The sequence below is a fragment of the Anolis sagrei genome, chromosome 3 (assembly GCF_037176765.1).
Source record: "Anolis sagrei isolate rAnoSag1 chromosome 3, rAnoSag1.mat, whole genome shotgun sequence".
NCBI lineage: Eukaryota > Metazoa > Chordata > Lepidosauria > Squamata > Dactyloidae > Anolis > Anolis sagrei.
The window spans coordinates 215,814,509-215,958,687 of record NC_090023.1 but is presented as its reverse complement, the minus strand read 5'-3'; the positions used below and the strand labels follow the sequence as shown (position 1 = coordinate 215,958,687).

General features: G+C 41.6%; 1 protein-coding gene across 1 annotated transcript; it reads right to left on the bottom strand.

Moving 5' to 3' along the window:
• Positions 1-84,544: 84,544 nt before the first annotated feature.
• On the bottom strand, positions 84,545-117,891 carry TLX1 (T cell leukemia homeobox 1). Its single transcript, XM_060766808.2, has 3 exons — positions 117,372-117,891; positions 102,706-102,907; positions 84,545-85,134 (listed from the first exon to the last, which is right to left on the bottom strand). Exons 1-3 carry the CDS (start codon positions 117,889-117,891, stop codon positions 84,912-84,914), a joined length of 945 nt encoding a protein of 314 aa, XP_060622791.2. The 3' UTR covers positions 84,545-84,911.
• Between the last annotated feature and the right edge of the window lie 26,288 nt (positions 117,892-144,179).

Below are 144,179 nucleotides of genomic sequence, written 5' to 3'. Positions count from 1 at the left end.
AAATTATTATTATTATTGTTGTTGTTATTATTATTATTATTATTTATACCCCGCCACCATCTCTCCAAAGGGGACTCCAAGTCAAAGACCATATATATCTTCAGGTAAGGATGACCTCGTTCATTCCCACGGATCTATCTACCTGCATAATGGGCACCTTTCTCTTCCTGGCCTTTTAAGTCACCCATACACAGAGACCTCCCTTCCCAATCACAACGCGCCTGCCTTTTGGACTCACCAGCGTGTGTTTCCCTATTCTTGGGGGAAATTTATGTGAGAAGCACAAATCTGGTGTGCAGATAGTGGTCGCGTTTCGAGGCTTGGAAGTGTGAAGAGGGGGCAGAGAGGGAGATTAAAGGGGAAGGGAAACGGGGGTGCCTTTTTGGGGGGTGGGGTGGGGGGAGGCCAGTTCCTCGGAGGCGAAATCAATCTTCCCTTTTCCCTTCCCTCCTTTCCTTCCCCCGCCTTTTGAAAATGGATGGCGTTGTAATTTTTAGCGTAAAGCATGAAAACTGGGGACAAATGAGGCCTCTTCTGTGAAGTGACAAGCGACAATGGAGCATGGTCGGCCTCCTGCGGCTCGCCATGCTGAAACAAGCGTGCGCCTCCGCCGCGGAAAGGACCAAACCGCTTGGAGACCATATGGTTTTTGAATTTTCCTCACAATTTCCAGACAATTTGATGGATTAGGTTAACCCTCCCTTCCACTGTTTAACTCCGCAATAATAGGAGCGGAGGCCTTTCTCTCCCTCTCGCCCCCCCTTCAGCCAAATCCATCACCCCCCCCCCCTCCTTTTTCTCTTTCCCTTTTTTTGCAGCGAGGCATCTGTGCCTTTCGATGGGGCTCCCATTCTTCTCCTTTCTCTCTTGGCATTTGGAACAAGTCTATGAATTACAATGAAAGGCACTTTCTTTCCTCTTATTGGGAGACCACTTGTCTTGCTTTCTTCCTTCCCCTCCCTCCCTCTTCCCCTCTTCTTCTCTCCCCCTCCTTCTTTTCCTTTTAAGGGGCGGATGGAAAGAGAGAGAAAAAGAAAACAAGGGTTGGGAGGGGGGAGAGAGAATGTGTGTTGTGTTTCTGTTTTGTTTGACTTCTGTCCAGATATCACGCGAAGCCTTCAATCTTGTCCTTAAGTGTTTTTATGCTAAGCAGGCAAATCGTAAAAGGCTGAGAAACTGTGACATTTATGGGAAGATCTAGTTAAAGGGCTTTATTTGTTTTCGTGATCTGTTCCCTCTCTTCCCTCCCCTCGACACCCTCCCCTTTTACCCCACCCCAAAGCCAAGCTTTTCTTCTTTTGTCTTCGAATGAATTTAATGAGGCTACAAAAGGAAAGGAAGAAAGGAACGGGAGCGAAGCTGGAGCGCGAGCAAGAAAGGCGCCTTTTGTTTTGTTTGCGTTTGGAAAAAGAAAGGAAGGAAGAGAGTCAAGAGGCTGGAGAGGGAGAGGCCTGAGCTGGGAGTTCAGGCGGACTTTCCGAAGAAGGTGGGCCGCAGTCTGCAAACACAAGGCATGAAAGGAAGGAAAAGACCCCCAACCCACCCACGCTCACGCTTGCCACGCGTGGGACCTCGGCTTTGTCCTGTTTGTCATGCAGAGAAGAAGGCAAAGGGCTCCCGAGAAGCTCGGAAAGCTTGGCCAACGAGCTCCACGATAGAGACACACTTCCTCCAGGGTTCAGGCTCTCGGAAGGCAAGCCTCCAAGGCTGTTTTATGTTTGTTGTCAAAGGTTTGCATTGAATCACTGGATTGCTATTCGTTTTCAGGGCTGTATGGCCATGTTCCAGAAGCATTTTCGCCGGACGTTTTGCCCACATCTATGGCAGGTATCCTCAGAGGTTGAGGGATCTATGTATTGTCCAAGGCTTTCGTGGCCGGAATCACTGGGCTACTGTGAGTTTTCCGGTCTGTATGGCCATGTTCCAGAAGCATTCTCTCCTGACGTTCCTCCCACTCCTATGGCAGGCATCCTCAGAAGTTGAGGGATCTATGTATTGGCTAAGCCTTTCATGGCCTGAATCACTGGGTTGTTGGGAGTTTTCCAGGCTGTATGGCCATGTTCCAGAAGCATTCTCTCCTGACATTTTATCCACATCTATGGAAGGCCTCCTCAGTGGTTGTGAGGTCTGTTGGAAACTAGGCAAGTGGGGTTTATATATCTGTGGAATACCCAGTGTGGGAGAAAGAGCTCTTGTCTGATTGAGGCAAGTCTGAATGTTGCAATTTATCGCCTTGATTAGCATTGAAAAGTCTTGCAGCTTCCAGACCTGGCTGCTTCCTGTCTGATGGAATCCTTTGTTGGGAGATGTTAGCTGACTCTGATTGTTTCTTGTCTGGACCACTCTAACAACCACCATGTCAGACTACACAGAGAAGCTATTGAAATCTACGAGGATGTGGAAAATTTCAACAGGAGGAAACCATGAAAATGAACAAAATCTGACTACCAGTATTAAAAAAAAACTCTAAAATCAGGACAGTAAATAAAGAACAACATTCAGAAAACAGGGGAATTCCAGACAAGAAATCATCCGGGCCAGCTAACACCTCCCAACAAAGGATTCCCCCAGGCAGGAAGCAGCCAGACCTTGAATCTGCAAAGCTATTCAATGCTAATCAAGGTGGCCAATTGCAACATTCACACTTGCCTCAAACAGACAAGATTTCTCGACCCTGGACTTTCCACAGCTATATAAACTCCACTTTGCATAGTTTCCAACAGGCCTCACAACCTCTGAGAATGCATGTGGATGAAAGGTCAGGAAAGGATGCTTCTGGGACATGGCCATACAGCCCAGAAAACTGACAGCAATCTCGCTCCCTTTTTCACATCCACCCAGTCTTCTGGCACTCCTGAAGTTGTGTCAGTGTGCAAAGAGAAGCCAGATCCAATTCCTCCCACAAACATAGTCGGGAGGAGGGGTGTCCCCTTAAAACAATAACCTGGCCCTAAACTTCTCATTAGTCTGATTTGGGAGGGGGTGTTGTGCTTGAAGCACACTCAAGTCTGGTTTTGAACTGGAGCAACTTCTGGAAAATCTAGTCAATTTTTATGTAAGGATCTTAAACCTGAGAGGTCACGCGGATGTGCCTTGCTTTTCGATTTATAGGGAGCACATGAATATTATAGGGTTTTCTCGAGGTTGGAAGGAATATTCAAAGGATGTTTTGCCAGTGTCTTCCTCTGAAGCACAGCCTGCAGTACCCACTCTTCATTGGCGGCCTCTCATCCAAGAACTAACAGGCCTGACTCTGCTTTACATCCAAGATCAGCCAGGATCTGATGGCTTTAGGGCAGTGGTTCTCAACCTGTGGGTCCCCAGGTGTTTTGGCCTACAACTCCCAGAAATCCCAGCCAGTTTTCCAGCTGTTAGGATTTCTGGGAGTTGAAAGCCAAAATATCTGGGGTCCCACAGGTTGAGAACCACTGCTTTAGGGTGTTGATGCCCATCGGAGCCTGCATAGGCCCCTGAAGTCGACTGCCAAGGTAAAACGGTTGCACAGAAGTCTTCTTATGAAATGTCGCGTGGGTTTGAATAATGAGAAGCTACATGTCTAAAATTAATCCCACAAGTCAGACACTACTGTATTTATTGAGATCTTTCTTCCTTGGCTTTCCCGTCAATTACATTGTGTTCTTTCAAATTGTTTCTGACTAAAGGCGACTTTATCACGGGGTTTTCTTGGCAGGATGTGTTCTGGGTTGGCCATTACCTTCTTCTGAGGCTGAGAGAGTGTGGGCTCAGTGGGCTTCCATGGCCCAGCCCTGATAGGACGCTCACTACACCACACCGGCTCTCTTCAAGAAAGGGGAAATCCCCACAAGTTAAGGGAGTATATATTTTCCCTCTTCTAATAGAACAGGGTAACCAGAATGTGACGCTCTCCTCTGTCATCCTGGTGTCGCCCCCTTCCTTTCCCTCTTCCCATCACATTATTCAACTATAAGGGCTTCTTCCAGGCTTGAGTCTTGGAGGAGGAGGAGGAAGAGGAGGAGGAAAAGCCCTGGACTCTCTGAACCTTGCCTCTCCCTTTCCAGGTCGCCCCACTCCGCACCTCGGCACTTGGAGTCAAGCCATGGGAATCCTTTGCTCTTGTCGGATGCGCAAGATTAGCCCCGGTTTCCGTGTTGGGAGCGCGTGTTTCGCCCACGGAAGCCGCGCCGGGGATTGGGCGGGTTCAGTAGTCAGCGACACACAACGCAGCTTCCGTGGACGAAACACGTTCCTCCTTGGGGCCCATGAGGAGGAGGAGAGAGGGAGGAAGGAGAAGGAGAAAAGAAAGAGAAGGAAGAGAGGAGGAGGAAAAGAGAAAGAGGCGAGAAAGAGGGGGAAGAAGAGGAGGAAAAATAAGAGGAAGAGAGGAAGAGGAAGAAGGAGAAAAGGAGGGAGATAACGAGGAGGAAGAGGAAGGAGAAAAGGAGGAAGAAGAGGAGGAGGGAGAGGAAGAGAGGAGGAGGAAGGGATAGGAGAAAAGGAGGAGGAAGGAGAAAAGGAGGGAGAAGAGGAGGAGGGAGAGATAGGAAAAAGAAAGAGGAAGAGGAAGGAGAAAAGGAGGAAGAAAAGGAGGAGGAAGAGGAAGGAAAAAAGGAGGGAGAAGAGGAGGAGGGAGAGGGGGAGAGGAGGAGGAAGAGATAGGAGAAAAGGAGGAGGAAGAGGAAGAGGAGGAGGAAGAGGAAGGAGAAAAGGAGGAAGAAGAGGAGGAGAAAGAGGAGGAGGGTCAAACAAAGCCTGCATGTGCTTACAGCTCCAGTCCTCTCCCAGTTGATCCGGATCCTCTCAAGTGGAGGATCTGATCGGGATCTCCCTGGGCTTCCCTCTCCTCCGTGGGTCGTGGGACACCCACGCTTGACCAGGTTTGCAGGCCGCCAAAGTTGGACGAAGCTCCCTGGTGTTATTTGTCCTCTCTGACCCTCTCCTGAATCTGATCCTGGAGGAGGCCTTCTGTCCCTTGAAGGGCAAGAAAACGGCTACCTCTAACCCTAATCCAAATCACCCCAACTAACCCCAATCCTTACCCTAACCCAAGGCCTAATGCTTCTCCCCTTTGCACCCCCCCCCCCACCCACTAGCCTAGCCTCTCCCCATCGCCTCGTTTTGGGACCCGAAGGCAGCCCTGAGCGGTGCTCTGCCTCCCCGCTGTCTCCGAGGCCCGCCTTTGTTGCTCGCCTTGCCCCGGGGCTCCCAAAGGTAACAGCAGCAGCGCCCCCTCCTTCCTCTTCCTCCTTCCTCCTCCTCCTCTTCCCCCTTTGGCTTTCCTGGGGGGCTGAGGGAGACGGTTGAGTCAGTGAAATTCAGTTCTTTATTTTATGAGGTGTCAGGGTTGATGTCAGACGTGGCAACGATAACTAATACTACCGTCTGAGAGACCAGAACGTGGTAATTAATCCCAAAGACTTAAGTGTATTTTAGTTCAGGAGGAAAAAAAATCACTAATTCAATCGTCCGGAAAATTGAAGTTTGATGCATGAGTCCCTGTTGAAAGGGAAAGCGCTTCTCTCTCTTCCCCCCTCCCCTCCCCTCCCCTCCCCTCCCCTCCCCTCCCCTCCCCTCCCCTCGCTTCCTTCGGATCCGGGGGTTGAGGGTGAAGTCGCCTCTCTTCCCCTCCCCCTTCTAGTCGCATCTGGGCGTCCACACACGCATTCAATCACGGCGCCCCTCCAGTCATTCACATGAAGCGGGAGGCTCAAACGCCCCCCTCCCCCCCCCCATTGTGGCCCCATGCATATCTACTCAGAAATAAGCCCCACTGTGCATATTAGCGGGGAGGGATTCTGGAGTTTTAAAACTTGAATCTACACTGCCATATGATGCATCCACACTGTAGAATTAATGCAGTTTGACACTGCTTTGATTGACGTGGCTCAATGTTATGGGGATCACAGGAGTTATACTTTTGTAAGGCAGTTAGCCTTCTCTACCACAGTTTGCTGGTATCTTACCCAAACTACACATTCCATGATTCCATAGCATTTAGCCATAGCAGTTCATGTGGTATCAAAGTGCATTAATTATACAGTGAAGATGCACCCTTTGACTCCATCCTCATTCATTGAGTGAATTGCCATTTTTTAAAGACGTCTGGAGTTCTCAATCAGGATGGAATAGCATTTTTGGTTTGGTCAAGTGATGCCTATCCAGCTTTCCTTCTTCTTTTCCTTCCTTTCTTCTTTCCTTCTTCTCTTCCTTCCTTCTTTTCTTCTTCCTTTCTTCCTTGCTTGCTTTCCTTCCTTCTTTCCTTCCTTCCTTCCTTCCTTCCTTCCTTCCTTCTTTCCTTTCTTTCTTCCTTCCTTCTTTCCCTCCCTCCCTCCCTCCTTCCTTCTTTCCTTTCTTCCTTCCTTCTTATCTTCCTCCCTCCCTCCCTCCTTCCTTCTTTACTTCCTTTCTTTTCTTTCTTTCATTCCTTCCTTCCTTCTTTTCTTTCCTCCCTTCCTCTATTCTTTCTTTCTTTCTTTCCCTCCCTCCCTCCCTCCTTCCTTTTTTCTTTCTTTCCTTCCTTCCTTCCTTCCTTCCTCCTTTCCTTTCCTTTCCTTTCCTTTCCTTTCCTTTTCCTTCCTTCCTTCCTTCCTTCCTTCCTTTTTATTTCTTTCTTTCTCAGGCCCCTTTTTCACTGCCATATAATATTCCGTATTATCTGCTTTGAACTGGATTATATGGCAGTGTGGACTCATATCCAGTTCAAAGCAGATAATACAGATTTCATATGGCAGTGTAGATGGAGCCTTACATTTATATCCCACCATTTTCTGGCAGCTGGGACACAAGACAGTGCTTAATAATAATACTATATGAAAGAAGAATTCAGAGACTATCTGAATGAAGGACAACTTTGAAGGCCTCTTATCTGTCTCAACAATATAAGGATAAATCCTGCCCATCTGTCTAGTTCCTCACACCTAGATTCGAAGGTTCACATACAAAAGAGGATAGAACCACTGAACTATGCCATGTTGTTTTGGAGGGTCTCCTCTGAAACTGCTGAATCTCAGCGACTCCTGCAGCTGAGGTCACATTAAGCCTTTCTGGTGGGTTTGGGAAAGCCACGTGGGCCTGAGGGCACTGGGGGAATCTCTCCTGCGGTTCTGCTGGCTAATACATTAACACAAAATAAGTTAAATTGGGGGAAAGTTAGTTATCGCTTCCTTCACAGGATTATCCGATTCCAGCCATCTGCTCGTTTTAAATAAACATGTTTGGGAGGACAGGAACCTTCTTGGCATGGACCTGTCTTCATTCCAGCTGGTTAACTCTTAAGGTGCTTCATTCACAGCTGAGACACTTGATGCAGAAGCTCATCTTTTCTTAGGGTGCACAGACTGTAGAATTAAGGCAGTTTTAGCACTACTTTAACTGCTATGATTCACAGCTATAGAATAATGAGAGTTGCAGTTTTACCAGATCTTTAGCTTTATCTGTGAAAGAGTTCTGGTGCCTCACCAAACTAAGGGGAAAAAAAGGGGGCCTGAGGCTGTTAGGAATGGTGGGAGTTGAAGTCCAAAACACCTGGAAGGCCCAAGTTTGCCCAAACTTGGTATAGATGCACCCTAACTTGGGGAAAGCTACTGTAACACTACTGACTAGTAAGAAATCAGTGAGGTCCAAGTGCTCTTTGCAAAATCATCAGGAAAGGTAAGTTTGGGGTGAAGAGCAGAACATTCCGGTCGGATTGAGTTTCATAATTCTACATTTTAATCTGCTTTGGAAGAACCAGGCCCTTGTTGCAGCTCTGATTCAACCACAGCTCTAGGAGTGTTCCAGGGGAACTGCATCCTGCAATTTATTGTTCCTTCAACTTGGTAAGTTCCACATTTCTTTTACCCATTGAGGCTATAATAAATCACCTTCTTCTGCCTGAGCATCCATAATATGAAGTGTAAATTAAAGCTTTTCATTTATCTATCTTTCACCCTCACTTTCAGATATGGCACAATACTTTCCTTTTCCGCTTCTGTTGAGGATAGAAGAAATACTTGCTAGTGTACTTGTCAGACAGGAAACAATCAAGGCCAGCTAACACCTCCCAACAAAGGATTACACCCAGGCAGGAAGCAGCCAAGCTTTGAAGCTGCAAGGCTATCCAGTGCTAAACAAGCTGGCCAGTTGCAACATTCACATTTGCCTCAAGCAGACAATAGTTTTTTCTCCCACCCTCAATATTCCACAAATATATAAATCTCACTTGCCTAGTTTCCAACAGAACTCATAACCTCTGCCTGCCATAGATTTGGGCGAAATGTCAGGAGAGAATGCTTCTGGAACATGACTATACATCCCAGAAAACTCCCAGCAACCCACTTGTTAGTGTATTTGTCAGTTTTCAAGCAGAATCCTGATTGTTTGCACAATAAAGTGCAAGCGCAATAAAGTGTCTTGACCAAGGCAACCGGCAGAAGATAGCATTAAACAGAGCTTTCCAGGTCTATAATCAACCTATAAGACTTTGATAGGTTTTATGCTAGTTTTCTCTAATGTGCTACCCCCCAGATGGGATGACTGGGGAAGATGGGATTTGTAGTCTGAGACATTTGGAGGGCACCTGCTTGGTGAAGGTTGAGAACTATTGGAGCATTTTCTCAGATATTTTGACAGTCTCCAGACCTCACAACCTCTGAGGATGCAAGCCAAAGATGTTGGCAAAATGTCAGGAAAGAATGCTTCTAGAACATGGCCACACAGCTCCGAAAACTCACAGCAACCAAGAGCCCTTCTACACAGTCGTATAACCCAGAATATCAAGGTAGAAAATCCCACAATATCTGCTTTGAACTGGGTTATCTAAGTCCACACTGCCATATATTCCAGTTCAATGCTGATAATGTGGGATTTTATTCACTGTGTGGAAGGGGTCCCAGTCTCCATCTATTTCTCCCTTCTTTCAAAGTTCAGGAAGAGGCCTGGAGAGGAGGAAGAGATTTTAAAAAGTTCTTTTTAAACTTGGATCACCTCTGATTATTATATATATTCTACCAAAATAACACGAAACATTCATTTTGTGTTTTCTGGTGCAGAATCTGAAAGCAGTGGAGAAATGTTGATGATGGGTCAAGCCTAAAAAGTTTGCCCAAATCTTTTATTAGTCAAGTTTTAGCATTTCCTTCCAGGAAATCTAAATATAGCGTTGTTGTAGGTTTTTAGTGCTATATGGCCATGTTCTAGAGGCATTTTCTCCTGATGTTTTGCCTGTATCTATGGCAAGCATCCTCAGAGGTAGTGAGGTCTGTTGGAACTAGGAAAATGGGTTTATATATCTGTGGAAAGACCAGGGTGGGACAAAGGACTTTTGTCTGCTGGAGCTAGGTGTGAATGTTTCAACTGACCATCTTGATTAGCATTTAATGGCTTGGAAGTGCCTGGGGGAATCTTTCTTTGAGAGGTGATTTGATGTGCCTGATTTTCCTAGTTCCAACAGACCTCACTACCTCTAAGGATGCTTGCCATAGATGCAGGTGAAACATCAGGAGAAAATGCCTCTAGAACATGGCCATATAGCCCAGAAAACCTACAGCAACCCAGTATTTCAGGCCATGAAAGCCTTCGACAATCTAAATATATATTCCCACAAAAATGACTTCAAATTGGGGAATATAAAAAACAAGATTCAAAGAATCAAAATCTTTAACTTTGTTATACATTTGAAGAACCTCCATTCAGATCTATTAATTCTACATTGTAGAATTAATGCAGTTGAATACTACTTTAATAGCAATGACTAAATGCTATGCAATCATGGGAGTTTTAGTTTTACAAGGGTTTTAGCATTTTCTGTCAAAGAGTGACAGTACCAAATTACAAATATCTCAGGATTCCATAGCATAGAGCCATGGCAGTTAAAGTGCTGTCATATTGTATTAATTCAATATTGTAGATGTATACAAAAGAATATTACAGTGCAATTAATCCCACTAACTATCATGGCAATATCCTATGGAATTCTGGGGTTTAGAATATGATTCGGCCCAAAAAAATCCCACAATATCTGCTTTGAAATGGGTTATCTGAGTCCACACACAGATAATGTGGGATTTTCTGCCCTGATATTCTGGAATATAGGGCTATGTGGAAGGGCCCTGGCTGAGAAGCCTAAATGGCCTTCAAGTGGAATAATAGTGCTATAACCACTTAGTGTGATAAGGATCTTCAAAAGACATGCTGAGTATGTGAATGCAAAATTTTCCATAACACAGACTTTGGAGAACAGTCATTGATGAGGAAATTTTTCACAGTTTTTTTTTTTTTTTTTTTTTTTTTTGCAAGGAAAGTGAATGGGAGTCTTTTTCAGTTGCAGAGCTTTTCTGCCTTGAGGAAGCCTACAGGGACATTGCCAGTAAGTCAATGCAGAGTCTGGGGTTATATGGCGAATTCCCCTTTCTCAGGGCCCTTCCACACAGCCATATTATCCACAATATCAAGACAGATAATCCACAATTTGAACAGGATTATCTGAGTCCCCATTTTATTTATCGTGTCAGAAGTGAACCAAGGGTACACTTGTAATGTATTTAAAAACACAAAGCTTAAAAACTTAAAATTCTATTAAATGTCCTTTGACCAGTAGCTGGTCACTTGGAGTGCCTCTGGTGTTGCTATAAGGAGGTCCTCCATTGTGCATGTGGCATGGCTCAGATTGCATTGTAATAGGTTGTCTGTGGTTTGCTCTTCTCCACACTCACATGTCATGGTTAAGTCCACATATAACCCAGTTCAATGTGGATTTTATACAGCTGTGTGGAAGGGGTCTCAGTACGAGCCTGAGACCATATGATCAAACAAAGGAATACAACTGGGTTTAGGGGAACTATTTATTTTTCTGGAAAAATAATAATAATAATAATAATAATAATAATAATAATAATAATAATCCTTTATTTATACCCCACTACCATCTCCCGAAGGTGCGGCTTACAAGAGGCTGAGCCCAAATACATCAGTACACAACAATAACAATACAACAATAAATGAACTAAAAAACAAAACAATAAAAACAAAGCAATACACATTAACAAAACACCACGATGCGTTAAAACCTATGGCAGGGCCAAATGTAATAATTAAACATTTTAAAATATGCTGGGAATGACCAGGTGAAAAGGATAGGTATTTGGAGGGGGATGGGGCATGCAGACATCCTGGATCTCTAGTAAAGTGCATTTGGGGACATATTGCTTGGAGTTTCCTTATTCTGGGAAGGCACACTGGAACAACCAGGTTTTCAAGCTCCTCCTAAAAACTTCCAGCGTTGGGGCATGTCTGATATCCTTAGGGAGAGAGTTCCAGAGTCAAGGGGCCACCACTGAGAAGGCCCTGTCCCTCGTCCCCACCAATCGCGCTTGCGATGCAGGTGGGATTGTGAGCAGGGCCTCTCCAGATGATTGAAGAGATCATGTAGGTGTGTAAACAGAGATGCGGTCACACAGGTAGGCGGGTCCCAAAGCGTTTAGGGCTTTATAGGTAAGCACCTGCACCTTGAATTGGGACCAGAAAATGAACGGCAGCCAGTGGAGCTCCTTAAACAGGAGGGTTGACCTCTCCCTGTAAGGAGCACCAGTTAACAACCTGGCCACCGCCCGTTGGACCAACTGAAATTTCCAGGCCGTTTTCAAGGGCATCCCCATGTAGAGTGCATTACAGTAATCCAATCTGTCCCAGAATTCCCGTTCACAGTATAGTGGCTGAGGGATTCTGGGAGTTGCAGTTCTCAAAAAGATGCCAAGCTCTGTGCATTATTGCTTTTCTATGTAATGTCTGCTTACTTAGTCTTGTAGCTTGATGTGAAGACATTCCATGTGTGCAACTGCTTCTAGTTGTAAAGGAGACATCTCTAAACCTCAGGAAAAGAATGTGGAGGAAGAATGAGGATTGCTTGGGAGAGGACCAATTAGTTGAAACCAGGGTCTTGTATAGTTTGTGATTCTCTAATGTACACTAAGGGTATGTGAAGTCAATAGGTGGATCTCAGATCATTCTCTTGAAGCTCAATTTAAGGAGAATAAGTGTTGCATAGAAATCTTGAGTTCTAGGTTGAAGACTCCATCTAGTTATGAAGCCTATTGTTCCATTTTGACCAATTACTATCACCCAGTTTGAGCTAGCTCACTCTGAAAATGGCCTGAGAATACATAGAGCCATGTGTGCCATCTTGAATTCCTTAGGCAGGATAAAAATAAAATGAGAAATAAATAGACACGTGAGGGCTTTCCAGGGTCTAGCCTTTGAACCCATGGTTCACTGTTAGACTTCATCCTTGGAAAAGGAGAAGGATCAACATAATGGCTCTGAGAACATCCAGAGTACCTTTCTATCAGTATTTAACTAACAAGAAGTACTATTCCAGAGAAATAAGATTAGGAGACAGGACCTCCATGTTGGTTGCCTTTCAGCTCTAGGGTTAATCAAAAGCAATGACTCCTGAGATACATGGGCAGCAGCCTTGGCATCTAAAAGGATGAAATAGGGTCTTTGGAGCCCTAAGTCAATGTCATATAAACATAACACCTGGCATGCCAGATCAGAACAAGAACAATATTCTGCTTCCAATGAAATTAATTTGCTGCTCCTATAAACTCACAAGCAAGATAGCAATGGACACACCGTGCTAGTTGTTCCTAGCACAGGGAACCCTTATCCGCAATGAGATATTTTTTTGGTGTGGGAGTCATGGTTGGCACAAACTGCACCAGTCGTACAAAGGGCCTGGGCATCAGCTTTCTGTATTGTTAAAGTGAAGAGCTATGCTTCCTATTAAAGATGTACACTGCACAGTTTTTTTTCTTTCTCTTTCACTTCTGTTTCACTGGCTGCTCAAGGTGAAACTGTAGCATCTACATAATCCATGCAAATGGCCCCTTTCCCTTCTGTATCAACATCCAAGAGACAGTAATCAGACAATCGATTGTAGGCCAGCTTGCAGCAGAAAGAGATATGATGAAGTGGGTCAAAAAGGGCCTCCATAAGAAGGTCACAAAGAAGAAAGCAGGAGATATATCTCTGTGTTATATTGCCACCACGTGCTACAGAATTCTTACTGCTCTACATTTCTATAAGTCAGACTTCACACATATACAATGAACTTTGTTCTATATCCAATTATTAATCCCAATTAGAGTAGACCCATTGGATCAGTGAATTTATATAAGTGGTGAGTAGCCATGTCCTCATTACTTTGATGGGTCTATTTGGGATTGACAATTGGATTTAGAAGGCATTGCCTTCACATTGGAGCACTGAGTCTGCCCTGTGGCAATGAGGATGATAATCCTTTACACCCCTACCATGCATTGGGATAGCCTTCACATAAAAAATACAAGGCTACCTCTGAGTTACTGCACACAAGAGTGTAGTGTCCTTTTCATATTGCTATTGCTAAACAATTCAGCGTGAGTAATTTTTGCTGATGGACTTCAAATCATCCAGTAATTCACCAGCCAAACTTAATTTATTTTCTGACCACCCTTTATGTAGATACAACTGCATCCTTGGTTATTTTCTAAATCTGGGAGATGCCTGCTCAGATGTGCAGACACTGCAAGATACATTTCCAATTAAAACACACACAGAGAGAGATAACTACATCTCTCTCCCACCAGCTATTGATTGCTTCTTCTACCTCCATAGAGGGAAGGATAGAGGGAAAAGTGAATATGCCTGTAAGATATCAGTCAAAATCCTTTGGGTATTCCAAGTTGGAGTAGACCCACTGAGTCAATGTGGTTTACATAAATGTCGACTCTCTATTTAACAGATGATTAAATCCTTCCTCTTTAGCTGGGATTTATCAACATTTTATTAACCTCTTCATTTTTGTGTTGTCGAGGCTTTCGTGGCCAGGATTGCTATGAGTTTTTCGGGCTGTATGGCCATGTTCCAGAATCATTCTCTCCTGACATTTTGCCCACATCTATGGAAGGCATCCTCAGGTTGTGAGGGTAGTTGGAAACTAGGCAAGTGAGGTTTATATATCTGTGGAATGTCCAAGGTGGGAGAAAGAATTCATGACTGCTTGAGGAAAGTGTGAATGTTGCAATTGCATTGATTAGCATTACATATCCTTACAGCTTCCAAGCTTGGCTGCTTCCTTCCCCGGGGGAATCTTTTGTTGGGAGGTGTTAGTTGGCCCTGATTGTTCTCTATCTGGAATTCCTCTGTTTTTTAGTGTTAAACAAAATCTGGCTACTAGTATTTTTTTAAAAAAAAAAACTCTAGAAACAGGACAGTAAATAAAGAGCAACACTAAAAAAAAAAATAACAGGGGAATTCCAGTCAGGAAACATTCAGGGCCAGCTAACACCACCCAACAAAGGATTTATCCAGATTTATCCTCAGAATTTGAATATATTTTTCTCTATAACCAGTGTCTGTTTATTGTCTTCCCCAGACAATGAGACAGATAGATGGCAGACAGACAGACAGACAGATCTCTGAATTCTCTTTGGGGTGATCCAGTTTCAGGTCACCGTTTTTGATGGTCCTCTTCTTCTTCCTCTTCTGCAGCAATCTTTTACAGCATGAATCTTAGCGGAAAGATCTTTATTTTCCAGCTACTTTTACCTCTCTGCCAGAAGAAGCACATTGGCTTGCTTTGCTGCCAAGTTCCCACTGAAGGCCTAAAAACAAGGCCAGTTTGAAAGGGTCAAATGAAAGTCTTCCATAGAAGTGAGGGATGCTTTTGGGATTGGGAGGAAGGAGAATGCAAAAGCTAGCGTGTTCCAGGAGGGTTCAAATCCTCACTCAGGTCACACCTCACTTTGAGTACTGTGTACAGTTCTGGATGAACAATAATCCTATCGTTGAGTTTCATCCCCGACTGCACAAGTCTCCAGCCCTCAATGAGTAGTTAGCCTAGATAGATTAGAATGAGGGATTCCTTCCCCAAATTCACTTTGCATGCGTATCCCAAGATGCCAGTATCTCCTCCCCTTTTAACTACTTAGCAATGTGATCCTCCCCTTTTGAATACTTAGCAATGTGATATCTTGAGGGATGAGGTAATTTCCTCTTTTAAAGGTATTTTTATTGCCCTGGGCTGGCCCTGTGGCCTGTCTCTATTTTGGCTTTTCTCTATTGCCTTTGTTCTCCTTGAGTGAGGAGGCATTTTGCCATTCTCTAGGCAAAATGTACTGTAATTGCATGGATGCTATTTTGTTATTTTTTTCCTTTTTCCTTTCCTTAGAAGATAGCTCAGTGAAATTCCAAGAATCTTTCCTATCCAGAATGGATTTCTTTAGACTCTAATAAACATATTATTTTTTAGAACCTATGAAGTTGTGGCTCTGCAATCCTGTTCCATCCCATTGAATGGAAACTAATCCTTGCTCTCTTAACATAAGCTTCTGTTGGTTATGAATTGTGCTTCTGGCACTCTGCTATATTGTTGTTGAATCACCCCAACTGAGGGTGCCTCACAGCTCCGATTCTCAACAAAAGGAATTGTGGGAATTGAAGACCAAATCACCTGGAGGGCCCAAGTTTGCTCATGTCTGATGTAGATGCACCCTTAGACTGCAGCTTGATGCTTATTTTCTGCTTGGGACAGCTGGGGTTCATCACAAGTCTTAGGAGCCTCCAGTGGCACAGTGGGTTAAACTAGAGGTCCACAAACTTTTAAAGGGGGGGGGCAGTTCACAGTTCTTCAGACTTTTGGGGGGCAAACTATAGTTTGAAAAAAAATGAACTGATTCCTATACATACTGCACATATCTTATCTGTAATGCAAAAGAAAAAGAAAAAGAAAAAGAAAGAAAGAAAGAAAGAAAGAAAAGAAGAAGAAAAGAAGAAAGAAAAACAATATTTTGATGAAGAAGAGTTTTCACCAGCATAAACTTACTCATCTTTCAATGGGAAGTGGGCCTACTTTTGGATGATGAAATAGTCAAGTCAATTAGGACTGTTGTTGTGTGCCTTCAAGTAATTTCAGACTTAGGGCAAACCTAAGTCTAAAGCAGGGGTCCTCAAACTAAGGCCCGAGGGCAGGATATGGCCCTCCAAGGTCATTTACCCGGCCCTCTCTCAGGGTCAACTTAAGTCTGAAAGACTTGAAAGCACAACAACAACAACAACAACAACAACAATCCTATCTCATCAACCAAAAGCAGGCCCACACTTCCCATTGTTAAAATTGTTCTTCATTTTTATTATTGCATTATTTTAAAGTGTTTTTTGCACTACAAATAAGATATGTGCAGTGTGCATTCATGTTTTTTTTCCTTCAAATTATGCTCTGTCCCTCCAATAATTTGAGGGACTGTGACCTGGCCCCCTGTTTAAAAAGTTTGAGGACCCCTGGTGTAAATGAACCATCCAAGGTGCTGAACCAGGCATGGGCAGACTTTGGTTCTCCAGGTGTTTTGGACTTCAACTCCCACAATTCCTAACAGCCTCAGGCCCAGGCATGGGCAGATTTTGGTTCTCCAGGTGTTTTGGACTTCAACTCCCACAATTCCTAACAGCCTCAGGCCCCTTCCTTTCCCCCCTCAGCCGCTTAAACTGAGGATGTTTAAAAACTCTGAGGGTCCTTGGTCTAAAGTTCAGGTCAGGGGCCAGGTAAATGACCTTGGAGGGCTGCATCCGGCCCACGGGCCTTAGTTTAAACCCTTGTGCGGGCAGGACTAAAGATCGACAGGTCGCAGGTTCGAATCAGGGGAGAGTGCGGATGAGCTCCCTCTGTCAGCTCCAGCTCCCCATGCTGGGACATGAGAGAAGCCTCCCACAAGGATATTAAAACATCAAAACATCCGGGCGTCCCCTGGACAACGTCCTTGCAGACGGCCAATTCTCTTACACCAGAAGCGACTTGCAGTTTCTCAAGTCGCTCCTGACACACACCCAAAAACAACCACAAGTCTTGTCCTGGGCGGTGGATGACGTCATCGATGACCTGTAGTCAATGCAGAGCTTCTCCTTTCCTTCCTCCTTCCTTTCCCCCCTCCCTGTCTGTTTCCAGGGCTGGGGGTGTCTCACACCCAGAGCCCCATGTCTTCAAGGGGAGGTGGGGGGCTCGAGAAGGCTGCCTGCTTTCCTGCCACCCAGGCGATGGGATTTCCGCGACGGGTCAGTGTTTTAAATCACAGCCTCTTTGGCGGAGGTGGAGAAGGGAGATGAGGGAAATAATTGCATATTTAATGAGATGCTTTGCAAAACGAGGGACTTGCTGAAGTGTAGCCTCCCTTGCTTGGCAATAGCGAAGGAGGGGGGAGGAAGGAAGGAAGGAAGGCAGGAAGGAGCCACGGAGGAGCAGGTTGGTGGCAGCGCGCGAGGCACACGCGTGGACGGCCACACCATCCATCCAGCACCTTACACACCCCCTTCCTTCCTTCCTCCTCTCTCACACCTCACGCGAGACACACACACACATTTAGAGAGAGAGCTCACGGTGTGCAGGAGTCGTTATCATTTTTGTTAACTTTTTATCGACTGCTTGCTAGATGGCATGCCACTAAAGTGTATGATTTGAGATGAAAAATTAGACAGATTAACCCGAGGGGAGAGCTTGATTGATTACTAAATAGGATCAATTTGAAAGTTTTAGTCATAACGTTTCGATAGAGCCCCTTAATACTTCAAACTTCAATTTTACGGGCTATTGAACTAAGCATGTTCCTGACAAAATTGATATATGTATTAATTTGCTTTAACTGTTGATTAATTACTCTCCACTGAAAGAATTATATGGAGCTGTTTGCCTCGGATTTGCATATTAATCAAATTCTAGTTGATAATTCAGTCGGCGCGATGGATTTGGGAGGGAGGAAGGGAAGGAAGGGAGAGGAGGGGGAGAAGGCGTTTAAGGATATTGATCTCAGGCAGCAGCCCTTTGGTTGCCTCTCAGCCGGCTTCCTCCCTCTTGGCTCTCTCTCTCTCTCTCTCTCTCTCATTCTCCCTCTCCCTCCCCGGTTTGGGTCCCTCACTGCTTAGCTGCCAGTTTAGTGCATTAAAACCAAAGATGCAGAACGCGTTAGCCTGGCTATTTGGTGAAAACAGAAATTGCCTGTCCAGTTTTTATGATGTTCTCAGCCTGAGCAGTCTGCGCTTTAATGCCTCCTGTCAAAATGTCTGGGATTTAAAGGGAAAACGGCACAATTTAGCGCCGAGTAATTAATGACAAACTACCCAGGTAGTTAGAATTGTAGCAACACCTGCGTTTGCCCCAGAGTGTTACTCTCTCCCTCTCTATTTGGGGAAGAGAAGAAAGAGGAAGGGTTCCTCTTAAATTAGAAAAAATGCATTTTATTTTATTTTATTATCCTGCCGCTCCTCACAGCACTGGGTAAAAAAGCTGCTTATTGTCGGGTGGTTTTTTTTTGGGGGGGGGGGATTTTTTTTTTGGGCTGTTTAATGTATTGTCGAAGGCTTTCATGGCTGGAATCACTAGGTTATTGTAGGTTTTAGGGCTATATGGCCATGTTCTAGAAGCATTCTCTCCTGACGTTTCGTCCACATCAATGGCAGGCATCCTCAGAGACCTCACAACCTCTGAGGATGCTTGCAATAGATGCAGGCGAAATGTCAGGAGATAATGGTCCTAGAACATGGCCATACAGCCCGAAAAACCTGCAACAACCCTTTTGGGCAGTTTGTTTCCTCTCTCTCCCCCCCCCCCCCTCTCTTTTTCCTCCTCGCCCCTCCTCTCTGCCTTCCACACAATATATTTCTTTGCAGTTGCTGTGTGTAAAGGCAGTCTCTACGGCCCCTGCTCCTAAATGGGGAGCCCAGGAACAGTAAAATAAAATTAACTGGAAGAAAGCTGGGCTTGCAATGACCTGAGAAACTATAACCGGGAAGGGAATTCGTCCAAGGCGCCTGGCTCTTTGCTAAAAAGGTGAAGGGAGGAAAAGGGAGCAAGATAGGAGGTGAGAGAGGCCTGCAGAGCTACAAAAGGAAAGAGGGAAAACATCCCCTTGATCTGGGTTTCTGTGAGTTTGCCATGTTTCAGAAGCATTCTCTTCTGACATTTCACCCACATCTTTGGCAGGCAGCCTCAGAGGTTGTGAGGTCCATTGGAAACTAGGAAAGTGAGGTTGTTGCCTGAGGGGAATCCAGAAAGGAGGAAACCATGGACCTTTCCACACAGCCCTATATCCTAGAATATCAAGGCAGAAAATACCACAATATTTGAAGTGGGTTATCTCAATCCACACTCAGATAATGTGGGATTTTCTGCCTTGATATTCTGGGATATAGGACTGTGTGGAAGGGCCCTAAGTTGCTGTGAGTTTTTCGGGCTGTATTGGCATGTTCCAGAAGCATTCTCTCCTGACATTTCACCCACATCTATGGCAGACATCCTCAAAGGTTGTGAAGTCCATTGGAAACTAGGCAAATGAGGTTGTTGCCTGGGGGGATCCAGAAAGAAGGAAACCACGGGACCTTCCACACAGCCCTATATCCCAGAATATCAAGGCAGAAAATACCACAATATTTGAAGTGAGTTATCTGAGTCCACACTCAGATAATGTGGTATTTTCTGCCTTGATATTCTGGGATATACTGCTGTGTGGAAGGGCCCTTTGAAAATGAACAAAATCTGGCTACCCATATTTAAAAACTTTTAAAATCAGAACAATAGATAAAGAGCAACACTCAAAAAGCAGGGGAATCCCAGGCAAGAATAAATCAAGGCCAGCTAACACCTCCCAACAAAGGATCCCCCATGCAGGAAATGGCCAGGCTTTGAAGCTGCAAGGCCATTCAGTGCTCATCAACTTTGTCAATTGCAACATTCATACTTGCCTTAAGCAGACAAAAGTTCTTTCTTCCACCCTGGTCACAGATATAGTAACCTCACTTGCCTAGTTTCCAAGATACCCCACAACCTCTGAGGATGCCTGCCATAGATGTGGGCAAAACTCAGGAGAGAATACCTGCTATAATAATTCCCTTTTCTAACATTAATACATGACTCAGTGCTTGGAAAACCTCACTTTGAGTGTTCTCCAATAGACTTAAGGTAACTCCCGCCCAACATGCACCTTCTGAAGTCGATGACATCATCCAAAAGTGCATCTATACTCTAGTGTTAATGTAGTGTGTCACCACTTTAAGTGCCATGACCCCAATACAATGGAATCACAAGACGTTCTGGCTTTACCTTGCCGCTTCCACACAGCTGAATAAAACCCCACATTTTCTGCTTTGAGCTGGGATATAGGCAGTATGGACACTGGGCCCTTCCACACAGCCTTATATCCCAGAATATCAAGGCAGAAAATCCCACATTATTTGAGTGTAGACTCAGATATCCCTGCACAAAGCAGATATTGTGGGGGTTTCTGCCTTGATATTCTGGATATAGGGCTGTGTGGAAGGGCCCTGGGTTATATTGTTGTATGGAAGGGCCCAAAGAGGCATCCAAGTACATTAACTCTGCAGTGTAGATGCCCCTTTAGCCTGATGTTTGCAGGATCTTGAAGTCTTACCTTCTCACAAGGCCTCTTTTAAAAAAGAAGACCCATTGGATTCTAGGGCTGCCAGGATCTGTTTTGAGAGCTTGCCTCTTCCTTCTCATCTCCTTTCCTCTCCAAGGGTGCGTCTATACTTTAGATTTAATGCAGTTTGACACCACTTTATCTGATTCAGTGCTATGGAAGCGTGGCATTTATAGTTTGGTGATCCACCGCAGTACTTTGGCAGACCTCGTAAAACTAAAATTCCCAGGATCCCATAGCACTGAGCCATGGGACTAAAAGTGGTGTGAAATTGCGTTAGTTCTACAGTGTAGATGCACCCCAAGATTATTTGGCCCACTTTACTTCAAGGAGGGCCTTTTCTCTTTTCCCAAAGAGTGTATGAGGGTCTAAGGCGGTGTAAACTCCCCCCCTCTCTTCCTATCAGTGGATTCAAAGGGTAACAGTGTAATTAAAACCAGATAATTAATGAGACAATATTCCTCCAGCTTACATCTTTAATGAACAAAACCCTTCAGGGCAGTGTGCTCTTCCAGGCTCATTAAAGAGAATAAAGTTGTGAGGCTTATATACTTCCCAGTGTGTTAATAATAACCCAGCGAGTGTATGTTTTAACCAAACCTAATAGCTTGGGCCTCCCATATACTTGGGAAAGATACTTGGGCGAGGGGGGGGGGGGGCGTGTATCTTTTTTAATTATTTTTTTTGCAAGGGCTTAAATATTTTAAATGCAAAGTAGGACACGTGGGGCCTTTCATAGGGCCCTTCCATGCAGCCCTATATCACAGAATATCAAGGCAGAAAATCCCACAATATCTGCTTTGAACAGGGTTATCTGAGTCTAAACTGCCACATATTCCAGTTCAAAGCAGATTATGTGGGTTTTTATTCAGCTGTGTGGAAGGGGCCTGAGTCCACACTCAGATAATGTGGGATTTTCTGCCTTGATAGGCTAGAATATAGGTCTGTGTGGAAGGGCCCATAGAGCCTTGCGCTCTGGATGGTCTCCAATAGGATTTTGGGTAGCTATCTGGACTCCCACTCAACAGGCCCAGACTCAGCATCTTCTGACATCTCCAAGAGTGCATCTATACTGTAAAATTAACACAGTTTCACCACCACTTTAAGAGCTCTTCCAGACAGGCCCTATATCCCAGGACCTGATCCCAGGTTTTCTGTTTATCCCAGATTATCTGGCAGTGGGGACTCATATAATCCAGTTTACAGAAGAAAACCTGGGATCAGATTCAGGGATATAGGCCTGTCTGGATTGGCCCTGAGTCCACACTGCCAAATAACCCGGTACAAAGTAGATGATGTGGGATTCTATTCAGCTGTGTGGAAGGGACCTCAGTGCTAAGGAATCATGGTAGTTGTAGTTTGGTGAGGCAAACCAGCACTCTTTGGCAGAGGGCCCTTCCACACAACCCTATATCCCAGAATATCAAGGCAGAAAATCCCACATTATCTGAGTGTGGATTTAGATAACCCAGTTCAAAGTAGATATTATGGGATTTTCTGCCTTGATATTCTGGGATATAGATAGGGCTGTATGGAAGGGCCCTAAGAAGGCTAAAGGCCTTGTAAAACTACAACTCCCATGACTCCATAGCACTGAGCCATGGCAGTTCAAGGGTAGTATGAATGCAGTTTGACACCACTTCTCTGCCAAAGGATAGTGGGGCCTCACCAAACTACAAATCCCAGGATCCCATAGCATCGAGCCATAGGGCCCTTCCAGACAGCCCTATATCCCAGAATATCAAAGAAGAAAATCCCACAATATCTGCTTTGAACTGGGATATCAAGAGTCCACACTCAGATAATGTGGGATTTTCTGCCTTGATATTCTCGGATATAAGGCTGTGTGGAAAGGTCCATTGTTGCGCCAAAGTGCGTTAAGGACTCAGTGCAGATGCACCCCCCGTTTTCGTTGTTCCTCTCCTCCCCAGACCATCCCCCCACCCCATTCTCTCCTCTGTAGAATCCCTGAGTAATATTTCCTTTTTAGTGCCTTGCCAGCTTCTAACTCAAATGGTTATTGCTTCCCATTTTTAAAGTTTACTTAGCAAAAGGGCCGGTTAACGGGAGCGGCGTTGGCAAGCTCCAGAGTGGGAGTGGGAGGGGGGTGTTTGGCGTGGAAAAGAAAGGGGGGGGGCTTAGTTTTGCCTCCAGCGATGCAGCGCCAAACGAGGAGGGCAGGGAGGGAGGAAGGGGAGAAGAGCGGAGCTTTTAGGGATGAGTTATATCGCAATCAACTTAGTAAATCTGCATGCGGAAAAGGATGCTAATTAGTCTTAATAGTCTACCAAGATGCCCCAAGACTGGAGACAACACAGCCGACGTAAATCTGCTGCCGATAAATATTTTTAATTGTGAAATTTACTGGAAAGGAAGTTTTATTTGCCTTGGCGAGCCCACGTGAGGAGGGAAGGGGAGGGGAAGTGCGTCTACACCAGGCCTGGGCCAACTTGGGCCCTCCAGATATTTTGGACTTCAACTCCGCCTCCCACCATTCCTAACAGCCTCAGGCCCTTTCCTTTAAGCAGCTAAAGGGGAAAGGGAAAGGGCCTGAGGCTGTTAGGAATGGTGGGAGTTGAAGTCCAAAACACCTGGAGGGCCCAAGTTGGTCCATGCATGAGCTGTCTCAACCTACTAATTTGCATATGGTTTCTGATTGGCCAGCTCAACATTCTAACATTTTTAAGCAGCTGAAAGGGAAAAGGAAAGGGCCTGAGGCTGTTAGGAATGGTGAGAGTTGGAGTGCTCTTTGCAAAATCATCAGGAAAGGCAAGTTTGGGGTGAAGAGCAGAACTTTCCAGTTGGATCTGAGTTTCATAATTCTACATTTTAATCTGGTTTGGAAAAACCAGGTCCTTGTTACAGCTCTGATACAACCACAGCTCTAGGAGTGGTCCATGGAATTGCGTCCTGCAATTTAATTTTTCCTTCAAGTTGGTAAGTTCCACAGTTCTTTGACCCATTACTCGACCCATTGGGGCTATAATACATCACCTTCTTCTGCCTGAGCATCCATAATGTGAAAGCTTTTTATCTTTCACCCTCATTTTCAGATATGGCGCAATACTTTCCTTTTCCGCTTCTGTTGGGGATAGAAGAAATACTTGCTAGTGTACTTGTCAGACAGGAAACAATCAAGGCCAGCTAACACCTCCCAACAAAGGATGGCACCCAGGCAGGAAGCAGCCAGGCTTTGAAGCTGCAAGGCTATCCAATACTGGCCAATTGCAACATTCACACTTGCCTCAAGCAAATAAGAGTTCTTTCTTCCACCCTGGACATTCCACAGATATATAAACCTCACTTTCTTAGTTTCCAACATAACTCACAACCTCTGCTTGCCGTAGATGTGGGCGAAATGTCAGGAGAGAATGCTTCTGGAACATGGTCATACACCCCGGAAAACTCACAGCAACCTGCTTGCTATCTCGATGAACTAATTTGCAAATGGCTTCTGATTGGCCAGCCTCAACATTCTAATATTCTTAAGCGGTTGTGCGGATAAAGGAAGGGACCTGAGGCTGTGAGGAATGGTGGGCGTTGGAGTCCAAAACACCTGGAAGGCCCACGTTTGCCCATGCCTGATTAACACTGTAGAATGCATGCAGTTAGACTCCATTTGAACTGTTCTGGCTCAATGCTATGGAATCCTGGGAGTCGTAGTTATAGGCTCTTTAGCCTTCTCTGCTAAAAAGTGCCAGTGTCTCACCATGTTAGTGTCTCACCAGCAGTTCAGGTGGTGCCAAACTACATTTATTCTACCATGTAGATTCGATTCTAGGACGCCAAAAGTGTGGAAAGGGAAAACCCCACCCAGAGCGCCCCTCTTTTCTTGCCCCCCTCCCTTCTTTCCTCGTTTCTAATAGGCGAGGAGACTGCCGCCAGAGCGCATGCCCGTGGCGAGCCGGCGCTTGGCAAAATTAGTGATGTATCACGTTAATTACCAATGTGATTTTCGAATGGTTGCAGGCAGGCCCAAGGAAAATTAATGGAAATCCAAATTCTAATTATGTGGCTGTTGTTAAAGAATTAAACTAAATACTCTGGGAGGGAGGGAAGAAAGGAAGGAGGTAGGGAGGGGGACTTAAAGGAGAGAGGACAAAGTTTCCTTAATGAATATTGTAAGAGCCGTAGAGTCGGGTTGATGGCGGGATGGGAAAGGAGTCCATATGCTCTTCCCATCCCCAGGCGCATCTACACTGGGCCCTTCCTCACAGCCCTACATCCCATAATATCAAGGCAGAAATTTCCAGATATTGCTTTGAACTGAGCTTTCTGAGTCCACACTCAGATAATGTGGGATTTTCTGCCTTGGTATTCTGGGATATATATAGGGCTGTGTGGAAGGGCCCTCTGCCAAAGAGTGGTGGTTTGCCTCACCAAATTACAGCTGCCATGATTCCTTAGCACTGAGGCCCCTTCCACACAGCTGAATAGAATCCCACATCATCTACTTGTACCAGGTTATTTGGCAGTGTGGACTCAAGGCCAATCCAGACAGGTCCTTTATCCCAGAATCGGATCCCAGGTTGGCTCCTTGCTATGGAATCCTGGGAGCCCTGGATTTACAAGGCCTTTAGCTTTCTCTCATCAGACTAAAAATCTCAGGATTCCACAGCATTGAGCCAAAACAGTTCATGGGGTGTCAAACTGTATCCATTCTCCAATAGAGATGTGCCTATTTAAGTGAGGAAAGGGCAACTGTGCCCAACCAACAGAGCCTGCTTTGCAGACAGTGCCACCATTTGAACATGGTTTGTTTGTTTTCATGTTAAGTTAGGAAATCATAGTAGAAAGGATTGAGGTTAGTGGAAGACAGGTAGAGGAAAAGTGTCCCTCTGCTACCAATTCCTTGAGACATACATAGAGGAAAGCCTTTTACTACCTACTCCACACTCCTGAAGATTAGAAACTTATTCAGAACCACCCATAACTACCTGAAAACGAAATTTCCACCAGCTTTGTTAATGGCATTGCTTTGCTTCTGTCTATCATCTCCAGGAAATAAAGCCCGACTGCTCACTGGAGGGAAGGATACTAGAGACAAAGTTGAAGTACTTTGGCGACATCATGAGGAGACAGCAAAGCCTAGAGAAGACAATTATGCTGGGGAAAGTGGAAGGTAAAAGGAAGAGGGGCCGACCAAGGGCAAGATGGATGGATGGCATCTTTGAAGTGACTTGACTGATCTTGAAGGAGCTGGGGGTGGTGACGGCCGACAGGGAACTCTGGCGTGGGCTGGTCCATGACTTCATGAAGAGTCGGAGACAACTGAACGAATGAACAACAACAACAACATCTCTTTTATGAGCCAAAGAATGTGGTCAATCATTTATATAAATACAAATGTAATATTCGTGTGTAGGATTAACATAACTCAAAAACCACTGGATGAATTGACACAACATTTGGACACAATACATCTATTGGGCCAACAAGTGACCATCACTCATAAAAATACTGAAAAATATAGTGGAAGAGATTTTAAAAAGCCAAAAAACCAAAAAAAAAATTGCAATGCATGCACAACACCACATATATACACATATGCACAAATATATACACACACAAAACACATATACACAGACTGGGCCACAGCAATGCATGGCAGGGGACAGCTAGTACTTTTAAATAATTATTTACATTTCTGTTGAGGAATCTGAGCTGTTTGGCTCAAAATAACCCTCAGGTGCTGGGCCCATAACCCTTTGTTGGGGAATCTGAGTTGTTAGGCTCAAAATAACCCCCAGCTAGGGTGATTCTACCACAAATATAGCAAAGTACCAGAAGTAAACTTCATAACTAGCAGAAAGTTACGTGTATGAACTAGGATAGCTTTCTGTATCTTAGGATGGATCAGGATTGCAAAGTCAGAACTTTAGATTCAAAATATTTACTGAAGTCAAATAAATGCATTCTTGATACAAAAGGTCTTAGAGCTAACTAGCTTGCTAAATCTAATTTTCTAAATAGGTAAAAGGGTAAAAGTCCATGCAGCTACATTTTGCCTAGAGAGAGGCAAAATGTACATCCTCATAGGTAGAAAGAAAAAGGTAGAAGAGAACAATAGCAGAGACAACATGGTCAACCCAGAGCAATAAAACTTAAAGAGGAAGTTTCCTCACATAATTCCATTCCTATATCATCAAAGGGGAGGGGGGCAGTGGCTACCAGGAGGAGTAAAAATAAACCCCTTTTGGGAAACATGCATGTAAAGTAGGGAAAGGAATCCTTCAGCTTAGTCCTATCTCTAGTCTAGCTTCTCACTGAGGTTTGGAAACTTGATGACACAAGAGATTTGTGCAGTTCAGGGATAAAACCCAACACAGAGCAAACCACATCCCAGTTCAATCCAAGTTTATTGCTTATTTATTTATTTACAGTATTTACATTCTGCCCTTCTCACAAAAGGGACTCAGAGAAGATCACAGAACACATATATGGCAAACATTCAGTGCCATTATACAATGACAAGACAGACAACTGTACATATATATATATATATATATAGAGAGAGAGAGAGAGAGAGAGAGAGAGGCTTTCCCATCTTCGGCATCTTGGAGGCTGTGCTCAGTTCTGGCCCATGGGGGAGGAGGGTGTCTGCTGTCGCTCCATCTTCCCTGCTGAAGAGCTTTGTTCATAAACTTCCTCCCTGATCGAATCACAGGCATTTTCTGGAATTTCCTTATGGGTGCATTCAATATTAAATACCTCCCCACTTTAAGAAGTACCCGTTCATCTGCTCACATTTGTTTTCAATCTGCTAGATAGGCAGAAGCTGGGATGGAAGGCCAGGAGTTCACCCCAACCCAGGCTTTGAACTGTCAGTCTTTCAGTTGGCAAAATTTACTGCAGCTGGTGGTTAATCTGCTGTGCTAAAGCATGCATGTATGAGTTGCTGAAGGTTTTTCAGGCTGTATGGCCATGTTCTAGAAGCAGTCTCTCCTGACATTTCACCTGCATCTATGGTAGGCATCCTCTGAGATTGTGAGTTTGTGACCTCACAACCTCCGAGAATGCCTGCCATAGATGCCGGTGAAATGTTAGGAGAGAATGCTTCTAAAACATGGCCATACAGCCAGAGAAACCTACAACAACCCAGTGATTCCAGCCATGAAAGCCTTTGACAATACATGTGTGTATGTCTTCAAGTCATTGTGGTGATCCTAAGGCATCCTATCACAGGTTTTCTTGGCAAGATTTGTACAGAAGAAATTTGCCTTTGCCCTTCTCACTCTCTGAGATTCAGAGAGTGTGACTTGCCCAAGGCCACACAGTAGGTTTCCATGGCTGATCAAGAATTCGAACCCAGGTCTCCAGAGCTGGAGCCCAATGTTCCATTCACTACACCATCTCTCTTCAAACAAATACCTGGATTTTTAATTGCCTCCATTTCAGCAGGAATAAACAAACTTCTAACAGCTATTCAGCATTAGCGAGCAATAAAATGTTAATGGAAGGCAGGACTGCTAATAAACAACAGCAACAAAACTTTAGCTGGTGAATCCTGATGTGTCGATGTCTTTTCTGTAACCAGGTGCCACCAAGTAAAAGTCTAATTAAACAGGATTAGGAGGCAATATCATTGTCTTGTTCGAAAGGTCTTCTCTTTTCCTTGGAGCTGGAAATGAAGTTTGGTCATGCACCAGTAAGGCAGCCAACCCTTCTAGGTACTGTGTTTATCGCACAAAGAACTCTATCTACCTGTCTAACTACCTTTCTATCTTTCTCTCAACTCAAACTTTCAGCATCCATTAATTTAAAATAATAAAGGTTACATTCAAAGACAGATTTCAGTACTGGCTTCGAAGTACTTCTCCAATAAGTTGACCTCCAGATATGAGGGTTGAATGAAAAGTAATGCTTCAACCTTCATTACTTGGGTTTGGATGGGAATATTTTAATAAATCAAATGCAGTAATAATCCCTAGAATGTGCTTTTTAACTACTACTATTCTCTTTTCCACATAATCATAGACAATTGGATACATTTCTGCCAATGATAAACAAGTTTTTTGAAGCCGTCATAGAAGAAGTCGACACTCTGTTTCTGCAACCAGTGTCTCACGGTTCCCTCAACGTACCCATTGTGCACAGATCTTCCAATAACCAAGCAAAGCAATAATGTGACCCACACATTCTTGTGAAATGCTGATTATGCTTGAAATTTTTCTCTGAGTGATACAATGATCATCCTGAATCAATCTGTCAACCTTTTGCTTGTGAAACTCGGTGGTCGCTGTCACAGGATGTCCAACTCTTTGTTTTTCATGCAAGTCAGATGTTCCCACCTTAACATCTTTAAACATACTCACCCAACAATGCACAGTACTCACATCAACGCAATCACCATAAACAGCTTGTATTCTCTGATGAATCTCCTTTGGAGTGACACCTTCTGTTGTCAAGAATTCAATGACTGCACGTTGCTTAAGTCGCATTGACCGACTGTCTGCGCAGGATTCCATACTTTGCACTTTAACAACACAACCATACAATGCTAAGGCTTCCCACCAAAATGGAACTGTAGAGGAGGGTCTACTGAACAAGCCATACCAGTACTGCCATGTGTTGAGGAGTTTCAAAGGTAGAGGCATTACTTTTCATTCCACCCTCGTATATCAGATTGTATTCCACCCTCGTATATCATTCCACCCTCGTATATCAGAATTGCCCTCTTCTGTATGGGGTGGATGAATTCTTGCTGCTAGCCAGTCTAAGTCCCTCTACGGAGGTAGAGAAGATCAGGATATAAAAGTTTTAAATAAATAAACAAACAAACAAACAAATAAATAAACGAATTCAAAATACCAGGGGAGCATGAGGTTTGGGATAATAGGGATATTTTACAAATTTGCAGAAAGGGGAAGTGGTTGAATATGTGGATAACAAAAAAACAAAAACAAAACTATGGTGATAAAAAGTCTGAAGAATTTTTGCCATAGTGCTTCCTGAGTGCTATATTATATGTCCTTCCACCTCCCCCCCCCCCCCCCTTTTCTATCAGGAAGACTTGGAAAATGAAACAACCCCTTGAAACAACCAAGGAATATTCTGAGTGTGGAGTGCAAAGTACTATGTCAGGTCTCTGCCCAACCTGTAGCTCAAAATTATGAAGAGCAAGCCTGGAGGAAGGATGGATTTATTTACTAATCCAGAGCTGTAAGAGCATTGACTCTGAGTTCCGAATCTTGTTCACAAAGATCAAGGCAGTTTGAAATTGCCCTCTCCCAATATTCTCAGATGAAAGAAAGGGAAGGAGAGTGAAAAAGTCCCTGTCTTTCCTCTCTATAAGCAGAGATGGAAAATCTGTGGCTGGCAGATGTTGCTAAACTCCCAATTGTCAGTCTCAGACAGCACAGATAATGTTCATGAATAATGGGACCATAAATTCAGCAACACTTGGAGGGCCACTCAATAACAATGTGTTGCGATTTCATGATGTAATCCTATGTAAATGTCTCATTTAAATTAAAAGGGCATTTCTGCAGAATATGCATGGGCAAAACAATACTACAAGTCTCGATCCAAGGTTGCTGTCATTCCAGGGTGATCTAAAGCAAAATGCACATTACTTTGTGGAAACAGAAGAATATCTTGAAGTATGTCATCACTTGGATGAAGTGCCACTAGGCAAAATAACATGGAGGATAGCAGATGCTGGAAGCTTGTAACAAAGTGCTGGAGAAGAGAGCTGTGTGTTATACAGTCTGGCCTAATCCCCTGTACCTTATTGTTGGAAAAACTAACAATCTTGCATGCACATTGAGTCTCTCTGTGTAGCCTAACTCTCTGAATTAGTTTGCCTCAGGTCAAACAGCCGAGCCCTCCCATGCTCTAAGCATTTACACAATGTCAATACTTATTGGCTATAATAATTAAGCCACAATGAAACTAATTTTTGTGGCCTCTCAATGTGTTCCTTCTCCACCATTTTCTGGAAACACTGTATCATAGAAGGGGTGTTCATCAGATGTGTTGGGTCATGTGCCCACCATATCTATTTTATTGGTGGTGTAATGCTATGTGGAGATGATGAGAGGTGTATTATAACACATATAGAAGATACTTATGCTTTCATATCCACAGTAAAGTACAGAAATCTTTACATTTAGTACAGCCTTTTTATCCTTCCTCAGGTGAATTGAGTGGTTTCCTTTGTCTTTGACTTAGAGCACTTCCACACAGTCATATAACCCAGAATATTATGGCAGAAAATCCCACAATATCTGCTTTGAATTGGATTATTTGAGTCCACACTGCCATATATTGCAATTCAAAGCAGATAATGTGAAATTTTATTCAGCTGTGTGGAAGGGGCCAGAATGGTTAAGCTTTGCATGAGCAATATGTATGCATAAAGGAAGAGGGGCTAACCAAGGGCAAGATGGATGGATGGTATCCTTGAAGTGACTGGATTGACCTTGAAGGAGCTGGGCGTGGTGACGGCCGACAGGGAGCTCTAGCGTGGACTGGTCCATGAAGTCACGAAGAGTCAGAAACGACTGAACATCTGTCCCTAGTGTCTGCTGCCATCTCACACAGCTTAACATAACAGCATTGGGAGGGGGGGAGGCAATAAACGGGATTATTATTTCAGACATATATATCCCATCTTTCTCACTCCCGAAGGGGTGGGGGACTCAAGGTTGTTCACAACCGGCACCCATTAGATGCCAACAATAGTAGTAATAAAATCACATCTAAGCATTAGTTAAAATAGCAGAATTAAAACATTAATTTAAAAATAAGACAAATCTGAATTCAAACCCAGAGTCATAATCTGAGGTCTGTCCATTGTCAATCACAGAAGAGAGGGAGCCAACCTAATTTCATTAGGGAGTGAGTTCCACAGATGGGGGGGGGGGGGCACTGAGAAGGCCCTGTATCTCATCCCCACCAATTGCACAGGATGATCCCCATATCCATAGGGATACATTTCCAGGTCTTTGTGTGGATACCAGAAACCCCAATAAGAAGGAACTCTGTTAATAATCATTGGGACAAATGATGTTTATACAAAGAAGAATTCAGAAGTCCCTAAGTAAATAAACAAAACTGTGGATAAGTGAAATCATCTGTTCTGCCAATATCAGGGTCATACTGTACTTCATTCTACCACCTAAAGGGAAAGACTAACTGAACCAAGGTGATGTTCCTTTGAGGTTTTAACTCCCGCTTTACTGTATATAAAATAGATCCCAGTGACAGGTGCAGCAGGCTGTAGCTCCCGCCCTACATTCATCTCAGCCCAAGCCATCATTAATACTAATAAAAACATCACTATGGAAACTGGTACACCCCAACAGTCTCGGAGTAGCGACCCTTGGAAAAAGGCAGGGTCCTCCAGCTCCAGCCAGACATGAATCATTTTTCTTTGCATACTTTAAAGGAATTACCTGTGTTATGCAAGGCTGTCATTGCCAAGCACATCTATGGATCTGCAAGTGATTTCCATAAATCAGGGGCATTGGGTCCAGCAGAGAGAAGGGCCTTAGGAAGATGATGGAACTCTCTTTGAACATGTAATGAAGTGTTCCAGAGGCTGCAGTTATTTTTCTGCTTGTTAAGGATTTTTTTCTCCTTTTCCCACTTTTGAATTTGATTTTAAATTAAAATGTCGCCAAAAGAATGTTTTATTGGTGATCACCGTTATGATAAATTTATGCCTCAATAATTACTTTTCACATGGTATTGATTCCTACTGGCAGAGTATGTGTGTATGTGAATGTGACTGGATGAAGGAATGCACACACACAGAGCAGATTTAATAAGATTTTTCAAAAATAGAGCCACGCCATGAAGAACTCAAAGGGATACCTTAAAATGAAAAAAACTCCAACTGTTTCTGTGGAATGATTAAAAACAAACAACTGTCCCACAAAAACCAACCAGGAGGATGAATTATTTAGCAACAAAATCAAAGCTAGATATCAGTAGAGCTATTGAAAGTATATCCTTAGGAGTTAAAATGAGAAACAATTTTCAAAATCTAGAGGAAAAAGCAACAAGGTGTATCAATTGAGGGATCCAACCATCTGCTTTATATCTCAAAGCAATAATCAAACAAAGGATTCCCTCAAGCAGGAAGCAGCCAGGCTTTGAAGCTGTAAGGCCATACAATGCTAATCAAGGTGGCCAATGGCAACACTCACACTTGCCTCAAGCAGACAAGAGTTCTTTCTCCCACCCTGGACATTCCACAGATATATAAATCTCACTTGCCTAGTTTCTAACAGACCTCACAACTTCTGAGGATGCCTGCCATAGATGGGGTTGAAACGTCAGGAGAGAATGCTTCTGGAACATGGCCATACAGCCTGGAAAACTCCCAGCAACCCAATAATCAAATGACTGCTATTTGCAACCACTGAAATCAATGAGAGTTTAAGTATTTATTTCAGCATGATATAGATTGCACACTGGCTTATTAATCAAATGGTGGAACATTGAATTTTAAAATTTGATTTTAATGATGATAATAGAAGTGGCAGAGGCTTCCGATGAAAGGGCTTTAGCATTTATACCATTGTTGCAAACAATTTGTGCATTTCGGTGTTCTGGAAACACTTTACATGCTGCTCCAGATGACAAATGCCTTCCCCCCATATTACTTGATCAAGATAAATTGCTATGCTAAATTGTTTCTAATTATAACCTGTTATAACATGCTTTAGCATTTAAACTCTCAATTAATTAATTAGTTTAAAGCAATGGTCCTCTAAGTACAAAGTTAAATGCTTCGATAAGGAAGTGTGGACAGATGTCAGAACTGGAATGAAAACTAGGTCTTCTTCTGCTCTCCCTTCATTCCCTCTGGTAGTCTTTCCCAACTTTTGTTCCCTAAATGTCATTGTATTCAATCACCAACCATCCCTGGCCATTTTCATGCTATAACTATTGTAATCTTGTATTTGAGGACCCAAGGTTGGGAAAGGCAGCCAAGGTTGCTCCACGGCTGGGATAAAATATCAGCCCCAATGCATCCTTTCCCATATATACCTCAATATGTGATGCTTTCGGTTGTCATTTTCTTTTGACTACAGTTCCAGGTGACCTTACTTCTCTGTGTCCATGTCCCCATACACTCTTCCCTACTTTCAGTTTCCTTCTCTAAGCATATTGGGGGGGGGGGGGGGGGGGATGGAGACAGAAAGGTGGGGAAAGGGTACAGGATCTTGGGACTTTCAGAAGTTGTTAGGCCACAGATGAGCCCTAACCAGCATAGTTAAAGGTGATGTATATTAGGACTGATAGTTCAGTTCCATTGGGAAGGTTACATATTAATTATTTTCTTGTGCTGACTTTCAATTGTATTTTTGAATACCTTTTCTCAGTTCTGAGAACCCATGGTCTCATCGAAGAATATAAATTCATATTAAGTATACTTTATTTGGAATTCTGAAATCCAAAACATCCAAAATCCAAAACTATCTACATAAGTGGCAGAGACAGCAACACCTTTGCTTTCTGATGGGTACACAAACTTTGTTTCATTACAAAATTATTTAAAATAGTTTATAGAATTATCTTTAGGATATTTGTACCTGTGGTCGCACAGTGGGTTAAACCACTGAACTGCTGAACTTGCTGACCAAAAGATCGGCAGTTCGAATCCGGGGAACAGGGTGAGCTCCCACGGTTAGCCCCAGCTTCTGCCAACCTAGCAGTTCGAAAACATGAAAATCTGAGTAGATCAATAGGTACTACTTCTGTGGGAAGATAACGGCTCTCCATGCAGTCATGCCAGTCACATGACCTTGGAAGGGTCTATGGACAACGCCGGCTCTTCGGCTTAGAAATGGTGATGAGCACCAACCCCCAGAGTCGAACATGACTGGACTTAATGTCAGGAGAAAACCTTTACCTTTACTTACAGGGCTTATATGACACATAAATTACATTTGGGTCCCATCTCCAAGATAAATCATCCAAAACACTGCTGGTCACAAGCGTTTCAGGTAAGGGATATACAACCTTTTTTCTAAGTGCATACATAATCCAAAATGCCTCCTAAATAATTCCAGAATTTCAAAAGATGTCTGACTATCAATTATTATTTTTTTAAATGACTATTAGTGTACATACATAGCAGCAGCCATATGCCTGGCTCTTTACAAATACTCTTGAAGGTCAACCCTGTGATCTACTGCCTAAAGTCTTTTTGATTGTTGGCACCAAACAGTGTGGAAAAGAGCACTGATGGAAAACTCATCCATTACATATCAATCCAGGCTGCAAAAGAGTTTGGTTTCACTTGGGTCCTTTCAGTGCATGTCGTTTCTATATCTCTCTGTCTCTCATGTAAACAAACTCATGATCCAATCACTAGTCCAGCAGATGTTGTTTGGAAAGATCAGAGAACTTATCCAGTTCATCTTTAGATGAGTGGAACCCATTGGATCAGACATCAATGACTTCCTCCTTTTGTCCATTCTGTACATATCTTTTTGCTGATCACTATATGGTCTACTCAGAAGTAAGTTCCATTGCAGTCAATGGTGCTGAACTGCTGATTAAGATGAAATAGGACTGTTTTGTAGCAACCCTGCCTTTTGTTTTAATTTTTCTGTCTAGTAAATGATAGAGGTTGGTTAGATGCTTGCATTCTGGGGTGCAGATATATAATTTAAAAATAAAACCAAAACTAATACCATTTTACAAACATTGTTTTCCTACCATAGGTGGTATAAAAGAAGGTAAGAAAAATAAGCAGAGGGACGTAACATATAAAAACACGAGCGCAATAAAGTCTCTTAAAAGAATGTTGTATCTGCCACAGATATTTTGGCGTAAAAATAACGGCAAATTCACTGGCAATATTACAGGAAGAACAAAGAGAGAATTTATGATCCTGGTCTATTACTAGTGGTGAAACAATTAATTTTAAATTCTTTTCATAAGAACACATATAACTTCTGAGTAGGAAATGACATGTGGTTGAACCTAAAGGCCAGTAAAATCTGATGATTTTACTGGTAGCATTCTGAATGAAGTATTTTGAAATCACATCTAATGTAAAAAACTGTAAATGTAAGACTTATTCACTATTGATTACTCCATGTATTACTATCTACCTTGGATACCTGACATTGGCTGGGTTATTTGAAAAGGTTTTTTTTATTGTACAAAATGCATAAGGTTGTGGGTGAACTACAACTCACATCATGCCAGGTTAACCCCCTGAAACTCCACCAGTAGTTAAAGTTTGTCATGTTGATCAGGTTTACTCCAGATGCATTATTGGTGGGGTTCTGTGTGGCTGCAGGATAGACTACAACTCCCATCATGGTGGGTCAGTCCCTTCAAATCCCTCCAGTAGATTCAGTTGATCATACGGGTTCTGTGTGCCAAGTTTGGTCCAGATTCATCATCAGTGGTAGTCACAGTGTCTCTGGATATAAGTGAACTACAACTTCCAGAAGTGAAGGCCAGTTCCCCCCTAACCCTTCAGTATTTTCAGTTGGTCATGGTGGTTCATGGTGTGCCAAGTTAGGTCCAGAGCCATCATTGGTGGACTCCAGAGTACTGATTAGTTCTGTCTTGTTTGTTGTGCAGACAGAGTTGAAAAGAGTAGGAAAGGATTAAGTGAGTGCTCCTAGTGGCGCAGTGAGTTAAACCGCTGAGCTGCTGAACTTGCTAACCGAAAGATCGAAGGTTCAGATCTGGGGAGTGGGATAAGCTCCTGCTGTTTAACCCCAGCTTCTGCCAAGCTAGCAGTTCAAAAACTTGCAAATGTGAGTAGATCAATAGGTACTGCTCCAGTGGGAAGGTAACGGCACTCCATGCAGTCACAGGAACTTGGGGGTGTCTATGGACAGTGCTGGGTCTTCGGCTCAGAAATGGAGATGAGCACCAACACGACTAGACTTACTGTCAGGGGAAAACCTTTACCTTTAGTGGTCGGGATCATGAAATTCTACACCAATGAAGAGAGTAAGAAAGACTGGGATGTCTGTGGTGGAGGAAACACATAAAATCTAGGATGAAATTGACCCCAAATGAAAGCATTCCTTGAGTGGTGAGCAATATGGTGTTTGGGGAGGACATTGGCAGGGGTTGGGCTATGTGTTCATGGTGCTTGCTATAACCTGCAATGTCATTTTAGGGAGGGCTTTTGGTGGCTCCTCAGCACAGTGGGCTAAAGTTGTTTGTAGAAGTGGGAGCCTGACTGTGGAAGTGGGTACCCCAGCCACATACACATATGCATATTTTCACTTTTTATAGATTAAAATTAGGCCATCTACATTTCTGGCAGATGATGCCCAACGTTTCATTCCCAGAAACTGACAGTCATCCATGGACTCTTGGCAAATCTACTTTTGATCTCTGCTGCTGTCTGGTTCAAAACAGTAGCTATTGTTAAAAGTCATGGCCAAATCGGAGCCCCCGGTGGCGCAGTGGGTTAAATCCCTGTGCCAGCAGGACTGAAGACCGACAGGTCGCAGGTTCGAATCTGGGGAGAGGTGGATGAGCTCCCTCTATCAGCTCCAGCTCCTCATGCGGGGACGTGAGAGAAGCCTCCCACAAGGATGATAAAAACATCAAATCATCCAGGCGTCCCCTGGGCAACGTCCTTGCAGACAGCCAATTCTCTCACACCAGAAGCGACTTGCAGTTTCTCAAGTCGCTCCTGACACGACAAAAAAAAAAAGGCCAAATCAGTCCGTTGACCTGACTCTGTAAAGATTTTTAAAAAATTAAATGAAAAAGGAACCTTTTCCATCCATCTATCCATCTTGTTCATTAGTGACATAAAACCTGCCCTTGTAGTTCATTAATCACAAATCATTTTATGAAGCACTGATGTGTGTAAAATCATATATTTTGTATCAAAATCAAGCATATATCAAATATGCTTTCAACAGAAGAATTTTTATCTCTAAAGATAAACTTTTTCAAGCAGTCATTTTGCCTTGACTCTGAACATGAAATGTTCAGAAGTGATGAATGAAGTGGTAGATTGGTCTGACAGAGACACAAACAGTCATTTCACAGTGCTAGGATCACATCAACAAGCTGGATGGAAGGCAGAAGCCATTATGCAGTTTATTTTGGTCCGTCTCCTCTTTTACATGTTTATGAAAAATATATTAAAAGATATGACTGTCCAACAATGGAGGGAAGCAGGACATCCAAAATGGGATGGGAACCCACCTTTTCACTTAATTTATGTGGCTCTCCTGGGAAGAAATATTAACATGGGTGATTTGGACAAACCATTTTGGAAGCACTGGATGAGTATGGTGTCCAGATACTTGTAGGATTGCTTGCTGTTTCTTCAGCACCAACATAGTAAAGGTAAAGGTTTCCCTTGACATTAAGTCTAGTCATGTTGACTCTGCGCGGTGGTGCTCATCTCCATTTCTAAACCAAAGAGCTGGCGTTGTCTGTAGACGCCTCCAAGGTCATGTGGTCAGCATGACTGCATGGAGCTCCATTACCTTCCCGCCAAAGTGGTACCTATTGATCTACTCACATTTGCATGTTTTCATACTACTAGGTTGGCAGAAGCTGGGCCTAAAAGTGGGAGCTCGCCCCGTTCCCCGGATTCGAACTGCCAACCTTTGATTAGCAAGTTCAGTTTAATCCGCTGCACCACCAGGGGGCCCTGTTGGCATAGCACCAACATAAGTCTTCCCAATTCATTTCTACATATCCCAATCAATATTAGGAAATTGATTTTTGCTCTCAGAACCCACTGAATTTCAGGGAGAGATGGGGCAGGGAGAAAAGTTTTTCTATCATGGCATATTACAACTACTCATCTGCAAATTGGAACCAGTCAGAGTGGAGGTGCCATAAAATATGGGGTGCACTTCTGTCCAGGGTTCCAGCCACTCCAAACTTTATTTTTCATTTTGATAATATATTTGGTTTTGGGAGATTGACACAATTCTACCCAGTCCTGGGTACATCTTTGATTTTTATATTTTCAATTAATTTTTCCCAGGTCATATTTGTCCCTTGGAACATTTTAAAACAACAAGGAATTTATTCAATCACTAAAGTAATTCAGTCTTATTGTCATGTGGTTTCATGTCATTTTTGGCTTATTGATACACTAAGATAGCACAGGGTTTTCTTAGCAAGATCTTTTTTCAAGGGGGGAAAGTGTCCTGACCTTACTTTGAGGCTGAGAGAGTATGAGTTGCCCAAGTTCAAGCCAGGTTTCCATGACTGAACAGGCATTTAAAGCCTGGTCTCCTTGTCTTCTAATCCAAAACTCAAGCTACTACACCATCTTGGCTCTGAGTCTACCCTGTTTAGAGACCCACTCCGTCCTCATTTTCACCATCTTCTCACATTATTTTTATTTTTCACCTGCTACTCAGTGCTATTATTTCTTTCTCTCTAATTTTCTGTTGATTTCACTCTCCATAGGCTATTACATTATTATTGGTTCTTTCTTTCTTTCTTTTTTGCACACCAGTTAATATTAGTGAAATCTCTACCAGTTAATATTGGCCTGAAATTGCCAGGTTACAAAGGCAACCTTACTCTATGTAGGGTTGCCTTTGAAGATTGTTTGAAAGCTTCAAGTGGTCCAACAGGCAGCAGCCAGATTTCTCACCAGAGCAGTGTACATGGAGCATACAACCCCCCTGTTACGTCAGCTCCACTGGCTGCCAGTCTGCTACCAAGCACAATTCAAAGTGCTGGCCTTAGCCTATAAAGCCCTAAACGGTTCTGGCCCAGCTTACCTGTCTGAACATATATCCCTCTATAAATCACCTTGGAGGTTTGGATCTTCTCGGGGGGCCCTGCTCTCAGTCCCACCTCCTTTGCAGTTGCGGCTGGTGGGGACAAGGGAACCTCGGCTATGGAACTTCCTCCCCAGTGAAATCAGATCAGGTCCCTTCTTCCTGGTCTTCAGAAAAAAATTAAAAACATGGATATGGGACCAAACCTTTGGACAGTAATGCAATTCAATATATGATGATGTGCGATCACAGCTGGAAGGGCTCCTGGACTATGATTTCGGATTGTGTGTTTATTTTTAATAATTGTTTTTCATGTTTATATGTTTTTAATTTTATATTTTTAATGTATATGTTTATTTTATTATATATCTGTTTTATGTGACATTGAATTATTGCCTATTGTAAGGCCGCTCTGAGTCCCATTTGGAGTGAGAAGAGCGGGGTATAAATACAGTTCATAAATAAATAATAAACTTTCTGTTGTAGGTGAGTGGTGTTGTTTGTGTTGTATTTGAATGGCCATGGGAAAATGCTAATAAATATTAAAAAGAGTGATGATTTTCAACAATAGTTCGTGTAAACACATAGTAAAGTTTAACTCTTGGCCAACTATCAAGGACAGACTTATCTGAAAAGCTTTAACTGGAAGTCTTGAATGGCTATCTGCAAGTCATCTTTGGTAACACCCTCCTGATGTGTTGGAGTACCGTTACCATATCTCTATTCCAGGTTCAATAAATGAAAAGGTTTAGTGCCAGTCTTTGGCTCTGCTGGTACACCAGGCTGTATTAAAGGAAGTTAATACTTCAAAATTCCTACAAAGAAGGAGGGAAGAAAGATAGAAGCAATAGTTAGGTCCGAGCAACATTCAGATATTGAACAGCCATATCTGATGGGGCAAATCCCACAGTCAAATAGATGGATTTGTCTTCCATATTATTCCTGGTTCTATATTCCTAGGCTTGGAAAGGACCCAAAGATCTGTTCCTGCGATCTTCTGCCCTGAGCCAGGATTCAATATGCATTAACACTCTTCCAGCTTAAACTGTGCCACAAGCAGAGAATGGGCACAAACAAGCAGCTCCATGCCAGAGCTGCCTGCCAAATGCAAGGAATGGCTTAGTAAATAAGGGGAAATGTGTGCTCTTGTGGTGACTTTATTATTATTATTATTGTTTTATATGTCTCGGGGTGCCTCCTCAGGAATGTCTACATCAGCGTTGCGACTTTTACAGGGCGATACTGAGCATGTCTACTCAGAAGTCATCTCCAGTGAATTCAGTGCAATTTATTCCCAGTGAAGTATTTATGAGATTGTGTCTTTCATTTCCTTCCCCCATTATCAGCAGGCAGCTGAACAGCAATATTTATTTATTTAGCTAGCAAAAGGGAGGCCATCACCACACTAGGAATTATTTCTGTTGTCCAGCATGTTTCCATACAAAATCTGATTTGTTATTTTTAATGGACATAGAATAAATCGTGGAAGGATGAAGGGTGGCTCTGGGGATGTTTGTGGCCCCTAAACCTCCAAATACCCAAGACCACCCTTTTTCTGGACTATTTTTTTCTCCTTAAAGTCTTTAGGATAGGGGTTCTCAACCTTATTAATGTCACAACCCCTTAATACAGTTCAGCATGTTGTGGTGACCCCCAACCATAAAATTATTTTCGTTGCTACTTTGTATCTGTAATTTTGCTACTGTTATGAATCATAATGTAAATATTTTGATATGCCAGATGTATTTTCATTCACTGGACCAAAATTGGCACAGATACCTGATATGCCCAAATTTGAATACTAATGGGGTTGGGGAGGGGATTGATTTTGTCATTTAGGAGTTGTGGTTGCTAGAATTTATAGTTAACCTACAATCAAAGGGAATTCTGAACTCCACCAATGATGGAATTAAACCAGACTTGGCACACAGAACTCCCATGACCAACAGAAAATACTGGAAGGGTTTGGTGGGCATTGGCCTTGAGTTATGAAGTTGTAGTTCACCTACATCCAGAGAGTACCGTGGACTCAAACAATGATGGATTGGCACGAATACTCAATATGTCCAAATGTGAACGCTGATGGAGTTTGGGGAAAATAGACTTGACATTTGGGAGTTGTAGTTACTGGGGTTTATAGTTCACTACAATCAAAGAGCATTCTGAACCCCACTAATGAGAGAATTGGGCCAAACCTCCCACACAGAATCCCATGACCAAAAGAGAATACTGTGTTTTCTGATGGTCCTTGGTGAACCCTCTGACACCCCCTTCACAACCCTCCCCCTGGGTCCCAACCCCAAGGTTGAGAAGCACTGCTTTAGGAGCAGAAATGTACCTTTTTAATGTGTTTGAGGGCCTCCACATGATTTACCATAAGAAAAAAATCTTGTTTTTCAATACCACTTTTAATTTCTGCATGAAGGATGTTTTTGAGGTCTATTCATCTCCATAGACAGAAACCTGTCCCACAATTCCTACGATAGTTGCCTCCTCTGAAACAGATGAAAACACAAGGAAAATACCTCCCAAGCAAATACTTAGTGCATTTCTGTAACCATTGTAACCACAACCTATCTACATTCATTTAGGATGAATAAACATGGTTCAGAAGGACATTTGAATTGCCATGGATTTGTGAAGCTAAAGCAAGCTTTTTCGTTTTGTACTTTTTAAAAAATGAAACGACATTAAACCATTTCAGGATATTTAGGTGTGAGTCATAATCCTAAGGAAAATAATAAGGTGTACTTATTAAGGTTTTGATATGTTTTAATGATGGTTTAATGTATATGTTTATTTTATTATGTATGTTTGTTTGGCATCAAATCGCTGCCTGTATATGTAAGCTGCCTTGAGTCCCCTGTGGGATGAGAAAGGCGGGGTATAAATATGGTAAATAAATGGTAAATAATACTTTTACTGGAAGAATGAGTGTTATCCTAGATGTCATTTGAAGAGAAAGAAAGGATAAAAAGAGTTAAAAACTGGCAGGATCAGGAGGAGGAGGTGGATTTGGCTGAGTAACAGGGAAGGGGCCGTAAAAACAACTCCTTCTGCTGGACCTAGTTGTACAGCATCAGCTGTCTCCAGCTTGCACAAAATCTAATTTATAACCCACAAATAACTTCCTTCTTATGGCCGCTGTGATTCATGGGGCGCTGTGTCCGTGAGGATGGATTTGTGAGTGACAGCATCTCTCCACAATTTACCAGGTACACACACTGCAGGCCCATCGAGGTCTGATTTACAGCCAAATGTGAGCAAAGGGCTTTGGCTTTGTGCTTTTGCCTGGATTTGAGCAGACGCCTTCTGAAGAGAGGCTGGGAAGGATTGCAAGCCACCCTGCTAGCTGAGCTACCAGATTAAAAAGCCATCAAGTAGCAATGAAAATTCAGAAACAACTGTTCTCCCAGCCTGCTCTGAATCCAAATAGCAATTTAGAAACAAGAGACAACATTTCTTAGTTATTGCTGATGGGTAAGAGTTTTTTTCCCACCCTCTCCTCTCAGTCTGGGGGAGCAGGCGCCTTTGTAATAATGGGATGTCAAGAAACTAAAGTTTAAAATTCAACTTCTCTGGCATATACAGTAATAAAGCAATATCTGTGTTTTGGAAGATATTACAGAACAATGGCTTCAAACAACAGGGAAGGAGGCTCCACCTGAACATAAGGAAGAACTTCCTAACCTTGAGAGCTGTTCAGCAGTGGAACTCTCTGCCCCTGAGTGTGGTGGAAGCTCCTTCTTTGGAGGCTTTTAAACAGAGGCTGGATGGCCCTCTGTTGGGGGTGCTTTGAATGCAATTTTCCTTCTTCTTGGCAGGAGGTTGGACTGGATGGCCTACAAGGTCTCTTCCAAATCTATGATTCTATGAAAAGCCAGCTCAAAAGATACCATTTCAAAGAATCCTAGAGTAAAAAGGGAAACAACTAACCACCAGGAGCCCATTTACACTACAGAATTATAGCACTATTCTTTCATTTTAATTGTCATAGATCCATCCTAGGAAATCAGGGGATTGGCAGTTGAGGGAGAGATGCTTTGAATTTTCAGCCAAAATAGTCTATCACCTCATGAAACTACAGAACTCAAGAATCCCTAAGGTGGAACCACAGCTGTAAAAGTAGATTAATAATGCTACAATTCTGTAGTGCAGATGGAACCCTCGTCTTTAGTTCTTTGCCTTATGGTTCTATGATTCAATGGGATGGCATCTTTCACAGTGGCTCACTACCTCAAACACAAATATTGCTTTAGTGAATGCCAGAAAAGCCATGTTTCAAATGTATCATATAATTGGCCCCTGTCAGGAATAGTAGGCAATGTGTTTTTGACCACAATTCCAGTTACATCATCCAGCAACTGAATGAAAGTGATGGGAGGTGTAATCCAAATTGTTTTGGTTGGAGAAAGTTAGGCGGAATTTTAATTCTTTGGCTTTATAATATGATATCTTTCTCAGGATCTTTCTGTGGAAGGCTAGTCCAAAGTTTTATAGATACAAATAAAAGCGTGCACACACACCCCCAAATTGCAGCCATTATAACCTTGCAGTCTTCCACATACTTGAGCTGAAATGACTATTCACAAATGTCCAATAGTTATTTTTAAAAGTTCATATTCAGAATGGCAGATCTGATATTTCAGCACTGACATTCAAATCGGAATGTTTCACATTATGTTTTACAACCAGTATATCATCCACCCATAAATCCTAAAGCCTTATCTGAAGTCACAGTGTTCAAATGACTTGTTGGGATATCTTGACTGATCTGATGGTGGCAGGCATCATCACATGAGAAACCTGTCAGATGCTGCCAACTGTCAGATACAAAATACCATTGCATGTCAGCTATCAAGTATGGTATAGTAAATACTAGTGAAGAAAATTCTGTACTTGGACACCCCCATTGGTAGAATGAGGGCTGGAGGAGACCCCTGGAAGAGGCTGAGCCCCAGAAGTCACCATGCCACATTTTAAAATCACATTTCAAAATTAAGGCAGGGTACAGAGGGGATACCGAGGGAGCAAAATAATGGAATTGCCTACCCAACAAGCATTCCCCATGTCATTTTATTTCAGTCCATAAATCTCTAGCAATGCAGTAACTTAAACTTTCAGCTGAAAACTTATAAAGAAAGTTAGACACCCAAAGAAAAGGGGCAGGCAAAATGACAAAGAGATATGATCCTGGACCTGCACAATGAACTGCACAATGCAGGGGAGGGCACAGTTCCAATGGCAGAGAGGCCAGGGTAATGGTATCTGACACAAGATGCCAAGACACAATGCATAGGTGATGGAGTCAGAAGGAATTTAAGGTTTTCTATCTCTTTCACAGCCTTTTCTGTTTGTGCTCTTGGCCCACTCTCCTGCCTCCAATGTAGTGTGAGCTTTGCTGGCCACTCTGGGACTAGATAGGCTTTCCCCCATGTTTTGCCCTGCATCTCACATTGTATCTGGGAGACTTTGACAATAGGCTTTGGGGTATTGTTGTTAAATAGGTCATCACATGGCAGAGAGTAAGGGAAGATAAAGTAAGCATTTCATGCACACCCTGGCATCATTTTGATGAAGGCCAGAACTCTAGATCTGCCCCTTTAGGCCTTGGGATCCAGAGCTCCTCCAGATTTTTTGGACTTCATCTCCCAGAAGTTCTAATTAATGTGACGAATAACCAGAAACTCTAGGAGTTGAAGTCCCAAAGATGAGTAGAATCAAAGGTTGACAACTACTGGTTTAGCCAAGGCTTTGATTTGTTTATCTAGCAGAATTAAATAGTGTTTCAGCCATTTATCGGACAATGTAGCTTAAAATTCATTTCACTTTGTCTCTCAGCCTAACCTCTTCATTTACAAAATGATACATTGTCATTCATATCTCAACAAAAGGGAAATGTTGACATAGCAGTAAATCACTTCAAACCTGTTTTTACAGTCCTTGTTACAATATAAAATAACCACAACTGGACACAGTAGCAGTTATAATAAGTAGAAGAGTTGCAAATGATACAACTACTCAGAGGCTTGAAAATGTAACTCCAATTCCTTATCACATTCCATCTCTAAGAAACTGTACCCGAAACAGAACATTCAGCTTGTAAATGCATCTTCTTTTACATGGGTGAAACATTTAGTTTTGTCCCATTGTGAGAAACAGGCTTTGCTATCAGAGGACAACCCAGAGGAAAGCAGCTTGACTCTACCAGGGCATCTTAAAGTAAGGATGGACTGCCATCTACTGAATTTTGCAGTGTTCTGCATGCAGTTGAAACCTTACAAAGGTAACCCACCTCCAAATTTAGCAAAATTGTTGCCTGTTGGCCAGGGATGACAGGGCTAGCAATCCAATAACATTGTAACAACTCATGGTTTCCACGTCTTAGCTATGCTCTCAGTTGCAGGGAAATGTATATACTAGGAAGTGGAAACCTATCAAGAAAAAAGCTCAAGGTTGATCATTCTATATTTATTGTGGCAAACACTAGCAGGGAATTGATATGTATAGATCTCTTTGGGATTTTATTACCAGCTCAGGGCCTGGAAAGGTTTCTAAAAAAGTCCACCAGCCAGTAAGGTGATTGGTTTGATTTTTTTGTTCGCTTGCCTGTGTGATATTGGGTATATTCTCAGTATCTGCTGGAGTTTGTTTCCAGAACCTCTGTGGATAACGAAATAAATAGATGCTCCAGTCTCATTACACATAATAGAGTATTAAAATTGTGTCCCTCAGATAAAAGGGCAGAATCAAGGTTTACTTTTGGGAGTTTTAAAAAAAAATCAAATCATGAATGGTACAGTCAATGGAAGGTGGAATCCATAGAAGCAAAATTCATGGATATAGAGGGCCGACTATATTAGATAGAGACCAGACATATAGGTACTCAGAATGAAATTCCACATAGAGTAGCTATATCTCTGTAACCAGCTTTAATACTGTACTTTTCATCTGGAACTGAGAACAGAGTCAAACAACATACTTATATCTCTAGGTTCTTTATTCCTTTATGTTTAGCTTCAACCTCATATATAGCTTTGGTTCACTTAAATAAATCTGACTGCAGGACTGCTGACCAAGAGGTCAGCAGTTCAAATCCAGGGAGAGTGAGGATGAGCTCCCTCTGTCAGCTCCAGATCCCCATGCAGGGACATGAGATCAGCCTCCCATAAGGATGGTAAAACATCACACATCTGGGCATCCCCTGGGAACAGGCCTTGCAGATGACAAATTATCTCACACCAGAAGTGACTTGCAGTTTCTCAAGTTGCTTCTACACACACACACACATGCACACACAATCTGATGGCATTCTGTTGTTATCCTTGACACGTGTAAAGAAGCCCTTAGAAGAAAACACTTTCTGTTGTTGCAACCATCAAGATTATAATCTTCTTCTGGATAAGGAATTTATTTTTAGATCAGGGTGGTGAATTTAATTACTGTTGAAAGCTATTGGCTTCAACAACCTTGACAACAGTGTCCGGCTTATTTGTGCACAATGGCATACAATACTTATTTGGAGAATTCGAACAAGATTGATGCACATGCCTGATCCAAATAAAGCAGGAAGTTGAAGCTTCAACTCATTTCCCACTGTGCATACCATACAAGCAGAGGTACAAAAGAGGTACAAAAGTTATGTTACAGTTGCAATGCTTAAAAATAACTTTTAAACTTTTACATTTATCCAAAATGAAGTGAATAGTAATCTTTATTGACTTCTAAAATATCTGAATGCTACAAGCAAATGCAAATATGTTCTCCTCTCATCCACTTTGGTCATTTCAGTACCCACAACACATGGGTACTTGGATGTCTACAGACAAGGCACTGCAGTATCATAAAGCTTAGCACAAGCCAGGACTCAAAATATGTTGTATTCATTCTCTAATATTTAACATGAGCACATCTCTATAACTTTACAAGGAACTAAAAGCATTGCACTTAGACATTTTTTTATCCAAATACAATCAGAATGTAATATGGTTATACAGGTTGAATATCAATTATTCAAAATATTTTGGATGAGATGTGTTCCATATTTTTGATTTTTCTGGATTTTGGAATGCTTGCATATGCATAACAGATATCTTGAAAGTGGGGCCTTGCAGGGCACGATGGTGCAATGGGTTGAACTGTTGAATCTGCTGACCTAAAGGTTGGCAGTTTGAAGCTGTGGGTTGGGGTGAACTCCTGCTTTTAGCCCTAGCCAACCTAGCAGTTTGAAAACATGCACATGTGAGTAGATCGATAGGTACCACTTTGGCAGAAAAGTAATAACGGTGCCCATGCAGCCATGCCGGCAACACAATTGGATGTCTACAGACAACAGGTTCCTCAGCTTGGAAATGAAACAAGAGTACATCTCCATAGCCAGAGTTGAGCTCCACTTCCAGAAAGCCGGAGATGAAAGAGGAAGCCTTTATATTTGTTCTGTGTATTTGTATGTCTTGTTATTCTACTGTATTAAATACATTTAATATTTGCTTATCTGTGTACTGTATGATGTAATCAATGTTAAGTCCCCTTGGGCATATTGAGTGGAATATAAACAAAGTGTTGTTGTTGTTGTTGTTGTTGTTGTTGTTGTTGTTGTTGTTATTCTCTGGAGGTTTTTAACTGAAGGTGGATGTTTATCTGTCTGGGTGTTTTGACTGTATTTGCCTGCATGGCAGGGGGCTGGGCTGGATGACCCTTGTGGTCTCTTTCAACTCTATGATTCTGTAATATATATGGTCTCATAACTTTTGAGATTTGCATTTACGGTTGTTAGTAACCAAACATGAACCCCAAAACCTTTCTCTCAAGCTATGCAGTACCCCAACTAAAGGGTTTCCTAGGCAGTAACGATCAGGGCAATGAGAAATAAGAACTATAACATTCTTCTGATTACAGTCCATGTTAAGACAAGCAGCCACAGCAGGACCTGAAGAAGTCACTGAACCCATTGGCTAGCACACTGCTTGGCCTTAGAGGTAGGTTTTGGGGGATGGCATTAGCAGAGATAGCTAGCTATCACAATAGAGCTATGTACAACAATGCAGGATTTCAGCCATTATTTATAACTACCATAGTTACTGCCAAGTCAATGGGAACAGGCATATCGATAGGACTTTTTGCATACACTGTGTTGCTTGGCAAAGATACTAATCTAGTTTTACATAGATTAAAGGAAACTTCTGGAAAAGTGGCTCTCCTCCTCCCTGAGGATAAACCATAAATCTGGATTGTCCATCTGTTCAGATGTAGTATTATTAATCATATATTGCAGTTGAGAATCTCAAGATCTGGGGCCAAATCTGGGGGTCTTTGCCAACTTTTCCGGACCTATCACTTCCAACCAATGGGTGTAGAATAGTTACTTGTTTTTGCCTCCCTCTGCATGGAGTTTTTGCACCCAACTAGAAAAAATATCACATGAGTTCAAGTTCTTTTTGCAAGACAGAGCACTAAACCAGTTGAGCACTTCATAAATAGCAGGCCATTTGCAAGTTTATAGGTTGAAAGGAAACCACAGATGGGAAAACCTACACTTTTGGATCTCTAAAATTTCCAGTCATCATAGCCACTGCTCATGAGGAGGAGGAAGGACCACAGGAATTATACAAACAAGGCATAATTATCTGACTTTTCTGTAATCTGAGCAATACCAGTTCCAAAGCAGATCCAATCTCAAATCAGCATTCCAGAATCTCCAAGACCTGTGATACCCATGATTTGACTCCTGAAATAATGGACATCTCTTTTTCTGGTCAAAATATATGGCTCAGTTCTGGCACCTGCTCAGGTGTGACACATTCTAGAAACTTGAAATAACCACTAATCACTAATTAATGCAGTTTTGGTGGACTTGTGGCTGTAAGACATGGGTTAAACCACTGAGTGGCAGAACTTGCCGACTGGAAGGTTGGTGGGTCAAATCTGTGAGATGGGGTGAGCTCCCACTGTTAGCCACAGCTTCTACCAACCTAGCAGTTTGAAAACATGCAAATGTGAGTAGATCAATAGGTTTTTCCTCAGTGGGAAAGAAACGGTGCTCCATGTAGTCATGCCAGCCACATGACCTAAGAGGTGTCTATGGACAACACAGGCTCTTTGGCTTATAAATGGAAAAGTGCACCACTCCTCAGAGCTGGAAGGTAAAGCCTTTACCTTTATCTGTGGTATGTGTGTCATGTTGTTTCTAGACATTGAATGTTTGCCTTTGTGTTTGTGTATGCTGGAATCCGCCCTGAGTCCTCTCAGGGAGATAAGTCAGAATACAAACAAATATATTATTATTATTATTATTATTATTATTATTATTATTATTATTATCTGCACCATCTGGGATCCATGAGATTTTGAAACCAACTGTATCTGAAGGGCCTCCCCATTAGTACTCGGGCAGACTTTATCAGTCTTAATTGATTTTTAATCTTCAAGCTGAAGAGAAAAATAAAAGTGCAGTGAAAGGAGATATGGGTAAAGCCATGGTTCAGACTTCTAGAGCTTCACATCCCCTCCCCCTTTTAAGGTGTGATTGTGGATACTTGATGATATTAAAGATCTACAGTGTAATTTGATGTACTTTATTACTCTTTTTTTGTATGAATGCATTTTCTCCCTCTGGTGTTAAAATATTTAAAGTGTAATAAATCTTATTTTAGAGGAATAATTTATTATGTGAAATTCATTACTGGAATATTTTCAATATTTTAATGGGTCAGCATGTATTATCAGTCTTAACGACATCAGAAAAGTTTGAACACATCTCAGCATCTTGACAAATGTCACCCAAATGAACAAATCACATGCATCTGAAGCACTGAAGCAATAGTTCACTTTTGTTGAGCTCACACTTCCAACTTGGTTAGTATTAGACACATCTGTTTTTTCCCCCCCAAATCTTATGCAAGGGGGCCCTCTGCTGGTTACAGCATGACATTTCAAAGAGGAACTTTTTCATTTTTAAAAACACTGATACCACATTGCATTTCTCCTAGCTGGAGGATTCTAACAGCAAAGACTACACATCTCTTATCCAGACTTCTGAAATCCGAAATACTTCAAAATCTATAATTTTCTACATGAGTGGTGTAGATAGCAACATTTTTGCCTTCTGTCGGTTCAATGTACACAAACTTTTTCATGCAAAACAACTGTCAAAATTGTGAGATTTTCGGGCTGTATGGCCATGTTCCAGTAGCATGTGTTTAAATTATTTTCAGGCTATGCATATAAAGTTTTTATGAAACAAAATGAATTAATTAATTTCTTGTTTAGGCTTGGGTCCCATCTCCAAGATAGATATGCATATATAAATGCAAGCATTCCAAAATCAATTCACACAGAGAGATTAAAATCTGAAATATCTCCTGCTATGATCCACCTAGGGCCCTAAGATCATCTGGGGAGACCCTGCTCGTTGCTCCCCCATTGACGCAATCAGGTCCTTTTCTATGGTGGCCCCACAGCTATGGAACTCCCTCCTGAGTGAAATTAGATCCGCTGCATCCCTCTTGACCTTCTGGAAACAAGTAAAATCCTGGTTATGGAATCAGGCCTTTGTAGATTAGGCTGACTTGCTGACGTGTTGACTAATATAAAACTGATGGACTGCCCTTGGATGATGATTTAAACTGATTACCGCTGACTGGCTGATTGATTGTTTGTTTTTATACTGTTTTTATACTGTTTTATATTGTTTTATATTGTTTATACTGTTTTATATTGTTATTATTATATTGCCGTTAAATTGTGTATCTATGTTTTTGATGTGGGCGCCATGGGGTGCCAATTTGTTAGCCATCCAGAGTCCCTCTGTGGAGGTTGAGATAGGATGGGATATAAAAGCCCTAAATAAATAAATAAATAAATAATAAGGAACACATTGTGTCCTAAGCATTAATGATAAGGGAAGATCAATATGTAATATCTCAGTGATTGAAGGATGGTGAAGACCTGGCAGTGGGACCAAGCCTTTGGGGCAGTGCAATGAGGCAATAATAGAATGGTGTCCTGAGATGGTTTTAAACAGTTGATTTTAAAGTGGATATAAGTGATTTTAATGTTTGTGTATATTTATAGTTTATGTCCCGGCATTGAATGTTTGCTGTATATATGTTGAGCTCTGCCCTGAGTTTCCTGAATGAGAAGGATGGAATATAAATGTTTTAAATAAATAAATAAACCCTCTTTCACACACACACACAAATCAAACAAACGAAAAACCTTTTGCCAAGTTCTGTGCAGGAATAGAAAATAATTCCATAACACCAATCAAGACTTCATCTATAATATTCATAAGATTTTATATGTCTATGACTGCTAGGGCTTAGTTCTAGGGCTTAGTTTAAAGAAAAAGTTGCAATTGCTTAGATATGGTTTTCTGAATAACCATTCCTTTTGACTTAGATATCTTAATTATCACTCTAGCCATTCAGATGTGTGGGACCGTTGCAATCATTATATTGGGAAAACAATTTTTGCATATTATTGAATGTGTGCTTTTACACGAGTCCTTGAGAGCTCTGTCTTCGATATTAAGGTGGGCATACTGGGATTTTTGAAACCCTAGGAAAATGTCTTGCTCCAGAACAAGGATTCACTGATTGTCTAGATGTTTTTGTAGTTCAGCTTCCAGAACCAGCCCTGCTTTGTGAGTTTAATGGGAGCTGCACCCCCCACTTACTGTTCTATCCAATTACAGTACTTACTGTGGGTCAAAGCACCTAGCAATGAAATAATATTAAAGGAGCCCTGCTAGATTAGAACAAGAGCCAGTCTAGTCCAGCATCCTGTTTGCTATGGCATCCAGATAGATAAAAAGATGTGTGAGTCTATATGCCTGCCAGTCATTGTCTCTCCTTCTGGAGATAGTATGCAAACATCTTGACAAGCAACAACTGACAGTCTTCTGTTCTGAATTTCTCTGATTCAGTGGTTCCAAACTGTAGTGGAATCTGAGCTGTTAGGCTCAAAAACAACCTTCAATTGAGGTGACTCCACCATAAATATAGCAGAGTACCAGAAGCAAACTTCATAACCAGCAGAAACTTACATGTGATGAGCTGGGATGAGCTTCTATTTCTTAGGATGGAACAGGATTGCAGAGTCAGAACTTTAGGTTCAAACGTGTCACAAGAAAGTTAAAACCTGGCTTTTTGAGCAAGCATTTGCAAATGCAATGTAACAGGCAGAGATAGCCCACAGAACAACTGGACGATGTGTTCAATAATGATTTTAGTAAGAAGACACCAAGGATTTATGTTTTTATGATTTTTATTGACTATATAAGAATTTGTATTTTATATGTTAATGTTTTAAGTGTTTTTATGTTGCTGGGGGCATCAAATTGTGCCGAATGTAACCCACTCTGAGTTGCCCACGGGCTGAGAAGAGTGATATATACAGTAAATAAATAAATAAATAAATAAATAAATAAATAAATAAATATTGAAGTAAAAGAAATATATTCTAGATAGGTATTGGAGCTAACTAGCTTCCTAAGTCTCATTTTCTAAAAAAAAGGTAAAGGGGCAAATAGTTTTAAAAATCAATGTGGCTACATTTTGCCTAAAGAAAGAGGCAAAATGTGCATCCCCACTGGAAGGAAGAAAAGGCAGAAGAGACAAAGGTGGTGAAAAGCCACATGGTCAAAAGAAGAAGAACTTTATTTTTCTACCCCTCCTCCATCTCCCCAAGGGGACTTGGGGTGGCTTACATGGGCTCAAGCCCAGGCAACATACAATTAAAAGCAAAGTTACAAATTAAAAAGACACAAAACAGCATAACAGTAATAAACAAGCATCAAACCAGCCCAGGGCAATACATATACCTTTTAAAAAATGAAGTTCCCTCACAGAGATTCCATTGCTACATCTTCAAAGGGGGAGGAGACAGTGACTGGCAGGAGGAGGAAAGACAAAGCCCTTTTGGTAAACATGCATAGGAATGTGGGAAAGGAATAGCCTAATCCTATCTCTAGTTTATCTACTCATTGAGGTCTGGAAACTTGATGACACAAGAGGCTTGTGCAGTCCAGAGATGAAACCCAACACAAATTTTGCTCTTGCATACATTTTGGACTGGACCTCATCTCTCAGAAGCTCCAAACAGCATGTTGCCTCTTGTATTGGAGGTAATATCCCATCTGATTTTTAGCTATCTATTGAATTAGCTGATGAATGGTAAGTCAATGCATTGTTAACCCCACTGATTTCATGTTATACTCTAATTGGGACTAGCAACTGGTTTTAGGCCATGGCCATTGTGATTGTTATCCTACCGAAAACCCATTGTCCATGAATACATGTTTGATTTGCTTTGAAATGCCTTATACATTTCTGTTCATTATCACTTTCAATTCATGTGAAGTCCTTCATTTAACTATGTGTGCTCTATGAAGAAGTATACGGAATTTTATCTAATCAAGGGCATAAACTATTTAGCTTCATCTAATAGCCCTGGACTTCAATAATATGGGGCAGTAAGGGGGTCTTCTGTGTATTATCTTTCTTCATATCCTTCCTCATAACGTTATGCCTCGGCTTTCTTGGGCCCCTTCCACACAGCTGAATAAAATCCCATATTTTCTGCTTTGAATCAGAATATCTGGCAGTGTGGACTCAGATGACCTAGTTCAAAGCAGATCTTGTGGGATTTTCTGCCTTGATATTCTGGGTTAAATGGTTGTGTGGAAGGGCCCTAAGCTAAAATGCTCTTAAAGTGTGATCTTTAATCATAAAGGGAGTGTTTTAGTTTAGTTGCCTTTTGCTCCACCATCTCCAGCCAGCACCACAATATATCTATTTTTCAGATATTGTAGGGGTGGCTGAACTGTAAATATTAATTTATAAGATAAAGGCCTTGTCGACCTGTCTGTCTGTCTGTCTGTCTGTCTGTCTATCTATCTATATCTATCTACCTATCTATCCCTCCTCTTCACTGAAGCTTTCAGGAGTAGTGGAATACAGAGTACTAGTGGTCTGTGAATAATGCATTTGCTCAAGTGAATACATAGTTAGAAATGATGTTATGGCCCATTTGCTTCTTCAAAGTGCACTTTCCTAGTCAGACGATGGAAGAAAAGTAAGGAGGGAAATTGCTCTGTTTCACCTTCAGCAATTTTTAAATGGACATTTCAATGTTGATTTTTTTAAAAAGTAGAATGATATTTTAACATACCACATTTCTCTTTCCTTCCTTTTTGTCATACCTGTGGTAGTACCACATATTCAAGCAGGATTACCAGATTTAAAAGGAAATCTGGTAATCATTTTCAGAGAAAGGAGACAAATGCCTATTTTTGGGTTCTACCTTGAAAATAATTATGCAAGAGTAAGGGCCCTTCCACACAGCCCTATATCTCAGAATATCAAGGCAGAAAATCCTGCATTTTGTGAGTGTGGACTCAGATATCCCAGTTCAAAGTAGATATTGTGGGATTTTTTGCCTTGATATTCTGAGATATAGTGGAAGGGCCCTAAGGCAACTGTCCGGGAAGTGGGGAGGAGAGATTTTTCCCTCTTTTCTCCTACATCAGTGGTCTGTGGTTGAATCTACACTGCCATGTGATGCAGTTTGGCTAAACACATGTGAGCATATCACAAATGAACCAGAAATTTATCCACACCAACTTCTACTCCCAGGGCCCTTCCACACAGCCATATAACCCAGAATATCAAGGCAGATCATCCACAATATCTGCTTTGAATTGGGTTATCTGAGTCCACAGTGCCATATAATCCAGTTCAATGTGGATCTTATACAGCTGTGTGGAAGGGGCCTCGGATAGAGAGCAATAGATTCAAACTACAGGAAAATAAATTTCACCTAAAAATGAGGAAGAACTTCCTGGCGCTGAGGCCCCTTCTACAGCCTCTTCTACACAGCCATAAAAATCCAAATTATCTGCTTTGAACTAGATTATATGGCAATGTAGACTCATATAATTCAGTTCAAAGCAGATAATGTGAATTATCTGCTTTGATAATCTGGATTATATGGAAGTGTAGATGCAGTCTCATATAATACAGTTCAAAGCAGATAATCTAGGATCCAGCCTGACTTTCATCTGTCATTCATTGCCACCTAGTCCCAAACCTCCATCATACTTGTATGCAGATGTTACAGGCCTCTTCCACATCTGTATAAAATCCCACATTGAACTGGATTATATGGCAGTGTGGACTCAAATAATCCAGTTCAAAGCAGATATTGTTGATTACCTGCCTTGATATTCTGGGTTATATGGCTGTGTGGAAGGGCCCACAGAAAGGCAAAAAGCAACATAATCTGAAATATCTGATTAATCAATAGGTTACTAACCGCAGACAGTGATAGAGAGAAGCCCAACAGAATTGCATAGACTAGTCTGTGTAGATTGAAAAACATCAGGTACAACAGAATGCAACGTTCTGGTTGTCATTGAATCTTTCCTCATTCATTAATGCTATTCAAAACATTACGGCAAACAGTGGGTTATTTGTGTATTCACTGAACGCATGTCTTCAGCTTTAATGTCCTTATTTAACAGGGAAATAGGCTCCAGTATCTAGTTGAAGGAATACCATTTCATGATTAACAAAACCCTTTAAAATTATTATTTTTATTTACTCAATCTTTGGTGGAGAATACAGGGGAGCAAAGTGGAATTGGCACATCGGGCACATGTAAGGCAGATCTATAAAAATGGGAAATATCATCATTGCAGTAAACAGCTGACAGACCCATTTTTCCTTCTATCTTTCAGTGGGTTTTATGTGCCAATAACTTCTTACCTTGATAGCTCTCTCCTTTCCCCATGTCATTGTGCACCTGTTCTTAATTTAATGGTAATTGTTTCTATTCTCTGATTTCCTTATCTCCTCAATTCCATTACAGCAGAAAAAAGCAGAAATCAGTACATCCAATGTTGTGAAACTACTTGCTGTATTTGATGGCTTGCCTTTTATTTAATAGAACAACTTGAAAACAATGTCCAAGTAACATCAAGAGCTACTGGTCAAAGACATATAGTATAATGCCAAGTTTTTTAACTTCATGTTTTTAAATACATTGCAACAATACCCTCGGTTTGCTTTTGACACAATAAATAAATAAACCAAGAGACAATTTCTTGGTTTTTGTTTCAAATGTTCTTTTATTCTCACTTACAAAAGTCATTGTATAATAAGTATTCATAATGATGGTGGTGATAATGATACAGATAGCATAGGTACAAACTGGAAAAAGTACAAAAACAATAGAGTAACATGCTGCAAAAATGTTGCCATTTGCTTGGTTATTCTTTACAGATCTGTATAAGAGCAAGCATGGTATAGTGCAGTGGTTCCCAACCTTTTTTTGACCAGGGACCACTTGACCAGGGACCATTTTGACCAGGAACCACTCTCAAATATTAGTACCGAAAGGGTTACGAATCAGTTTTTGGTCAACTTTAGATTCAGTTTGGTGATTGGGGTGCTGATTCAGAAAAGTACATTGGATAGACCACATCAGCTCTAGTTTATGATACATAACATATGCCATCCAGTAGTCACCATCTGCTCACCCACAGAAAACAGTATTTAATAATCTAGAACTGATGTGGTAGTAGTAAACTTTCATGGGTAGTCAGCCTCTCCCCTCCCGACATCCCTATTACCTCTGCACTTGTAAGAGGATTTTGCGAAATCAGTCACTCTCATTGCCATGTGGTTTCAAGGTAATGGTGTAGTAATGGTGAGGCTGTGGGCTATATTTTCATTCTTGTGGACCACTGGTGGTCCATGGACCACAGGTTTGGAACCACTGGTATAGAGGTTTGAGCATTGGGCTTTGACTCTAGAGACAAAGATTTGATTTCTCTCTCAGCTGTGGAAAATCACTGGGTGATTGTGGGTGAACCACACATTCTCAACTCCAAAAAACTCTGTGATAGTATACCTTTAATGACTTGAAAGCACCCAACGACAACAGGGCATGCATACACGCCATGTTTCTTGTTCAATTTCATCAATAATTATGTTTTTTGTTAGATTGAAATTCCACCCCTTGCCTTTGTCCATAGTGGTTGAGTCTCACATGACAACATCTAAAAGATCAAACATTGCTACTCTTGTTCTAATTCCACAAAATTATATGCTACAGGTTTCTGCATTTAGTACAATGTGTGCTTTTCTGCTCTCTGACTAAGGACGTTATCACATTGGGGGGGGGGGGGCTGTAGGGCAGTGGGGATAACCGTGGGGCAGCATAGCAAATCTGTTGCCCAGCGCCCCGCATCACCTGCACCACCTACTTGCCCATCACATGCCGGAAAATGTAGCTATCCAGTGTGCTCCCACATTGTCCCTATGATTCTCAATCTGAACATGAGATAGCCTCCCATGTTCAGGTTTTCCATTCCTACCAGATGAGAGCCATTTCTGGGCATTACACACACTAAGGAACTTCTCAACCTTTGAGGGCAAATCTTTCCTGAGGCCCTAAAAACCAGTCCTATGAAGGGTTATGTTTGAAGTATGATTAGTGCATAGGTCAGTCAGGACTTGGGAAAAAGAAATAGAAAGTCAGCTAGTTGAGGTGAAGGTTCACCATTTTCTTCGCACTAACAACATTACAGGTATGAAATTAATCTTAGCCCACAGGTATTCATATTCACTCTGTCACATCATTGCAATAATATTGATGATCAAATCAACAAAACATAGTTTGACCTCACATCTGCTTCCAAGTCAAATGTGTGCTGTTATGCACTGGCCACTAGAAATTATCAATGTAAGAAAAGGAGACTAAGGATCTCATCTCATTGACGTTCTCAAGCTGGTGGATGGTGGAGGCATCCATGGGGCAGCAGAGCAAACCTGGCGGACAGTGGGGGAAACCACTGCATCACTTGCATTTCTGTCTTCTCCATCTCATGGGGGAAAGTCTCACTGCTGCCCCCAGCTTACCTAGTGCTCTGCCTTAGGATACTTCCAGGATGGAGCCAGGATGGAGCCCCATTGGAAGTAGCCCTGTGTCATGTGATAAGCTCCATTGGGCTCCTAAGATGGAGCCAAAGCCTCATGTGATGAGGTCCTATGACACAACCCAGAAGACTATGGGATTCAATTTATGAGACACTTTCTCTGTTTTCACATTAGGGTAATTTTCACCAGGAATTTACTAGTACAACTTGGTTAGCTAGTGCAATTTCCCATCTTCTTTCTGAGAGTACTGATAGTCTAATTTTGCTAAAGGCATTATTACGAAATTAATTAAGTCTCTTTCCATTGTTATGTTAAGGGCTTCTCCTTATCACTGTATTATAAAGAGTTTAATTTCCTTCACTTGCTACAGACTGGCATTAACATGCATACCCCTGCTGAGCTGCAGCCACAAATCCCAAACTAAACCTGTGGAAGTTTTACTTAATGCTAAGGGGTTTGTCGGGTTGGTGCATCTATGTTTAGGAAGCAGGGGGTTAACAGGGAGGAAGAAGTGAGATAACATATGAGGGGATTCTGCAGAACTGCAGAACTTTCTTGTCCTCTATATCAGGATTGGGAACATAGAATTCTCCAGTTGTTGTTGAATTGCAGACCCCATCATCCTTGACCATTGTCTGCGCTGGTTGGGGCTGTTCTAAATTATGCAATGAAATGTGAAAACCTAATGAAACAATTGTCTTGTCTCGTAAGAGTTTGGAAATAATTTTTTTGGATGAAGGTTTTTGGAAGGTATAGTCCAAAAGTATATTTTTTTTCTTCAAGTTTGGGCTTAGATGGCTAATGTTGTTTGTTGCCTTCCCCTCGCCCCAAAGTAAAAAAAAAAAGATGACATCAGTTAAGATTGGATTGTGGGGTTCATAAGCAGACCTGAAAGAAGTGCTTTGAGTCTGCTTTGGGGAGATAAAGCAGGGTATAATAATAATAATAATAATAATAATAATAATAATAATAATTCTGTCCTGGTGTAACAGGACAGAATTTCAGTATTGAGAGACTAGGTGTGTATCTACATTGCAGAATTAATGTAGTTTGGTGCTACCTTAGCTGCCATGGCTTAATGCTATGGAATCATGGGGATTATAGTTTTACAAGGTCTTTAGCCTTCTTTGCCATGCCCAGATTCCCTAGCACTGACCCATGGCGGTCAAGCTAGTGTTAAACTGCAGTGTAGTTCAAACTGTATCTACACTGCAGTTTAACACTAGCTTGACCTCCATGGGCCAGTGCTAGGGAATCTGGGCATGGCAAAGAAGGCTAAAGACCTTGTAAAACTATAATCCCCATGATTCCATAGCATTAAGCCATGGCAGCTAAGGTAGCATACACCTTTGAATAGTGGTGGGGAAGTGGATTGGAAACATGTGGTATCAACAGGGTAAGAAGGCATGTGTTTTTCATTGATGAATATTATCAGTAACAATAGGTGTGAAATGACCAATGCTTTCACCTTAAAATGAAAAATGTCTTCATATCAAATCCATACATGTCCATTCCTTATTTTAACAAGGGAAAAAAACTAGCAGGCAATGGTAGCATTCAGGAAAAGTTCCTTTTCTAACCACAGCCCCAGGAATTCCCCATCCACTAGTGACACTGGCTATGACTTTGACAGTTGTAGTCCAAAAAGTTACTTTTCAAAGCTCTAGCAATGGGCTAACATAAATCAGATTGGAGTCAGTGACCTGTCTTCACATAAAGCACACTCAAACCACCACAACAGATTAGAATATTAAAAGGTTTAAAATGTGTCAAGACCAAACAGATCCCATGTTTTTCTAATTCAGTGTGTGTTTGGACAGCAGTTTCAGCAAGTTTTATTTTATTTATTTGCTTAATTTTTATTTCAGCTTTTCCCCAAGGTGACTAACAATACAAATGTTAGATTTTAGTCTCTGATGGAAGAAATGGGGCAAAGAAAAAAAGAAAGAAAAGATTAATTAAGGATAATGCATAGGATATATGTGAACACTGGCTCTAGCTGCTCTGTATTATCTGCTGAAATGAAGACTTCCCTTGTATTTTTCTGAGAATGAAATCCTTTCACAGTTCATTTCTGACACAACAGGAGGTGGAGAGCATTTAGCAATAGCTATCACTTGCCAGTAAAAATATGCTGCATAATTAGGTCAACAACAAATGTTTCTTAAGGTATCACCATAACGAGCAATGTGATATTGCCATCTAGTGGGTTTAGAGAAGAACAACGGCCAGGAAAACCTTTCACTCCTGGTCACTTTCATCCAACACTATCCTCAGGATTGTGCTCTGATGAAGCACTACACTCTCTGGTAGAAAATTGTAAATATTTCATTGAACTACAAACCCCAGGAGTCCATAGAATGGAGCTATAACAGTTAAAAGTGGCATCAAAGTTTTGTGGTACAAAAGAGATGTGTGTTATCATTTCCATAAAAAATATTATTGAGATGGAGGGTTTTTTAAAAAAAGCTAAGATGTACTATCCAATAATGGTTGTGCATAGAATGAAAACTCATAGCTACTATCAAATGCCATCTGAATTGTGTACGTAGGTTCTAAAGCAAACCTGAATTTCACACATAAATGTATCTGTGTAAAAGACAATCATTCTTGTGTAGTGACTTTGGAGTGTGGAGCCTACAACCCAACCATTCCTGGTGTTAATCAGTTCTTTGGGTTGACATACACATGGGGCCGCAGTGACGCAGTGGGTTAAACCGCTAAGCTGCAGAACTTGCTGACTAGAAGGTCAGTGGTTTGAATCCATGGGATGAGGTGAGCTCGTGCTAGCTCCTGCTGTTAGCTCTAGCTTCTGTCAACCTAGCGATTTGAAAACATGCAAATGTGAGTAGATCAATAGGTACTGCTTTCGTGGGAAGGAAATGGTTCTCCATGCAATCATGTGGGCCACATGACCATAGGCATCTATGGACAATGCCAGCTCTTTGGCTTAGAAATAGAGATGAGCACCATTCTCCAGAGTCAGACTCAACTAGACTTAATGCCAAGGGGAAACCTTTACCTTTACTATATGCACACACATTTTTGCTGATGAATGTTTCATAGATAGTTTTGTTTTAAAAATGAGATGTTTCAGCTATCTGAACCAAATCTTCACAGAAACATTACAGTTGTGAACAGAACGAATTGAAACAAGCTATGTTCTTCGCTAACAGAGTTTAAAGCATATGTGTTCTATGTTAAGCACTTTCTCCTCTTCTTTATATAATTCTGATTCATCTCATTCTTGTGACTGAAGTTGGCATACATTAGTTGGCATCTTTTTGGAAGCATTGTGTGCTTTCAAGTGGTTTCGACAGATGGCAACCTAAGAAGGGATTTGCCATTCCTATGTGGCTGATAAGTACGATTTGTCCAAGGTCACCCAGTGGGTTTTATATTGTGTGCTTTTAATAATGAACTTCTGTTTCATTATTAAAAGCCACAAGAGTAAATACAAAGATCCACCCAAAGGAAGTGTTCTTACCATACATCAAAGGAACCACTGACCGCTAGTGAAGCTGATGAGGAAACACAACCTACAAACAATCCACAGACCCACTAAGAAAATCCAACAAATGCTATGTTCAGCAAAGGACAAGAGGGATCCTCTCATCTCTGCAGGAGTCTACCATATACTATGCAGCTGTGGACAAGTCTACATAGGGACCACCAAATGCAGCATTGCCCAAACACGAATCAAGGAACATGAAAGGCACTGCAGACTACTTCAACCAGAAAAGTCATCCATAGCAGAGCACCTGATGAACCAACCTGGACATAGCATATTATTTGAGAACACAGAAATGCTGGACCACTGTAAGAACTACCATGTCAGACTACACAGAGAAGCAATTGAAATCTACAAACATGTGGACAATTTCAACAGAAAGGAAGAAACCATGAAAATGAACAAAATCTATCCACCAGTATTTAAACACTCTAAAATCATAACAGTAAATAAAGAACAACATTAAAAAACAAGGGAACTCCAGACAAGAAACAATCAGGGACGCTAATCACCTCTCAACAAAGGATTCCCCTAGGCAGTAAGAAACCAGACCTTGAAAACGGCTAGGCCATTAAATGCTAATCAAGGTGGCCAGTTGAAACATTCACACCTACCTCCAACAGACAAGACTTCTTTCTCCCACCATGGACATTCCACAGATATATAAACCACATTTTCCTAGTTTCCAACAGGCCTCACAACTTCTGAGGATGCCTGCCATAGACGTAGCCAAAATGTCAGGAGAGAGTGCTTCTGGAACATGGCCATACAACCCGAAAAACTTACAACAACCCAGTGATCCTGAACATGAAAGCCTTCGACAATACATTGAACTTCTTGTCTTTAAATATCGTGTTGATCATCTTCCTTGGTTTTGACTTGACATTCCAGAGCAATTGACAAGATTCTACAGAAGTCTGTTGTACAAAAGTAAATTTGGATTCTAGAATCCCAAGAATGTGTGTGTGTGTGTATGTATGTGTATGCATGTGTATGTATGTGTGTGTGTGTATATATATATATGTGATCATGGGTAATCTATTCTGAACAATATAGAAAAAAGGTATAACTGAATTTGTCTGAACCCATTCGATCCAGTTATTTCAGGTGGTGGAATTTGTGGAATGAATAATCTCGTGTTTTCTAGCATGGGCAAGCATCAAGTCTGGTCTGAATGCACTTCAATAGCCTTGAATCACAGGCCAGAAGTAATGAAAAAGGAGCTTGCTGCTAACATTTGAACTACTCCAGCACCATGTCCAGGTGCTGATGGCATAACTGTGTAATTTATTGTCAGAGGAGCTGCCAAGCAGCTCCTGCCAAAAGATTGCTTGCAATAGCTCTAGAGTTTATACCTAGCCCTCTGCTTCAGGAAGGATTTGCAGCCATGATTTGTACCCGGCCCAACTCTATAAATACAGATTCCCAGTTGTTATATACAGTGACAGCTCTACACCTCCCCTGATGATCTATCTCCTACCTATGCATTTGCTTGCAAATAATTTTTCTTTGAGCTGTATTGTGCTGTTGAGTACAAGAGATAAAACCGGAGAGTAGCCTGAGAGCAAGATAGTGGCATAGCTTGGATTGAGAGAAGCAAGTTGTCAGCTCATCCCCACTGGGATACATTGCAGGTTTCCTGATAGTCCACTAGTTATATAAATGTTGCTAGTTAACAGCTGTTTCACCAGTGGATTAGCTCAAGATATTTTGTGGCTTGAGACAAAGGACAATATGGGTTCCACTTCCCCATTCCATGTTTAGAAGTTGTTTAGACTTCCAGGTAAATCTTACTTAAATGCTGACAATATTCCAACCTATTTAACTAATTTCTGTGCTAATGCTTTTATTTCAAGTTCCCTTTGGGGAGATAAAGCGGGGTATAAATAATAATAATAATAATAATAATAATAATAATAATAATAATAATAAACCTACCTCAAAGCAGCAAGCTACATTAGGCAGTCAGAATCAATGATGAGATACATGGAGCAGGACAATGAGTACAGACTCAGGAGGAGCACCCACAATAGGGGTGACGCATTGTATGGGTTCTTTTGCCTTGGGACCCTCCAGGAGATAAACAACCTGTCATTTATATAAAAATGAAGTGGAAGTCTCCAGTGGGTTTTGAAAAAAACAGCTTTTAAAAAATGTTAAGACAGTGTGGAAGGGGCACTGCAATTTGCTTAGAAGGTGAATTGTTATGCCCAAGGACTTCAAAAATATGCCCAAGAAATTTTATTGCCAAGAATGTTTTGGAAGCTGTGAATGACATCCAAGGGGGATGAGGCAGAGTGACAGGCAGCTACTTGAGGCAGCAGATGCTGGGGGTGAAGCATCAAATGGTAATGATGCTGACCCCTGGCCAGCCCTCCAAAGTCCCTTGTTCAGTCTCTTCTCTTGGAGACAGTGGCATTTGGAGGGTTCTTGTGAGTGGTGAATCGGATGCCATTTTGAATAGGATTGCTGGATCAGAACCATAGTTAGAAGAGACCACAAAGGCCATCTAATCCAACCCCCTCCCATATAGGAACACACAACCAGGGGCGGCCTAACCCATTACGCAAAGTAAGCATTTGCAGTATAGTTGATTTTGTCCAGGGGCGCTCTTGAGGCACTCTTGGGGGAAAATAGACCTTGACATATGCGAGTTGTAGTTACTGGGATGCATATAAGTTCACCTAAAATCAAAGAGCATTCTGAACTCCACCAATGATGGAATTGAACCAAATATGGCACACAGAACTCCCATGACGAACAGAAAATATATATCAATGATTGGTTGGGGGGGGGGGGGCAAAATACTGTTTGCTTACCATTGAAAATTACCTAGGGCTGCCTCTGCACACAATCGAGGCACTCCTGGCAGATGGTCATCCAGCCTTACTTGAAAAACCCCACCACACTCACAGGAAGGATATTCCACTGATGAACAGCTCTTCCCATCAAGAAGTTCTTCCTAATGTTTAGATGGGTTCTCTTTTCCTGAAATTTGAAGCCATTGCTCCATGCCCTAGTTTCCAGAGCAGCAGAAAACAAGTTTTCCCCCTTCACCATCATCATCATCATCATATTTATTTTTAACTCACCCTCTCTCCCCAAGAGGACTCAGGGTGGCTTCCAAAATAATATGGCAAACATTCAGTACCGGTAATGTGATATTCAGTTCAATGTGACATCCTTTCAAATATTCAAGCTTCTCAAGGGGTCTAATCTATTTGGAGGGGAAAGTTCAGAATCTTAGATGGCTCCTTTTGAGTGTCAATTAAATCTTGGGATAGACAGCACTTTACTGATACTGGATCCTCCAGGCACCACTGGTTGGAGGGTAGATCTCTGGATGCCACACAGGCATGTCTTACACCTGATAAATGAGCCACTTTATTGCGAGTACAATGGATACATGGTCTCATAAGCAGTGCTATGGTGAAATTCATCAGACCATATAGCTCCCTTCGGTATACTATAGGGCATGGCTGAGGGAAGCAGGGAGAGGTTCAGACAAGAAACCATCATGGGCTAATCCTGGTGGGTCTATTTTAATTGAAGGGAAATGGCATTTCCAAATACAGGCTGGTGCGCCTCTTCTAATACTGGCTGTAGCATCTCTCCCAAAACAAGCCATCTTTATTCCACCCTAAATTGACAACTAGAACAATTTTGCATTTGACACAATTTGCAGGACATGAATATGGAAACAACAGGGGTCATCTTTCATTAACAAAGTTGTCTCTTCATTTATTACATGGCTATCCTGCCTTTCTTCCAAATGCCTCAAGGTAGCCTACATCCCTGACCCATATTTATTCCAGTGATAACAGTGAATGGCACTAGGTTGTCCAAAGACAGTGAATGCTCAAGGTCACCCAGTTAACTTCATGGCTGAATGAGGAACTCAAACCAAATATCACTACTCCAGTCTTCTAACCTTCATGTAGAGGTATATTGCCAGAAGATGCAGCTCTCTAGAGAACAGGAAGAGAACCGTATCTTCTGGCAAAACTCCAGTACAGACTTTGTTCTGGTGTCAGTTCAAGTGTTTCTCAAACAAGAGCAGCATCAGCAGTCATCCTCCCTGAATGTATGCTTATTGTTTTTGTTCCTGGAATCATTCGTTTATTCATCTTTTATTGGAGAGACTAGTTTTGACACCTGTCTGCAGTCAGTGCTTGATTTGCTGCTTGCAGCTTAGCTGTTTTCCTATAAGGAATAAAAGAGCAGAGAAAGATTTGGGATCAGTATAGTTAATGCATAACAACACTCCTCTCAATATTGGATCTCCACATGTTAATCTCAAACATCCCTGTCCTTTGTAGTCATGATGAGAGTTGTAGCCCAACAAGATCCAAAAACCAAAGTATATGTGCCCTGGTTCACACTTCTCCACACTTTGTGGTGAGGGTTTCCTCGGGGTCAAGCAACTGTGGAAGGCTGGAGGGGTACATTAACCCCGCAGGAGACCTTAGAAGGATACACCACTCTACCACAATTGCCCAATGAATGTCCTGTAGGGCTTAAATTGACCTGGGAATGTGTGCAAAAGGTGGTGGGAAAGCCCTCTCCATGCCAAAGAGGTCCTTTGGGTACATTGTGAAGCAATCAAATTTGTGCAAGCCACAAAAACATAATTAGAAAGTTGCCCTTGTTCTGCAGGCCACACTTTGACTACCCTTGGATTAGCTGGGTCTTAGAGATTTAAACCTAGATGTGCATCTAGCTGTGCTGCCCTAAAAGGTTGTCCTCTTCAGGAGCTAAACTGAGTAGAAAGGTCCAAGCAGGCAAAGATATTGGCAGCTCGCTCTCTGGAGTTTGGTGGTTGCTGAAGGTTTCCAGGAACAAGGGGTTGCATGTGGATTTGGAATTGAGTTTAAGAAGATCTTTTTTGAATACAGCCTCCAGTTCCCCACAACAGGATTCCGCTCAGACCACAGTGCCAGCATGCAAAGATCAACTCAACATTGCAGAAAAATGGCAACTAGGCCTTCCAGATGAATTTTATCTTGGAAGTAGTGAATTCCCAGTAATTAATTGTGTATAGTTAATGCTTTCTTCAAATATTCAAGGTATAATTAAGTTTGAATACAATGTCAGGCCCCTTCCAGACAGTTATATGGCAGTGTGGACTCAGATAATCCAGTTCAAAGCAGATATTGTGGATCATCTGCCTTGATATTCTGGGTTATATGGCTGTGTGGAAGGGTCCTCAAACCTCATGAAGGATAACTTTAATCATTTTGAGGTCTAGCCTCATCTCTTTAGCTACTCTTACAGGTAGAGAGATCTGGCCTCATTAAATGATGGAGAAAAATATTCAGTTCATGTGTATGCTCACACTTTTACATGCTTTGTTGTGGATGTTGAGATAATAATAAGGTAGATGGTGTGGGATACATTCTATATCCTGTAGGTCAACTTCTTGTAGCAGTGTGTGTGTGTGTGAAAGTAGAAAGTATCTGAATGCTAACTTTTGAAGTCATTTTTGAGAAATAGAGAAGCCAAAATCACTTTGCAATTTACATTTTTAAAGGATCCATAATTGTAATTAACTACCTTTGGATGCATTTGAACTGTAACTAATTGCTTTTGTAAAAGCCAAGATTTTCAAAGCTCAGTAAAATGCCCTGCAGCATCCACAGCAGGCTCTCATTTGTTTTATTTTTCCACCAGTTCTTCCACCCTTGTCTTGTAGCAGGAAAAAAGGAGTCTCTTTAGGAAGGGAAAATGTAATAGCTCCAAAGCACTTCATCATATTGAAGCTCAGAAGTGTTTAGTAGAGAAGAGCTCAGTCTGACTCAGTTTTGAAACATTTCAGTACAGTTCTCATCATACTGCAGAAGGTTGGCCCAGTCCACCATCCCTCCTCCTTGTCTTCATTGTGGGGGGGAAAAACCTCCTCTCTTTGAAATATTTTACCCTCAATTCTGGAAGCAAGGAAGGAGGGAGGGGGAAGTGGCAATGCTCTCTCTCCTTCCTTTCCTTTCTCTTTCTCTCCCCTGCCCCACAGAGAAGGGTATGAACCTTGGGAAACAATAACTCCCAGGACCACACAGCATAGAGACATGGCATAATAATAATAATAATAATTATTATTATTATTATTATTATAATTATTATTATTATTATTATTATTATTATTATTATTATTATTATATATCTCCCTCCTCTTGGCAGCCTCACCTGGGAGGGAGGGAGGAAAGGAAAGCCCCATCAGCAGACATATTATGGAAGGAAGAGGAGGAAAGGGAATTGAATGAAAGAACCCAGAAATGCTTTTAAAAAAGAAAGAAATTGTTCTAGCAAAGTAAAAACTCTGTGAGCAAAAGGTAATTGCGTAGATTGCCCTAACAAGGATATTTTGGCTCCTCCCACTATTTCTCCTCCCACAAATTTAGCAGCCCTAAACCTGAGAGAATCAAATGCCATCACATTACACGTTTGGCTAAACAATCCCGATTAGTGAGAAAAATCCATTTCCACACCTTCTCTTGATAAGTTTGAAAAGAATGCTGTCCCTATGTTTAAAAATCTCAAAGAATGCTGTACTCTACACTTTTACCAAAACTAATGTGATGAACACAGTGGGTTTCCAGATTTTAAGTACAGGACTTAGTGGAATTTACTTAATGTGATGAAGTGGTTTAAAGTGTGTTTTGATTAGTTTGCCTGGAAACACCCTATAAACCACAGAACTGGTCTTTGCTCTCTCCTGAGAAGAAGTACCTTATAATGTTTTGAAAGAGGCTGGAGATAAAGGATAAGAATAGGATGACAGCTGAGCAACTAACCGTGAGTGAGATTTCTGTATCATTGTAAAATCTTGACCATGAAGAAAGCTGAAGACAAACCCATTTGAAATGTGGTGCTGGTACAGAATTCTACAAATAGGATGAACAGATGAAAAAGTCTAGCAAATAAGTCCAAGAACAAAACAAACCTGAAATCCTACTAGACTTGCTAAAATTACTAAGCTGAGGCTTTTGTACTTTGATGACATTATCAGATGACTTGATTAATTATAATTAATGCTTGTAAAGCAAGAGGCATTAACACAGAGGAAAACTACTTTACAAATTGATCAATTGAATAATGGAATTAATGGCCCCAGAGTTTGAAAGCCTCTCATTCACAAGTTGTAGCCAACTTTATGGAAAATAGCAACAACAAAGGAGAAGGTGAGTAAGAGGGAGAGTCCAGTAGACTTCAGGAAAATGGTAGGAAGGATACAACTGTGGCAAAGTCAAATTGAGTATAGGGAACCAACCTCATATTGCTTTTGTTGAAAAAGAAGAACCTTGAGGATGATGATGATGATGATGATGATGATGATGATGATAATAATACACTGTATTTATTTATATTCCACCCTTCTCCCCTAGGGCACACAGAGTGGATTACAGCATTTTAAATATATAGGCAAACATTGAATGCCTTTACAGTCATTTACAATGAGGACATGCAAACACAAAGGTAGAGGTTTCTTCTTTCATTTCCAGTTTCTGGAGGCAGTGCTCATCTCTGGCTCTGGGGAGGTGCTTTTCTCCATTTTAAAGTAGAGGAGCCTTTGCTTGGAGGGTCTCTTTGCCTTTTCCCACTGAAGCGATACCTATTTATCTACTACTCACATCTGCATGTTTTCGAACTGCTAGATTGGCAGGAGCTGGAGCTGACAGACAGGAGCTCACCCCATCTCATGGATTTGAACTTCCAACCTTTAGGTCAGCAGTTCAGCAGCACAAGGGTTTAACCCATTGCATCACTACAGCTCTTAGTTCTGATGTTTATCACCCCTGCATGATACTGTTACATCAGGGAATTTATTGTGTCCCAGTCAAGCTCTATGAGGGACTTGAAATAAGCTTATATATATATTAGAAGCACTTTATTTCCATTAATAATAGGTTCTGGAGAAGGGATAAATTAGCTGGCAGGAAAAATTAGGGCAAGGATGGATAACGTTGCATACTCATATTCAGAAGCATGATGACTCCAAAGCTGGAGGTTCAGTCATCCTGGTGGCTAGTAGCCAAGGATAGCCATGAATTTTCCTCATCATCTTTTCAGGCTATCTCACCCCTAGCCAAAGTGACTACAAATTCCATACAGTCCAAACATACCTTCCATAAATAACCAGCTTGCTTGGTTACTTAATTCTTACTTATTCCACATCCCCTAAATTATTGGCTGTCAACCCTTTGCACACCATGATGCTTAACCAATGGTTATGTTGGTTGGGGCTTCTGGGCGTTTGGAGTCCAAAATATCTAGGGAAGCAAAGTTTAAGAACAAAAGCATAGCAAAACCCCAAAAGGAACATAAAGTGTTTATTCCATCAGCATTATATCATCATTCCATTGTTTTTCAAACAACACAAGGAGAATTACTACAAGAACATTTAAAAATAACACTGAATCAATTGTTTGTGAGAATGTATTTAACAGAATAACCTGTCAAGGGTGTGTCATGTTGTCTTGTTATGTTATGATTATTATTCTTACATGTTATTCCCATTGCCAAATAGGTACACTCATATGAACAAGTCTGAGAGTATATATTTTCCAGTGTGCATTTGATGATGGTAAGGCCCTTGTTCATGTACACTCAGACCTAATTGCCCAATTGATTGTATTTAGCACTTTACCCCCAGACCTGGCCCTATACTCTGCTTTTTGCACAAGTCCATGCTCAGGCCTCTCGAATTCTGATCATACCCGTCATATTCCTGGTTTTTGGTTGTTGCGACTGCTTTTGATACATTTTAATGATATTTTAATACCTTACTGTTTTTAATTGTTTAATTAGATTGTTATGTGTTATTTTGTTTCAACTGTGTTTTAGTTCTGAAACTTCGTAGTTTGCTCTGGGCTTGGTCCTGCATGTAAGCCGCTCCAAGTCCCTTCGGGAAGATGGTGGCGGGGTATAAAAATAAAGTCATTGTTGTTGTTGTTGTTGTTGTTGTTGTTGTTGTCATTTATCAATTTTAAACCAAAACCAAATTATTGCTTTGAAACAGAGAATGGTTTGATACGCAAACAGCCAAATGCTGCTCTAAGCTTTTTCTTTCTTTCTTTTTTTTGTCGTGTCAGAAGCGACTTGAGAAACTGCAAGTCACTTCTGGTGTGAGAGAATTGGCCGTCTGCAAGGACGTTGCCCAGGGGACGCCCGGATAATTTTTTTGATGTTTTTATCTTCCTTTTGGGAGGCTTCTCTCATGTCCCCGTATTAGGAGCTGGAGCGGATAGAGGGAGCTCATCTGCCTCTCCCCGGATTCGAACCTGCGACCTGTGGGTCTTCAGTCCTGCTGGCACATGGGTTTAACCCACTGCGCCACCAGGGGCTCCTTGCTCTAAGCTGTTGTTGAGCGATTCTCAATCATTTATAATACTGGGATGAAAAGCCTGGATGTCTTGCTGCATAAGTCTGAAACCCTTCTTTACATTGCTTGTTCATTAGTTGACACATGGGGGACATGAGAGAAGCCTCCTCGCAGGATTGCAAGACATCCGGACATCCCCTGGGCAATGCCTTTGTGTGTGTGTATAGTGAAATGGTATCCCTAATATAAGATGGCAAAAAAAAGTATTTTTTTTTTGTATTTTAAAAATATTTTCAAGCCATGGATGATTGAATTCATGGATGCATACTTTATTATAATTATGTTATCGAAGGCTTTCATGGCCAGAATCACTGGGTTGCTGTGAGTTTTCCAGGCTGTATGTTCATGTTCCAGAAGCATTCTCTCCTGACGTTTCACCCACATCTATGACAGGCATCCTCAGAAGTTGTGAGGGTTGTTGGAAACTAGGCAAGTGAGGTTTATATATCTGTGGAATGTCCAGGGTGAGAGAACTCTTGTCTGTTGGAGCCACTGTGAATACTGCAATTAGCTACCTTGATTAGCATTGAATAGCCTTGCAGCTTCAAAGCCTGACTACTTCCTGCCTAGGGGAATCCTTTGTTAGGATGTGTTAGCTGTTCCTGATTATTTCCTGTCTGGATTTCCCCTGTTTCTTGAGTGTTGCTCTGTATTTACAGTTCTGATTTTAGAGGGGTTTTTTAAATACTGATAGCCAGATTTTGTTCATTTTCATGGTTTCTATTGAAATTGTTCACATGCTTATAGATTTTGATGGCTTTTCTCTGTAGTCTGATATGATGGTTGTTAGAGTGGTCCAGCATTTCTGTGTTCTCAAATAATATGCTGTGTCCAGGTTGGTTCATCAAGTACTCTGCTATGGCTGATTTCTTTGGTTGAATTCTCCCACCCTGGACATTCCACAAATATATAAACCTCACCTACCTAGTTTCCAACAGACCTCACAATCTCTGAGGATGCCTGCCATAGATGTGGGTGAAACGTCAGGAGACAATGCTTTTGGAACATGACCACAAGTAGTGGTTCTCAACCTGGGGTCCCCAGATGTTTTTGGCCTACAACTCCCAGAAATCCCAGCCAGTTTACCAGCTGTTAAGACTTCTGGGAATTGAAAGCCAAGCAACCCTGTACTGTAATTGTTTTTACTAATGATCTGGCTGTGACTTCACCAATGACCACTAGAGGGAGTCATGACCCAATTTATTGAAATTACTGAAAGTACCATTTTAACTGAAGAACTGGAAGGAAATCAGAGACCTCATGTATGTTTGGCAATTGCCTGGAGGAAGCTGCTGGTTACAGTAAAAGATATAAAATGAATGGTCTCCTTTCAAACTTGTGTAAACAAACCAGAGATGAAGAATGGAGGTTGTTAAAAAGAGAGCTGTCCTTGCTATGTATATTTTTGAAACACCAATATCCTCGCACAACTACATACATCCCTAATGACTTAAAACATGTGTTGTTGAATGTTGCCCTAGCTTGTCTCTCAGTGAAGAAAAGAATGATTTGTGTTTCCCCAAGGGCAATGGAAAATGGATCAAGATGATTTGGCTAGTGAAGTTTGTACTTGTTCAGATCAGGGAGGTAGACTAAGATATGCCATCATTAATGCAGGTTTTAAATACTGCTGGTGGATTATTGCAGTTCCAAAGGTTTCTAAGAGACTAGTGGGAAATCTCAGAAAATTCTGACTTTGACTTGATAAGTTTCAAGGCTACCAAAGGGATTCTTGTAAATGACAAGTTTTTGTCCATTGCCAGTAAAAGATGTCCATTGCCAGTACATCTGCACTGTAGAATTAATGGAGTTTGGCCTCATGGTTCAATGTTATGGCATCACGGGAGTCATAGTTTTACTGGGTATGTATGCCTCACTGCCAAATAGTACTGGTGCCTCCCAAACTACAACTCCCATGATTCCCTAGCATTGAACTATGACTATATTCTACAATTCAGATTCAGCCAATTTTTGCTGTAAACTGGGTGTTATGGTGAAAAACATTATTATGTGTCTGAGCATATTTAACTTCCATTGGTCAATTTAAGAGCCAAGGGAACTTTATTTCCTTTAGGCACCAAAGAATGTCAAGAATTGTGCATTGCTTTTCAGATACATGCCTTGTTTGTCCTTTCTGGGGTGTACAAACACCTTTTATTATTCCAACAAGCAATGGCATTAGGTGACACTGAAACAATGATAGAAGAAATTGGTCAAAATAAACAATAAAAGCACATTCAAATACTTATGCACAGGGGCATCTAGTGGCTGGCATCTCAGCGAAGCTGTGGTTCTGCTTTGGATTTTAGAGCCAGTTTTAAAGGAGGCACTGAATCAGTTTTGAAACCAGAGTTCAGCACAGGTATGGGCAAACTTCGGCCCTCCAGGTATTTTGGACTTCAACTCCCACAATTAAGCAGCTGTGGGGGCCTGAGACTGTTAGGAATTGTGGGAGTTGAGGTCCAAAACACCTGGAGGGCTGAAGTCTACCCATGTTTGGTTCAGCACCTTGGATGGTTTGTTTACACTTTTGGTCTACAGCCCAGGGTGGAGACACACAGAGGATGCATCTACACAGTAGAATTAATGCAGTTTGACACCACTTTAACTAAGTTACATTAAAACTATAATTAAACAAGGGGGTGCCCTTTTTGGGATGTAATTATCTCAGTGGCCTTTCTAGACAATGGGAAGAGTGTCATATTGCTCTTATCTTGTCTCTTGCTTTGCTTCAAGTGTTCAGATATGAGTTTTGAGTACTTTTTGCATCATAGGACAGCAGTTTGAAACATTCAAGTATTTCAAAGTAACTACTAAGAACTATGATAGTTATTTTTGGAAAATTGTGAAATAAATAGTTACTTTAAAAACATACCTGTAATACCTAATGACTACTTCTGGGGTCTTAGGGCAATAATGATCAATAATCACATTTATTACATCTCTAAGCTCTATAATAGTGTGATGCCTTTCCATTTTAAAAAGCACACTATGGCATTTCCACCAACATTCTGGAAAACAGAATGTTGGTGGACAGGAAAAGAGATTTAAAGATGGGCGTAAAGCTAACCTTTAAGACAGTCGCATAGACTCCAGGAACTGGAAGGCCCTGGCTCTTGAGTTCTCTAGCTGGAGGTCAGCTGTGACCAGCAGTGCTGCAGAATTTGAAGAGGCATGGATGGAGGGCAAAAGGGAGAAATGTGCCATGAGGAAGGTGCATCAAGCCAACCCTGACTGGGACCGCCTTCCACATGAAACCAATATCCTCGCTATGGAAGAACATATGGGTCAAGAATAGGGCTCTACAGTCACCTACATACCCACCGCCAAGACACTAAGCTTGGAAGTCCATCATACTTGGACAACGAGGGATCGCCTAATGAAATGAAAATGAATGAATGGTATTTTATTTGCAAATTCATTTCATGGGAGGCTGAGCTCCATAAAATTTTGGATTGGCATGCTTACAGGAGAGCTTGCAGAGTTGGATGTACTGAAAATGGCAGTCTTTGGGGCTTGCTTCAGGAGGTTAGGTTCCTTTTTAACATTAATATACATTTCACAATCGACTGGAGGCAGATTTTGCATCTCAAATCTTAAGCAGTCTTCTTGGTGGAAAAGCTGGAAGTTTATTAAATGCTGTGATTCAGGTTGGTTGTTGCACGCCATGACGATTGTGGTTTTTGTCTCATTCATTTTCCTGAAGTAAATAAAAAGAAGTGAATTGAAATAAACTGAATGCAGGAAGGTCAAAAATATGATGACTATAAACCTCTGGAATCCAAGAGAAAGCACTGAATTCATGGCTTTCTTTGTGGTAGGTCAGATAAGCAGGACTAAATCCCTAATAAGAATTAGACCCCCTAAATCATTAGTTGGACAGTGAATCATCACTGGTAAATCTTGATTCAGTGAGTCAGCTCTAGCTAGGACTAAAATTCAGGCTAAACATTTAAAGTCAGCCTTTACCAATCCAATGTCCTGCATATGTTTGGGTCTATATCCCTTATCATGATATGGCTTCTGGTTGATGGTTAATAGGGTGCACATGTAGCAGAATGTTTTTTCCCCTCCATAGGTGAAAAAGTGGGGCTGCTAGAGCCTTAAAGCACTTTGCCTTTATATGTTGTTGTGTACTATTTTCACTTATTTTGATGTTTGGTAAGCCAGAGACTGTGTTTGGACACCTCATTTTCATTCTCCTGCTTGAATACATGGACTTTGGCCTACAATTTCTTCCCTGATACCATCACTATGAGAGAAAAGTAATGGAAAGCACTTCACCTGTGACATTCTGCACTTTAGACTGTGGAGAAAGGTGCTGGTACAGGATCTGTACCAGGAAATCTACTATACAATATGGCAAGCAGTTCCATACTCATTCCACTCTAAGGGCAAATGGGGTTAACAGAAGTTTATGTGTGCTTAAGCATTATGTATGTGCATCTCCTGAACATGGTGCTTTGATTATTGGGACTTTTTTGGTGTCAGAAGTGACTTGAGAACCTGTAAGTCATTTCTGGTGTGAGAGAATTGGCCGTCTGCAGGGACGTTGCCCAGGAGATGCTTGTTATTGGTACATAGATTTCTTGGACAATTAAACATTGTTATTACATGACAAAGGCCCCTTTCACACTAAACTCTTATAAAACTATGATTCCACTTTAACTGCCATGGCTACATCTTACACCATCATGGGATTTGCAGTTTAGGCAGGATCATTTAGAATTCACAGTCAGAGGAACATTGTATCTTTCCGAATGTTATAACTCAATCCACATTGTTGGATAGCAACTCCCATCCTAATGACTAGCTGTGGTGATTACGGCTAATAGAACTTATGGTTCTACAACATCTTGAGGATTTCACAATTTTCTTGCCCCTGTTTTAGAAAGCAGCATCTCAGACTGTTCTTTACTTTATACTACCTTTTAAAAACCCATTAAAGAATTATTGTATATACTCTAGTATAAGGCAACCCGAATATAAGCCAAGGCACCTAATTTTACCACAAAAAACTGGGGAAATTTATTGACTTGTGTATAAGCCGAGGTTGGGAAATGCAGCAGCTACTAGTAAATTTCAAAATAAAACTAGATACCAATAAAATTATATTAATTGAGGCATCAGAAGGTTCAATGTTTTTGAATATTTACATAAAATTGTAATTTAAGATAAGACTGTCAAACTCTGACTACAACTTTATTCGAACCTTCTTCAATGCAAATGTGCTTACATATCCTTCCAATAATCACCATAGTTTGTTTTAATTATACATTTTGGGGGAAATTCTATGTGTATATGAATAAGGAGGAGAGGAAGGTGCACATTGCGCCAAGAGAGGAGGAGAGGAAGGTGCGTGCTGCGCAAGCGAGGAGGAGGGGAAGGAGAGCTGGGTTGCTGTGTGGAGAAGTGAGGGCCCTGGCAGGAAGGTATGGGACTGAAGGAAGCCCTTTCTGTCAGGACTCTCTCCCAAGCATAAGCCGAGGGGGGCATTTTCAGCCTTAAAAGGGGGCTGAAAACTAGGCTTATACTCGAGTATATGCAGTAATAAGACAATGGCATAAAATCTGAAAAATTCCTTTCAAATTCTTCCATGCATTTTAAAAATATGAGTTTTTAAAAATAGTACCTCATAGTTTCATTCTGATTTTCTCACTTATTTTTGAAATGTAATCTATTACATTCTCATTATACAAAAAAGCAAATTGTTCTATTTGCTACAACAGATTATCTATTGGCTTTCTGTTACCTGTAACTTAGTAGTTCAGAGATCTCGTCTTCATTACTCTCTTCACCTCTCTCTTTTCTTCTTACAACTGGAGAAGGTTTAGATCAGGGGTCCTCAAACTTTTTAAACAGAGGGCCAGGTCACAGTCCCTCAAACTGTTGGAGGGCCAGATTATAATTTGAAAAAAAAAACATGAATGAATTCCTATGCCCACTGTACATATCTTACTTAAAACAATACAATAATTAAAATGAAGAACAATTTTAACAAATATAAACTTATTAGCATTTCAATGGGAAGTGTGGGCCTGCTTTTGGCTGATGAGATAGGAATGTTGTTGTTCTTGTTGTGTGCTTTCAAGTAGTTTCAGACTTAGGTTGATCCTGAGGGCCGGGTAAATGACCTTGGAGGGCCATATCTGGCCCCCAGGTCTTAGTTTGAGGACCCTTGGTTTAGATGCTTTTGGACTTCCATTCACTTTACAAAATTATACCAAGCTATGGGATAGTTAGTTAGTCGCCAGCTGCATTAAATTACTACTGACCCAGAGGTCATGAGTTCAAAACCAGCCCAGGGCAGAGTGAGCTCCCAACCGTTAATAGTCTAGCTCGCTGTTGATCGATGCAGCCCAAAAGACAGTTACATCTGTCAAGTAGGAAATTTAGGTGCCGCTTTATGTGGGAAGGCTAATTTAACTAATTTACGGCACCATAAAAAAAACCTTCCAGCAGTGTGCATAAGAATGAGGAAGTACTCCATCAAGGACTCGGTGTCACAAGTGGATAGTGAAGTGGCGGCTCTCCCTTTGGCCGGAACTGAGTATACCCTTATGAAGCCGGAAAGCTGGAAAGTTAAATTGTCTCTGCGTCTGTCTATATATGTTGTATGTCTAATGGCATTGAATGTTTGCCATGTATATGTGCATTGTAATCCACCCTGAGTCCCCTGTGGGGTGAGAAGGGCAGAATGTAAATACTGTAAATAAATAAATAAATAAATAAAATATCATGCTATGAACCCGCTTTAACTGCATGGCTTCATCTTATGGAATCCTGGGCTTTACAGTTTGTTTGGACATTAGAGAATTCTGGGTGAAAATTCAAGGCATCCTTCCTTGCATTGAAAATACCAGGATTACATAGGATGTTGCCATGCTATAATTGTGTAGTGTTGAAAGAACCCCAGAACTTGCAGCAGACTTTTACAATAATGCCCACATGCTGAGTCCCTGCTTCTTCTTCAATATATAAAAAGAATAGAAAACATGAATATTAAACCCAGAAGGCAAGTATGTTATTTACAAAAGAAATCTCTCTCTCTCTCTCTCTTTTGAAAGCACTCAAGAATGTTTTTTTTTCCCTCCTGGGGATGTGGTACAGTACTTTTTTTTCCATATTTTGATAAATGCCTGTTTCTGGCACTCTCATATCAACCAAATATACATATGCACACACACAGTGGTACCCCCAACCCTTTCTGATCCATTTGAATCTTTAAATATTTGGGTTCTTTTTTTTGTTTTGTTTGTTTGTTTTCGTCTAGGACAACCTCTTGTGAGACAGATAGAGATAACAGCAAGAGTGCTCTAGTGACAAGGGATTGACACATTCTTGAGAAGGCCAGTTGGAGCAAGTTGGCTCCAGTCCGTAGCTGTCACCAATGCAAACCTGAGGCAATGGGAAGGCCCCAAGACTGGCTCTATTGTTGCTGTCTGTTTCTCAAAATAAGGTGTGAAATGGCTTACATTCAGACAGATTCTCCAAAGAGGAGAAGATAACTGTAACAAAAATTAAGTGGCCCAAAACTGAGAAAATAAATAAAAAGAGTAGCATCTAATACAGGCAATTTAGGAGGAGCAATGCCCTTTCATCTCAGGGTTCTTGGGACTGCTTTACAACCAAGTCTCGGGTATCAATAGTGCTTGGTACTACATTTAGATTAGTTTTCTGTGTTATTCCTTATATATCTATATATATAAATTTGTTAGGGGCATCCAACGAGGAAACAAAACTCAAAAACCCCCCAACGAAACTTAACCAAAATTCCCATGCCCATAACACAACCCACAAGGTACAAACATATCTACTCAAAATGAAAAACAACACAACAACACACTCACAAAACGGCAAAACAACAAAACTCAAAAATCCCCCAACGAAACTTAACCAAAATCCCTGTGCCCATAACACAACCCACAAGGTACAAACATATCTACTCAAAATGAAAAACAACACAACAACACACTCACAAAACGGCAAAACAACAAAACTCAAAAATCCCCCAACGAAACTTAACCAAAATTCCCATGCCCATAACACAACCCACAAGGTACAAACATATCTACTCAAAATGAAGAACAACACAACAACACACTCACAAAACGGCAAAAGAATAAAACTAAAAAAAACCCCAACGAAACTTAACCAAAATTCCCATGCTCATAACACAACCCACAAGGTACAAACATATCTACTCAAAATGAAAAACAACACAACAACACACTCAAAACGGCAAAAAAACAAAACTCTAAACTCCCCCAACGAAACTTAACCAAAATTCCCATGCCCATAACACAACCCACAAGGTACAAACATATCTACTCAAAATGAAGAACAACACAACAACACACTCACAAAACGGCAAAACAACAAAACTCAAAAATCCCCCAACGAAACTTAACCAAAATTCCCATGCCCATAACACAACCCACAAGGTACAAACATATCTACTCAAAATGAAAAACAACACAACAACACACTCACAAAACGGCAAAAGAATAAAACTCAAAAAAAACCCAATGAAACTTAACCAAAATTCCCATGCTCATAACACAACCCACATCTCTTGGTTACACTGTGCTGCAGCAATGTGCTGTTCATACTGTCTACATTTTGCCTCATTAATTATTGGAAATTCCATAACCTATTGGAAACAAGCGCACCATAACCTTATTGAAAAGGTAAAAATGATGTCCCATCCGTTTGGCAAATGTGAATCTCCATGAACATGTGGAGACCACCTCTTAAAAACCACTAGTATATATATATTCAAGAGAGAATCACAATGTTTGAGCCAGACATGACAAAACTACAGGTAAACTACAGGTAAAGCCCAGTCTTCTTGACTGGGCCAGGTCAAGACATTTTCCTCTTTGGGCTGAAACATACTGACGTAACTGGAATCTGGGTCTTACCTTAATACTAGTAAAGTAAATACCTCATCTAAGGGTACCAGGCTAGCTTATGGTATAGGAGGTAAGCTACCTGGGACACAAAACTCTATCTCCCATTGAATTGCACTGGCCACCACTCTACTGAGCATCTGCTGCCTGTAGTGACTTGCGAATTCTGTCTAATGCTTAGGCTGACTCTGGTAGTTGGAAGTCATATTTTTCTATTTTCTTTTTTCTCTCTCCTTCTTTCTATTTCATTTTCATTTTCACTTTTTCTATATACCTTTTAATGTAATGTTAACATCTTTAATAAAAATTAGTTAAAATATTAAGTGCATCTAGTTTAGTATTGTTTAAAACAGGCCAGCGGATTTGTGGACCTCCAATGGTCATTGGAGTCTAAGGGCCCTTCCTCACAGCCATATAACCCAGAATATCAAGTCAGATAATCCACAATATCTTCTTTGAACTGAATTATCTGAATCCACACTACCATATAATTCAGTTCAATGTGGATTTTATAGAACTGGGAGGGGCCTTATCAGTATCAGCCCCAGATGGCTTCGTGAAGAATGATGATATTGGTATTCCAACATGATGTGGAGACCCACAGGTTCACTAGCTGTCATTTACACTCACTAGCAGTCACAAGTTTATAGGGGTTTACATACAAGCCAAACCTAGAGATCCCATTGATTTGACTTGACATCTTGTACATGCAAAGTACATGTTGTCTCACTAATCTACAGGATTACACTGGCAACTCTACCATTGATATTTATTACACAAAAGATCATATCAAGAAACCCTATGCAGTATATGAAAATAATTCTGAATTAAGTCTGCAAAAAGAAAAAAAGGATCAAGAAGTTGTCTGTAAACAAGAATTGAGACTTTAAAAAATAGTACCATGTAACCTGAATTCCCACCCTTAATTTCCCCATGTATGCCAGATTCTGTTCTTCCCACACACCCTGGCTGAAGCATCTGAAAGATTAAAAACAAAAGAAGTTGTTTTCCTAGCTGTATCTTTCAGTTCCCAACCTGACCATATTGACAACTGAGGCAGACCTGTGCCCAGGTTCCCAAGTAGAACTCTTTTTGAAAACTTACTGCACACGACTGTAAGGAACCAAAAAAAGGAGCAGACCCTATGGGGACATTTGCAGTAGAGCAAGTATGCACGACTGCATTCTTAGACATTGGGGTTATCTCATGAGCTCTCATGAGTTCTGGTGTTTATGGACTATGAAATTATGCATACACTAAGATTAATATACAAGTTCTACAAAACTATAACTTATAAATTTATTTCCTGTCAAAAGAAAGTGAGGCTTTCTTCAACATTGCAGCATTGCAGAAATTGGCAAGCATTTTCCAAAGATTTTATTTTGTTGGCTAGAACTGATGGAAGGTGAGTTAGAACATCTGGTAGTAGTTGCATCTTCAAGCTTACTCCAACTTATGGCAATGCCATCATAAGGGTTTCTTGACAAGATTTGCTCAGAGTATTAATTTGCTGTTGCTTTCCTCTGCGGCGGAAAGGGTATGACTTGCCCAAGACCACCCAAAGGGATTCAAGTCACAGATTCCTAATCCACTCAACCATTACAACACGCAGGCTTATTTAGAGGACTATGCAAGCCCCAACCATTTCAAAAATCCATCACTGCTTGTATGCTGTTTAAATCCCAGCTTTGAAGGAGCTAACCATGAGCCCTTCCACACAGCCATATTTCCCAGAATATCAATGCAGAAAATCCCACAATATCTGCTTTGAACTGGTTATCTGAGTCCACACTGCCATTCAGCTGTGTGGAAGGGACCTGAGATGATAGGTTCAGCACCTTGGATAAGTCCTTCAAAGTTTGAACCAGAACCCACCTTACTGACATAAAAAGACATCACTAATTGTATCCTGTTTAAATACATAGTGATAAATCAATACATTCATTTGAACAAATTGTTTATATGAAGAAAGTGGATTTAAAGACATATAGATGTCACTAGACTAACTCACACACAGTAAATCCCATGGTCACAGGCTGGAGGATCAGTACTTGAGCAAATTCTGAAGAGCTTTATATTTCTATTATCTAGTTTTTCACGCTCAAAATTTATCACACGTTGAAAATGTGAACAAGTTACCTTTTGAATTACAACTCCCTGAATTCCTACAGGAAGCATAGTCATGGTGGCTGGAGGATTCTAGAAACTGTGGTCACCAAAAGCTGTTGGAAAATAGGCAATAACCGCATGCCAGAGGATCTGACAAAAATGGTGTTAGGTTTTCTTAAAGAAATGTTTGTTGCCTATTTCCTTCCTATTTGTATGTTCACAAAATACATCCCCAAGTCTTGTTGTAAAGGGAACATCCTCCTTTATTTATTTTAACCTCTCCTTATTTTTCAAAACCATGTGGATTTAATTTCTGCCTTTTAGTCTACGTAAGAAAGTTTGAATCTGTGTGATTTTTTGCTCAGATTTGTAATTTAAAATGCTTTGATACCTTTTACTATTTGGTCTATTTTTCATCTCTGACTATCTTAGTGCAGGGGTCCTCAAACTTTTTAAGCCAGTGGTTCCCAACCGGTGGTCCATCAGTGGTCCACAAGAACAAAAATATGGTCCGCGGCCTCACCACTACTGCACAATTGCCTCGAAACCACACAGCAACAAGAGTGACTGGTCTTGCAAAACCCACTTATAGTGCCGAGGCAACAGGGATGTCGGGAGGGGAGAGGTTGGCTATCTACAAAAGAGTACTACTACCACATCAGCTCTCGATTATTAAATATTGTTTTCTGTAGGTGATCAGATGGCACTTACTGGATGGCATATGTTCTGTATCAGAAATTAGAGCTGATGTGGTCTATCCAATGCAGTTTTGTGAATCAGCACCTTAAATAATCAAACCAAATGTAAAGTTGACCAAAAACTGATTCGTAACCCTTGTAGTAGTAATGTTGGAGAGTGGTCACTGGTCAAAGTAGTCCCTGTTCAAGTGGTCCCTAGTCAAGTGGCACCTGGTCAAGTGGCCCCTGGTCTAAAAAAAGGTTGGGAACCACTGCTTTAAGCGGGCAGTGAGTTTACGGTCCTTCAGACAGTTGCGGGGATAAACTGTAGTTCGGGGGGGGGGGGGAAATAAACAAATCCATATATATCTTATTTGTAGTGCTAAAAATGAAACAACAATACGATATTAGAAATGAAGAACAATTTTAACTAATATAAACTTACCCATATTTCAATGGGAAGTGTGGGCCTGCTTTTGGCTGATGAGATAGTCAAGTTAATTAGGATTGTTGTTGTTATGTGCCTTCAAGTCGTTCCAGATTTAGGGCATCTCTAAGTCTAAAGTTCAGGGCAGGGGGCAGGTAAATGACTTTGAAGGGCAGCATTTGGCCTGTTGAGCTTAGTTTGGGGACTCCTGTCTTAGTGCATGAACAGTAGAAAGAGGAGTATGAGGACAGAATCCTTTTTCTCTACCTGCTTTTATCCACCCACTCTGCTGTGTATTTCTGCCAGGAGGCTCCCACCTTATTTTCTTAACAGATTTGATTCACTGGTCAAACGGCTAGTTATATCCTAATAAAAGTAACTTGTCCAGACTCTGTTTTGCCTATGCACATGGCAGCCAATGCACATAACTGACTGAAATCAGAGTTCAAAATGGATGCATATTCCTACAGATTGGTGAACCTGCATTCCATTTATATCTCAATAAGAACCTTGTAAGTAGTTGCGAAATAGTCTCAGAGCTCATGCCCCTCCCCGCCAAAAAAAAACCCACCCCAAAAGGGAAAATTTTAAAAACCTTCCAGTACTATGGACTGATTTTTCCTTTTTATTCATTTTTTCCACATAAATTACACAAACACTTTAGAAAATGAATATACACAAAAATGAAACCATCTTATAAGTGCATAACTTAAAAAGAAACCAAAGGTTGCAGTTCAAAAACTCGGTAAAAATATTACTTTTTTGATATATAGTCTAATTGGCTGTGTGTGTGTGTACCACCTGATTTTAAATGGCAGTGATGCTTAGGTTAAACATAACTGAAAATTATATACTGTAGATATCTTTATATAGTCTCAGACTTTGCTGTAAGAAGTGCTTAAATTAATATCAAGCTTTTCCTTAACACAATGAAAAGAAATGTGTGGAATTGCTGGTCAGGATATGGGAAGACAGGGATGTCAGTCCCCACATTGCAACACTTCCCCCATTGCAAAGCTGACTTCTCAAGCAAAATAAAATAAAATATTGAACAATATCATAAACAATACCAAAATAATCCATCAAGTGAAACTGCATTACCCCTGCAAAAATGCCAGAGATGCCTCAGAGTTATTAAAATATAAGTTGATCAATGCAGAGTCTCTGGCAGCCTGGGAAACTGATCACAGCTTTCACACAGTGGTTTGCTATGTGATGTTTACATTCAGCAATCATCCCAGTTTCATTCCTTCAGCAGGGAGAAAATAAGTAAGAGAAAAGTGGCCCAGGTTTCATCTTTGAAGATTAAAAACAATGGGAGTGCGATTTCTTGTTTGTAGAATCTAAACATTTTTTGAGGAAAAGGACTTCAGTCTTTTAGAAGTTCTTTAAAGAATTTTTCCAATTCTCGACTCAAATTTGAATAAGTTCTTTTACCAAAAAAAGGATTAATCTAAAATGTGTAAATTGGCAAGCAAATCCTATACCTCCTGCAAGCTGAGTAACACAAATCTTGGGTAAGTTGGAAAAACACAAGAGCTTGTTTTCTCCCTACAAGTGTCTTTTGAAGACCTGGTATGGTTGTTCATAATCTGGTCTTAGGAATTGAAAGACAAGGATGATGATGATGAAGAAGAAATAATAAAGTGAAGGCCTTAATACTCCAACAGGTGATCATATGGGCACGTTCGTCACAAAGACAACACTGGCTTGCCCAGGGCATTGTCTGGTTGCTGGTCCATTCCTTGTCTAGGCAATGTTATCTTCTCCCAGTGCTGTCAAAGAAGGCCAGCTGTCTTGTAACACAATAGGTCCATGCATAGGCAAAATCCAGGCTTCACTCACAGGCCGATGCTACAGACGTAACGCTGGTGATCTTAGAAGAGTCATCTGACCATGGCTGGAGGTTCTGGAGGGCAAAGAGGGAGGAGTTGTGAACACAGATGGGGTCTGCTTGGATGGGCTGGTTGATGGTTTTCTGAAAGGCCTCTTGCTGAAGCTGCATGAGGATGCGATTGGCTTGCTGCCTCTCGGCTTCCCTCTCCTCTGCAGTCTGTCGCCTGGGAGAAACATGCACACATATCATATCTGGATACCAAAACAAATGGAAAAAGTAGAATTTCTAGCTACCTGCTGCTCTTTAAGACTTAAGGTGTTCTTCATTTCAATACATCAAAGGCTCATTTTATACAGTAACATTCCATGTATTTATAGAATGCCCTTCAGCCCAAGACAACCTTAGTTCCTTTGTGACTAGCCAAGTTAGCCTGATCTCCAGCCCCACCTCAAGCCTCTAGGAATAAATGGGTTTGTTTCTCAATGCCTTCATCTCTCTTTTGATATGGTCTGCTATAACCTTCCCCAATCTGACACTTCCCCATACAAACTCAAGCTATCACCTGCAGCCACTAGCCACATTGGCCGATGGCAATGGAATCTATTATCCAGTATCTCTAGAGTTCACAAGGTGGGATGGGGTGAGTTTTTGAATGAATGCTCCAGGAAGGTTTCTGCCATTTTGAAATTGAAGTATTTCAGTGAAGTATTTCAGTTAGTGAATACAATTTATCTTTCTTGTAATATGGCTTCATATTTCTCCATTTTCTTATTCTGATTGATTGATGGATTGATTAGAAGAAGTCTGTTCTTTGCATTTGAGCTCCTTAAATTGTGTCATTTAGCTAGAAGATACAGTCTTGCTCATTGTTTGGTTAGTTGTTCTACAGAGTTCCAAGCTATGCCATGGTCAACAGGAATAGCCAGACAAAGTCTGGCCGGTGGAGATTGAAGAGCTCGAAGGGCACAGTTTCCCTACTTGAATGAAGACATATAATAGCCAAGAGCTGCTACCTTGGAAAATCCAAGAGATGGTAGCAAAGATAGAGTGTAAAATGAGTGCACCTACACCAAAATTGCTTCCCTGTTTGTCATATAACTTAGGAAAATTAGTAACTTTTACTGCAACTCCCAGAATCCCTCATTCATCATACCACTCTCACATGACATGCTCTGGTGTGTCATTGTAAACAAGTACGTCTACCAGTCTCCTTCTGACCCATTTCACCAATGATGTCTGCAGAGGTAAAAATCAAAAAGGCAAGAAGAATGGAATAGAACCATTCTCTAGGTTCAGAAATAAGGAAAATGTGCAGAGTTTAAGACAGGGTCACATCAACAACTAGGAGACCACTCACATCTCCCCACATTTGTCCTGTATTTGCTAACAATTATATTGGGTGGCCCTGAATTCCAGGATTTTAAGAGAAGGCATCAACAAGGAACCTTTACAATCAAAGCACCCCCAACCGAAGGCCACTCAGTCTTTGTAATAATAATAATAATAATAATAATAATAATAATAATAGCAGATACCCCAGGGACCACCCAATTCAACCCCCTTCTGCCATACAGGAAAAGCATAATCAAAGCACCCCCTGAGTGGTGGGAGGGAAATAGGGTTTTGGAAGCAAGGAAGGCAAAGGAGAAAGGATCTGGGCAGGGAGGAAGGCGGGAGGAAATAGCTTTTGCCACAAGGAGGTTGGGGGGGGGGGAGGCTTTTGATGGTGAGGAAGGGGGAAGAGTAGGAAAGAGGAGGGAAAGCTTGGAGGAGGGAAGAGGAGGAAAGCACAGAGCCCAAAGAACTGCTGCTCTAGAAATCTGAATCACTCCCTCAGCCCCAGAAGGGTTCAGTGTGGAGTTTCTGCTTACTGGCATAGAGAAGAGGAAGGAGGAAGCTATTTGGACATTAAAGTTGTTTTTTTGGACTCTATCTCCAACAATCTCAATGATAGCAACAGATGTAATATGCTACAAGTACATTATTCGCACTCAATTTTCCTCTGCTACGCACTAACTGAAGGAGCAATGATGTTTTTTAGATTACGGCTGGGCAAATGTAAAATTGAATTGTTAAAGACAATGAGCTCTTTCTAAATAGTGGCTTTGAGATAAATTGTCTCTTAGTTATAAATTATTTTGTTTATCAGGCATCTAAAATGCCCCAGTTGTGCTGTGATGACAGAAGGAACTTTGTGGTATCTCCTTTTGAGCTTAAGAATTCTTCTCCCCTCGAGCAATTTCTACAAAGGGAGGCATGTTAGTCTATTACAACAAAAACAAGTAGTCTTGGAGCACTTTAAAGATTAATAGGTATAGTATGGAATAATATTTCATTGGCTGTAACTCATTTAAGTCAGATGTTTGTGATGTCTTCTCTTGCCAAATAGGCAGATTCATCCTCACTCTTGTGTGAGAGTATGTGTGTATACATACAAGTGTGTGTGTGAAGAGGGAGAGAGGGAGAGATTCAAAGATAGCTTTCATCCTTCTGGTGGAATCCAGTCTTTGACATTCATGCTGCAATACATCAGTTAATCATTCAAGAAGCCATGAGACTCTATATTGTCTACTTTTCCAAAAGATCTTGACCCAATGAATGTGTTTACTAAAATATGCTTTCCTTTAGAATCAGCACAGTGCAGTGTGTATCAGACATCTTCACTTAGACAACCAGGTTTGGAAAAGGGAGAAAGTAAGAGATTGGGAAGTAGCCTATCTGTCTGCAAGCAGTGAGCTGCCTTAGGTTGCCAACTTAATCCAATTTTTAAAAGAGACTGGTTAGATTGACGGAGAATGAGGCAATCAATGGCTGTTAGTCAGGATGGCCATCTGGCATTTCCATTATCAAAGGCAGTATGCCTCTATGTATCGATCCCCAGTGAACATGAGATGGAAATTCTGCTGGCAGGCTTCATATAAAGACCTGATTGGCCATTGTGCAAACATAATATAGGTACAGAGATGCTCTTAAATGCCCTAGAGAACCAAAAGTTCCCAACCTTTGGTCCTCCAAGTGTTTGAGACTTCAACTCCTAGAAGTCCCAGTCATCTTTGCCAACTGTCAAGAATCCTAGGATCTGAAGTCCAAAACACCCAGAGGATCTAAGGTTGGAAGCCACTGCCTTAGTCTGATCCAACATGGCTCTTCTCATGGTCTTGTGATACATCTAATCCCATCTAATTTCGAAAGCTATGCAATGTCTGGAAACTCCAAACAGGGCTAGTAAAAATGTGCCTGAAACTCTGGAGAGCCACTGCTAGTTAGTTGACAGTATTGGCTTATGCAAATCCATGCATGACCCAGAGTAAGTTGGTTTTCTGTGTTCCTGTGGTTCTTTCCTCCATCTCCTTGCTGCTACTTCCCATAATCTAAGTCATGATAAACATACATTTTCACTATGCCTAATTGGGGAATCTGAGCTGTTAGGCTCAAAAATAACCCTTAGTTGAGGTGATTCCATCATAAATATAGCAGAGTACCAGAAGTAAACTTCATAACCAACAGAAGCATACATATGACAAACTGGGATAGCCTTCTATGTCTTAGAAGCACAGGATTGCAGACTCAGAACTTTAGGTTAAAAATATTTATTGAAGTAAAAAATACATTCTTGATAGAAAATGTCTTGGAGCTAACTTGCATACTAAATCTCATTATCTAAAGAGGTAAAAGGGTAAAAAGTCCATGCAGCGACATTTTGCCTAGAGAGAGGCAAAATGTGCAGCCTCATAGGTAGAAAAAAATGCAAAAGAGAATGGAAATTGGTGGCAAGGCCCCATGGTCAACCCAGGACAATAAAACTTAAAGAGGAAATTCCCTCACAGAATTCCATTACTGCATCATCAAAGGGGAGGAGATAGTGGCTAGGAGGAGGAGGAAGGACAAAGCCCTTTGGTAAACATGCATAGAAATGTGGGGAAGGAATTTCTCAGCCTAATTCTATCTCTAGTCAAGCTACTCATTGAGTTCTGGAAACTTGATGACACAAGAGACTTGTGCAGTCCAAGGATGAAACCCAACAGATAGGGACAGCTGTGAAGCCAAACTTTACAACTGTAAGCAACATTTGTTCAAATCTGAAATTAATAGAACAGCAAATAGGAAGGTTACAGGACACCTATACCTATTAGACATTAATTCTCATTCAAAAATCCCCAGCCCCAAGACCTTTGATTTTCTCTCTCAACTTCTTATCAAGTCTTCTGATAGGGATTACAAAGCGGTCTATCCTCTATCAATTCCCTCCTATTCTGTCCCACTTGGTAATAAATTGTTCTGAAACTCAGTTTGTAATGAAACAATAGACAACACCATTTTATTATCTTCATTGCTATTGATCCCTTCACAATGCTTCAGCTCATAAACCATTAGAGGTCTGGTAATACTATAAAACAATTACTGTCTGCCATGTTCTTTTAACTGGAGTGAGAACACATCAAATTGAGAATGTACACAGTCAATACAATCCAAAAACATGGATACTAAATTAGCGGTGGCTCATTTACAGCATATATTTTAGCTTCTCTCAAGCACAATTGTGTTTTGAACAGATCGATTCTGTTCTGAAACCTTAGATAATTTTATTCAAGATATTTGGGGAAAAGAGAAATGCAGTACATCCAGCACTAATTCTTGGAGGTTTTTTTTAATGAGATGAGATACAACCCATTCAAAGTTAAGTAGCTGTCATGATTTATGATCACAGTTTGGATTGAAAAAACATTACCTATAAAATGTAAGTCCCCCTGAATTCAAAGGTATTTATTGTACATACTATGGATGAGCATTATCCATAGTGTGTACAGTTCAACCATTTTAAAGAACACATTCAGGTACTGTTGGGTATCCAATGCATATCTTGTAATCCTTATCTGAGGTTTCCGTGACCAGCACAGAATGTAGTCAGAGCACGTTTGTTGATTAAGAGGATGTTCTCAAGGTGTGGCACTATATGTAGCCATGGCATCTGGTGGTTGGTCCTGGGCACGTAATATTGTAGTAACAGGATTGCTTTGCATAGCACAAATGACAAAGCTCAGCAAATAATACAGGTCATGGGAGGACTTCAGCTATTGTCAAAATGGAGTTGACCAGACTCACTAAAACAGATCAGCATACAGCTGAATCTTTAATTCTGATTTTAATAGATGTACATGAAAGAACCCCTTTCCGTGTGTCATTAAAGGCTTACATCAAGAAGCCCAGTTCCCACTATGCAAAGAAGAGCTTGTCAAAAATACAATCATGCTGGTCCTATATTCACTTATTACCTTTTAACTGTATTTTTATTATAGTTCTTGCCTCTGGATCTCTTATCATTCCAGTTAAGTGAATAAGATAACACAGAAGATAAACTCTGAATTCATTCAAAGATCTCAGGGGATTGTTTCTGAAAAACAACCTGAGGGCCCATCCAAACAGTACCTTTATTTCGGTATCTATCTACCGCAATAAAGGAGGAGCTGTCCAGACAGGAAAACCATGGTTTTTAGCAAATTAATTAGACACGGGATAAACCCACTATTTCCGGTTCTGGGCTACAGAATACTTCAGTCCAGACAGTATTCCCACAGTTTACCAGGCTCCCCACTCCCCGCAAGCCCCCAGACCCCTTAGGAAACGAATGAAAACTTACTTGGCCTCCATTACAGGCCAAGAAATGACACGCCAGGAGAGCGGGGAGGGGGGGGGATTAGGGAGAAAAATTGTTCTCTCCACCCACCCCTCTCCTGGTGCATCATTTAACTGGCTAAATTCTGTAATGGAGGCCACGTAGAGGGAGTAGGGCTTCCAGATGTTCTCTTGGACTAGTCCCAAGAAAACATCTGGACACCCACCCCAGAAAACGTGCCCACCCCAGAAAACCCACCCCAGAAAACACCCCATACAGCCCTATAAACCAGAAAACGTGCACTTTCTGAGGTGGGTATGGACAGGCCCCCAGGAAAATCCATGTTTTTAAAACGAGGATTCTCCTGGGATAAAGGCTTGTCTGGATCCTCCCTGAGTCCCAGGACCTTTCCACACAGCCCTATATCCTAGAATATCAAGGCAGAAAATCCCACAGTATCTGCTTTGAACTGGGTTATCTGAGTCAACACTAAGATAATGTGGGATTTTCTGCCTTGATATTTTGGGATATAGGGCTGTGTGGAAGGGCCCTATGTGGGTCTCCATCTCTGAAAAGAAATGAATCAGATTCTGCTATCATGACTGAGATAAGCAACAGGCAATGGTGATCAGGTGGTTTTGGCCTATGGTTCTTATCACCTCTAAACAGCCAATGAGAGATCCTGGGAGATGAAGTTCAGATAGGCTTGAAAGAACTTGAAAGGTTGCCGTTCCCCATCAGTGCTGTTTACATTAGACAGGATAATTTTATCCTCTGGTTCTTGCTAAATTACAAAAGTCAGCCTAAGTCAACATGAAGGATGATGGAAACTATGGTCAATAATGTGTACAGGGCCACATGTTTCCTACTGAGGGCCCTTCCATACAGCCCTATAAACCAGAATATCAAGGCAGAAAATCCCACAATATCTGCTTTTAACTGGGGGCCCTTCCACACAGCTGAATAAAATCCCACATTTTCTGCTTTGAACTGGAATATATGGCAGTGTGGACTCAGATAAGCCAGTTCAAAGCCGATATTCTGGGATTTTCTGCCTTGATATTCTGGGATATAAAGCTGTGTGGAAGGACCCCAGGTTCCACAAGACGTACTCAAGTGTAAAAGTTTGGAGGATTTCAGCCTATAAAGAGAGCTAGCTAAGCCTGCTCTGCACACACTGTTCCTATAAGCCTTAAATGGGATGTTCTGGGGAGGCAACACTAAAACAGTCTTCCAGTCATTCTCTGACCAAAAGAAAGAATGCCATGAATAATGTGTTTTTTCCCTTCCTGGTGCATATTTAATAATGTTTTGACTCAGGAAAGAAATGCAATCCAGCATCTTTTTAAAAAAACAACAACTAATAATTAGTGAAAACAGATTATTAAGTTTGGTATAGGGTATTTTTCTCAGTTAGCAGTCCCACTCAGTGGAAGGAGTTATTTATCAAAGAAAGAGAGAAACACAACCCATATTTCACAGAAAGAACAAAGAAGAAAAAAAACAGGTGTCACGTGTCTCAGCCCAATTTATTTCAGGAATTAAGCAGAAAACAAACAGGCTTAGTTACAGCTATCTCGCAGAACTTCCTTCACCTTAATTGCAAATATGCAAATTCAAGCAGACTTTCCTAGAACCAATATTAAAGGTCTCATGGGAGAAATCCTATCTCAACTGTACAGGGAACTGTGAAAATATGTTCATATTCCCATCACTATTTCTCTCTCACAGACCAGACAAAAAAACTAACTTCTCAGTGCCAATCTCTCCTATCCTACCCAGATGTGTCTGTTATTATGGTCAGTGGGATTTAACTCCCCACTAAGTGATGGGATTTTAAGTAAGCCATAATTTGAAATACCCATGCAATTGCATCTTAATAAAAAAGGCTGTAGTCTTCCTCAATGGTGAGTCTGTCAGAGTGGCTGATTTCCAAGCACAGACTGTTTCACAATTTCATTTATCATATCAGAAGCGAACCAAGGGTACAGTTGTAATGTATTGTTTTAAAAAACATAAAGTTTAAAAAACTTGGCATTACACTAAATGTCCTTTGACCAGAAGCTGGCCACTTGGAGTGCTTCTGGTGTTGCTATAAGGAGGTCCTCCACTGTGCATGTGGCAGGACTCAGACTGCATTGTAATAGGTTGTTGTAGGTTTTTTGGGCTATATGGCCATATTCTAGAAGCATTATCTCCTGACGTTTTGCCTGCATCTGTGGCAGGCATCCTCAGAGGTTGTGAGGTTTGTTGGAAACTAGGAAAATTGGGTTTATATATCTGTTGAAGGTCCAGGATGGAAGAAAGAACTCTTGTCTGTTGGAAGTAGGTGTGAATATTTCAATTGGCCACCTTGATTAACATTTGATGGCCAGACAGTTTTAGGTGTGGCTTGTTACTGCCTGGGAAATTCCTTTGTTGAGAAGTGATTAGGTGTTCCTGATTGTTTCTTGTCTGGAGTTCCCCTGTGTTTGAGTTTTGTTTTTTATTTACTGTTATAATTTTAGAGTTTTTTTTTAGTACTTGTTCTTTTTCATAGTTTCTTCCTTTCTGTTGAAATTGTCCACATGTTTGTGGATTTCAATGGATTCTCTGTGTAGTTTGACATGGTAGTTGTTAGAGTGGTCCAGCATTTCTGTGTTCTCAAATAATATGCTATGTCCAGGTTGATGCATCAGGTGCTCTGCTATGGTTGACTTCTCTGGTTGAAGTAATCAGCAATGCCTTTCATTGTAATAGGTGGTCTGTGGTTTGCTCTTCTCCACATTTGCATGTTGTGGACTCCACTTTGTGGCCCCATTTCTTAAGGTTGGCTCTGCATCTCATGGCGGCAGAGCCCAGTCTATTCAGCAGCTTCCAAACCCAGTCTTCTGTGTGCCCAGGAGGAAGTCTCTCATCTGATATCAGCCATGGTTGAGGTTCCGGGTTTTAGCCTACCACTTTTGGACTCTTGCTTGCTGAAGTGTTCCTGCAAGTATCTCTTTAGATCTTAGAAAACTATTTCTTGATTTAAGGCATTGACATGCTGGCTGATATCCAAACAGGGGATGGGTTAGGGATGTCACTGCCTTGGTCCTTTCATTATTGGTTGCTACTTCCTGACAGATGTCAGGTGGTGCAATACTGGCTAAACAGTATAATTTCTCCAGTGATGTGGGGCATAGACATCCTGTGATAATGCAGCATGTCTCATTAAGAGCCACATCCACTGTTTTAGTGTGATGAGATGTGTTCCACACTGGGCATGCAAACTCAGCAGCAGAGTAGCAAAGCGCAAGGGCAGATGTCTTCACTGTGGTCGTGATCCCCAGGTTGTGCCAGTCAGCTTTTGTATGATATTGTTTCTAGCACCCACTTTTTGCTTGATATTCAAGCAAATGTTTCACAATGCATTATCATTCTCCTTTAACCACTATGGCTACAATGTATGCATTCCTGGGATTTGTAGTTTGCAGGGGTATTAGAGATCTTGGTCAGAAAATTCTAGGCATGTCTTCCTAATCAATTCTACCGGGATTTTATATGATGAAACCAGGGCAGTTACAGTGGAATTGTAGTTTGTGCAGATGGGCCCCTAGATCTCTGCAGCAAGAAGTCCCAAATTCTAGGTGCCCTTTCTCTGCCCAGCATCAACCCAGCAATACCAGTCCACAGTCAACTGTTCAATACATGAGATAGCAAGCTTTCCATTTTCATTGGACTACAATTCCAATATCCACATGGCCATTCATTGTATGCCTGGTAGGAACCAAAGACCACTGAGGTCTGGAAAGCCTACAGGTTCCCTGCCACTGTTCCAACAGATCACTTCATTTGCCACCTGCAGTACAATATGGCTTTTCCTATTGACACAGGAGACATTTTTTTCATAAGGACTGCAGGTTATACTTAAAATGATGGCTGTTAAAATGCTTTCCCTCGACTCCCATACCACACTAAATACCATACTTACTGCTCCAGGGAAAGAACCCTAAATGCTTTACTCTGTTTGAAATCTGGAGATGAAGGACACAACGTATCCTGCCCATTTCCAGCAACTGAAATCCTCCATAAGCCTAGTAAAAATCCATTCCATAACACTTTCATTCCTTTTCTCACCATTCTGCATAAAATGTATTGTTTTAGGAGCACATTCTGCTTTAAATTATACTGCTATCCCTGCTATTATATACAAACTATTCAAAGGATCTTTTTGATTTAACAGTTCGTATTTGTGTGCATCCCCCACAATAAACATAAACACATCCGAAGGGAGTTAAATGGATTTCTCCAAATCTCCATCTGCCCATCATTCAGCAACTGAGAGATCTCTGAGGGCCCTTCCACACAGCCCTATATCCCGGAATATCAAGGCAGAAATCCCCCAATATCTGCTTTGAACTGGGTTATCTGAGTCCACACTGCCAGATGTTCCAATTCAAAGCAGAAAATATGGGATTTTATTCAGATGTGTGGAAGGGGGTCAGAGTTGCAAGAAACAAATAAAAAAACCTGTTTTTCCTCTGATAACGTTAGAAAACTGGAAAGCACATTATCTGTGCACAGATAGAGAGCTATGATTCACAGTGACATAGCTGCTTCCCATGAAATCCTGGGATTCATAATTTAGGGAAGCTTTTGAACTGGATTATATGGTAGTGTAGATTCATATAATTCAGTTCAAAACAGATAACGTAGATTGTCTTCTTTGATAATATGGATGATACAGCATTGTAAAAGAGGCCCAAGTATGTATGACTCCAGCCTTATTGTCCCTTAACAGCTTCCATGCTGGACTACATTCCCATTTTTCCTGAAACTAGTAATCTGGAAATCTCTGAATTGGTAAAACTGATTTATAGGATCCTGTTGTTTTTAATATTGACTATGGCCCCTTCTACACTTCTATATAAAATCCAGATTATCTGTTTTGAACTGGAGTATATGGCAGTGTAGACTCATATAATCCAGTTCAAAGTAGATAATGTGGATTATCTGATTTGATAATCTGTGTTATATGGCAGTATGGAAGGGGCTGTTATAATGCTAACCAAGCATCTTTCCTTGTTCAACCTTCTCACTGCTTCTTTATTCGGCTCAGGTTTGATAGAAGCCCTTTGAAATGCCCCCTCAGAGCCCATCTACATTGCCATATAATCCAGTTTCCAAATTCAGATTATCTGAATTCAGATTATCTGTTTTTATCTGATTTTATAAGGGCCCCTGTACCCTGCCATATGAAATCCAGATTATCTGCTTTTGTATACAATAGCAGGAATAACTGAATTATATGACTGTGCAGACTCAGATAAACTAGGTCAAAGCAGCTAATGTGCATTATCTATTTCAATAATCTGGATTACATGGCAGTGCAGATTCATATAATCCAGTTCAAAGCAGATAATCTGGATTCAGAAATTGGATTATATAGCAATGTAGATATAGGGCCCTTCCACACAGCCATAAAACCCAGAATATGAGGGCAGAATAACCCACATTATCTGCTTTGAACTAGAATATCTGAGTCCACACTGGCATATATCCCAGTTGAAAACAGATAATGTGGGATTTTAATTAACTGTGTGGAAGGGGCCTCAGCCTCTAAGAGTCTTACAAGTTCCTTTGGGTGCTAATTTAAAAACTGGGTCTTTCAGACCCCTTCCACACAGCTGAATAAAATCCCACATTACTGCTCTGAACTGGAATATATGACAGTGTGGACTCAGATACCCTCCCCACACACACACACACACAACTTCTCAGGAAAATATAGAGCAAGGAAAGCTACATTCCAGAACATACATACAATAAGTGAGCAACAGGATTATAAACAAACAAATTACTAGAGGAGGCTCGAAGAAGGTTGTAATTTCCAACAGTGAGTTACATTAGGTCACTAAGGGCCCTTCTACACAGCCCTATAACCCAGAATATCAAGACAGAAAACCCCACAATTTATGCTTTGAACTGCATCAGACACTCAGATAATGTGGGATTTTCTGCCTTGATATTCTGTATATAGGGCTGTGTGGAAGGGCCCCCAGCTGGTCTTTCTGTTTGCAATAGCACCTACTGTATCCACCTTCAGATGAAGATGTAGTTCAGAAGCAAATATTTTAATATGAACCTGATCTCTAGTATTCAGACACAGAGGATACATCCCTCAAAAATTTTCAAAGAAAAATGAAATACAAGCCCCTTGTTCTGCCATATATTGCTAGTTATAATTTCTCACAAGGTCTGGCATCCATGCCTACTCAGAAAGACATTGCATTCACCTTTGGAGGCTTTCTCCCAGGTAAGCATTTGGAGATCTGAAATTTTTAATTTGATTTCTGGGGCACTTTGCAATTACAAGGCATTTTACAGTTGTTAGAACAGCCAAAGAACCAAAATTAAAAAAAGCACATTTAGATTCAATTAATTGCTGTTGAATGATAATCACACTGCAAATAACTTTTTTGTTGTTCTGACACTTCGAATACTAGTGAAGAAAGATGGCCCTTCCTCTCTATCTTTCATTCTTCTCTCTTTTTCTACCTCCCTCAATTAAATTCCAACGTTCACTTTTATAATGCCAAACCAAAAAAGGCAAAATGCATAGAAGCATTCTACTTCAGGTTTGACTCAGGGCCCTTCCACACAGCCATATAACCCAGAATATCAAGGCAGAAAATCCCACAATATCTGCTTTGAACTGGGTTATCTGAGTTCACACTACCATATAATCCTGTTCAACGCAGAAAATGCAGGATTTTATTCAGCTGTGTAGAAGGGGCCTAAGAGAAACTGATATTAATCTGGGGGAAATCAGTATGAATTTTTCCAGTCACTGTGGATTTCTTTGTTTTGGATTATACACAGTGCAAAACTCTTGGACTATTAGTAAGTCTCCCTCCAAAACACATGATATAGCCTACCGAGGGGCCTTCCACACAGGCCTACATCCCACAATATCAAGGCAGAAAATCCCACAATATCTGCTTTGAACTGGGTTATCTGAGTCCATACTGCCAAACATTCCAGTTCAAAGCAGACAATATGGTATTTTATTCAGCTATGGAAAGGATATTTTGGGTTATAAGGCTGTGTGACCTAATGTAAGTCACTGTTGGAAATTACAACCTTCTTCAAGCCTCCTCTAGTAATTTGCTTATTTATAATCCTGTTGCTCACTTGTTGTATGTATGTTCTGGTATGCAGCTTTCCTTGCTCTATGTTTTCCTGAGAAGTTGTGTGCGGGGAGGAGGGAACTGCAGACCACGTGGGACAAGCACAGTGCAGATATTTCTTTAGACTTTGGGACTGTTCTGATCGCAGACTTGCAAACACTTGCCTGCTGTTTTATTATAAGAGAGATGTTCTGACCAGAAACAGTCTCAGAAACTATCTCAAACATATCTGTAACTAATGGGTAAGTTGTGTACCTGTGTATGCTGAACACACGAAGGTCGTGAGTAAACCAAAAATGTCATTTTTACCAGTCTGTTTTGTCTCTTAAGTGCATAATATAAAACAAGTTGTTTTATTGGAGAGTAGATATGTTTTAGGCACTGAAAAACACTTTTGAAGAACTGCTTTTTTTGTATTGGCATATTCTCTGTTCCTAACAGATCAGAGAGAACAGATTGTTCAGTCTAACAACTGAAGCCATTTGCCTTGCATAGTTACATTTGGTTGTACACCACTTGAGAAGATTCTACTCAAGCAGAATTTTGGCTCTTCTCTAAAAGGTTATGATCTCTAAAAGGTCATGTTTTTCTAAAAGTCACACTCTCTCAGATTCAGAGGAAGGCCATAATAAACATCTGCTGAACAAGTTTTGCCAAGAAAACTCCAGGAGAGGGTTCATATATGCCAGAAACAACTGGAAGAACCACCACAACAACAGGCTTGTAAAGAAGCCAAGCCCCTGAATATGTAAGAACTGAGCAGGGTTGTTCATAGGGTTGCCATAAGTGAAGCCAACTTGATGGCAATTAACAACAAGTCTTTTCAAATTAGAAGCTGGGAGGAAGTAATACAAAATAAAAGGGGACAGAATCCCACTACTCCTGTTAAAGACTGGATTTGACCTTATCACAGCAACTAGGCAGCAAGTTGACTAGCCAGGAATGTTCACTAAGGTTAAATCAGAAAAGGATGGATAATAAGTGGCATTCCTGAGATCCCATCAGTACCCACCCCTACCCCCATGTCTATACTGGCCAGGGCTTGTAGGAATTTCAGATCAATAGCATGAGGCCAGTGGATATGTTCCCCTATCCCAAAACAAAGTCTTATTTTAAAAACATCAAAACATAATGTAGGGATGCCTGGTGAAGAACAATGCTAGTATGTACTAGAACAGTGGTTCTCAGCCTGTGGGTCCCCAGATGTTTTGGCCTTCAACTCCCAGAAATCCTAACAGCTGGTAAACTGGCTGGGATTTCTGGGAGTTGAAGACCAAAACACATGGGGATCCACAGGTTGAGAACCACTGTGCTAGAACAAGGTGGGCAAGCACAACCCTCCAGGTGCTTTTGAACTATAATTCCCAGAAGCCCCAGTCAGCATAGCAAATGGAGAGGGGATCATATTTTGCCTACCCCTGTACTTTAAAAATAGTATACAGGGAAAGTCCCTGTTCTAAACTGGCATGGCATTGCTCTCCACCTGAAATAGTTTCAATTTTAATAACAGAACAATTTCCAAAAAAGGGGTGCAACTAGGCTATTTTCTGTCTTTCAACTTTGGTAAGTCATGAAAATGGTTTCTATTTAAGTGGTGACATGAGCTTTAATTAAATTCTCCTTTAATTTCCTCTTTTGTAGTGCATATGTATTTGGAACTGAATCCCTGTGGATTCAGATGGGCTCTCTCCCAGATAAGAGTGCACAGGACTGAAATCCTCACAATTAGTATAAGTGTAATAGCTTGCTTTCCTTTCACAATTAGTAAAAGTGTAATAGCTTTGTTTCCTTTCTTTCCTGGAATACGTGCCCCTTCTCTTTCATTAATATTATCCTTGGTTTTTGGGGGGTTTTTTAATATGAACCTCCGGACATTTTTGCCCTTCTGGGTTTCCAAGTGATATCTTCCAATCTGTACATTTTAGGACCCAAACTCCCTGAAATAAAATGGGTAGGAACCCGGAAATAATCTGTACTAGGAAAATCATCTTTCTTATATATACAGCTGTATTGAAAATAATCTGTTCTTGGGAAATCATTCATACACACACACACACACACGTACGTTTCTGTATCTATGAGGTGACAGAGGTAGAGGATATTACACATGTACTGTTTAGTTGTGTTTTATTTTATTTATTGACCATATTTGTATACCACCCTTCTCAGCCCGAAGGCGACTCAGGGAAGTTAACAGTTGGCAACATTTGATGCCTCAACAAATAAAACAATCATAAAATACTGTTAAAACATATGTATAAAATATAAAAATATAAAAACCGTACAAGGCCATAAAAATTATCATGAGCGTCTCCTAGTTAAAATCATTATTCAATTGCATCGTCAGGTCATTCCATGATTTTGAATAATTATGCTGGATTAGCAAAAGCCTGCTCAAAAAGCCAGGTTTAACCTTTCTTCAAAAAGTCAGGAGGGAAGGGACTGCTCTCATATCCCTGGGAAAGGCAATCCATGGTCAAGGGGCCACCACTGAGAAGGCCCTGTCTCTCATCTCTGCCAAATGCATCTGTGAGGATGGCGGGACTGAGAGCAGGGCCTCCCCAGAAGATCTTAGTGTCCTAGATGGTTCATAAGGAGAGATACATTCGGATAAGTAAGCTTGTCCAGAAAAGTTTATTTTGCACAAGAAAGAGAGAAATCAATACCTCAGACTATTCATTACACAGAAAACTCACTGGAATCTCCATATTAAAACTACATTTTTAATGGCTGGCCAGAATGCTAAGATAACACACCAAACATCCTTTTTTCTACATAAAGCAACACAGCTGAGAACTGCATATTTGAAGGTGATTGGGGTAAACTGTAGGGGTGACACAGATATCTAAACTGGATTGGGTTTGTGTAATAGCTGGTCTATTTTAACCTTGTTTTAACATTCGTCCTTAACTTCTGTGGTATGAAGTTTTACCTTGGCACTTTAATGATGATATTTTAATTATCATTAACTTTTAACTTAATCAAGTTTTAACTGTGTTTTAATGTATGTTCACTATTACAGGAGTTTTAGGACAGTGATTAGTGTCTATTTGTGTATTTTCTTGTTTTTGTGTTTTACTGTTGATGCAGTTTGAACTGTATGTCAATATTTGGGTCAATATTTTGTGGTCAGTGAAGACCCAACCATGCAATCTGTTGAGAATCTGAGCTGTTAGGCTCAAAAATAACCCTCACTTGGGGTGATTCCACCAAAATATAGCAGAGTGCTAGAAGCAAACTTCATAACCAGCAGAAACTTAAGTGTGTTGGATTAGCTTCCATTCAACAGGATGGTACAGGATTACAGAAACAGAACTTTAGGTTCAAAATATTTATTGAAGTAAAAAAGAAATCCATTCTAGATAGGAATGGTCTTCTAAGCTCATTTTCTAAGGAAGGTAAAAGGATAAAATATCAAAAGTATACATGCAGCTACATTTTGCCTGGAGAAAGGCAAAATGTGTCCTCACTCCAAGAGAGACAAAGCCAGAGAGCGAGAGCAATGGAGAACCACCTCAGGGCCAAGCCAGGGCAATAAAAATACCTTTACAGAGGAAGTTACCTCATCCCTCACAGAAATTCCATTGCTACATCTTCAATTGGGGGGGGGGGGGAGATACTGGCAAGCAAGACAAAGCCCCATTTATGAGAAGCATGCATAGGAATATGGGTAAAAGAATCCCTCTCTCTAACCCTATATCTAAGTCTAGGTACTTATTGAGGACTGGAAACTTGTGCAGTCCAGGGATGAAACCCAACACAATCACATACAGTTCAAACTGCATCATTTGGCATTGAAGATGCAAGCAAAGATGGCAGAGAGTTTTTTAAACTTTCCCCAGGCAGCAACCAGCCAGGCTTTGAAGCTGCAAGGTCATTTGATGCTAATCAAGGTGGTCAACTGCAACATTCACACCTGCCTCAAGCAGACAAGAGTTCTCCCACTCTGAACATTCCACGGATATATCAACCTCACTTGCCTAGTTTCCAACAGATCTCAAACCTCTGAGGATGCCTACCATAGATGTGGGCGAAACATCAGGAGAGAATGCCTCTGGAACATGGCAATGCAGCCCGGAAAACTCACAGCAACCCAGCAATTGAAATGGATTCATTCTGCATAGCTGCACTCGGAAGTTTTCCCTTTCATCACTGGAAACTTTGTTGTCCTAACACTTTTGTATTTAAAGCAGGCACCTTTGAGGCCAAATTATAGAGAGTGCACTTTTTTGGCATTTTGTATGACATTCAGCAGCAAATACTTTTGTGGTTTAAGGGTCTTGAAAATTGAGGTGCGCATTAGAGTTGAGAGTGTATTAGCAATTTCGAATCCGGTGCATCATAGAATCATAGAGTTGGAAGAGACTTCATGGGCCATCCAGTCCAACCCCCTGCCAAGAAGCAGGAAAATTCATTCAAAGCACCCCTGACAGATGGCCATCCAGCCTCTGTTTAAAAGCTGCCTCCAAAGAGTTCCACTGCTGAACAGCTCTCACAGTCAGGAAGTTCTTCCTCATGTTCAGATGGAATCTCCTTTCTTGTAGTTTGAAGCCATTGTTTGCATCCTAGTCTCCAGGGCAGCAGAAAACAAGCTTGCTCCCTCCTCATTAGACTTCCTCTCACGTATTTATACATGGCTATCATGTCTCCTCTCAGCCTTCTCTTCTGCAGGCTAAACATGCCCAGCTCTTTAAGCCGCTCCTCATAGGGCTTGTTCTCCAGACCCTTGATCATTTTAGTCTCCCTCCTCTGCACACATTCCAGCTTGTCAATATCAATCTTCAATTGTGGTACCCAGAATAGGACACAATATTCCAGGTGTGGTCTAACCAAGGCAGATAGAGCATGGGTAGCATGACTTCCCCGGATCTAGATACTGGACTTCTATTGATGCAGGCCAAAATCCCATTGGCTTTTTTGCGGCAGCATGACATTGTTGATTCATGTTTAACTTGTACATCTTCCCCCCTCAGACACACATTAAGGCACATTTTTTCTCCCTCCCCTCCCCTCCCCCTCCCCCTCTCACCTCCACTTGGTCCTCCTGTTCTGGAACCAGGTCTTGACCTGGGCGTCGGTCATCTTCAGGGCCTTGGCCAAGGCGGCCCTCTCGGCGGAGGCCAGGTACTTCTGCCGATGGAAGCGCTTCTCCAGCTCGCAGATCTGGAGGCGGGTGAAGGAGGTGCGGGGCTTCTTCTTCTTGGGCGGCGTCCGGTTCTGGTAGGGGTGACCTATACGGCGTGTTACAGTGAACGGTGAGAGGGCCACTGGAGAGGCAGGGCAGGATTTGAGGGGTGGGGTGGGGTTGGGGGGAGAGGCAAGGGAGCAAAAGAAAAAGGATGGCAGGAGAGAAGAGAGGAGAGAAGAGAGGAAGGAAGCAAGCGGCGACATGGTCAGGAAGGAGCTCCAGAGGAAAGGCGAGGAAGACACGCGAGACAGTGGGAGAGCTGTGGCGTGGGGAGAATGGAAAACATGGGGTGCTCAAGTCACAGTTCTAGCCACCAACATACATAAACACGTACAGGTTCAAAGCAAACATGGGGTGTTGTTTGGTTTCCGGACTGCATGGCTGTGTTCTAGCAGCATTTTCTCCTGACGTTTCGCCCGAACTGGAGAAAATGTATTGTGAAAGGTTTCATAGCCGGAATCACTGGGGGCCCTTCCACGCAGCCCTATATCCCAGAATTTCAAGTCAGAAAATCCCACATCTGAGTCCACACTCAGTTCAAATCAGATATTATGGGATTTTCTGCCTTGATATTCTGGGATATAGGGCTGTGTGGAAGGGCCCTTCGTTGCTGTGAGTTTTCCGGGATGTATGGCCATGTTCCAAAAGCATTCTCTTCTGGCGTTTCACCTACATCTATGGCAGGCATCCTCAGAGGTTGTGGGTGAAACGTCAGGAGAGAATGCTTCTGGAACATGGCCACACAGCCCTCTATCCCAGAATATCAAGGCAGAAAATCCCACATTATCTGAGTGTGTAGTAAGTCTATCCCATTCTTCGAGAGCCTGACTGGTGTCCTGGGGTAAATACACACTGTAGAATTGATGCAGTTTGATACCATTTTAACTGGCTTAATGCTATGGAATGCTGGGAGTTGTAGTCTGCACTCTTTGAAGGTTGAAGACATTGTCAAACTGCAACTGTCATGATCCGTAGTATTCAGTCGTGATAGTTAAAGTGTCAAACTCTGTTAATTTTACACTCTAGGCCCCATCTACGGTGCCATATAAAATCTAGAATATCCCAGTTGAACTGGATTATATGGCTGCGTAGACTCATACAATCCAGTTCAATGCAGATAACGTGGATTATAATAAATAACAATAAAACTTTATTTATAACCTCCACCATCTCCCCTAAGGGTCCCTGGGCTGAACCGGATTATATGGCAGTGTAGGCTCGTATAATCCAGTTCAATACAGATAATGTGGATTATAACAAACAATAATAAAACTTTATTTATACCCTTCACCATCTCCCCTAAGGAATCTGGACTGAACTGGATTATATAGCCGTGTAGACTCATCTAATCCAGTTCAATACAGATAATGTGGATTATAATAAATAATAATAAAACTCAGTTCTTGTGGGTTTTTTCGGGCTATATGGCCATGTTCTAGAGGCATTTCTCCTGACGTTTCGCCTGCATCTATGGCAAGCATCCTCAGAGGTGAGGTCAGAAAATCCCACAATATTTTATTTGGGTTATCTGAGTCCACACTCAGATAATGTGGGATTTTCTGCCTTGATATTCTGGGATAGAGGGCTGTGTGGCCATGTTCCAGAAGCATTCTCTCCTGACGTTTCACCCACAACCTCTGAGGATGCCTGCCATAGATGTAGGTGAAACGCCAGAAGAGAATGCTTTTGGAACATGGCCATACATCCCGGAAAACTCACAGCAACGAAGGGCCCTTCCACACAGCCCTATATCCCAGAATATCAAGGCAGAAAATCCCACATTATCTGAGTGTGGACTCAGATAACCCAAATAAAATATTGTGGGATTTTCTGGCATGATATTCTGATATATAGGGCTGCGTCGGTGGGTCCTAAGGGCCCTTCCACACAGCCCTATATCTAGACTATCAAGGCAGGAAATCCCACATTATCTGAGGGTGGACTAAGCAGATACTGTGGGATTTTCTGCCATGGTATTCTGGGATACAGGGCTGTGTGGAAGGGCCCTCAGAAGAAAATGCTGCTAAAACACGGCCATACACCCCTCGTGATTAATAATAATAATAATAATAATAATAATGCTTTATATTCTACCCTATCTCCCCGAAGGGACTCGGGGAGTATTCCAATCAAAAAAGGCAAACATTCAATGCCTGAAGACAACAACCAACACACACATAATAGCAAAAAATGACAACCCTACATATAAATAATTCCGGCAGTGAAATACACATGTTCGTGGAATAAACCTTAACTTGGGAGGGGTGTTTGTGGAAACATTTCCCCAGTTGCAAAGTTAGGAGAAAGCGATTCCAAATTCCAGAATCGCTAAACTTTATGGAGTCAGGAATAATAATAATAATAATAATAATAATAATAATAATAATCCAATAAAACAACCAGCACAGTGATCTTGTTTGCTGTGTACTCATCTTGTTGTATTTCGAATAACAACAATAATAATGAATTTATTACCCGCCTCTCCCTGCGGCTTGAGGCGGGATACAACATCATTTTAAATAAGAGATAAAACACTATGAAAAGACACACAACAGGATATACAGACTTAAAATACAAGTTAAACCAGGCATGGGCAAACTTGCCCCCCCCCCCCCGGGTGTTTTGGACTTCAACTCCCACAATTCCTAACAACCTCGGGCCCCTTCCTGTGCGGCTGACGGGGTAAAAGAAAGGGCCTGAGGCTGTTGGGAATTGTGGGAGTTGAAATCCAAAACACCCGGAGGGCCCAAGTTTACCCATGCGTGAGTTAAACTATACTAATGAAAGGCATATTCAAATTCACAACTTCAAATTGACGGGCAAGAGACGGGTCTTCAATCCCAACTGATCTAGCTGTGGAAGCTCTTCCCGGAAGGGGAACATGGAAATGTTTTCTCTGTGCAGAACTGGGAAGGAAACAACAGCTAATTCTGGGATTTGTAGTCCCTCCAAGTCGCTTCTCCCCTCACTCTGCCGAAATCTTCCCGCCTAAAGACTGGAATTGTGATTCTTTCCTTTCTTGTGTGCTTTGTTTGGTGTTTAGTCCTCTCTCACACACAACCCAATCTCTATAGTTTCAGATTGTTTACTAATAGAATGCATTCTTAATCCTGTGACTATACTGTCTGAAAGTTGCCTAGGCCCCATCAGCATTGGCCACTTAGAAATGGGTCGGCCGGCATTATATAGATCAGTGTAGATTCGCCCTTGGAAAAAATAAGAAGCAAAACTCATCCGATTGTAAGACTCACGCATAAAGCCAAAGCGATACAAAATTAACTGTCTCACCACACCCCGATTTCTCTCGCAAGTTTTGCCTCTATGCCTCTTGGATTCCCTGGCAATATATTTTTGAAGGGGAAAGGAAAAGGGGATGTTTGTAGTTGTGATGTTTCCAGTCGTTTCCCACTTTATTTCGACCTTTTTCCCAAATCGGAAGCTGAGACAGTGTGACTTGCCCAATGGCTGAACGGGGTTCCCAACTGAGTCCTAATCCAACATTTAGATCCGGAAAATAAAAATGACTGCCATGTGCTCTAGCTCCAAAGTATGGTTATGTATGATATGGTTTCAAAGGCAATCCCCGAAAAGTCAGTCCTACCGGAATAAATGGGCCTTCCAATCGACTTTGACTCCTTCTACACGATCATATAATCCACATTATCAAAACAGATAATTTTGTGAGCTGCCCCGAGACCCTCCGGGGAGATGGTGGCGGGGTATAAATAAATATTATTATTATTATTATTATTATTATTATTATTATTATTCCACATTATCTGCATTCAACTTGATTATATGACTCTACAGTTCAGCCCAGAGTCCCTTAGGGGAGATGGTGGAGGGTATAAATAAAGTTTTATTATTGTATTGTCGAAGGCTTTCATGGCTGGAATCACTCAGTCCTTGTGGGTTTTTTCGGGCTATATGGCCATGTTCTAGAGGCATTTCTCCTGACGTTTCGCCTGCATCTATGGCAAGCATCCTCAGAGGTGACCTCACCTCTGAGGATGCTTGCCATAGATGCAGGCGAAACGTCAGGAGAAATGCCTCTAGAACATGGCCATATAGCCCGAAAAAACCCACAAGAACTGAGTTTTATTATTATTTATTATAATCCACATTATCTGTATTGAACTGGATTAGATGAGTCTACACGGCTATATAATCCAGTTCAGTCCAGATTCCTTAGGGGAGATGGTGAAGGGTATAAATAAAGTTTTATTATTGTTTGTTATAATCCACATTATCTGTATTGAACTGGATTATACGAGTCTACACTGCCATATAATCCGGTTCAGCCCAGGGACCCTTAGGGGAGATGGTGGAGGGTATAAATAAAGTTTTATTGTTATTTATTATAATCCACGTTATCTGCATTGAACTGGATTGTATGAGTCTACGCAGCCATATAATCCAGTTCAACTGGGATATTCTAGATTTTATATGGCACCGTAGATGGGGCCTAGAGTGTAAAATTAACAGAGTTTGACACTTTAACTATCACGACTGAATACTACGGATCATGACAGTTGCAGTTTGACAATGTCTTCAACCTTCAAAGAGTGCAGACTACAACTCCCAGCATTCCATCGCATTAAGCCAGTTAAAATGGTATCAAACTGCATCAATTCTACAGTGTGTATTTACCCCAGGACACCAGTCAGGCTCTCGAAGAATGGGATAGACTTACTAGGTGGGAAGGCGATCCTTTTCAGGGCATTGTGGCCTCCATAAGCAATGCATTGAAATAGCCCTCCCACTTCTTAAGTCTGTCTCGTGCTACCTGTGCGGTGTTTCCTAATATCAATGGACACGAATCAAAGCTGTCGATTCAGTGTTTGTGGAAAATGGGGGGGGGGGGGGGAGATAACTTTTTAACTAAATGGATTTTAAGGGGGCATTTGATCCCCCCATCGCTAATATGAATGGGTATGTATATGTATGTGTGTACACACACACATATCGCCAACACTGCAAATAGACTTTAGGTAGTACAAACTATGGACACCTCCTTTTGAAGGAAAGGCGTCGGATCCGAACGGGTCTGCATCGATTTATTTGCCCTTCTTCTGAATTCCCCCTTTACTTATGGGTTTAATTTCAAAGCGACGCCATCCAAGCCGGACTAAGCTGCCATTATTACCCTTTTGTATGATTCTGCATATACCGAGGTTATAATTTTGTGATGTCGTTGGTGGGGGAGAATCTCCATAACAACAAAACAATAATTTATTTTTTCCAAGTTTTTTTTTAAAGGGTTTCGAGAAATACCGGTTAGGGTAATGGGGTAATATCACGCCAGTCATCGAATAGTGCACATTTTTAGTTCTCCTAATTTGGACACCAGTTGTTGTGATTTTTATTTAGTCTCAGGAAGGCATCCTAGAACCATAGAATCCTCGTTCTATCTGAGGTTTGTTCTCCCTCCTTCCCAGTCCCTTAAGAACAATAGGGATAGTTCCAGGTTGACATACCAAATTCTTTTCCAAACTATTTATACTCAGATCTCTGCAAATGAAGCAGTTCTTTCAGCAACAATCCCACGTGGATTTTATATATATATATATATATATATATATATATATATATCTTAAATTGTGCATCCGATTCTAGATTTGATTGGACAGAATATACGTCAATGGGCCCATATAATATTGTCTACCCTTTTAATTTTATTTTCCAACTACCATTTTATTTACAATATGGCACTTAAGGGTAGCCAGAAACATCCTTTCGCACAGGGGGACAATTCTGGAAAGAGAGGGAAAGAATTAAAAAAAATGGCCAAATTCAATTTGTATATATTAGGTGTAGGTGTGTATGTGTGTGTGTAGTGTCAGAAGTGAATTGAGAATACAATTATAATGCATAGAAAATGCACAATATATATTATGCGTGTCTCTCTCTGTGTGTATATATATATATAGTGTCAGAAGTGAATTGAAAATAGTTATAATATACAGAAAAACACATATTATATATAATATTATATATACACACTATATATACACACACATTCGTCAAATCCAATTTGTATATATTAGGTGTAGGTTTGTATGTGTGTGTATGTGTGTGTACTGTCAGAAGTGAATTGAGAATACAATTATAAAGCATAGAAAATGCACACATGTATATATATATATATATATTGTGTGTGTGTGCATCTATCTATCTATATATGTATTGTCAGAAGAAAATTGAGAATACAATTAAAATGTATAGAAAATACACATGTGTGTGTCAGAATTGAACTGAGAATACTTATAATATATAGAAAAGTACGCACACATATAATATATATAATATATATATAATATAAAATTATATAATACACACACACACACACACACACACCTATCAGACCAATATATCTTATATAAATAAAAATGTAATGTTCGTTTGTGGGATTAACAGAACTCAAAAACCACTGGACGAATTGACACCAAACTTGGACACAATACACCTATCAGGCCAATGAGTGTCCATCACCCCTAAAAACACACAAAAAACCCAGCAGAACGGACTTAAAATCCCCCAAAATAAACTATATATACATATACACATACACTCATATACATATACACATACATTCATACAGACACACACACACATATATGTACACAAGCACACACAAATATATACATATACACACATATAGACATGCACACATACATGCACACATGCACATATATTTATATATACACATGCATACATACACATACATATAGACATACATACACATATATACGCAAGCACACACATATACACAATATACATATACACATATAAACATAGAAATGCACAAATATATACACACACGTATACACACATATATACAGACATATGCACACACACATATACACCCATTTATCTATCTATATATTTGTGTATATATGTGTGTTTGCATATATATAGATAGACAGATAGATAGATATAGATATAGATATATACACATATACACACACAAAACATATATACAGACTGGGCCACAGCAACGCGTGGCAGGGGACATTATGTGTGTGTCTGTGTGTGTGTATGAGAGTAAGACAGAGAATAAAAATATCCAAATCAAATGTAGCCAATATTTCCATGCTTTCCTTATTCTCCATTATTAATGAATGCTCAGTAATAAATACTTCAAAATAACAGACTGAACTGAAAATATAGAACATCTTTAAACTATTTTGATTTGTGATACCTTTAGAAAACATTTTATTAGGCTTCAGTCCTATCCACTTTTAACCTGGAGTCAATCACACTGAACTGAACACAGTAAGTCTTACACCTCGGCATATATGCACAGTCCTGCATTGTTTACATACAGAGTTTTAAATCTTCTGTCTAAGGGGAAGGCATTCTATTGATTTTGTTTGATAAATGTCAAGGTTTTCTGTCTATTAGGCCTTTTTAACACAAGGTTTTCTGTACATCCGGGGTTTTAATCTTCATCTGGACTTGTACGCCAATAATATAGCAGTTCGGTTTAACTCAGGTGGGTAAATAATAAATAATGGGTAAATAATAATAGTAATCGCGCATTATCCTCATACCAGAGACATTCAGACTGAAAGAGGCCTCTCTTACAATAGGGAATGATATCTAAACGCCAATCCAAACTGCGCCCAGTTCTCCCATTTAGAAAACAACACAAAATAACCGGAGGGCGGTGGGGTTGTTTTGAGTCTTAATTCCAAACCGCACTGCCTTTGATCTTCCAGCCGCATTTCCAGGGAAGCAAAAACACTCCAGAGAGAATGCTTCTGGTACATGGCCCTACAGTCAGGAAAACTCACAGCAACCCAGTGACTCCGGCCATGAACACCTTCGACAACACCCTCCAGAGTCATTCCCGGCTGCAACCGTGTTGGAAAACAGAGATTGTAGGGTAAATACTACCGTAGAGAGCATCTACCGCTCTCTCAAAGGGGATACGGTTAGTTGGGGCATCAGGAAGAAATAGCAATCTTTTCGAGTGTTTTTATTTGCCCCGCTTCTCTCCGCCCCTCCACCGAAATGGCCCGTTTCGATCCGGTTTATTGTTGAGCAACAAGAGCAAGGTCTGGGAGAGAACACGAGGCGGGGAATTCCTCTCCTTCGAGGCCCCCAAGGCGTTGGGTTTGGGCAACGAGGCCTCCCTTCGCCTGTCTCCTCGGAAGGAAGGAAGACAGAAGTCTTTGGGATTGAAGCCGAATCGTTCCTACCCCAGTCCCTCTCCTGACACCGATCCGGATTGGCATTTCGGCCGGGGTTTCCCTTCCCAACCTCTTTGCTTGGCTCTCTCCCTTTGGACTTCGTAGTTCCCCAGAAGGCAGGTGAGAGGCCTTTTCTAGAAGTCGGAGAACAACGGGGACTTGATTCGGGTTTGGATTTACATGGGAAATCGGATTGCCGCCCTGAAAGAGGCGAGGGGGTCCTGAAAAGGCGGGGTACTTTTTTTCTCCTATTGGATCCCTCATTCATCTTGTCATTCCCACAGATGTACCTGTTTTTATTTAGTGCGTGTGTGAGAAGGCACATCCCCGTCACACCTCAGAGACAGGGGCGTTTTGTACCCAGGACTAAGCCCTGAGTCCCTTCGAGTTGAAAATATAGTATTATTATGGGGTGTTGCGAGTTTTCCGGGCTGTATGGCCATGTTCCAGAAGTATTCTTGGCCATGTAAGTCTTCGACAATGCAAAGTATTATTATTATTATTATTATTATTATTATTATTATTATTTTACTGACACAAAAACACAGTATGTCACAGCAAATGAGATCTATATGCTGGATTTTGTATCACAAAAACACAAGTCGAACACTTCCCAAGCGTCTAGGACTGTGTGATTTATTATTATTATTGTTGTTATTATTATTATTATTATTATTATTATTATTTTACTGACACAAAAACACAGTATGTCACAGCAAACGAGATATATATACTGGATTTCGTATCACTAAATCACAAGTCGAACAATTATTATTATTATCGAATTATTATTATTATTATTTGATACACAACAAGATGAGTACACAGCAAACAAGATCACTATGCTGGTTGTTGCATTGGATCTCACCTTGGACACTTCCCAAGTGCCTAGGACTGTGTGATGTATCCTCGAATAATATCGACAGATGCGATTAGGGTGGCCTATTATTGTTATTATTATTATTATTATTATTATTATTATTGTCGACTTTTTCCCTCTTTCCTGCTTGCTCTAGTTCCCGCCTTTTCACGATTTATAATATATTGTTTGGATCTGCACTTCCATATTGAACTGCATGATATAAGTCCACACTGACCCATATCAAAGCAGTCCCCAAGTTACTGACAAACTACTCATAGTTAAGAACTGGGTGAGACAACAGGAAGCGAGAGAAATCTACTCATAGGAACGGAAATCACTCCTGGAAGAGTTACCATAAGGAAAGGTGCCTCAACTGAAGCTTTATCACCAATCCTTGTTTCCACAACAAGCAGAAAGTGAGGGGAAATCTTCTGAACAGAGACACAGACAACAAAACAAACACCACAGGGGCTACTGTTAACCCTTCCTTATGCTATATCCAAAGCGCACTCTCTCTCTCTCACACACACACACTATCTATCTATCATCTATCTATCTATCTATCTATCTATCTATCTATCTATCTATCTATCTATCTCTTTTCCTCTCATATTATTTAATGCAGAACTATGACTATAATCCTACACGGACATATAAGACATTACAGGCAGTCCCCAAGTTACGAACAAGATAGGTTCTGTAGGTTTGTTCTCAGGCATGTGGGGGGGGGGGGGCTGAGGGGCTTCAGCCCCCCCTCCCCCCGAAATTCTCATGGTGGTTCGCAAGAAGGCCTTACTAGTGCATTATTTAAACTGTTATGTTTATTCATATCATGATCTGATCACCATGTTCAATATATCCCATATGCATGGGGGTATTGGGGTAATGATACAAAAGGTTTGCTAGGCTAGACCCTCTTTCACTCAGACTCATCCCCCCCCCCCGAAACTCAGCCCCCCCTGAAAAAATCTCAGCCCCCCCCCCCAATCGAAATCCTGGCTACGGGCCTGTTTGTTCTTAAGTTGAATTTGTTTGTAAGTCGGAACACGTACATTTAAAAATGTAATTCCATGTGTGTGTATCTACATCTATATCTATCCTGATAGATAGATAGATAGATAGATAGGTAAAGGTAGTCCCCTGACATTAAGTCCAGTCATGTCTGACTCTGGGGTGTGGTGCTCATCTCCATTTCTAAACCGAAGAGCCAGCGTTGTCCGTAGACAGCTCCAAGGTTATGTGGCCGGCATGATTGCATGGAGCGCCGTTACCTTCCCGCTGGAGCTGTACCTATTGATCTACTCACATTTGCTTGTTTTCGAACTGCTAGGTTGGCAGAAGCTGGGGCTGACAGCAGAAGCTCACGCTGCTCCCCGGAATCGAACCTGCGACCTTTCGATCAACAAGCTCAGCAGCTCAGTGCTTTAACCCACTGCGCCACCGGGGGCTCCCAGATAGATAGATAGATGGAATTACATTTTAAAATGTACCTGTTCCGATTTACAAACAAATTCAACTTATATATGTGTGTGTGTGTTGAATTTGTTTGTAAGTCGACACACACATTATATATATATAAGTTGAATGTGTTTGTAAGTCGGAACATGTACATTTAAAATGTAATTCCATATATATGTGTGCTTGTGTGTGTATCTATATCTATATATCTATCTTGATAGATAGATAGATAGATAGATAGATAGATAGATGGAATTACATTTTTAAATGTACATGTTCCAACTTACAAACACATTCAACATATATATAATGTGTGTGTATATATAAAGTCGGAGCATGTACAGTTTTAAATGTAATTCCATATATCTATCGATATACTATAGATACACACACACACATATGGAATTACATTTTAAAATGTACCTGTTCCGACTTACAAACAAATTCAATTTAAGAACACATCTACAGAATCTATCTTGTTCGTAACTTGGGGACTGCCTGTAATGCCTTATACGTCCGTGTAGTCCGTGTAACTCCAGTCATAGTTCAGCATCATATAATATGAGAGGAAAAGAAAGGCAGGGAGCGACTTGTCTAAGAGAAACACAGGAAGGTAAACAAAAACATACATTTGAATCCTTCTAAATGGGCAGTACACATATGAATCTCTTTTTCTCTCTCACAGAGACATAAGGGCATTTAGGAAATCCTGGTCTGGAGCAGTGTGTTCTCCACAATTTCAAAATATTATCCTGATCTTAGGTGGGAGGATTTTCTCAGAACATGTCAATCCTTTCTATAATATGAATATGACCACATATATTTTTCAGGAACCGATGAACAATTCTTATAATGTTGTGGCGATGGCTGAAGTGGTGTTTATCATTCTTTTTATTCACTGGTAAATTCGCTTCTGACGCGATAAATAAATAAATTCACTGGTATGGTCTTTCCAAGAAGCAATGGCAAGTCTATTTTCCCCTTTACTTTCTCGAGATAGGCAATGCTTCTTAATGAAATACATCAAGAATGTTGGTTCAAGGACTGGTTTTTGTGGGCCCCAGACTGGAGCACCCGGTCCACCTTCCAAAACATAAGGCACTTCTTTTAAATCAAAATCTATGGAACCCGAACCTGCCTTTCTTGGCAGAGAAGCTGGATAAACTAGTTGCATCGCAATTCAGCTTTGAAGAGCAGTTTTGAAAAGCTCCAGGGAATGACATCTCCAACCTTTTCGTGGCAGTTTCAAGGAATGTATAAGCCTGGCATTAACAGCCCAGTCTGAAGCCTGGATGGTCAGGATACAAACCACATAGTTCTGAAGTTCATTAAGAGTTGTGGTGTGCACGGTTTTGGGTTTTTTGTTTTTGTTTTGTGGGAACTTGTTAATGTTTGTTTGAAGCTAGCTTCGAATTGCATTAAAAAGTTAGCATATATGCTTTTAATCTAATGTTTTACCATTTTTATTGTTAATTCTGTTTGCTGTTTGTATTGTATCTTGTTGGTTATGTTATTAACTGTTTATCCTACTCTATGTAGTTTATTATATTGTATTTTATTGTATTATTTATATAGTGAGCCGCTCCAAGTCCCTTTGAGATGGGGCAGGATATAAATAAGGTGTATTATTATTATTATTATTATTATTATTATTATTATTATTATTATATTAATTAGATGGGGCCTGAGGCTGGGACTGGATCTGCACAGTGGTGTGTAATACAGCTTGAATTGCATTTTAAGGACTATGTAGACCCATATAACTCAGTTCAATCCACTTCAAACCGTATTATAAGGCAGTGTAGATCCAGCTAAAACAATGCAGTTTAGTGGGAGCCCTTCCACGCACCCCTATATCCCAGAATATCAAGGTTTAAAAAGTCCCACATTATCTGATCGAGGACTCCGATAACCCAGTTCAAAGCAGATATTGTGGGATTTCCTGCCTTGATATTCTGGGATATAGGGTTGTGTGGAAGGGCTCTGGGTTGCTGTGAGTTTTCCAGGCTGTATGGCTCTGTTCCAGAAGCATTCTCTCCTGACATTTCCCCCACATCTATGGCAGGCATCCTCAGAGGTTGTGAGGTCTGTTAGAAACTAAATAAGTGAGGTTTATATATCTGTAGAATATTCAAGGTGGGAGAAAGAACTCTTGTCTGCTTGAGGAAAGTGTGAATGTTGTAATTGGCCACCTCGAGTAGCATTTAATGGCCTTGCAATTTAAAGGCCTGGCTGGTTGCTGCCTGGGGGAATCATTTGTTGGGAGGTGCTTGCTGGCCCTGATGGATTCTTGTCTGGAATTCCCCTGTTTTCAGAGTGTTACTCTTTATTTACTGTCCTGATTTTAGAGTTTGTTTGTTTTTTAAAAATATACTGGTAGCCAGATTTGGTTCATTTTCATGATTTCCTCCTTTCTGTTGAAATTGCCCACATGATTGTAGATTTCAATGGCTTCTTTGTGTAGTAGGACATGGTGACTGTCCTACTACACAAAGTAGTGTTGGAGAGTGGTCCAACATTTCTGTGCCTTCGACAACACAATGCAGTTCAGTTCACAATGCATTATTTTGGCAGTAAGTAAGTAAGTAATTTTGGCAGCCTAAATCCAGCTGAGTTAACACAGGCCAACGCTGCTTAACATAGTCTTGAAGGGTATGAACCAAAGTGGTTACTCCAAATTTGGTTACTCCAAATTCTGCCTCAGAATCCTAAGCAAAGCGAGCCTATTTTCCCCTTTTCTTCTCGGGGTAGGCAATGCCTCTGAGGGCCCTTCCAACACAGCCACATAACTCAGAATATCAAGGCAGAAAACCCCACAATATCTGCTTTGAACTATCTGAATCCACACTGCCATATATTCCAGTTCAAAGCAGATAATGTGGGATTTTATTCAGCGGTGTGAAAGGGGCCTGATTTTTTTTAAAAAATAAAATAAAATATGATTATTAAAGTACTGCTTTTTGTGGGAACCACCGATCAATCTTCCAAAACATAAGACACTTGTCTTCTTAAATCAAACTCTATGGGCCCAGGTAAACAAATGGGACGGTCTCAAAACGGATGTCTGACACTATGTAACAAGCTGCCACCAACTATGTTGACTTGGTTGTGACTCGGATGAGATATTCATTGAACAACTATAGCAAAATAGGTAAAGGTAAAGGTTTTCCCTGACATTCGGATTCTGGGACTTGGTGCTTATCTTCATTTCTAAGCCGAAGAGCCGGCGTTGTCCGTAGACACCTCCAAGGCCATGAGGCCAGCATTACTGCATGGAAGGCAGTTACCTTCCGGAACGGAACCTATTGATCTATTCAAATTTGCATGTTTTCGAACTGCTAGGTTGGCAGAAGCTGGGGCTAACAGCGGGAGCTCACTCCGCTCCTCGGATTCCAACCTGCGACTTTTCGGTCAACAAGTTCAACAGCTCAGTGCTTTAACCCACTGCTTTGCCGTTTAATACCCGTTTCCCCGTGTTTTTATGATAGAACCGATTCGGAAGTGACATTTAAAACCAGGAACAAGAACCGTGACCCAATGGAAGTATTAGACCCGGCCCCAAATCCTACCTGAGGCTTGGCGAGAGGGGCCTGCTAACCCTGGCCATAGAAAGCAGCTTCAGGATGCAGCTTAACCGCATTGGAGTGGGTTATATGGCAGTATAAATGAGCAAAGACCTCATTTATAAAAGAGAAAAGGAGCCAGATAAGCAAAGGGTGGGGGCTCCCTGGGTCACTCACATGTGAGACACCCCCCCCCCATCCCCGCAGTGGGTTAAATCCTTGTGCGGGCAAACCTAAAGACTGACAGGTTCGAATCCGAGAGCGCGGATGAGCTCCCTCTGTCAGCTCCAGCTCCCCATGTGGGGACACGAGAGAAGCCTCCCGCAAAGGATGATACATCCTGGCATACCCTGGGCAACGTCCTTGCAGACGGCCAATTCTCTCACACCAGAATCGACTTGCAGTTTCTCTCTCACACACAAAACTCACCTGTGAAGCGGTCCTTGGTGTAGCGCCGGTTGCTCTCCATCCAGGGGAAGGTCAGCCCGGTGAGGTTGTTGACGGAGGGCACGGTGGGCATGGCGGTGGCCAGGGCCTGGGGGTGGACGCCGCCCGCGAGGGGCCGGTGGGCCGGGACCCGGATGACGCCCCCGCCCGCTCCCGCCCCCGCCCCGTTCATGGCCCCGACCCCCAGGTTCATGTTGTAGGAGCCCGGCAGAGAGGCCGCCATGCTGCAAGGCCCGCCGGGCTGGGGGTACGCCGAGGAGGAGGAAGAGGAGGAGGGCGAGGAACCGGTGTTGCCTGCCCCGTTGCCCGAGCCGTAGTGGGCAGCCATGGGGTTGTAAGGGCCGCCACATCCCGCCAAGCCGTACTCCGCCGCCGCCTCTTGCAGCCGCGCGTTGGAGATCATGCAGCTCCCTTGGTCCGGGTTGTTGAGGATCTGGTCGATCCCGAAGCTGATGGGCTCGGCGTGGCTCTGGTGCAGGTGGTGAGCCCCCAAGTGATCCATGCCGGGGCCCAGCAGGGCGAGCTCCCCTCCACCCCTCCTCCTCCTGCTGCTCTTCTTCCTCTTCCTTCGCTGTAAACTCCAAGCTGGAGAGGTTTGAGAAACACGCTCTGCTTCTCTCGCCTGGCTCCCAATGAGAAGGGGGAAAATGGGGGAGGGGGATGGAAAGCGGTGCAAGGAAGGAATAAAGGGGGGAGGGAGGGGAAACCGGTTGCGGGGACCAAGGCGCCCCTCGCTTGGCTCTCCGGCTCCGTTTCCTCCTGCTCGCCTGGCTACAAGGGCATCGACCAGGGTCGCCCCAAACCCGGCGCCTCCATTGGCCGCGGCCAGAAGAAGGCGGATGAGTGACAGCCTTAAAGGGGAGGAGGGAGGGAGGGAGAGGAGGAAAAGGGAAGGTGGGGGGGCGAAGGAGTTTTTCTCCGTGCCCTGAGCCAAGCGAAAGATCCCCCGCGGATGCCAACCAGGCTCCTTATAAAGACAAGTGCTCCAAGCCACGGAAGAAGGGCCCAGAAGGGAAGGAAGGAAGGAAAGAAGGAAAGAAGGAAAGGAGGGAGGGAGGAGGGAGAGAAGGAAGGAAGGAAGGAAGGAAAGAAGGAAGGAGGGAGAGAAAGAAGGAACGAAGGAAGGATGGAAAGAAGGGAAAAGGAATGAAAGGAGGAAGGAAGGTGAGAAGGAAGGAGAGAAGGAAGGAAGGAAGGAGGGAGGAAGAGAAGGAAGGAGAGAAGGAAGGAGGCAGAGAAAGAAAGAAGGAAGGAAGGAAGGAAGGAAGGAAGGAAGGAAGGAAAGAAGGAAGGAAAGAAGGAATGAAGGGGTTATGGGCTCTCTTTCCTCTGCTGCCGTGGAAGCGTCCCACTCTGTTGCCAATCCGTGGACTGTGTATGTCGATAGAGAAGAGGCGCTTTCTCTCCTCCAAACACTCACCAGGTTATTGTTGAAGCATTCTCTCCTGACGTTTCTCCTGCATCTATGGCAGGCATCCTCAGGGGTTGTGAGGTCTGTTGGGAACCAGCATGTGGACAATTTCAACAGAAAGGAAGAAACGATGAAAATGAACAAAAAAAAAACCTTATAAAATCATAACAGTAAATAAAAAACAACACTAAAAAAAAAGGGGGGGGAGATTCCAGACAAGAAACAATCAGTGCCAGCTAATCACTTCCCACCACCTCCCAACAAAGGATTCCCCCAGGCAGTAAGAAGCCTGGGGACAATTTCAACAGAAAGGAAGAAACCACTTAAATGAACAAAATCTGGCTACCAGTATTTTTTTAAAAAAAAAACAACAACTCTAAAATCATAACAGTAAATAAAGAACAACATTCAAAACAGGGGAATTCCAGACAAGAAGCAATCAGGGTCAGCTAAACACCTCCCAACAAAGGATTCCCCCAGGCAGTAAGAAGCCAGATCTTGAAACTGCTAGGCCATTAAGTGCTAATCAAGGTGGCCAATTGAAGCATTCACATCTAGCTCCAACAGACAAGAGTTCTTTCTCTAACCCTGGACATTACACAGATATATAAATCCAATTTTCTTGGTTCCCAACAGACCTCATGATCTCTGAGGATGCCTGCCATAGATGCAGGCGAAACGTCAGAAGAGAATGCTTCGGGAACATGGCCATACAGCCCAGAAAACTCAGCAACCCTCTCACCAGGTTGTTTGTGCTTGGTGTGCTTTCAGGTTACTTCCCATTGACCGGAAGGCCAACCCAACCCATCACTGAGGTTTCTTTCTTAGCCTCTTGGGAAAGGAGTTGATCTTCACCTCCCTCAGAGGCTGAGAGAGTGTAACTTGGGGGTTATAGTTTTACAAGGCCTTTCACCTTCCCTGCCAAAGAGTGCGGGAGCCTGACCAAACTACAACTCCCAGGATCCCATTGCATTGAGCCATTGCAGTGCAAGGAGCACCAAACTGTATTCATTCAGCAGTGTAGAGCCACATAGAGTCCAATAGGCAAACCACTGTGCTGTTTCACTCTTTATCCCACTCTACACTACGTGTATTTACCATACATTTTCTCAACCCGGAAGAGGACTTAAGGTAGCCTTACAAAGGCAACAATTCAATGCCATATATATACATATATCAATGAATAACCAACCAATTAAAATATAACATTAAAACAATAATTAAAATCACATAAACCAGGTCATATTACAGGGCCAGTCCAGGTTGTCATTAAATTCATTTATAATCTCTTATTGCCTTGCTCCCATACAGTTATTATAGGCAGGGGCTTCTAAAATGCTACCTCCCTTTCATAAATGAGGGGAAAGCCCAGGATGGAAAGTCCCAAAGAATTCTCCTGATGCAATTGAAGCTGGCCCCTTTGGCCCCTTCTACACTGCCATATAATCCAGTTCAGAGCAGATAATCTGGATTTTACATGGCAGTGTAGAAGGGGCCTTTATTCCCACTTCTTTATTTGGAAGACACTTCTTTGCAGGAGCTCCCTCTTTGTAGATGACAGGGGAAGCATCATTACTGTAGAATTAATGAAATTTAACATTACTTTAACTGACAGGGCTCCCTGCTAGGGAATCCTGGGAGTTGTAGTTTTACAAGAGCAAAGTCGTCCTGGAGCCTCAGCAAACTACAACTCCCCTGATTTAATAGCATACAGCCCTGGCAGTTAAGTTATTTCACATTCTTTTACATTCAGAGTTAAATTCTGCATTTGACATATGGCATATTACCACTCTTTACTCTGCTTTGCCCATAGAAAACCAGGATAACCACCATATCTAAGTAACTAGAGCTAATGCAGTCCATCCAATGCAATTTCCTGAATCAGATCTCCAAATGACCCCAGTAAGAGACACCAGAGACATGTTTATTGTGTGTAGATGAAAAGGATATGGAGAGGGCAAAAGGAAGGCAGACATACTCAGGTACCTATACCTGAAGTTACATAATCTCAGGCCCCTACCAAACAGTAGAATAAAATCCTACATTTTCTGCTTTGAACTGGTATATATGACAATGTGGACTCAGGCAACCCAGTTCAAAGTAGATATTGTGGGGTTTTCTGGTTTGTATGGCTGTGTGGAAGGACCCTCAGTGACATCACCTGATTTGGATGATGGACCTTTCCTGCCTAGAACTCCACACAGAGAGAGAATGTATTTTTAAGTTGTAAACAAATAAACAGTGTGTAGAAGAGTTTCCCATCTCCAGGGCAGTTGCTGTCTCAGTTCCCCCTTGGGTTGCTTGCATTCTCCTTTGAATCCCCAGGGCAGATTATTATTATTATTTATTATTATTTATTAACTTTATTTGTACCCCGCTAGCATCTCCCGAAGGACTCCATGCGGGCCGAAGCCACAAAACACAATACAATAGAAAACATAACACAGCAGTAAACAAAGCAAATCAAACAATTAAGCAAAATAACCACAATGACAATACATCAAGACACTATTAAAACTGGTTCGGCCAGCGCAATGGGGTACAGGGTTAAAAGTGCTGAGATGGCAGGAGGAACGTAGGATTAAGTGCGGTGTGCAGCAACATTAGTTGTGCTAAAGTGCATCTAGGACTTGGGATGGGGATTCCTAATCTGCGAAGGCACATCGGAACAGCCAAGTTTTTAGGTTCCTTCTGAAAACTGCCAGAGTAGGGGCCTGACGAAGCTCTTTTGGAAGGGCATTCCAAAGTCGGGGGGGCCGCCACAGAGAAGGCCCTGTCTCGTGTCCCCACCAAGCGCGCTTGCGATGTAGGTGGGATCACGAGCAGGGCCTCCCCAGATGACCGGAGCGAGCGTGTGGGTTCGTAGATGGAAATGCGGTCACAGATGCAAACTGTGGACTTTTATATACCTCCCACATCCAACCTTGTTCTGCAAATCGTGGCCATTCTCTTGGATTTTCTCTCAGGTCCAAAAGGGGAATTATCAGCCAGATCTATTAATATCATAATGATTGTGTAGGGAGAGCCTGGTGCATGAGTCCAACTCTCTTGAAATCCAGCCAAGGCCTAGTGATCCAAAGAGATCACTTCCCAGACCATAGACTGAGAGAGCATCATAGAAGCAGAGAGCTGAAAGAGACCCTAAGGGCCATCTAGTCCAACCCCTATCTTGCAGGAACACATAACACAGTGTAGCACTATTTTTTTCCCTGGGTTATAAATGTCATTTCCTAATTGGTTATCATAAAAACATAAAACATTGCCTTCAGATTGCCTGTTGATTTGTAATTCATGCGTTTCCTAGGGTTTTCTTATTAGGCAAGGACTATTCAGAGCTGGTTTGTCATGGCTTCCTTCTAAATTTTATAGTCTACAGTAGCTGGTGTCCCAATTTAAGTACTAACCAAGGCAAACCCTGCTTAGCTTCCAAGATCAGTCCAATGGTTTAAGGGATCTGGTCCTAACTTCCTCAGGGCCCTTCTACACAGCCCTATAACCCAGAATATCAAGGCAGAAAATCCCACATTTTCTGCTTTGAACTGAGATATATGGCAGTGTGGATTCAGATAACCCAGTTCAAAGCAGATATTGTAGGATTTTCTGCCTTGATATCGTGGGATATAGGGCTATGTGGAAGGGTCCCCAGACAGGCCCTATATCCAAGGATGAGATCCTAGGTTTTCTGATTTAAACAGGATCACATGAGCAGGGGCGGCTCAACCCATTACGCAAAGTAAGCATTTGCAGTGTAGTTGATTTTGCCCAGGGGCACTCTTGAGACGCTCTTGGGGAAAAATAGACCTTGACATATGCGAGTTGTAGTTACTGGGATGTATAGTTCACCTACAATCAAAGAGCATTCTGAACTCCACCAATGATGGAACTGAACCAAATATGGCACACAGAACTCCCACGACAAACAGAAAATATATATCAGTGATTGGTTGGGGTGGGGACGCCAAAATACTGTTTGCTTACCCTTGAAAATTACCCAGGACCGCCTCTGCACATGAGTCCACACTGCCAGATAATCTGGGATAAACAGAAAACCTGGATCCAATCCTGGTATATAGGGCCTATCTGGAAGGGCCCTGAGTCTCTTCACTTGGGGCCCTTCAGCACAGTCCTATATCCCAGAATATCAAGGCAGAAAATCCCACAGTATCTGAGTGTAGACTCAGATAACACGGTTCAAGGCAGAAAATGTGGGATTTTCTGCCATGATATGCTGGGATATAGGGCTGTGTGGAAGGGCCCTAAGACAAGATGTAGAAGAGAACAAAGGCCATTCCCCAAACTCAAGTCTACTATACAATATAATGAACCAAGGAAAGTCTAGAATCACACTCCTGTAAGTGCCCAAGATTGAAACAGAATTTCCACCGGAAGTTCTTCCTAAAACTTCTTCCTACCCACATTGGGTAGGGGGACTGTAATAACAATAGATACTTTTAAAAACCTCATTGGAGGACTATCTGAAAGACAGACTTTCTCTAGTATTCGTGAATCCCACAGTGGAAGAAAGTTGATTTATAAAATACATAACATAACATAACATAGTCGGTAACCACTACTATGTCCTGCCACCAACAACAACCACCGAGGAGAATGACACATATCATTTTAATACATCCTTTCATGAATGTAACAGTGTTTAAGATTATATAGAAAAGAGTAGAGAGGTAGTCAAGCATTATCTAGAGCAGACCAATTGATTGACTCAATGAAATTTACAGAACTCTTGATTTCAGCAATGTAGTGTTTCTACTCTGTTAGGAGTTGCAGTGAGGCTACTGAGTTGGCCTACTTCTGCTATCTGGGATGTAAATGGGGAGGGGGGGGGGTTCCAGTTCCAAAAAGTGTATATTTAATCGTTTAGAGGGGTGTGGGGGTTATGAAATTTCGTTTTGAAACTGATGGAGTAGGGAATGTTCTGGGGATGGTCGGTATTACAGAACTAGGTAGTAATATTGGAAAGGGCGGAACTATACAGACTGGAATTCTGGATTTCAGATCACAGAAGAAAGCAAGTATTTAGACATGAGAGGAAATATTTTTGCCCTTTTGGGAAGTATCTGTACTAGACAGTTAATTTAGTTTGGTAGCACTGATATGGCTCAATACTAACTTGGGAGTTGTAGTCTGGCGAGGCACCAAGACTATTTGGCAACTAAAGCTGAAAATCTTGCCAAACTACAACTCCCATGATCGTAGACCATTGAGCCATGGCAGTTGAAATGGTGTCGAACTGCATTAATTCTATAATGTGGCTACACACAAAGGTCGGAAAGCTCTTTTGGGGAGAGATCGAATTATTATTATTATTATTATTATTATTATTATTAATAATAATAGTAATAATAAACAACTTTATTTGTATACCGTCCCCGAAGGAACTCAGGGCGGTTTCCAACATATAAGGCAAACATTCAATTGCCAGAAACCCAACTATGCAGACAAATTACATCAAGACAAACAATAGACTGTATGAAAAAAACCCAACTTAGTTTAACTTAATAAATCTCAATGAGAGTATACTCCTAACCTAAACCAATTTCGGCCTCCCTAAATTATTCGGGATAATAACAAGAGCAATAACAAGAGCAAGAGCAGGAAGCAACCAGGCTTTGAAGCTGCAAAGCCATTCAATGCTAATCAGGGTGGCCAATTGCAATATTTACGCTCGCCTCAAACAGACAAAAGTTTTTTCTCTCACCCTGGACTTTACACAGATATATATAAACCTCACTTGCCTAGTTTCCAACAAACTTCACTTTCTCTGAGGATGCTTTCATATTTTGCATGATAGGAACAGTGTTGGAATTGGTTTTAATGTATATGTTTGTGACAATAATATTATGCCAGTGTTTTGATTGTGATATTTTGCATACGCGGAAACCTCCCTGAGTCCCCCAGGGCAGATAGAGCGGTATATAATAAAGCTTATTATTTCATTTATTATTATGTAGGCGAAACGTCAGGAGAAAATGCTACCCGAACATGACCATACAGCTCGGAAAACTCACAGCAACCAAGATAATTTTTGTGGGATTTGTTAAAACACCTTAATACATGAGATATAACGTTCCCATAGATATATCTTTAGCTCTACAGTTAATTCAGAGTCCAGTATCGTTTATAGCCCCCTCTTTCCTTTAAAAGCTCTCCAGTGAGACCACAGATTTGATCTGAACTCTGGAGATTCCATTACGAACCAATTTGATTCAGTGAGGATTGAACCGAAATTAATGTGTGATCCAAAGACATGTCTACAGTCAGGTTTCCTCTGAGAATGCAGATCACCCGAATGCAGATTAAGAATGCAGATTAAGTTCATTTTGCGGGGTTTCAAACGAATTGAGGACTCTAATGGTACACATTGGGATGAGGTTGCAAACCTTTTCCCAGCACCTGTTTTGCAAGCCTGACGTAATACATCCAGTTATGATTAAGTTAAGTACAATTAAGTTTGATTGAAGCAGCCTAGGAACGCTTTCCCTTTTCAAAAAGGCAGAGCCCGAAGCTATTTCACCTGGTATGCAATACAGACAAGGCGAGCTCCTTGACTTCAAAATGCAGAGCACTAAAATGAATAAAGGCTAGATTCCCACTGCTATATAATACCGTTGGAACTGTCGGAGTAGATCTATACCAGGCATGGGCCAACTTGGTCTCTCCAACTGGCCACTTTTATTATCATTTAATGGCCTTGCAGCTTCATAGCCTGCCTGCTTCCTGCTCTTGCTATCGCTCTTGTTATTATCCTGCTTTAGCCGATGAGGGGGGAAAGGAAAGGGCCTGAGGCTGTTAGGAATAGTGGGAGTTGAAGTCCAAAACACCTGGAGGGACCAAGTTGGCCCAGGCCTGATCTGTACAGTGTAGTTCACTATATTATATGGGTGTACATTGACCATATAAGGCAGCATTTCTCAACCTGGGGGTCGGGACCTCTGGGGGGGGGGGAGTCATGAAAGGATATCAGAGGGGTCTCCAAAGACCATCAGAAAACACAGTATTTTCTGTTGGTCATGGAGGTTATGTGTGAGAAGTTTGGCCCAATTCTATCCTTGGTGGAGTTCAAGGGACTCTTTGATTGTAGGTGAACTATAAATCCCAGCAACTACAACTCCCAAATGTCAAGGTCTATTTTTCCCAAATGTCACCAGTGTTCACATTAGGGCATATTGAGTATTCGTGCCAAGTTTGGTCCAGACCCATCATTGTTTGAGTCCACAGTGCTGTCTAGATGTAGGTGAACTACAACTCCAAAACTCAAGGTCAATACCCACCAAACCCTTCCAGTATTTTCTGTTGGTTATGGGCAGGGGCCCTCAAACTTTTTAATCAGAGGTCCAGGTCACAGTCCCTCAAACTGCTGGAGGGCCAGATTATAATTTGAAAAAAAAAAAGAATTAATTCCTATGCACACTGCACATATCTTATTTGTAGTGCAAAAACACTAAAAAAATAGAATAATGAAAATGAAGAACAATTTTAACAAATATAAACTTATTAGTATTTCAATGGGAATTGTGGGCCTGCTTTTGGCTGATGAGATAGGACTGTTGTTGTTGTTGTTGTTGTTGTTGTTGTTGTTGTTGTGGGCTTTCAAGTCATTTCTGACTTAGGTTGACCCTGAGCCTTGGAGGGCCTTATCCGGCCCTTGGACCTTAGCTTGAGGACCCCTGGTTATGGGGGTTCTGTATGGGCAGTTTGGCCCAATTCTTTCATTGGTGGAGTTCAGAATGCTCTCTCATTGTAGGTTAACTATAAATCCCAGCAACTACAACTTTCAAATGACAAAATCAACCCCCCCCCCAACCCCACCAGGATTCAGATTTGGGCGTATTGTGCATTTGTGCCAAATTTGGTGCAGAGAATTATTGGATATTAATATTACGATTCATAACAATGGCAAAATTACAGTTATGAAGTAGCAATGAAAATAATTTTATGGCTGGGGGTCACCACCACATGAGGAAATGGATTAAGGGGTCGCAGCATTAGGAAGCTTGCGAAACACTGATATTAAGTAACTGCATTTATATAGCAATGGAGATCCAGCCCAAGTCAACAAGATTTGCTTAGTTCATACGATTTAGGGCCCTTCCACACAGCCCTATATCCCAGGATATCAAGGCAGAAAATCCCACATTATCTGAGTATGGACTAGGGCCCCTTCCACACAGCCCTATATCCCAGCATATCAAGGGGGGGAAATCACATTATTTGAGTGTGGGTTCAGATAATCCAATTCAAAGCAGATATTGTGGGATTTTCTGCCTTGATATTCTGGGATATAGGGCTGTGTGGAAGGGCCCAGGGAGGAGAAGGGCCCAGGGAGGAGGATAATGAGGAATGATGTTCATGTTCCCAGCACATGAACATCATTCTCCTCTTCTCCTTTTCAATTTCCTCCTCCTCCTCCTCCTCTTCTTTCTGGAGAATGTTTGGCTCTTTGAAACTGACCAGACCCGGTGGCAGCTTCAAGGAGCGAAAGGGTTTCAAATAGACAGGACTGGATGAAAAGGCCCATTTCTCTTCTAAATTAGCATGTCAACGAGTCCAAGCACTGAGAAGATAGGGCAGCTTTAGAGGGAAACAATCCCTTCTGAAGGCCAACGAACTAAGGGCTGTTCCACACAGCCCTATATCCCAGAATATCAAAGCAGAAAATCCCACAATATCTGCTTTGAACTGAGTTATCTGAGTCCACACTGCCATATAGTCCAGTTCAAAGCAGAAAATGTGGGATTGTATTCAGCTTTGTGGAAGGGGCCCAAGAGAAGCACAATGAACCCTGTTTTAGAGAGAATTGGACTAGGCTGCTTAAAAACGGCATACTTGTAAAGTTCAGTGATGCAGAACAGTTCCATGTTCTTTGCTTCATTGAAAGCAACAAATATTTAGTTTTAGCCTTGGCGACCTGTGTGATTGTGACACCACTTTAACTGCAGTGGCTCCATGCTTTGGAATCATTTATTTATTATTTATTTACTGCGCTTTTATACCGCTCTTCTCCCTAAGGAACTCAAATTCTTGAGAGTGGTAGTCCATGGAAGTTGTAGTTTGATAAAGTTAGGATTTTGTATTCTCTGCCAAAAATAAAAGGTTTTTATTTTCCATAACATTGAGCTATAGCAGTTAAAGTGGTGTACAAATGGAGTCATTCCATAGCAGAGGAAGGCAATGGTAAACCACCTCTGAACCCTAATAGGTTCTTCACTGGGTTCCCATAGGTAGGAAAATCTGATCCTGAGATGAACAGATGAAGGATAAACCTTATTCTATGAATTTCAACCTCTGATACTTTCTTTTCCTTAATCTGTTCATTTAATGGCCTAGCAGTTTCAAAGTCTGGCGTCTTACACCTTGGGCATTCCACATATATATAAAGCGCATTTTCCTAGTTTCTAACAGACCTCACAACCTCTGAGAATGCCTGCCATAGATGCAGGCGAAGCGTCAGGAGATAATGCTTCTAGATCAGTGTTTCTCAACCTGGGGGTCGGACCCCGGATGGGGTCATGGGGAGGCGTCAGAGGGGTCACCAAAGACCATCAGAAAACACAGTACTTTAAAAAAGTACACAGTAATATTAAAAAAAACTCTAAAATTACAACAGCAAAACAACAGAGAGTAAACAATCAGGCACATGTAATCACCTCTCAACAAAAGATTCCCCCAGGCACTGCCAAGCCATCAAATGCTAATTAAGGTGGTCAGTTGAAACATTCACACCTCGCTCCAGCAGACAAGAGTCCTTTGTCCCACCCTGGTCATTCCACAGATATATAAACCCATTTTCCTACTTCCAACAGACCTCACTACCTCTGAGGATGCTTGCCATAAATGCAGGCGAAACGTCAGGAGAAAATGCCTCTAGAACATGGTCCGGAAAAACCTACAACAACACAGTACTTTCTGTTGGTCACTGGTCACATTTGGGCATATGGAGTATCCATGCCAAGTTTGGTCCAGATCCACCATTGTTGGAGTCCACAGTGTTCTCTAGATGTAGGTGAACTACAACTCCCAAGCTCAAGGTCAATGCCCACCTAACCCTTCCAGTATTTTCTGTTGGTCATGGGAGTTCTGTGTGCTAAGTTTGGTTCAATTCTATCGTTGGTGGAGTTCAGAATGTTCTTTGATTGTAGGTGAACTATAAATCCCAGCAACTACAACTCCCAAATGACAAAATCAATCCCCCGTCCTCAACCTCACCAGGATTCAGATTTTGGTGAATCGGGCTTTTGTGCCAAATTTTGGTCCAGTGAATGAGAATACATCCTGCATATCAGATATTTACATTCTGATTCATAACAGTAGCAAAATTACAGTTATGAAGTAGCAACAAAAATAATGTTATGGTTGGGGGTCACCACAACATGAGGAACTGTTTTAGGAAGGTTGAGAAACACTGTTCTAGATCGTGGCCATACAGCCCGGAAAACTCACAACAACCCAAACAAATACGTAAACATTCTGGTTTGCTGTGCGTTAAAAGTTACAGAGCGCTGTGAGGCTTGATCGAGTATCCAGTCTCCTTGAAGCCATTTCCTACAGAGACAAGATCCAAGTGTTGATCTATTTCAGGTGTTGATCAGAACCTAAGGCGTTTTGGGCCAAGAGAGTGATAGTCCATCCAAGTGGCTCATCTGAGTTGTAGTGTCAAGGGAGAGACCTTGTACTGAGTGTGCCTTCTCAATCTTCCCCTCCCTCTGAGCGCCTGTCTCTGTTCCTTCCATCCACCTCTTGCTTGGCTTTGGGTGTTGTTGGCTTTCACACGAACCGGGGCCTGCTCTCCCTTCTCCTCTTCCTCCCTTCTTCTCGCCAGCACTAATTGGGTGAGCAATTGACCCGAGTTAATAACCGCGTAAGACAAATGTCTCCGAGCCGGGAGCCAAAGGAGGAGTGCATTATGGCGAATTGATTTGGGGCGCTCGGGGGCCTGGCTTATTTAACAGCCAGCATTAAAGTATTAATATTTTAGAGGGGATCCGACTCTGTATATATATATGTGTGTGTATGTATTTTTTTCCAATTGAGGGACATGAAACTTTAATGAAACGATCTGCTGGCCAGCTTTGGAAGATCCTCCCGTCCCCGCCTGGAGCAGCACACGACCATTAGCTGGGAAGTTGGGAGAAGGGGGAAGGGGAAGGAGCACTTTCCCCCACAGGTAAATAATTCACGAGAAGGAAAGGAAAGGAAAGGCTCGCCTCCCAGGTCACAGAGAGGAGGCAGCGCCCCAGGCTATGATCCCACAGACATAGAAAGACAGCCCTTGAGACAGTGGGGCGGAGGGAGAGAGAAGCAGGCACCCACCCCGCGCGTGGGAGCGGACCGCGGAGAAAACTCGAGGGAAAGGAAGGGAAAGAGTGCTCATCCCTTTCTAGCTCCTAGCTTTGAAGTAGGTGATGGGAACTTTCCCAACCATCAGCCCCAATGTGTGATATGTATTTGAAAGAATTAAAAAAATATTTTAAATTTATTATAAAATAATGTTAATATTTATTTCCAATTATTTTTATTTGAAAGAATATTCTTTTTACATTTTAGTTTATTATAAAATAATGTTAATATTTATTTCTATTATTTTTAATTGAAAGAATATTCTTTTTATTTTAATTTATTATAAAATAATATTAATATTTATTTCCAATTATTTTTATTTGAAAGAATTTTCTTTTACATTTTAATTTATTATAAGATAATATTAATATTTATTTCCAATTATTTTTAAACTCAAAATATTCTTAATTTAATTTTAAAATAATGTCAGTATTTATTTCACAGTATGTTGTCGAATGCTTTCATGGCCAGAATCCCTGCATTGCTGTGAGTTTTCCTGGCTGTATGGCCATGTTCCAGAAGCATTCTCTCCTGACGTTTCGCCCACATCTATGGCAAGCATCTTCAGAGGTTGTGAGGTCTGTTGAAAACTAGACAAGAGGAGTTTATATATCTGTGGAAAGTCTCGGGTGGGAGAAAGAACTCTTGTCTGTTTGAGGTAGGTGCGAATGTAGCAATTGGCCACTGAATGGCCTTGCAGATTTATTTAACACACATTGGATTGCTGTGAGTTTTCCAGGCTGTATGGCCATGTTCCAGAAGCATTCTCCCCTGACGTTTCGCCTGCATCTATGGCAGGTATCCTCAGAGGTTGCGAGGTCACAACCTCCCATAAATGCAGGCGAAACTTCAGGAGAGAATGCTTCTGGAACATGGCCATACAGCCTGGGAAACTCACAGCAACTCCGTGATTCCGGCCATGAAAGCCTGCGACAATACATTATTTAACGGTGTTTTGATTTTTTAAAATTTAAAATTATTGTATTTGTCCCTTTAAAGATTTCCATTTTTATTTTAAAGCAGTTTTAATATTTTTATCAAGATTAATTATTTTATTTTGATATCCACATTATTTTAATATTTATTTTAGCATTATTTTATTCTATTTTATTGAAAATGATATAGATTTTTTTAAAAAAACAACTTAGCATGATGTCTTTGTTTTGAAATAAGAGGGGAAACATTTATTTGGAGGCAGAACCTGAGGTCGATGGAAAGATGAAGGAAAAGAAGAGATTTAAAGAAAACAACAATTGCGGAGTTTGGAAATGACGGAACAAAGTTTATTCTCTGTAAAATAAAGGCATGAATCATTTTTGGTCTTGGTGTTATTTCTTTATTTTGCAATATGGGTATGAAAAATTATTTTAAGGAAGCTCCTGAGCTGGAGAGATGAAGTAAAATAAGATATTGGGGGAGGGAAGGGAAATTGGATGTTGGGGGTTTGCTTTACCATTCCAGTTGTGAATGGATTATGAGATATGACAAAAAGCATTTTAATAGTCACAGCAGCATTATTAAGAGAATATAATAATTTTGTATGTTTGTGTCAGGAGCGACTTGAGAAACTGCAAGTCGCTTCTGGTGTGAGAGAATTGTCCGTCTGCAAGGACGTTGCCCAGGGGACGCCCTGATGTTTTTGATGTTTTACCATCCTTGTGGGAGGCTTCTCTCATGTCCCCACAATGGGGAGCTGGAGCTGACAGAGGGAGCTTATTTGATGTGTTATCATTCTTGTGGGAGGCTTCTCTCCTGTCCCCGTAATGGGGAGCTGGAGCTGACACAGGGAGCTCATCCGCTCTCCGGATTCGAACCTGTCCGTCTTCAGTCCTTCAGTTTAACCCATTGCGCCACCAGGCACTCCTAAGATTATTATTATTATTATTAATAATAATAATAATAATAATAACAACCACCCACTGGAACTTGTGCCACAAATACCATCTACCTGGGACAAAAAAAATTGGTAGGATCACAAGACTGAAAAAGTTACACAAAATGAACACGTCAAACTACTCTGGGACTTCCGAATTCAGATTGACTGACAGTATTTTGGAGCACAATACTCCTGGCCTCACTATTGTGGAAAAAATTGCAATCCCAGGTGACAGCAAAATTGACAATATGAGGATTTAAAGACCGAACTGAATGACTTTGTATTGAATGACTTTGGCACAAGCCAGTAAAAGTAGTCCCAGTGGTGATCGGCACACTGGGTGCAGTACCTAAAGACCTTGGCCTGCATTTAAAAACAATCACAACCCAGAAAAGCTTACACAATATGAGGATTTAAAGATCGAACTGCAAAGACTCTGGCACAAGCCAGTAAAGGTGGTTCCAGTGGTGATTGGTACACTGGGTGCAGTGCCTAAAGGCCAGCACTTAAAAACAATCAGCACTGACAAAATTACCATCTGTCAGCTGCAAAAGGCCACCTTCCTAGATACATCACACAATCCTAGACACTTGGGAAGTGTCCTAGGTGTGATCAAATACAAAAGCCAGCATAGTGATCTCCTTTGCTGTGTACTAATCTTGTTATGCATATTATTATTATTATTATTATTATTATTATTATTATTATTATTATTATTAATCGTGTCAGGAGCAGCCAGACAGCTCCAGAAGCGACCAGAATAATAATAATAATAATAATAATAATAATAATAATAATAATAATAATAATAATAACTGACACAATATGAGGATTTAAAGATCGAACTGCAAAGATTCTGGCACAAGCTAGTCAAGGTGGTCCCAGTGATGATCGGCACACTGGGTGCAGTGCCTAAAGACCTTGGCCTGTACTTAAAAACAATCAGCACGCATTATTTGCCGATACATCACACAGTCCTAGACACTTGGGAAGTGTCCGACGTGTGATCCAATAGAACAACCAGCAGAGTGTCTGCTGTGGACTCATCTTGTTGTGTTTCAAATAATAATAATAATAATAATAATAATAATAATAATAATAATAATATACTCGGTTCACTCATTGAACCTGCTGGGTGTTGGCTACAATTTCTATGTGAATTTTGTCCCTTTTTAAATTTTGCTGAGATATTCAGCTGTCTTGGGAGAATCCATCTGAATATCTCTTCAGGTTTGTGCAGCAGACTCCCATAGACGTCTGTTCCGAAGCAATCCCACTCATTTCAGTAACAGCACACACACACACCCCAAGCGAGGTTACAACAGTAATGAAGTTTCTTTTTCATAAGGAGTGTCACTTGTGGTTTCCCGTGCTATGATCTCTGTTAAAATATTCCCCAGGCACTGGCTAGAAACAAATAAATTAATCGATTTCCAGAAAGAGACTTAATGGGCGAATAAATAATTTGAAATTGCTTGAGACCTCTCTGACTGGTGATAGTGAAAAGAGAGAATGATTGGGATTGATGGCGAGAAGGATCTTTATCTAGACTGAAACCACCAGGCAAGAGGATGTGGTATTAAGATTTATCAGAAGGAAGTATTCAGGCCTTGTCAACAAGAGAGGGAAGGCATATATTATTTGGAACCACGTGAGGAAATTACCTTATACTGGAAATTACCTTATTTAGTCTATTTTAAACTCTGTTTGGCCCCTACAAATAGCTGCTATTATTAGTGATTATCTTATTTTCTAATGGTCTCTGTACCTCCACACTGTGGCTCTCCCAAAGGCTATAGAGCAGGCACGGGCAAACTTCGGCCCTCCGGGTGTTTTGGACTTCAACTCCCACAATTCCTAACGGCTGGTAGGAGGGGGGGTCGTGAAAGAGTGTCAGAGGGGTCGCCAAAGACCATCAGAAAACACAGTATTTTCTGTTGGTCATGAGGGTTCTGTGTGGGAAATTTGGCCCAATTCTATCCTTGGTGGGGTTCAAGGGACTCTTTGATTGTAGGTGAACTATAAATCCCAGCAACTACAACTCCCAAATGTCAAGGTCTATTTTTCCCAAACTCCACCAGTGTTCACATTTGGAAATATTGAATATTCGTGTCACGTTTGGTCCAGATCCATCATTGTTTGAGTCCACAGTGTTCTCTGGATGTAGGTGAACTGCAACTCCAAAACCAAAGGATACTGCCCACCAAACCCTTCCAGTATTTTCTGTGGGTCATGGGAGTTCTGTGTGCCTCTTTGGTTCAATTCCATCATTGGTAGAGTTCAAAATGCTCTTTGATTGTAGGTTAACTATAAATCCCAGCAACTCCCAAATGACAAAATCAAGCTCCCCCCACCAACCCCACCAGCATTCAAATGTGGATGTATTGGGTATTTGTGCCAAATTTGGTCCAGTGAATGGAAATACATCCTGCATATCAGATATTTACATTATGATTCATAACCGTAGCAAAATTGCAATTATTAAGTAGTAACGAAAATAATTTTATGATTGGAGGGTCCACCACATGAGGAACTGTATTAAGGGGTGGTAGCATCAGGAAAGTTGAGAACTACACAAAACAACCATTCAATATAGTCACCCCAAGGCCATTTTGGAAAAATTCTGAGTTTTGCTTTGTGTCTCATGATATGAAAGCTGTTTGAACATCATTCAAGTCATTGAATCTGAAATCACCCTAGGTTGTCTTTCAGACATCCAAACTGAGAAAAAGTCCTGTCCAGCATCCCAATAAAGTTTCGTCAAGCGGTGATGGATTTCCTTAGGTCCACAACCTTCTTTTGCCAGAAATAATTCAATGGCGACCCTTTTAGCTTCAGATTCGTGGTTCAAATCAGTCCATGTAAAAAAGAAAAGACTTTATCAGTAGAGAAAGGTTAACTCTATTATATCATGCCTAGATAGGAGCCCTTGTGGCTCAATGGGTTAAACCCTTATGCCGGTAGGACTGCTGACCAAAAGGTCTGTGGTTGGAATACGGGGAGCAGGGTGAGCTCCCGTCTGTCAGCTCCAGCTTCTCATGTGGGGACATGAGAGAAGCCTCCCTTAGGATGGTAAAACATCCGGGCACCCACTGGGCAAAGTCCTTTCAGACAGCCAATTCTCTCACTAGAAGCAGTTCCTCAAGTCGCTCCTGACACCAAAATAGTACTATTAGTAATAATAATAATAATAATAATAACAATAATACATCACACAGTCCCAGACGCTTGGGAAGTGTTCGACTTGTGATTTTGTGATACGAAATCCAGCGTATATATAGATAGCCCAGTAGCTGTGAGAGAAATAGAAATTAGAGAGATGAAGGCATTACTTTTCGACCCACCCGGGTATCTTAAATCGGTTATGACTGAATTAATTCCCAATTAATTGTGCTCCCTCCACATTTTGCGTTAGGAAAAACAGAAGGGAGATACATTATTTTGAGTAGTTCCTTTTATGAGAAGCTGGCAATGCCTTCCTAAGTTTATACCAGTGGGTTTTTCAAGCCATTCCCTTCCACTTATGGAAAGATCTTCTGTTGGCTACGATGCTTCTATTCCCAATGGGTCACGGTACCCCCAAATTTTGCCTCCAATCCCCCCAGGCGATAGAATAACAGGCCCTCACCAGATGGCCGGAGCCCTGTCGATGCTAAGTGTTTGGGAGAGAGGGGATGCTTTTTGGGGGGGGGGGGGGAGAGCATCTGTTCCGCCCTCCCGCCCCACTTGGGAAGCCCTGTCTCTTCTCCCTCGGCTCCCAGGCGCTTTGGGGCACCGTCTCAAATATCCTGACACCCCCTTCATTCCAAAGTGCCAAATAAATATTTGCTGGGAGGGTTTTTGTTTCATGTCAGTTCCAATTTATAAGAAACGGCACCCTCTTCCAGGCGCCTTCTTCCCGCAGTCCTTTCTCAGACACCCAACAGATAGCTCTTTTTCTTCCAGAATATTTTTTAGAGAGAGAGAGAGAGAGAGAGAGAGAGAGAGAGAGAGAGAGAGGAGATCTAAGAATCTCTCCGTTTTCTTTGCTCCATATTTGCTTTGTCAGTTTTAAAAGGTTTCTGTCCCTCCTTTTCTGGCAGCTGAGTTTGTGAAAGCGACAAAAGGAGAGGAAATCCCAGGATGGGAGAGGGAAAGGGGCTGTTGACAGACCCTGAAAAGGAAGCGCCTTCACGCTTTTCCTGGGGGGTCCTCCATGCTTTGTCTACCCAGGAGCCATGCACTGTATTATTATTATTATTATTATTATTATTATTATTATTTCATTTTTACTCCATTTTTCTCCCATGGGTGGGATCCAAAGCGGCGTACAGTAGTGAAAAAAGACAATAACATAAGATACACATTAATAATATTATTAATATGTATCCGGGGAGATATTAATGTGAATGGGGGGGGGGGAAGCGTGGATGAGCTCCCTCTGTCAGTTCCAGCTCCCCATGTGGGGACATGGAGCCCCCGGTGGTGCAGTGGGTTAAAACCCTGTGCTGGCAGGATTGATGACCGACAGGTCGCAGGTTCCAATCCGGGGAGAGGCGGATGAGCTCCCTCTATCAGCTCCAGCTCCTCATGCGGGGACATGAGAGAAGCCTCCCACAAGGATGATAAAAACATCAAATCATCCGGGCGTCCCCTGAGCAACGTCCTTGCAGACAGCCAATTCTCTCACAACAGGAGGAACTCCTGACACGACAAAAAATGTGGGGACATGAGAGAAGCCTCCCACAAGGATGGTAAAACATCAAAATTCTCTCACACCAGAAGCAACTTGGCAGTTTTTCAAGCCGCTCCTGAGACACACACACAAAACAATATTATCAGCAATAGTAATTTTATTAACTAAGTATTATTATTATTTATATAACAATAATAAAATTATAATAATTAAATCATTAATGGTTTATAATTGCTATTTATAATTATTATTAATATTATCAATAATATTATCAATATTATTATTATCCCCCGGTGGCACAGTGGGCTAAACCACTGAGCTGCTGAACGCGCTTACCGAAAGGTCGCAGCTTCGAATCTGGGGAGCGGCGTGAGCTCCCGCTGTTAGCTCCAGCTTCTGTCAACCTAGCACTTCGAAAACATGCAAATGTGAGTAGATCAATATGTACCGCTCCGGAGGGAAGGTAATGGCGGTCCATGCAGTCATGCCGGCCACATGGCCTTGGAGGTGTCTACGGACAATGCCGGCTTTTCGGCTTAGACATGGAGATGACCAGAGTCGGACTGGCTTTAACGTCAGGGGAAAACTTTTACCTTTATCCGTTATTATTATTGTTATTAACATCATATTTCTTACTCTCCTTCAGATGTCGCCAAAAACATATAATAATCTAAAATACATTTTAAAACACACAGAACAGAGAAGAAACTTAAGACGCAAGTTTACATTCGGGCAGCTCATTTAGTTGGTCAGATCTCTTCTGTCATCTTTAGTCAACTGTTGTTAAATAACCCAGGATAACTATATTGGTATGTGAATGGTGTGTGTGAGTATGTACGGAGTTCCACAGAGCTCACTGCCAAGGCCAAGTTTCTGTGGCAATGGGCAGCTTTATACGTTGCGTCCAACTCCATCTAAGGCTGCATCTACACTGTGGATCAAGCATGGGCAAACTTGGGTCCTCCAGGTGTTTTGGACTCCAACTCCCCAATTCCTAATAGCCTCAGGCCCCTCAGGCTTAAGCTTCAAATGGTCCAAAGGCATCAGCTCCACAGGCTGCCAGTTTGCTACACAGCACAATTCCAAGGGCTGGCTTTAGCCTATAAAGCCCCCCTGCTCTCCGGTCCGCCATGGTCTAGTGGGGACGAGAGACAGGGCCTTCTCAGTGGTGGCTCCTGGGCTTTGGAACTCTCTCCCCAGGTAGATTAGATCAGCCCCTTCGCTCCTGACCTTCAGAAAGAAAACCAAGACATGCTTATGGAACCAAGTGTTTGGCCCGTAAATATATGCAGTGCAAAGGACTATCGGAAGGGTTACTGTGTACGATTTTTGGATCATGTTTTAATGCTTTGTTTTGGTGTGCCCCCAGTGGCGCGGCAGATTAAACCACTGAGCTGCCGAACTTGCTGACCGAAAGGTCAGCGGTTCGAATCTGGGGAACGGGGTGAGCTCCCCCTGTTAGATCCAGCTTCCGCCAACCTAGCAATTCAAAAACATGCAAATGTGAATAGATCAATAGGTGCCGGTTTGGATGGGAAGGTAAGGCACGCCATGCAGTCATGCTGGCCACATGACCTTGGAGGCGTCTATGGACAACGCTGGCTCTTCAGCTTAGAAATGGAGATGAGCACCAACCCCCAGAGTCGGATACCACTAGACTTAGTGTCAAGGGGAAACCTTTACCTTAATGCTTTGTTTTAATGTTTAAATGTTGTTTATGTCCCACGTTTAATGGTTTAATGATTTTAATTTATAGTTTTATGTTAGTGTTTAGTTAATATGTTTTTCCCCTTTTAGATATATGTTGGCATTGAATTTTTGTTATTGGTATGTTGTAAACCGCCTTGAGTCCCCCCAGGGGTGAGGAAGGCGGTATATTATAGAATCATAGAGTTGGAAGGGACCTCCAGTCCAACCCTCTTCCAAGAAGCAGGAAAATTGCATTCAAAGCTCCCCCAACAGATGGCCATCCAGCCTCTGTTTAAAAGCCTCCAAAGAAGGAGCCTCTACTCTACCACAATCCGGGGCAGAGAGTTCCACTGCTGAACAGCTCTCACAGTCAGGAAGTTCTTCCTAATGTTCAGGTGGAATCTCCTTTCCTGTAATGTGAAGTGTCCTAGTCCTCAGGGCAGCAGAAAACAAGCTTGCTCCCTCCTCCCTATGACTTCTACTCACATATTATTTATACATGGCTATCATGTCTCCTCTCAGCCTTCTCTTCTTCAGGCTAACCATGCCCAGCTCTTTAAGCAACTCCTAATTTAAATATAGTAAATAAATAAATAAATAAATAAATGTATCCTCTGCTAAAGGGTCTGGTCGCTCACCAAACTACAACTCCCAGGATTCCATAGCATGGAGTGGTGCCAAACTGCACTCCTCTTCAATGCTAGCACGTATTGAAAGCAGAGCATCCAAGTCGCCTTGCAGGGCAGTTCCCTCCAGCTTTGGCTGCGGGTGTATCCTGTTGTTGATGCCCGGCTCCTCCCCAGAGAAAGGGCCCTGGTTCCTTCTCTGGCGGCCAGGACCCTCCCCGTCCCTTCCCTTCCTTCCTTCCTTCCTCGCCATCCTCCGCGGGTGATCGGGTTTCCCCCCGTGTTTCCCCCCTCGCCCTACCTGCCTCACCTTCTTGACTTCTGAACTCATGGGGGAACCTGCCGGCGCCAGCTCCGTCGTCCAAAGTCTTTGTGGTTTTGGGGGATCAGAAGCTCTCTGGGGCAGAGGAAGGGGCTGATGAGAGCTTCAAGAGGAGCCTACCCACCCTCCCCATCCCTCCAAGGGTTGAATGGCACTCCCAGTGCCTGCCTTTGGCGGATTAGGCTGTCTGTGTGGCGAGGAAATGGGATGCTCAGAGAAATGCGTAAATACACACACACACACACCTTGAAAAGGGAGGTCAGAGCCAGCTCCAAGTGAAAAGATGGTGTCCAACAGGGTCAAAACCCAATCCTAAGCAGAGTGAGCTGGCTGCCCAGGACCAGGAGTGCAGTTCCAGGGGTGGGGCACAAAATAAAGTGATTTAAAAGAAAGCATCTGCCCTCCAAAGAAGAATTCTGCTCCCCAAATGGAACTTCCCATCAGTCTCCAAAGTTCTAGCACTGCAGAAAGTGAGGCAGGGAGTATTGTTCACCCCAGAACTTTTTCTGTATTTGCATTCCTTTGGTAACTTTGCCTGAGCCTTTTATTTGGGTGCTGCCTAAATTGTATTTCAAAATGCTCAACTGATTAAATGTTAATTTACTGCAATGATGCCAATTTAGGGACTGAAAGAAAATTCATCCCACAGACCGTCTGGATATTTTGACTTCAACTCCCACAATTTTATTTACTATCTCATTCATTTCATATAGGACTGAGCCACAGCGAAGCATGGTCGGGTTTAGCTAGTGTTATATATTATGGTGCAGCTTTCATTTCTCATACTGCTGAGGTGAAATGACAGCTGCTGAGTGACTGGTTGGCTTTTCTAATATTAGATTCTTGTGGGTTTTTTCGGGCTATAGAGCCATGTTCTAGAGGCATTTCTCCTGACGTTTCGCCTGCATCTATGGCAAGCATCCTCAGAGGTAGTGACTACCTCTGAGGATGCTTGCCATAGATGCAGGTGAAACGTCAGGAGAAATGCCTCTAGAACATGGCTCTATAGCCCGAAAAAACCCACAAGAACCTAGTGATTCCAGCCATGAAAGCCTTCGACAATACATTTTCTTATATTACTGAGGTAAAAGGAAAGCTGCACTGTGATTGGTTGTTATTTCTTCTTCTGTTGAGATAAAATGAAAGCTGCTCTGTGGTAGGTTGTTATTTCATTTACTACTGAATGAAAAGGAAAGCTGTGCAGTGATTGGTTGCTTGAGCTCAGTTTTCATTTCTTCTGCTGAGGTAAAATGAAAGCTTGGGTGTGTGTGGTAGCTTTGAGCATCACAGATTCCACTTTGTCTACTCCTGGACTGCTAGTTTTACTGTAAATACACATGTGTTTACGAATGCAACATTGTGTCAAAATGTACCAACTATTTTTCTAGTTTTGCGAGCACAAACATATGCAAGCTGAGATTTTATATACAAAGATTTTTACTGTTGCTGTTGTTATTATACTTTCTTTTATGTCCCGCACCTGCACAGTATCCCAATAGGAGTGGGAGAAATCACAAAATCTAGTTTACTAATCTACATCTTGTTATGGATTTCAGCTTCCTGACTTAACTTGGCTCTGATCTTCCACATATTAATTTGGAAAGACCTGAAATGTATCAAATATGATAAACATGTTTAAACTGGGCAGTCACTTTTTCCCCAAACAGAGATCCTCTGTTTTTCTCTTTCTTTGTACAGTTACTTTAATCTCATTTTCTAGGTGGGGATACACAAGTGGAAGTTGCGTTTTTTGATTGCCCAACAGACGAAACCCTTTGAATTTGTCTTTGGAATAAGAGTTTAGGACAAGTTGTTTCTATGGCGGAAGGAAAAAGAACATGACTGTTGACAACTTTATGCCAATGTGATTGACCTATCATAATGGCAGCATTGTCTCCTTTGAGTGCAGAGTTCTTTAAATTGGCTAAAAATCAAACAGCATACTGATTGGTTTATAATGGCTGTGCTTCCAACAGAGCATTTCCTTATTATTTATACTGTAGCTTTATATTAGGATTTGGAATACAGGAAGGGTTCAGAAATAATCTTGTTCACAAACTTTCTTGGAGAGAGAATATGCATTGCATGCTGTAACCTCATAGTATTTCTCTAGCACAGGCATGGGCGAACTTCGAGCATCTTCACTTTTAGTAATGAAAGCAACTTCCAAAGGCTAGAAATGTGAATGGAAGTTTTGGAAAATGGCATTTGTAAACTTTTGGAAAAACACTTTTTGGAGATCATAACTTTCAGAAAAACATGACCTTTCAGAGAAGAGCCAAAAACCCTTTAGAGTAGAATCTTCTCTTGTGCTATACAACCAGGTATAATTATGCTAGGCAATGGTTTTCAGTTGTTAGACTGAATAACCTGTTACCTCTAATCTATTAGGAAAACAGAGTTTTTGTCAGTGCATAAAAAACAGCAGTGCTTCAGAAGTGTTTTTCAGTGTCCAAAATATATAATCTCCCATAAAACAACTTGTTTTATACCATGCACTCAAGTGACAAAAATGAAGTAGACTTTGACAAAAATAACATATTTGGTTTACTCACAACCTTCATGTGTTCAGCATACACAGGTACAAAACTTATCAGTCCAGTTTTAGATATGTTTGAGATCATTCTCTGTGCCATTCGGTTAGGATATTTCTTACAGCAAAACAGCAAGCAAGTGTTATGATCTGAGGTCTTAAGTAGTCTGAAGTCTGTCTGAAATAGTCTGTCTGAGGTCTGTCTGTCTGTCATGTGGTCTGCAGCACCTTTTATAACTGCTCGGGAACCACAGAGTAAAAGAAGCTGCATACTAAAACATACATACAGGAAACAGAAAGCAACAGGATCATAGACAAACATTACTAGAAAAGGCTTGAAGAAGGTTGTCATTTCCAACAGGAAGAGCAATGATGGGAAAAAGGCACATTTGGCCGGTTCTGTAGCACCAGCATCCAGTTACAGACTGCTGTTACATTACAATCATCCCTCCACATTTGTCATTTTTTTTTATTTTATTAAAGTGTTGTCTCTAGGCCTCTCTCAGTTCTCCACTGTGATTCTATTATCAGCTGAAAGAACTAGTAATTCCAAGAGAGGCTTTCTCTCTAGTTTTTAAAGAAACTGTTATTTATAGTTTTTTTTTTACTTTCACAGGGCTTCTGTACTCCTAACTCCATTGAATGTGGAGGGCTGGCTGTATTATATAGAGGAACCTGTAAAGCAAACAATCAGGACACAGTGGTCAGGACCAGGGACCACTTGACCAGGGACCACTCTCCAACATTAGTACCAAAAGGGTTGGGAATCAATTTTTGGTCAACTTTAGATTCGGATTGGTTATTTGGGGTTCTGATTCAGAAAACTGCATTGGATAGACCACATCAGCTCTAATATCTAATGTCTAGTATGTCATCCAACAGTCGCCATCTGCTCACCCACAGAAAACTGTATTTAATAATCTAAAGCTGATGTGGACTATCCAATGCATTTTTTTTGAATCAGCACCCCAAATAACCCCAGGAACAGACCTAAAATGAAAACACCAAGGTGCTGCCACTTTCAGGTGCCACATGGTGCTCTGCTCAGGGGGAGGGAGGGAGGAGAAAAAAACAACAGTCAGGAGCCTTGTTGTCTGTGCTTTTCATGGGTAGTCAGCCTTTCCCCTCCCGACATCCCTGTTGCCTCAGCACTATAAGAGGGTTTCACAAGACCAGTTGTTCTCGTTGCAATGGTGTAGTAATGGTGAGGCTACGGACCATATTTTAGTTCTTGGGGACCACTGGTGGCCCATGGACCACAGGTTGAAAACCACTGCTCTAAAGAATTGCCAATGCCCACCAACCTTATCAAAAATCATTGTCCTTTATAATGATTATTTGATGTGTCATAAATAAAATACCCCCAGTTGAGTCTTTCTGATTTCTAGGAAGAGTCTGGGCTTGATTTGCTCTTGAGCCTATTGATTTCTCTTGTTGGTAGTCCACTTGCAGAACTTTCCTCCAGCACTTTATTTCAAAGGAGGCAATTTTCTTCCTGTTAGCTGCCCTCACCATTCATCTTTCATAACCATACATAGAGAATTGAAAGGTTAACTATGTCCATGTTTACAACATCCACTTTGCAGTTACACAACTCATTTGTAATTATTATGGGAATCTGCGAAGTCAACTCTTACTGTTTTCATGAGTTTACTTGAGATTAACAACTGGGTTTAACCTTTCCTGTTCAAAACCATTGTTGCAAAACCGTCTATATACTTGATGTTACTTCACAATTTACTATTTTTTAGTCATTTTTACATTGCTCTTTGCAAGTGATTAAAAGAATTTGAAAGGGAATGAGCAACTGCATGACCCCACTACATTTAGTTCAATCAGAAATAAGCTCCATGGAGTTCGGTAGGATTTACTCCCAACTATAAATGCTTAAGGCTGAAGACAAAATATTAATTGCAAGTGTTCAGTTGGTGCTTCTTGGCTAAGTCTTTTATTTTTAGCAGATGACATGGGAAGAGGGGCTTTTAAAGACCATTGAAAATCCAGCTATGACTCAGCCTGTGCAATTAAGGCTTCCACTTTGCCTGTTAGAGTTCAATTCCATTCTCACCCTGCTAAGCCTGGCTGTGTCTGAGATTCCTTTAACAGCCCTATACACCTGTTGATAACAGTGCTGAGTGATTATCAAAGCCTCTCTGCCTTCATAAAAATAGCTGCATTGGATTTCCTGAAGGCAGCTTGTTGGCTGCCATATGAAACTTCTCACAGGCACCAATATACCTTTGGCATAGCATGAGACTCATACTGGAGGCAGGAAGCATGATTCTTATGAGTGTTTTGTGTGT

Bases quoted from the DNA above. Each gene is read 5' to 3' on its own strand.
- TLX1 (XM_060766808.2), bottom strand. From the start codon at position 117,891: ATGGATCACTTGGGGGCTCACCACCTGCACCAGAGCCACGCCGAGCCC. The intron at 102,908-117,371 runs GTGAGTTTTGTG...CACGCCGTATAG, and splicing joins CACCAAGGACCGCTTCACAG to GTCACCCCTACCAGAACCGG. The intron at 85,135-102,705 runs GTGAGAGGGGGA...TGTTTCTCCCAG, and splicing joins AACAGGAGGACCAAGTGGAG to GCGACAGACTGCAGAGGAGA.